This window comes from Trematomus bernacchii, unplaced genomic scaffold (genome assembly GCF_902827165.1).
Source record: "Trematomus bernacchii unplaced genomic scaffold, fTreBer1.1, whole genome shotgun sequence".
Taxonomy (NCBI): domain Eukaryota; kingdom Metazoa; phylum Chordata; class Actinopteri; order Perciformes; family Nototheniidae; genus Trematomus; species Trematomus bernacchii.
Window position 1 is genome coordinate 9,476,545 of NW_022987727.1, and position 143,810 is coordinate 9,620,354.

The window sequence follows — 143,810 nt, forward strand, 5'->3', positions numbered from 1 at the left end:
TACTGAAACTTCATTCCTTCCCCTTGATAGCTCATTGTATTCAAATAAAATGTTATAAACATTTTTTATTTGGCCAGTCCCTGGCCCTGGCGTCCCATTGGTTTACACTTTGGATGACATTTGGCTGTTCAACTAGTGCGGGCACTCTGTGTAACCACTTGTGTATACATCATTTTGTTATGATCCCTGGAGTTATAGATTGCCGTTTTTTTTTTAATGAGGCTTGTTTCAAGAGTAACTTAAAAAAAAAAAAAGGTTTACAATACATTCAGTTTTTCTGTTGATCAAGAATAGTTTTTGGGCAAAATCCTTCTTGTTCTTCCTTTAAACAAAAATAAACTGGCATGACCATTATTTCAGTGAGAAGCACAGTAACAGCACTTTATTTTTCATAAATGCTCAAATGAAAAATGAAAACATTAAAACAAATACACACAATTCAAATAACACAAATTGAATAATAATAATAGCTTTCACTGTTGTGGGACTCAGTATGCTTCCTACTGTCCAGTCTTGTTGAGCAAAGAAACATCAAGTTAGAATTGTAAAAATAGAACGGTACAGTCAACGCATAGAGCATGAGGCTGCAGAAAGTTGATGAAATGCCCCTTTAATCTGTGGGGAAATAGCCCGACACCACTATCCTTTCAGAAGAGAAATCATAACAAAAATAAAAATGAAAAAAATAATCAGTGTTAAAGCAAAAATAAATCAAATGTTATTTCATATATAGATATATTATTTAGCAAAAAAACTAGGTTTTTATTAAAAAAAAAAAATACCAGCCACCAAAGCGACAACTATCGTTAAGCATACCAATGTAGAACATATGAGGTTACCTTACACACAGGTAATAGCAAATATCCAGGGGTACATGTACGGAAACGTCTGTCCAAACATGTCTAAAAGACTGTACAAATATACACTAGCATCGCGGTGTTACTACATGAAAAATGATGAATTATCTGGCCAGCTTAAAAAGCTTAACCTCACAACAACTCAATATTTTACGCCACGCTTACGAGTTCAGTGGCTGAATCAAAGCTCCTCATCTCAATGTAATAAAGAATATAGAAGGCAAAAAACGTCCTATTTGTTTGGTGTGACTTCTCTGGTGTCAAACATTGAAACTTTTGTTGACAAATCTCTACATCTTCCCTAGCTGCTTGTTGAGCCTATACAATTCATTGGATGGCTTGTTTTGATTTCTCTCCTCATCGCTCCCTCCTTCACAGATACCCGATGTGACCGGGCCGTGTCCTTCAGTGCAGGCGAGGCAGATTTGTTGGCGTGGATCAAATCTAAAAGTGTCTCTCTCACTGTGTGAGTCTTTTTGATGTTATCAGTCAGACCTGCTGTTTGCCCAGCTGGGCCCTGTCCCTCCTGCTCCTCGCCGCTGATGGTACAAACTTGGGAATAATGATAGGTAGAGAGTCTCTTCCTTTAGCAGCCTGTCTCTCTGAGCCCTCCGTGGGCCCGAAGCCGTTCTCTACATGTGCCTCCTCCTCATCTTCCTCGTCGTCGTCGTCCTCATCGTCTTCGTCATCCTCTTCGTCTGACAAGTCGTCTAGATCTGAAACTATCTTAGCACCTGTCCCCGGCTCCATTCTCTTGTCAGCTCCAGCAAGCTGTTTGTTTCCATGGAGACGTACCTCTCCCTCTCGCTGCTTGTTATCACTCTGCTGCTCGTCCTCCTCGCTATCAGAGTCGATGGCGATGGGCTCTGACAGGTCTAGAGGTATTTTCTGTGCTAAGGTGCTGTTGATTGTCTTGGTTTGGTCTGTGCTGGCACTGTTGGGTTTTGGTGCAGATGGCGCTCCTTTGGTAGGCTCCGCAGTTCCCTTCTGTGGGGGGGCCACCCCACCATTAGCAGCTGCAAGCTCCCTATGTTTCCGGAGAGCCTGCTCTGACACCCCTATGTGCGTCCTGGAGGTCCGCCCCTTGCTCGGCTTGCCCTCCAACACGGCGTCCTGCACGATGTCCAGCTCGTGGCTCACTCTGCTCAGCTCGTGCATGCTGAACCCGAGAAACACGCCGGGGTTCTGGCTTTCACATTCCTGCACACATTTCCTCCTTTTGTTCACAAAGTGGCTGGAGATGTCCGACTTCCACAGCCACAGACTGGCCGCCAGCTTCTCCACCTCTCGCTGTGTGGGATACGGCGCTTGATTGAAATACTGCGTTAGGAACGCCTTCCTGGATTCGTACGACTCGTTTTCATGCACTTTGGGATCAAGCGCCAGAATTACAGGTTCATCTGGGTCTTCTACAAACGTAGATGGACCGTTGTCCCGTGGGTTGGCCCTTTCTCCAGGGGGCTTCCTTCGTTTTGGCGCACTGCTGTCAGAGCTATCAAAGCTGGCCCGTTTCTGAGTGCTGCTCGGGGCCTGGCTGACCCGAGGCGAGTGAGCCGCCCGGCTCTCCTGCCCATTTTGGGTCTTCCCTACACCTCGACAGTGCACCAGGTGTAGAGTGATGGTGGAGGCCGTCATGTTGCTAGTATAAACCCCCAAGCAGTGAATACACTTGTAGGTCAGTTTCTTTTCTACAGGGTGGACAGTCTGGATCACCTGGTGCCTCTCTCTCAGGTGGTGGGCCAGTGAGTCTGAGATGGGGCCCTTGAGGATAGAGAAGCAGAGAGGACACAGCGTCTTCCCCACGTCCCTCTTGTAGGGCACAGATGCCTGTGGAGCACTCTTGGTTGGTGCACTGTCAGATCCCCCTGAAGCTGTTTTGGGGGGGTGCAGAGGCATTAACCTCTTGCCTGATATTAGGGAGGCAGACAGAGCTGAGGATGCGGAGGTGTTGTTGTTTTGAGCGTGAAACGCCACTGACTCCTCGGGAGCGTCTCTCATGTTGTAGGTAGTGACAATCAACTGAACATTCTTGGGATTGCCCTGCTGCAGAGTGAGGTCAAAGGTCAAGGGGGAATCTGTGCGTGGGCCCACGGTCTCATCGGGGTGCGCCTGCCGCATGTGGGACACCATCTTCTCCACGTCGTTGAAGGTGGCGCGGCAGTGCGGGCAGGACAGCCCGTGGATCAACATGTGGTTCAACAACGTGTCGCTGGGCAGATAGCGGTTGCAGTACAGACACTTGCTGGTGAAGTTGTGGATCTTCATGATGTAGTTGGCAACAGCCGGCACCTTCTCCGCTTTGTGCTCCTTCTCAAAGTGAGCGCTGTACACGTTCTCCGGGAAGAGCTCGTTGCAGATGGTGCAGATTTTCCACTTCTGGGTGTAGGATGTGCCGAGGACTGAGGAGCCGCTTTTCTTGGCCGTGACGGAGGCTACGGTGGTACCTGCCGCCTGGACCCGGGATCCCAGAGAGTTGGATTTGAGTGAAGAGGCGTTGAGCACAACAGGACTCCGCAGGCCGCTGCTGGAAAGAAGCTGCTTGGCTGCATGCGACTGCTGGGGAACAGAAACCTGGGCGTTCCCCGGGAGAGTCACCCTCACCTGCTGGCTGCCGATAGTGAACGACTGACCCTTTAACCTGACATCATGTTTCATCCCCGTTAGGAGACTCTGAGCATTGAAGCCCGCCTTTGATGAGATGATGACTCTGCCCAGCTGGGAGGCAGGAGACCTGGTGGTGGCCATGACTGCACCTTTAGGGCCCATCCCAATGATGGTCTTGTCTCCGTGGGTTTTGGGCGGGACCATGATGAGGGGTTTGGGACGGGGGACTATCACACTGGTGTGACCGATCATGGCGGTCACCTGGTAGCCAATCCTCTCGTGGTCCTCGATGACGTGTTGGACGAGAGCCTCGTAGGTCCGGGGGACAAAGAGACACTTCTTGCAGTGAATCTGGTTACTGTTCACACTGTTTGTGTTGTTACTCTCTGTGGAACCGTTCTGAGTTTTTGCCTTCTCTCCCGGTTTCACAATATAGGGCTGGGCCACTTGTTGGAAGTGTTCCCGGTAGATGTGCTTGCGCACCACATTGTACAAAGGGTCCCTGTAGGTGCACTTCTTGCAGTAGTACACCGCCTGTTCCACGCTGTCCCCGGTCCTTTTCAGCACCCCGTCTTTCATCACGAGCCCACTGGCCCCCACCACCATTCCACCGGGGCCCTGCCGCACGGCGTTGTTAGGCATGTGGAACAGTTTGATGTGCGTTTCCAAAGTCTTTTTGTTGCCATTGTAAGTGCAGTAGGGGCAGTTGAGCAGAATGTTGTTCTCAAAGTCCTCGCTGTGGACGTTGCGGAAATGGCTCTTGTACGCCGAGAAGTATTTGGATGAAAAGAGGCAGCCGGTGCAGCAGAAGGGCTTTGATCTGTAGTCCTGGAGACACAGAGGTGGGAAAAAGTTTAGACTTGACAGGTTTTTTTGTCTCCAGGGTACATCCTTCTTTTTCAGAGTAAAATATAAGCACTCTCAAGGTACCTAAACAAAAACATTACAGATTCTTGAAGCCTTAAACACAATTATGAATAATAAAGTAGAAACCCTTTCTTTATACCCACAGCAATCAATGTTTATTGTCCCTTTATTTATTTTACCAGCTGTTGCTATTGACTTTGATTGTTTTATGTGATCATTATTATTTACTGCTTAGCTAGCACAGGTCTGGTGTGAGACGCCAGGAGCAGACAAACAAATATAACAGGATTCCTTTATTTCAAGTATTCAAATATTTTAGTGAATAAAATATACGAGTCATTGTATAAATTAAACTCCAGAATGTGTTGAAAATAAAGCATTTATCAAAGAGTATATTTAAATTCACACGTATACTTTCCTAAAAAACATAATGTTCAATTATTTAAATTATTATATTATGTTAAATATAATTGGTCAAACACCAAGACTATTGTATTGTACCATTATTTATTTGTCTCTGTTGCTGTGGAGCAAGTATAACATTTATTTAAAAATAGATAATAATATCAGTGGTCCAAAAAGAAAGAGACATTTATGTGAGAATGCGTATCTGAGTGTGTCACACACCTGGACTTTGGTATGTGATGGTTCCCACATGCACACATCTTCCCAGCAAGTGTGCTTTATATAAACCTCCGGAGGAGTATAGGCTTTGAAGTCCTAAAACAAGAAGGCAGAGAACATTCAAACGTTATGATGATAAAGCAAAAGGCACAATCAATGAGGACATATTCCATTTGAAAGATTCCTGCAGCAAACGACTGCCTCATGGGCACACACTAGGCAAGTACATTTTGTAAAAATGTCAGTGTTCTTCTTTGGGTGATGCCAACCTCAGCTTGCTTTAGAGATGTTTATGACAAAGGGGTTTCTGGGTAATTGTAGGCAACAGATTTGTTGATGTGCACAAATCCAAAGTCTGCCTTTGCTCTCCTGCGTGTCAAACAAAAGCTAAGATAAGATTTTAAAGGGGTGACATTCTTCCCAGATTTCTTTTGTCCTCTTGGAAACGCGTTTACTTTATGTTGGGGCTGGAAAAGAATTCACTATTTTCACTTATGGCCTTCATAATCTTGTGTGCAATTAGATTCTGGCTCGTAGTTCTCATGTACATGAATGACAACAACAACGTCTGTCCAACATGAGGAGCTGTGAGGAGTGTGTTGGTGTCTAGGATTATTGGATGCTGAATTATGTAAAATCTTTGGGTTCTGCTTTTAAGCCGGAGAAGCATATTTCTCCTGACCTACGTGTGATATAAAAGAATGAGGACAGGGTGTCAATGAAGGTAAAAACATTCTGTATATTATATGAGCTCAGATCACAGATTACTACATGTATGCAGCAGTGCTGAACCTTAACTTCCTGTACTGAGCTATCTCACTTCCAAAACGGACTTTATTATCAAACCAAAACAAACTTCTAACGATGATGCTGGGAATATGAATTTAAGGAACATCTAAGTCATATTTTATCACGTGGAAACTCGGGATTCACTGTGTGCTACTTAAGGCAGAGTTATTACCTCAAAGGAACAGTAGAATGGGTGTTCATCATTATAAAAGTACCAAAGTCAGGGCACACTCACCTCTACGTGATCTCTACAGAACTCCAAGCCGATGTCTCCCAGGACCCTCTTGACATTTTTCCTCGCTTTCCGCAGACTGCCCAGGTTATTGACGGGGAGCTGGAACATTCTGCCAGCCTGAATCGAAAAAGAAAAAAACACAAAGCATCAACAGGTGTACGCTTGACTTAACCTGCCTAGTATAAAGCCTAAAAGTAAGAAACATCATCTTTTTTAAATTAAATATGAGACTTGATGGCTTTGATTATTTGTTATAGTATTGGCTTTTGGGCATTCAGACAGTTATCTGTTCATTTGTTATTGTTTTACTCAGTGAAACATTTAAATGACAGCAGGGGGGCTGCGGTGTTGTTAAAGGTACCGGTGAGAATGAAGGGAGTCCAGTTTGTAACACAAAGGCGTTTAAAAGCTTATCCGATGCAAAACACATTTTGAGACTCTCGGAGAGGATTTTACGACTCTATAGTTATCACTGAGGAAGCTTTTTTTTTACGAACAGCAGCACATATTCATGAATGCGCCCAAGAACGTGATGATACACATTCCTACCAATGGTTCACACCATTTCAGGGACTGAGACAAGAAAGTTGCTGCCGGTCCGGCAGTGGCTCAGTCAGTAGGGGCTTGGACTGGGAGCTGTAGGGTCGCCGGTTCAAGTCCCCGACCAGACCTAAAATATGGAGTGTGGACTGCTACTTGGAGAGGTCCCAGTTCACCTCCTGCCCTGCCGTGGTGCCCTTGAGCAAGGTACCGGACACCCCCCCCCTTCCCCCCTCACTCCTATTGCTCCCCGGTACAATAGCTGCCCACTGCTCCTAGTACTAGACTCCTGGTACTAGGATGGGTTAAATGCAGAGAACACATGTCACTGTGTGCTCTGCATGTGTGACCATTAAAGAGGGTTTCATCCCTCCCAAATTCTAGACAACACAAACAGCAATGGCAGGGTACAAGAAGACTGCTAGCTTTTAAACATGGATGTAAACAATGAACATTTCAAATATTCCCAAAAAGAAACTGCTTAGTTGGCAAATGTTTCAGGATGGACATGAATTCAATATGTTTGTTGTACCTCCAGGTTACACGTACACGTTGCTTGAATATTAACATGCAGTGCTTTATCACCAAAATGCATTGTTTGTTTAAAAGAAAACTCCAGGGCATCTTTAACTAAAGTTGCAACCGGGTGCTCGTGGTTTATTATTTATGATGAGAAATACAGCCGAGTTTTGCATTGCCTTCGAGCTGTGTACTAAAGCTACACACATTTTTTGTGTGTGTGAACTATTTAAGTTTTTATTTGACCTGGGCCAACCTCACCGGCTGGTAAATGAATGCATTTATATAGCGCATTTCCAGGCTTTACGACTTCTCCAAGCACTTTACATATACAGTACTCCCCTCCCCCTGGGGGAGTTTCTCTCCCAAACCCACCCGCACGAAACGCCTCCATTGGACTCCTTTGATTACTTCTGTAACATAGGGACATCACTACATAACACTCACGCTTCTATTGGCTAGCATTTTAATACATTGTAAGTGATGGTTAAGGGTCAGGACATCTCTAATGGCGCATTTCCACTGCAGGGCCTCGCTCGGCTTAGTACGGTATAGTTAGGCCTTGGTAGGCCAGGCTCACTTTATGCTGCATTTCCATTACAGTTTAGTAGCTGGGGCAGTAACTATAGTAACACAGTGTAGGCGGAGCCGTGACGTCATCTTCAATGCGAACCACAGAAAACCAACATCAGCCGTTAGCTGTTAGCATTCAAGCTCACAGCTCCTCATAACTGTTCAGAAACTAGACAAAAGTTAAACAAGTACACACCACAGACTGCCTGTGTCATGGCGAATACAGTCGCTGGTTTATTTATGTCTGTATAGGCCGTTGTTGTGAGTGTGGACGGTCGGAGCATATACAACGTTAGCTTAGCCGATCTCCTTTTAGAAAACACGCATTTTAAAAGGTTTTTCGCCTGCCGTCTGTCTGCAGACTTGTCAAAGCATTAATTCATGGTTTTTACAAACCGGTATCAGTATGTTGTTACTTCGGCATCATTTTGAAACGTGTATTACAATTAAATCACGGTCAAATATGTTCATTTTGTTGTAGTTGTAGCCCCCTTGCCGTCACTAGTTTAGCATATTCAGCCCGGTTGTTGGCCCGGAAAGAACCTGGATTTTGGAGAACCAGAAAAACTGTGAAAAAGTACCCGTTAGCCGGAACTACCCCTAGTGGAAACGCAACAAAAAACGGGCCGGGTTTGGCACGGCACGCTTAAACTGTGCTACGCACTGCAGTAGAAATGTGCCATTAAGAGGAGCACCAATCACAACAGAGCTGGCCAGCTAACCAATCAGAGCAGATTGGGCTCTGGTTTCAGACAGAGGGTGAAAAGAGGTGCTGCAGCACAGGCAGTATGAGAAAAATAAAGAGCTTTTTGAACATTAAAGCATGGAGACATGTCACAGTGAAGGCAAAAAATACAAATATGAACCTGAGAATTAGCATAACAGGGCCCCTTTAGTACAGAGGCTGCCATACAATGGCCATATGCTATAAGGAGCAACTTTGGGTTAAGTATCTTGCCCGAAACACATCAACACTTCGACTGCAGGGGCTGGGGTCAAAACCCCTACCTTCTGGTTGTTAGACGACCACACTACCTCACAACCACAATTGCGAATTAGACAGGAACACCATGCAAACAGTACTAATGCGTGATCATCCCCACCATGGAGCTCAGCTTCATAAGTGAAGGCACCTTTTGCCAGATTAAGTAAGTGCTGTTTAATTCACTCTCCAAAAGTGGCCGGTCGATGTCTCCATTCAGATCAGTGCTGCGTGTAGTTAGGTCAAAGGTCACTGATGTAGCATGACATGAAAGGCAGCTCAGTGTCAACAAACAGCAGAGTGCCAAACAATCCCTGCAAACACCTCAGCTCGTTTCCCTTCTCGAAAACCCAGAACAGAGAGGGGGAACTGTGCGTGCGTGCGTGTGTGTGTGTGTGGTTCCACTAACTGTGGGCCGAGTGAGGAGTCATGAGAACAGTAGACATGTCTCACTGAATGTCTCACTGTCTTCCCTGCGGTCTGTCTGTCTGTCCACCATTAAGAAGAAGTGCTGGAGTGAGTGAAAGAGACACCCGGGCCCACTTCCCCTCTCTCTCTCCGTCTTCCTCCCATTACTTGCAGATGGCGCTAGAGAGCAGCTCCATTATGTAAGCCTCCCTATGCTGTCTCTGCTGCCCCCTTTTCCTCCCTGCCTCGCAATACCATCACAGAATGGCGCCTCCTATTGAGTCAGCAGCAGCCTCTACAATATGTCTGCAGTGGAGGGGGAAGGGAGGGGAGGGATGGGAGAGAGGGAGGGATGTTGGGAGGGAGGAAGGGGAGGGACAGAAGGAGCTAGAGAGATCAGTGAAGGGGGAGGGGGAGATAGGATGAGGTGGAGGGTGGAGGGTGGAGGGTGGAGGGGGGGCGGGTGAGGGAGCTGGGAGGAAGAGGTGGAGGGGGGGTGAGGGAGCTGGGAGGAAGAGGTGGAGGGGGGGTGAGGGAGCTGGGAGGAAAAGGAGGGAGAGAGAGGGGAGAGATGAGAGAGAGAGCGACGGAAGTGGAGGGGGGAGGCAGGGAGGTCGAACAGAGGCTCAGAGGAGAAGGAAAGGGAGGGAGGGAGGGGGGAGGGAGGGAGGGAGGGAGGGAGGGAGGAGAAGGAAAGGGAGGGAGGGAGGGAGGGAGGGAGGGTGAGGAAAGGAGATGAGAGGGAGAAAATGGAAGAGGGTGAGAAAAAAGAGGGGGGCGATGGGTAGACAGGGAGGGGGAGTGGGAGGAAGGGAGAAAAAAGCCGAGGAGAGGCTGAGTGGGAGGGAGAGAAGGAAGAGGAGACTCTCTCTGCTGAGGGCTGCTGGCAGAAAACAGGTCTCCCCCTTCCCCTGTGGGAGGAAAAAAAATAGGGCCTACAAACCTTCCACCACAGATTTCCTCACGCTCCCTCACTCCTCCACTGGGACAAGATAACCTATGTTCTGCTTCACTACTCCTCATCCCCTTCCATGTGTACATGTTCACTGAGGGGACAACAGACATATTCACAGCAGAAAAGTTTGGGTTGATTCAAATCCACTGGAGTTTCAACACCTGTCTGTGGCCCTCAGCAATAAGGGTGTAGAGCACTCTGAATATGAGGCTCCTCTGAGTGTGTGTGGTAGTGCCCATGATCCTAATCTGACACTTGCCCCCACCAAGTGGCAGCCCTCCTCACCCTGGATCCTACACAGGGTATGAGGGCATCTCAACCCACCTGGCTGGTCATATTCTAATAAGGGGGAGGATAGAAAAACGTGCATAATTTAAAGATAATACGTAACATACGCAACAATCTGCACCTGGTTGTGAATAGGTATAATGTTCCACCCACAATAAAGAACTCCCTGTACAGTAGTGCAGCTTTACACTCTCAATAGTCATTTAGCATTTCTCTTTCATTAAAGTCGAAATACCTGCGTGTCGTGGTAGGTTTAGCTGATGTGGGATATAACGGAGCAACTCGTGCAGAGAGGTAACGTTTGTGTGTATGCAATAACCCCTGATCAACATCTGGCAGTATCCATATCGATGGGCTTGTCGGGGAGCTGCTGCCGCTGACAAAGAATGGGGACACATCGCGCTAAGTTAGCATGCTAAGCTAGCCAACTCGCATCAACAACACGGGCTGTTCAAAACTACTGCTGCTGTTTCTGTGCTTATTTATACAAAAAAGAGCTTTCGCTTGAGTTTACCTCAGCAGGTAAACAAGGCTACCGGATAAGTAATTCAACTTGGTTACGTTGACCCCCCCTGACTTAAAGAAACAACGTTAATACACGTTTTATCGACAGCCAAGTTACCTCAGCTGTGACGTTAGTTCACTGCTACACAGGTAGCCGCTGCTAACTCTAATTTTGACTGTTACAGACAACACTATGACGGACAAGTTTACCTGCTTTCACATCCACTGCTCCCGTCTGAGTGAAATGTGTCACCTCAGGATGACTGAGGCGGTGTATAGATACTTTTCCACAGAGAGCTCCTTAATATCCGTACAGTTGACAACTGTTCGTGGGAGAGAACCAGCAACCCGTCCGTCCGTTGGTCTATCCTCCAAGCCCGACTCTCTCTCGCTGAAACGGGCTATCCTCTTCCCTGTGGTCGGCAAACGGGAACATAAAGCCTCCCAGGCTCATTAGACAATTAAAACCTCCATTCTTCTGAGTGGTGAGGGCGGACACATGTCCTACTGTTGACAACAACTACCGGCAGAGCCACTATTTCAAATAAACGCTCTTAAGTGTTCCTATCACAGCCTGGCAAACGATATGGTTTTGCCCATTCTTTTCTCTGACAGACAATACACATCCAGCCTAGAAACTGCCCGATCCAAAATGGCGCAAATAGAAGGGGCGGAAGTGACATCTACTTGATTAGCATAAAAAATCTCATTGTGAGATCCTCGCGAGCACAGCTCAATAAACTCTTGATTGATCTGTCAATCAATTAGGCCAATTAAGCAAAACCCTTGTAAAAAAAAATCACCTACCTGGACCCTGAAACACGGCGGCGGGCCTTTGGTTTCTGAGCTCGAGCCTGTGTGAGGTAAACAACCCAGCACAGTAGTGGCGGGATCCTGCCGACAGCGGGCGTCCTTCTGGTGAGGGTTTTTCGATGTAGGCGCATGCGCAGGCTACATCTGGCCCCCCCCCTTCCCTCCCCTGCGGAGGCTCGGATGTACACTGTGCCTCAGCACTCAGCCGTAGAGGTATCTGCGGCTGGGTGGACGATAGGTGGCGCTGTACTACACTACTGTTACCGCCCTTCAACCAAACTGACCGGGACTACTTTCCTGCACATTGCCTAGTGAAGGGCCGCAGGACAGCCCTAAAAACAGCACTGCATGTATACAGTCTAAAACTGCTTTTAACTGGTTAAAGTCATGGTAGAAGTTTTTCATAATTTATTGTTCTTCCTTGCCCCATTACACACCCTATCATCATTCACTAAAATGGGCAAACTGATCATAGGTCTGCTATGTGGGTATTTAATTAGCAATGTTAAATAGGAATATGTAACAATTAAGTCACTGCAATCAAAATCTACATTATCATTATTTATATATGAAAAGAACTTTCATAGCAAATATGTATACAACTTTATGGACTATTATCAGAATTGATCTCAACTGATAAACATAACCTTCTATGCATATTATACATTTCTTAAAGATTTTTTGAAAGTTTTGAAGTAAAGTTTTTTAAACCTATTTATGCTTTTAATATGACAAAGTATGACATCTAATAGGAGAGGTTTCTTCATAAGACATTTTTGGCTTCCAATCTCCTGTGTAATGTAAGCTTTTTCTTAAATTCTTACTGTGTTTGCGTGTATATGTTCAAATACATAAGTAGTAGAGTACAAAGCACAATAAGCCTGGAGCGTTCAGGGCCTGGGGGCGCCGCCTGCTCTAATCCAGCCTTGCACACTAAGGTGAGGAGAGAGACGTTGGATGTCTTTACAGTGGGACTTGTTGAAATTCATTCAAATATATTCACCTTGCTTGACATTTGGATGACATTTCCTTTGGTGTATGTGAGGGAGATGTCTGGCTGCCTCAGCACAGTGGAGCTAATCATGTACTTCAGAAGACCATGAGATGTGGTTAAAAGCTCCCAAAAAGCTACAAGTGACTCTCAGTAACTTTATTTGTGTGAAACTATGCATAGTTTTACACAATGCTATTTCAGAGATTTATTTTTCAGAGGTACTGTATTTCATGTCAAAGCTAAAACAGTGTTCATGTTGTTTTTATCTGCATATGCAATTAGTTTTGAAAGATGTATTTTCCTAGCAAAACATAACTTTTTTATTGCAGTACAACCCTTGTACTTTCTTTAAAGATTTATTATAAGACATTTCTTTCCTGAATAAGCATGAAAATACACTCTCAATATTTGTTATAGTGATTTTATTTTTAAACGTAAATAAAACGGTAATAACGGTCCCAATGTGGTCCCAACTTATCACACTTGACAGTATTGGCAAACATTATATATATATATATATATATTATATATGTTTTTGATATTTATGGGAATTGGGTTAAAATTTGGTATACTTGATCAAAATCATCCATGTCTATGTTTATGGATATAAACAGCCCACTTGCACTTATTTCACGTTTGACCGTGATCAATGAATACCAAAAACAGATGGACGTGTTGTAAAAAGAAATATCAGAAAAAACAGATCCAACAATACAAACGTTTTAATTGTATACAAACAATCACTGGTGTAGCAGTAAACATGTACTTAAACCCATGTGACAGTTGATTCAGCTGTGCGCAGAGGGAATCATGTCCATGAATCAAGATGTCATTAGAGAGGGTGATGGGAATGTAGAGCACTATGTGGCTGCAGTGTTCAAGACCACTACTGACTTTATATTTACTGCCAACATGTCTCCCTTGTCAATTGCTGTCATGTCACTGTCTGCCCATGTAGACAAGCAGAGCCTTCCCCCCCCCCCCCCCCATTGAAATTCTGATACAACTACTGTGTTTAAGACAGCCACTTCAAAGTCGCGGTAACATTATCTAACTGTGGGATGTCCAACAGAACTGATCATGTGGTGGCGAAGAGCGTGATCAGTCCTTTCACGAAGGACACAATCTCGTTTCCTCCCAGTTTGGACTCTCCGTAGACCCGATCCACAAAGGAGATGGGAACCTGTTGTTTTGGAGGAAGAAGAGAGAATTCGGTTTTTTGTGTCCAGAATCACGCACAAAGGTTCACAATGCAGGGGAAAGTCAACCATGTTTCTGTCCAGAGTCTATAGTTAAGTCGTAGAAAACGTATAAACACTCACAGTGAAAGCCAAAATGCCTTTAAAAGCCCTCAGTGCAGATTTGCAAAACTGTTATTTCTTTATATTTAAGGAAAATAAGTAGGGGAGATTTTTCTTTATCTAGACATGGGTCCACTTTCTGGAAAAAAATTATTTGAACTACATCATTATATTTGCACTCAGTAAATATTCCGCATCTGCAAATGAATATAAAGATTTATTGATGTTCTGCTTTTTTTAAACATGTATCAGATCTGATATTCTCAAATAGATGAATGAATTAGGGCCTCACTTCTCCGATTGTGTAGTTGAGCTGTCTGGCGCGGACGATCATCTCCATCTGAAAGACGTAGCCTTTGGATACGCAGCGCTCCACCAGACTCTCCAACACCGCCTTCTTGTACAACCTGACATCCGGGAGAGAAAACTGTATGAGTATGAGAAAATATATCCCCAAAAAAAGTCAGTGTCACACAACACTCGCTCCATGGACCTGAAGCTGCCGGTGAGGTCTGAGGCTCCGGGTCTCAACAACACCTGAGACAGAAAGTTGGCTCCCCGGCTGTGAAGAGAGGTGACAGGAAATAAATCAGGCCTCCGGTCTGTTGTGAGGGGAAATTGAAAAACAGTTGTTGACTCTCAGCTACCTGATGAGTTTCCTGCGCAGGTCCCAGCCGTAAACACCTCCGTTGCCTTGGTATCGAGTGCCAGACACCAGGTCGTAATCACCTTCCTTCTGCTTTCTGACCAACAGGAGAAAACGGTCTTAAAGGGACAGTACACCCAGAAATGAAACCTGCATTTCTCTAAACTACAGTGCTATTTATCCACCTCGATTGGTTATGTGTGAGTTTCAGAGTGTTGGAGATATCGGGCGTAGAGATCTCTGCCTGCTCTTCAATATTATGGAACTAAATAGAACACTGCTTGAGAAAATATTTATTTGAAGATCTGTACAACTCTTTATAGAAATCATGAGAAAAATGGTGTACTGTTGGTCTCAACTCTTCCTTTAACTAAAGTATTTCTGCACAATTTACCTTTCAACTATCATTATGACACAATAGCTAAAACAATATGTTTCCAATATTTAAAAACACAACACAATCACGTGATATGAAATTAAAATGTAGTAAAACTTACTTAATAAATTCTGGGATGAATTTGGGCTGAAAAAAGAACACAAAAACCAACAGGAAAACAGTAAAATAATATGCCGTACAAAATGAAATCACTCACAGAACCCGTTATGTTTCACATTCAATTGTAATTATATTAAATAGCAATGTACATTTTAGGGATGATAGAGGAGAGATTTGACAAAGAAAATAGATCAGTTAAACTCACAATCTAACTACCATCCAAATACTTACTCTAAATCAATTCGGGAATTATTAAAATAATCCGCTCGGGGGTAAATTGTTTAGTTTATATATCGATTTGCATTGATGGCAACTAATTTATAACTCATTCATAATTTTTGTATATTTTTAGGGAATTATGATTGTGAGAAATTATAGATTTGTTCCCCTAGTTTCAGACATCTGATTAACCAAACAATAAATGTATTATTCAAAAAAGTAACTGAAAGACTAATAATATTTCATAATAATAAAATAAATGTTAAAAGTAGTCATGTCTTCATTTGAACATATTGTAAACACACATTGAAAGAAGCTCCACTCACATGATGGGAAAGATCTGCGTCCATTATGATGACGAAGTTCCCAGTAGCATGCTTAATGCCGTGGATGTAAGCAGTGCCTATACAAGGAAAAAGGAGATAATTAATTGTAAGCAAAAGTGACCAGAACGAATACACTAATACACTGCTTTGAACTTACCAAGGCCTAATTTGGTTGCTCTTGGTCGTAGAAGCTGAAACACACAAAAAAGAGAAAAGAGTCTGCATCATCCATTTACTTGAACCAACATTAGATAGGTTTACAGTGTAAATCATTTTAAACAATGACGTCGTTAGTCACTTCTTACACAATACTCAAAATAATATTATGTTTAAGTGAACAACCAGGATCCATCACTGAGAGCAGGGATTCTTTACGTACTATCTTATCTTCTCCATAGATTTTCTGCAACTGCTCTGCCACCTCCAGCGTCCCATCAGGGCTTCCGTCGTCAATGACAATTATCTCGTAGTTGTAGCCACTGTACAAAGAACAACGTAATTCCATCAAGCTAAACAAACCTAAGAGTGCAAACTTGTTCATGAACTTGAAAATACATTAACCTAAGTTTAATGTCACTGTTAAAAGCTGTCATATTCTTACTCTGGTTTAGTGACAGCTCATCACTTACATTAGCTAATGTTACCAAAGTAGCTAGCACTAGCCGAGCAGCTAAACCAGCTCTTCGGAACTCACCTTTCACCGAAATATTTCACCAGAAGCCATACTATCAAAGGGAGGTTTTCCCTTTCGTTGTAGGTAGGTAATAGTATTGAGTATTTGTCCCCACTATCCCGCTTTGGCTGCGAAGCTTTTCGGCTGGCCATGGCGACGTGAATCTATGGTAACCCCACCGAGTGAAGTCAGAGAAAGTGCCCCCAACATCCTGTTTGTTACTTTCAAAATAGAGTATCGGTCTAAGTCATTGACCTGAACGTAAGGTTTAACTTAATCAGATAATAGCCTTAGACTCTGTTCACATCAGCTTTACCTAAAAAAAAAAATCACAAAAACATATGGGAAACATTATCATGTAGCAATGCTGCTAGCCCTGGTCAATATTGACCGTGTCTTCAGGGCTGCATTTGTTTTGAAAAATAAAATGACTTCAGGTCAAAAAGATTGTAGCACCAAGACTAACTTGACAAAGCCGCTACCGGAACCGGAAATATATTTGTCCTCTTCAAAATAGACACTACCGGAAACATTTGTCTCTTCAACCCGGTTCCGAGAAAGAACTAAGCCTTTATTATAACCGTTTTTTCCGGCTTACTAAATTAATTTCTCTTTCCCTCCACTACAAATGTCACAACACTAAACTACACAAGTCATTTTGGAAAAAAGCACACAATTCGTTAGAGACACATTAATGTGATTTATTCACAAGATGCGCACACACGCGCACACACACACACACACACACACACACACACACACACACACACACACACACACACACACACACACACACACACACACACACACACACACACACACACACACACACACACACACACACACACACACACACACACAACACACACACACACACACACACACACACACACACACACACACACACACACACACAATGTTTATCACCCCCACCCCATATATACCAGACAATGTAAACATGTATTTTACATAATAGGTACAGTATAAAATATCATACATGAATAACTCCATACAGTAATTATAATAAACAATATACACATTATCATACACATGACAACAGGCTTTCTCACAGTATCAGTTATACCATGGAACAAAAATAAGCTTTATCACCATGGATTATGCACTTTCATTATCCTTGAGGCAGTTAAGGTTAGAATGGCAGATGAAAAGGGTGGGAATATAACACAGATGCTAAAATATTTGGCATTGATACAGTGCATGAATATATAAAAAGTAATAAAAGGTTTCAGTGCGAATATGGAGTATAAGAGAGCACTTGATTGATCCCAATGAAAAAATATTTTCCTTTATGATGCTATCTGTTCATCAAAACACTATTCTATATTAGAAAGCTTCCCACGTATTCCTTGTTTATTTCTCAGCCCTTATTTATGTCAAGGATCAACAAGAAGACCAAGAGTGACCCTTCCTGTGTGGTTTCCTTTTCTCACACATGATGAAACTAGTGAAGCTTCCGCATCAGTCAGTGGCACGTTCCACACACCAAACCTCTTCAGTGCTGCTTTTCTTTAGCTCCATTCCCAGTTTGGCTTTCAGCTCCAAAGGAATCATAGTCACTTCAAACAGACGTCTTTCATCTGCTTGCTTGTAAATATCCTCTCAAGGTTGGTAGCCGTAATAGGGGTCTTCTGTTGAAAGAGAGCAAACACAACAAGAGTCAACACGTATGACCACTTTCACACTGTATTTAACAGACTTGGCCATTTGTTGGGACAATAGGTTAATGACCAAAAAATGTTTCCTTAAGTTCCAAGAAACATGCCTTTAAGACAAGTTTGAACTGCTCTGATTAACTGCATTAACAATACCATAACTTTAAAGCTGCTATAATAAATCATCTTATATCAACAATAAGTAGTAAAAAGTGGTCGCTCGTAGTGATGAACCAAATATATTTATTACCTGAGTTTATATCCTGCCAACACAATTTTAGCATCTCTTTATTTTGGCTTTATGGCCGAATGATCCTTGTTTTTATTGAATCTCGCCGTTTTTGGCTCCTTCAGGCAGCTGTTTTCAGCTATTAAGCACCAAAAACCCACTGTATTCTACCTGATCAGCAAGAAACACCTACAGTTTAAGGACGTTCTTGTTGTAAAAAATATAGTTTTTATAGTTGCTCCTCTACGGCTTATTATTGACTCCCAGTAAATACGAATCAAAATCTTCATGTCTTATTTACTCACGCTGCAGAACTTTTACACCTAGGCGCTGTCACACCGGAGTGCGTGTGTGTGGGTGTGTGAGACGTTACTGTCTGTGCAGCTGCGTGCCAACGTGAAACCATCATGCGGTATATTTGAACATTTCATTTACATAATTGACTGTATGAGACATATTGAAGATGCTGGCTACATCTCTATAAACATGTATTAACTTGGGCCTTAGCATACATCATCATTACTTACCCAGCCACTGTACATACCTAACACTGGACATCAGCTGGATCATCACATCTGATATGACCAGACCTGAGTTAATGAACCCCTCCTGGTAGCTAACCTGTTTGCTGGGGGGCTCTGTTGCAGCCTCCGCTGTTGTCGCACAGACCCGGGGGTCCCATCTCTCCGGGCTGTCCTGGTGGTCCGCTGATCCCCTGGGGTCCTGATTTACCATCATCTCCTTTAGAACCTGGGTCACCCAGCTTAGCCTCACCCAGAGGACCTGCAGAAGAAAGTTCATTTATATTAAATGTATAGGGTATAAATATGGTATTAATATATACAGTATAATAAATAAGAGACAACCTGTTTCTCAATGACAAATATGAGACGATGACTACAGTATATAATACAGTGTTAGATGAAACCAATGATTTATAGAGAGGTACCTGCAAATCCTTTGATCCCCGTGGGCCCCTGGACATTTGGCCCTGCATCCCCCTTGGCCCCTAGCATGCCTCTTCCTCCTGTAGAATATCACACTGGACCCTTATAATGTTTTCATTTCAATAAACGTATCACCATCTACAAGATAGAGTCTTACCCTGCTCTCCGGGATATCCTGGCCTTCCAGGTCTCCCCCTCGAGCCGACATTCCCCTGGTTGCCCCTGCCGCCTGGTGGGCCCTTAGGCCCCGGTATACCAGGTTCCCCGGGGGGCCCCACTGGCTCCTCAATTGGAGCTGGCTTCCGACTCATCTCATTAATGAACATGTCGAGCTTCAGCACCTCCTCTGAAAAACACACACAACTCTGGATGAAGAATGAGCAGGAGAATATGTTTCCATCCGGACCTCTTTAAAGTCAGAATGTGCCAGTCAAGGCCAATCCAATTATTTGAACCACAATGAAACTTCCCCAGTTTTGTATTATGAGTTTCTTGAGTTTTAAGGTTTAAATATGCAAAACAGTCATAATCTTATTATAAATTGTATAATTCGCAAACATTTCCAGATTATTAATCATTTGATAAACCAAGTAAAAAAATCTAGATTTCTATTGTTGACATATTAGAGTCAAAGGCTTTTACAGATCGTGGTATAACGCTTTAAATCAGAAACTACTGTCCACACCTATACAAACTAAATTATTTTCACCATTCAATTCCATTTCAGTTCAAATGTATTCAATTCAAATCATGTTTTCACAAGTAAATGTTATATCAATGAGGGAATAGATGATATATGAACACAGCCATGAAAACCTTTAGAATAGAGATATATGAATGAAACTGTGCTACTGAAGTGGAGATTTCCTTTAAAGATATGTATTGTAAAATTCCATATATATTTGCAGGACACTACAGTTAAACATAGTTGAATTCATCTAATAGATATCCCCCAAAACGTCCCTAGTTTATAACCTACAATGTACAAATATATTTGGGTATTACAACTTGTCTGTATGAGGCAATCTAATGGTGAATTAAGGAGGAATCTCCGTAAACAAATAGAAAACATTTGTAAACTTGTATTTTGTACATTTTCTTTCCAATAGTCTTCAATGTTATGAAAGCAAAATAGTCCAAACTCTCATATTTGTCTAGTGCATGAAAAACAATGTGATTGCCTTTAGACTAGTGTCTTTCCCCTAAATATACAGATATCATCATTTGACACCGTTTTTGAATGCATGCAAACAGAGTACTTACTATGCACTAGCTGCTCACAGGCCTGTGTGACCAGTTGGAAGATCATGGCCATAGACTGAGCTTCTCCCTGGTAAACATCAGCAGATTCACAAGAAGAAGGTATTATTGTTATGAAATGTCTCTTTTATACATTCACTTTAGTGTGACAGTATTACGATGAAAATAAAGATGAACCCACCTTCTCTCCTCGCTCCCCTTTACCCCCTGGCAGACCCTGTAAAGCAAAAGATATGTAAGACATAATCAAATATATAAAGACAAACATGGCTCATGACATCATTTGTCCCTCTGGGCTTACCGAAGGGCCTACCAGTCCTGAGAGCCCCCTTTCACCCATCGGCCCTGGGTGTCCTGGCCTTCCTTGGATACCCTGTAACATAGAAAAAGATGGATGTGTAGAACAGACAGTGTTTCTGAGTCTGGTAATGCCTGATGTTGGCCTGTGGGTGGTGCTTGAGTAAAGCACAACATGTGCCTGAAACGGAATTGATCAATCATTCTCAAATATGGACCTAAAGTCATGGCTCTAAAATGTATTCCGATCTCACCCTTGGTCCAGTCAGGCCGGGTCCACCGATGTTTCCTTCAAGCCCCCGAATACCCTGTGAACACATTACAGAGACATGATGACAAATAAAGAGGGGGGGGGGGTGGGGGGGGTGGCACAGTAACTGCTTCAGCTGTATGAAGGACTGCTGATATTACTGATTTGGGATTGAGCAGCTTACCAGAGGGCCGGGAACCCCCTGCTCCCCCTTTGAACCTTGAGGTCCTGGTAAACCCTGCAGAGAATGCAAAGAGCGCCATCAGAGAAACATATATCTTTTTTATAGACAACACGATTTAAAGAATGTTCTATTCTATTACTGTTTTTCAGTTTTACCTGGATCCCTGTTCTCCCAGGGTCTCCCTTTCCCCCTCTTGCACCAGGTGGACCCTAGAAAGGAAACAGAAGAACATTTTATACAATTTACCAGATCAAAGTCCAGCTTAGCAAGCTGCATACCATGGAGGACTACCATACACAATATTGACTTTATAATAAGAAAGTTACCCACCACTTTGCCCTGCACAGCAATGCCTCGGGGCCCTATGCTCCCCAGGGCTCCGAGACCTCCCTCAAATCCAGGCTTTCCTGCAGGACCCACCTCCCCCTGCAAAACAGAACATAACAATCAATTTGGAGCTAACTAAAACATGAAAATGGATGTACTGTTAAACTTAAAGTCTGTACTTTATGTCCAGTCTGTTGGAAAAGAAAATGTACTATTAATTTCTGACATTTTGATGCCATACAGGGAGAATAAAATAATTAATACATTTAGTTGAAGCTGCTGTGCAATCCCTGTGTAAAACTGAGCCTCTCAAATCAGAGACAGAGGATAAAACACGTAAATCGAGTCGAGTGATGAGTGTGGTATCCACTGTCTCAGCTGCACAGATTGAAATGATTACAGTATCTGCAGAAAAGGAAATAAAATAAAACGGAAAACCCCAGCTATAGACACACACAGGGTGGACGGGAATGATTGAAGATGTATTTGACCGTGTTGCAATTTAGAGTCATTTGTGCGGTAAAAGAGACTTAAAAGAATGTTGGACAGGGTCCTATAGTATAGTATTTCCGGCAACTTTACCTGCAATGGTCTAGTTTTTGAAGAGGGCCTGAGATTAAATCAAATTAAGCCTAAATTAATATTTTCAACTCACCTTTTGACCTGGGTCGCCCTTTTCACCTTTCTCACCACGAGTACCTGGCTTTCCCTGTGGAAAAGAAAATAATCAAACGTCAACATGTTATCCAATAACTGCAGCACAAAAAAGTGACTCAGAAAATATTCCAGGCATTAGTCAGACTCAGATCTCACGATGACATACAGTTGGTCCGGGGGAGCCGGCAGCTCCGGGGACGTCAGAGGAACAGGTACAGGTGTACGCCGGGGCCGGACAGCTCTCCTCATCTCTCTGACACACACACGCACACGCGCACACGCACGCACGCACACACACACACACACACACACACACACACACACACACACACACACACACACACACACACACACACACACACACACACACACACACACACACACACACACACACACACACACACACACACACACACACACACACACACACACACACACACACACACACACACACACGTTAAGACAGCCTGTGTGTATCTTTTACTATTTTATAACCACTGAAAAAAGTGGTAAAATCAACATGATTGTGTGTAAGGGAAAACAAAGGCATATTTGCCCTTCATAGTGTATATTTGACAGACAGTCTTCTGATATACATTTTCCACTGTCATTATGTATATATTTTACTTTAAAGTTCTGTTTTAATTTTTATATTTGAGGTCTATATTTGATGCTTATGTCTGTTTATTTTGTACTCCTTTTCATCTTCACATTGTGTGCTGTGTCTTGTTTACATGCTGTTAACAAAATAAATGTCCATATTGGGATCAATAAATGATATCTTATCTTTAGGTATGAGTCATTATCAGGGTTCGAGTTATGTGGGAGCCAATGGGGGTGTGTGTGTGTGTGTGTGTGTGTGTGGGTGTGTGTGTGTGTGTGTGTGTGTGTGTGTGTGTGTGTGTGTGTGTGTGTGTTTGCACGCGCGGTAGTTTTAAAGACCCCCATGAAGCTCAGATTATAACTCGAACCCTGGTCATTATCACACATCTATGAAACAGTTTTAGATATAATAGGTCAATTATTTTCACAGTATAGGGTGCCAAGAGCTGAGCCACATTATAAGAAGGCACTTAACTCAAGCAGCTCATTCATTCTTTTGTTAGCAGCATCAACTCCTGGTATGCCTCTACCAAGTCAGAGGCGAACAGAAGAAGGTAATTGGGAGAGACTGACCATTGCAGGCAGGTCACAGCAGGTGTCCTCGAAAGCCCACGTGGTGTTACAGACGATCTCAAAGGATTGCAGCTGGAACTGCAACAGGAAAGATCTGTTTATGGTGTCATTTATCATTTATTAGAAACCTAAATTAGCTACATAGAATCAGAAGTACCGGAGCAGAGCCACTTTTGGGTCCTCGGGTCTTCACCAGTTTTCCCAGCATCTCAAAGCCGTCGGTGGGCAGGCTGCCTAGAGGGCGGGCCGGCCTCTCCCCCACACGCTGACAGTCCACAGACAGGGACACGCTCACCTGGCTGACAGTCAGGTGGATCTGCCAATCATAGGAGAAAGAGGACTGGTTACTCACAAGCAGGCACGCGCAGAGGAGGACCAAATTAATAAAAGGGCTAGCTGGTGATTATTGTTATTTTCAAATAAATATATGCTTGGGATAACTATATTTGGGATATTAAATTGTATGTATTTTAAATAAACCCATGTAGTTGGTTCAAACACTGCTACATGACAGTTAACTTATGATACATGCAATCAAATTAAGTGTATTTCGCTAAACTCTTCTCACATGGTAACTAGCCCTCTGACTTTCTCTCTGGCCTCCATTTTTCACACCTTCACAATAATGCATCAGGCCCAATGCTTCAGTATTGACAGGCAATGCTGGTATTGTATGGCTAAGATACTACTATGTTCCAAATAATTAGTTTAATATAATTCACATATCATATAATACTGCTACATACAGGCAGACAATTATAATAAGCAACACATAAGCTTTAGATAGGGTGTATTAGGCACATTGGGCAAAAGGGTAGGTGCTCGAACCCCCTTTGAGGTTTATCTGTGCATGTGCCTGCTCACATAAAAAACGATATGAAACCCAGATTATTTTGTCATATAGGGCGAAGTAGTCAGATTTACTAGGCTGGATTACATTTTGTATGTCCTATTTTTTATTATTTGCCTAAGTTCGATTTGGGTTTGCGATAAAGACTAATCTAAACGTTACACACAATTGATTCATATTTGTTTCATGTCTGGTTGTTCAGATTGGACTGAGTTATGGATGAAGGAAAGTTCATTTGCAGCAGTCAATGCCCAAATACTGTATTAAGTATCATAAGAAAGAATTCTCCGTTTATGGGTATGTATATCTGGTATTGAATTACTGCACAACTCTTTAAGACCAGATCAAAAATCTCAATATTATCAATTAAGTACACAGAATATGCATGCATGTCTGATATTTAGCTTATTCATTCATAGATTCGAATTGTGACATACTATTCATGTAGTATGTAAGATACAGCTATTTTTAAATAGGAAGTAACAATAGGTAAAGTATAATAAAAAACCTCAAAGCCAAATGGTTTGACCAATTTTTTGAAAATTGCGTCAGATTGGTGATAAGGCAGACTCTGAGAAAACTTTCAACACAGGGAATTTAAAATTGCAGATGCAGGCACGAATAGGTTTCTAAACTGCCTCTTACATCGTCTGTGTGTGTTTTTCCCCTTACATCACTCCCTATTACCTTTCTTTTTCATTGTTGTTGGTCTTTATAGTGTGTATTTTCTTGACAGCTGCTACAGTCCAGAAATAAAACAGTCCACCTTCCCTTCATGCTGTTTTCTTTTGTTACATGTTTTTACATTTCTATTGTTACAAGGTAAAACAGTTGAGGGAAATAAGGAAATGAAACGTGATTTAAAAACTGGATTTTCACATTTTGGTTAATGATAGTGAGTCTTTTATTGTCCTCCCCACCCTGCTCAGTGTCTTCTATCTCACCTTGTGAAAACTGCCATAGAACAGTCTGTGGACCTGCCGCTGGTCAAAGGTCAGCTCCTGCACCTCTCCTCTGTAGTCCAGGCTGAAGTACACCAGGTGCTTAGTTGTAGCTGTGGAAAGCAAAACATTTGAGAAGATTTTTATTCCAACTCAAATGTCCTACATCTCAGGATTTTCAAATGATCCAACAGCCCAAAAGATATTCAGCATATGTTTACATTTAACAAAGAAAAGCAGCAAAGCCATACAAATTAAGAGAAGGTTCATTTTTTCAAATGATAACTAATCGATTGATCGTTTAATAGCTATAGCTCTAAATAAAACAATAAACATATGTTGTTAGTAAATACTTTTTCATTTCGTTTTGGAAATATGTTTTGTAATAATTATCAAAAAGGCCGGTCTCTATCAAAAGGTTAATATGTGTCTTGGAGGTTAATTTTGCGAGTTGGTCTAGAGGCCCTGATGACAAAACAACATCTGATGACATAATATGGGACTAAAGGGATGAGGAAGCTTCTTGCGGTTTTGGAGATGCAGAAAGGTAACTCACGGTCGAGCACCACTCCCATCTTGGGCTGGAAGTCGTTGTCAGTGAGCTGCCAGAGGGCGAAGGGCTCTCTGGGAGTTTCCTGCAGCACGCGGAAGGCGATGCTGATGGTGTGTTCTGGAGACAAACCTGCAGGGTGGATAAACCTGCAAGGGGACAGGAAATAAATATCAACCATGTTCTTTCATTTCATTTCATTTCAAACCTTTATTTATCCAGGTGTATCCCATTGAGATCATTGATCTCTTTTTCAAGGGAGACCTGCTCAAGTAGGTTCCACATGAAACATAAAAACATAAACAGAACAACAAAAAGGACATCATACAGCATCATTACAGGGATTACAATTTACATAACTATCCACATGAACAGTTACCAACAGCATCCGATTGAGTAGCATCCAACCGAGCTTTAAAAACATTTAGTGGCACCAGATTGCTCAGTTTCCATTTCAATTGCAGACTATTCCAAGACAGTGGAGCTGCGCATCTAAATGCTATCTTCCCTAAGACAGTCCTAGCAGTTGGCACATTTAATAAAACCACAGCATGCGATCTCAGGCAGTAGCCACTTACAATTCGCCGTGAGATCAGGGAGCAGATGTAGGATGGAAGTTTCCCTAACATGGCTTTGTATATAAAAATGTACCAGTGACTGAGCCTCCGGACAGTTAGCGAAGGCAAACCAGCCCTTGCATACAGGGTAGAGTGATGGGTTAATGCTTTACAGTTTGTCACAAATCTCAGTGCACTGTGATACGCAGCATCTAACTTGATCAGGCAATTGGCAGGTGCATTCATATAAATCAAATCACCATAGTCCAGCACAGGTAAAAAGGTCACAGTGACTAGCCTTTTCCTGGCCTCGAGCGAGAAACAGGACTTGTTCCTGTAGAAGAAACCTAATCTAACCCTCAGTTTTTTAAGCAGGTTATTGACATGACGTTTAAAAGTGAGACAGTCATCAAGCCAGATACCAAGGTATTTATAACAGGTAACCACTTCAAGTTTTATTCCTTGCGTAGTTACAATATCTAAAACAGGCTCTGGTGTCTTTTTAGCTTTTGAAAAGAGCATTACCTTGGTTTTATCAACATTTAAAAGAAGCTTTAGTTCAGAGAGCTGAGTCTGAATAATGTTAAAAGCAGTTTGCAATTCAACAACAGCCTCCTTAATGGAGGGACCTGCACAGTACATAACGGTATCGTCCGCATAAAAATGTACGGTTGCTCCATCGACATTTTCACCTAAACTATTGATGTAGATGGAGAATAAAAGTGGACCTAAAACAGAACCTTGAGGAACACCATTAGTAATGTTTAACCACTCAGAAGACAGCCCATCAAAGTGAACACATTGGGACCTTACAGAGAGGTAGTTCACAAACCACCCCACTGCATGACTGGATATGCCAATACTGACCAGCCTCTGCTTCAAAATGCGATGATCGACGGTATCAAACGCTTTGGAAAGGTCAATAAATAGAGCTGCACAACTCTGCTTATTATCTAAAATACTCTCCACATCATTCACCACTTTCATTGTGGCAGTGATGGTGCTATGTTGCTTTCTGAAGCCTGACTGATGTTTAGACAGGATGTCATTTGTACATAAAAACTCCTTTACCTGTTCACTCACTAGGCGTTCAAGAACCTTAGCCAGAACTGATAATTTAGTAAAGACACAGAAAACATGTTTGCAAATGTACTGCTGCACAATGATAGAAAGGTGTTAAGATTTGGTGTCTGGTGTATTCTCCCATTCAAATGAGTCAGAATAACTTCATATAGGCTGACAGGAGGTGCAGCATAACGGAAATGCATTAACCTGTTCAGAACATTTTTATTTGAATGTGTCTGCATTCTCTGTGAAAGGTTATACAAACTCATAGAGAAGAAGCCACATACAGTTTATTTATAGGACTTTTTAGAGACAAGGTTAATCAGTATTCATATTAGTAAATAGACACTTTAGTGCACTTGGTCTATTTGTACTAATGTTACCAGTCGGGCTTTTATGCTATGCAATGTGTATGTTTTTTTGGTTTTTATTGGCATGTCCTGTTTTGTGGGCCTCTATGTTGCATGTTTTTAAGGATTTTTTTAAATATTGTAATTTGTTTAAAGGGTCACTTAAAAATATTTCCAGGGACTACAGATAAAAGGTAGCCTCTTTGCTAACTCTGACGCATTTCAAGCATTGTGTATTAATGTGCACTGTTAAATGAACGAATCAATACAAAATAAACAAAATGACTGGATCATGTTTTCTCAGGGAAGCCAGTGAACCCCCTTTCTCCTATTAAATTCAACTACAGCTACCTTAACCACAAGTCAAGACAGTTTAAGCATGTATTCTAAACAGACCAATCTCCAGAAAAACCTCAAGTAAAACCAGATCTTGTGACTAAAAACGCCATTAAAACGTCTAATTACAAAAGATGCGGTCGCGCAGGAGCAAATGCATCTTTGGAGCATGATCAGCAGCGAGGATTGAGCCAAGGACGACTTTGAAGCCAGGTTTACACAGCAAACATAATAAGAGAAGAAAAGCAGTGAGAGAGATGATCTCACTTGGTGTTCTGTGTCAGCTGGATGTCTCTGAACACAGTGTAGGCGGGGAGGGTGTTGAAGACAAAAGGCTCGGCAGCTACACCCTCCACAGAGGAGTGAGCTGTCCGAGTCAGACCGAAGGCTTCCATCATGTCGAATCCTAAACAAACAACCACAGGACATGAGATAAAATGAGATTTATCTTTAAGACAAAACCTGATGTTTGATTGATTTGAAAAAAGCCTCTTAGTCTGTAGCTTGTCTCACCTTTAACAATGCTGTTTCTGATGGTGACTTCAGGGCAGACTGTAACACAGCAGGAATCAATATGAACAAAGCAGCAAAGTTGAGGGGATATATTGCATTTATCGTCACGAAAAAAATACGACCTGTATACCTGAAGCCCCAATCTGAACGTGGGCTACAGGTATACTGGAACAGATTTTCAATTTGATCAGATTAATAAATAACTTTCTTCGCAAATTGATGTGACCTATGTGCATCACAATATGTAGCTGAGTAGAAAGCGAAAGGAACTGAGTATCCCAGATAAACACTGTTACCTAAGATTGGAATGTGTTATTGATGGTTTATCACCCTTCAGTGGAATCATTCTGTAATAATAAGAAGGTGATTTTGTCTGATTGACATTAGTGGGGTCTAAATATATAATAAGCTAATTGCTTTCAAACAAACAAGTCCCCATTCCTATTATGAAATGATATCACAGACATCACCAAAACCAGTTGTTACACTATCTGTCATTGTATTCATGTCTAGACTCTAGAGGATGAAAGAAAAAGTAAAACTAATAAAGTTTAGATGTTGCTGGATTCATCTAAGTACTCTCTGGGGATTACTGGGTTCAGAAATATAGTCTGCTCAATTTGAACTAAAATGACGTCCTAAAAGGATTTTTTAAAATAAATAAATATAGTAATCAGACTAATTCCTACAGAAGAATATAAATGTAATGTGATCATGAGTCACCTTCGTTGTGTATGGGGTACATCCGGCGGTGGATGGGAAGTCTGGCAGGAGCTGTGGCTGTAAAAGAACAATAATGAGACATTAAACTAAATATATTATGACTTTTTTTTTAAGCATCATGTATCAATCTACACATTAATTTCTATCACAACTACTACTGATATGAGTGATGTTTATTACATTTTGTAGGGAAGCAGACTGCAAGATACACATACATTTGATCGTTATTTGTTTAACCCTTGTAGATCAGGGAAAAAAACACTCCTGTGTGCAGTTAGTATACAGGATCTTTATTAGATTTGAATTATGAACTGTTATTTAAATAGTTTAAATTCTGATAATGACAGACTATTTGGTATTTAAGATCAGGACTAATGAGTTTAAAGAGTAAAACTATAATAAATCTCTTAGGACATCCAAGAAACTTTAAAAAAAAAAGAGGCACAAGGGTTAATGAGGGGAACTAACTACATCATGTAAAGTAGTGTCAGTGTTCCTGCGCTCAGACCTGTTGGGTGGAGGATGGAGACGGCAGCGCCCTCTGCTGAGCCGAGCAGTGAGTGCACGCTGATGCGATACAGAGTCTCTGGTTCCAGACCAGTGAAGCAGTGACTGCTGCTGGACTCTGCCACAGCCCCCTCCTTTGTTTGCTTGTCTATACAAAATGCACACAAAGAAGTGACAGACACACAACAATGTGTACATTAGCAGAGGTTAATGAGGTTTCTGAGCCACTAGTTGTCACCTACTTTAGATCTTACATATGATTACCTTTGACAGACTGGATGACAATACGGTATCCATCCACAGCAGACACAGGTCTCCAGGACACACAGATACTGGACTGGTCTGAGCGCACCACACTCACACTGCTGACCCGCAGACTGGCTGCAGGGAGAGACAGACAGACAGAGGGCAGATAAACAGGAAGCCGTACAGAACATCCAGACATTAACAACCTCATTCAATATGTGATTGCAGTGGTGGAAGTCTTATTATTATAGGACTACGTAAGTAATATTCTCGAAGAAGAGGTCTGTTCAAAAGAGGTAAGAGTAAAAAAAGTTACATACACATTACTATAAAAACTTTACAGAGTTTTGGATCAATCGGTTTACAACCTTGATGATTTCCATTTCTTGATGTGGATGTTTTGAGTGTATGAGGACAGACTTTGTGTGTTCTATAAAGTTATTGACATTTTAACAGTCACCCGTCTTATTCAGGGAACATTTTATGCATGACATGCTCTAATTATTCAGACTTCTTTTACTTAGGATAAAAATGATATGCCGTGCAGCTTTATAAACACCAGCCCTGATCTTTGAGAAAATAAATATCAACATCCTTATTTTCTGTACCTTCTCTGTAAGCTAACTAGACTGTGCAATAATTATTTATTTATTTTTTGCTGTAACAATCAAGATTCTTAAAAAAAAAAAATCATATACTGTACATATGTGATACTTACGGAGCCCCTAAAGGGACATGAAAAAAACACAACAAAAAACAGAGAGAGAAAAAAAAAAGAGAAAGTATCTCGTGCGCACGAGAAACTAACCCGTTATCCCGACTTTTTGTTTTGTTTTAGTGGTGCGCCAAGGAGGAAGTGGAGCGTACAGGAGACAACAATTTCATTGCAGACTGTTATGTTTACGTGGGGAAATGACAGTGCATACATTATTTGAGATATATTTCGTACTCAGACTTCATTTTAAGGACATTTCGGCCAGAGGTGTGTGGTCACTCCAGGAGGCAGCGGGACGTGTAACTCAGAGAAGAGCAGCACCAGCGCTCAAAGAGCTTTTACGCACCGCCTACACTGTGTTTACCTTCTAGTGATGGGAATTATGGCTCTTTGAAGGGAGCCGGATCTTATGGCTCCGTTCCTTTCAAAGAGCCGTTCAAAAGAGCCGTTTTTTTTAAAGGGGGCGGGGTTATTAGGTTTATCTGCGAAATAATCACCAGGATAATGATTGACTGTATTGCCAGACCTAATGTCAATAATCTGCATTGTAAACATGACACAAGGTGGCGCCATATCCATGTCAGTTAATGTACTACTTTAAATTTACCCTCTGTATGTGTTAAGTAAATAAAGTTGCCTTGCCTTGAATGAAATTCACGCAACTCTTAATATTAGATACTGTGTTTTTAAGTGGCGATGGAGATTATTTGTTGACCCTGCTTTAAAGGATATTTTGCATTTACAAATGGTGTGCTTTATCACTGCCTGGGTTTTGGTTGAATTGCATCCAAATGCGGCTGCGTTTTCGCGTTTGGCTCATTTTCCATCCGAAAAACACATCGTCTACCTGTCCTGTACCACTTGTTATGACTTCTCTCTCTCGCGTATTCCCTTAAGACCCACCCCACCTCACTCCTCAGAGCAGGGGCGGGTCTTCACAGAATACGTTTGGGGAACAAAATCAAGCATTTTAAAAGGCGAGTGGATTTTGGCAGGCAGTGAGTGCGGACCAACGATTGAACGATAACAAGAACGGCTCTCACCAAGTAGGACTCGGTTCCCCTCGTTCGTACCAAAGAGCTGTTCAAAAGAATCGGCTCGTTCGCGACCGACACATCACTATAGAGAGGCGAAGTCCCTCCCCTTCCGGTTGAGCTCCATGGGACCTTATTTTGGAAAAGTTATGCATTGAAGTCAATGGAGAGAGAAAGATTATCTTTCGATCCCGTTTGAATTGTGCCACGAATTACACATATGATGTTTGTCAATTTAAAAGATAATTTTACAAGTCAAACATTTTTAAATGTGTCGTAAAACTGTGAAGTAACACTTTTTTTGTGTGAAACCGCTCAATGACCTACATCTCCCGTCTCGCACCACACACCAAGACGGCCGTCACGTTGGCACATTTCACTTCTTTCTTTCAGAATGAGGTGAAAAGTATTAAAAGAGGTGAAAATCACTACAAGTCTGGGCATGTTGAGAGCTGTACATACACACAAGGGGAGTTAGTCGGTTCCGTAAGAGCCAGCATGCGGGACCGGGACTCTGGGATTTGTAGTCTTTCTAGTTGCGTATTTTTCATAGTCTTATATTTCAACAGTTTTACAACAAACTGTGACTTTTTTGACATGGAAATGATTATTTAAGATTGACAAACATCATATGTGTAATTCGTGGCACAATTCAAACGGGATCGAAAGATAATCTTTCTCTCTCCATTGACTTCAATACAAACTTTTTCCGAAATAAGGTCCCATGGAGGTCTATAAAGAGTGACTGCAGGCTGTTACGTTTTAACCACACACACCTCTACACACACACACACACACACACACACACACACACGCACACACACGCACACACACACACACACACACACACACACACACACACACACACACACACACACACACACACACAACACACACACACACACACACACACACACACACACACACACACACACACACACACACACACACACACACACACACACACACACACACACACACACACACACACACACACACACACACACACACACACACGATCAGCCCGGGAATCTCACCCAGCCCAGCCCACGTAAACTGTCAACGGGATCAATGTTCTTTAATCTTGACCTACCTTAAATATGTTCTTCTACATAACCATACCAGGGTTTTACCATTTCACATTTAATGTACCACAAGTTATGATGAGGTCACACAAGTGTTCCAGCAGCTCAGTTTTCAGAGTGCTCTGTGTAGAGTTCAGTGTGTTGACTCACTGGTTTTGCCCTGAGCTGAGCCGCTGCCTCCTTCTCTGTTGCGGTACTCTGCTGTGACCAGGATGCTGTAACGTGTGTCTGGCTGTAATGACTCGAGCATCACCCGTTTCTCATCACCTGGGACCAACACCTGTAGAAAACAAACACACCTTTCAAAGTCAAGCTTTCAAAGTAAACGTTGACAAAGTTAATTTGCAGTTTGGAGAATTCTCTGTGACCCCTGAGCTCTGTAATTAACTCTGCAGCAGCTACAGAACACTCACAGTGCTGTCCTGGCTCTCAGGTGCAGTCAGTGCGGTGTAAGTTACACGGTACTGCAGGACGTGAGCGTTGGGAGGCACCCAGCTCACCACCATGCTGACTGCTGTCTCCTCGGTCACTGAGATGCTGGATGGACCTCCACCAGACACTGCAGGAAACATACGAAGAGATAATAACACTCAATACAAGGACATCTTTATTGATGACAGAAGATAAAATGCCAAGATAAAGTCATAATAGTTTACTTAAGCCCTCCAATATTAGAATACTAAGAATCTTTTTTTCTCCAAAACAAATCCTAAAGAAAGATGTGAAAACTTGGGATTGGCTACAAATTAATATCCAAGTGTTGGGATGTGCCAGTGAGCACTGTTGCATCATTCGTGAGGAAACAGCAACAGATCATAGCACATAAGTAGTGTGGGGATACTTTCCTTAGCAGGGGACTGGGTATCTTGTTGTCCAAGAATGGATATCATATGTTACAGCAGGTATCAGTTTCAGTGCAATCTTAACAATCCATCTAGATTTTTGTCAGATAATAAATAATAGTAATAACAGCACAGCAAACACAGTGAAAATAGACCATTGCATTTAACCCATCCTAGTACTGTAAGCAGTAGGCAGAAATTATAAAGTGCTCTGGGAGGAGGGGGGGGGGGGGGGGGGGGGGGGGGGGGGGGGGGTCCGGTGTCTTGCTCAAGGGCACCACAGTAGTGCCCAGAAGGTGACCTGGGACCTCTCCAAACCTCTCCACACTCCCTAATTTTGGTCATTTCGGGGACTTGTAACGGCCACCTTCCAGTTACCAAGCCAAGTCCCTACAGACTGAGCTACTGCCACCTGAATTGTAAGCATACACAAGTAAATCCTATCAAAGCTGTGCAGGAATAAAGCCTGTATGGGAAAGTGGCTGAAAAGAAGCAATTCATCGCGAACAAAAAAAAGACTTCGAAATATGTCGCGAGAAAGCAATTTTGGCCAAAATCTTAGGAGCTATGGGTGGCCAAACCTAACACCGCCAACGCCTCAACAAACTGTAGCGATTATTTCCTTCCTTAGCAAGGGACTGGGTATCTTGTTATAATTGAAGGAAGCATGGATAGAATAAAATACATGGATACATTTCAGTGCGATTTTTACAATCTATCTAGATTTTTGTCAGATAAATACAATTAAAATACTTGATACATAATCATTTTACCCAACCGAAAATATACAGCTGTCGGGAGAGGTATATATATATATATACACACACACACACACACACACACACACACACACACACACACACACACACACACACACACACACACACACACACACACACACACACACACACACACACCACACACACACACACACACACACACACACACACACACACACACACACACCAAGGTGATTACAGAGCAGACACCAAACTATGGTCTATGGTCGCTATGGTGCAAGCTATGGTCGGTAACACAGTGGACCAAGGGATTAATTTGTGGTATGAATAATGTACTGCAATTATCGATGGAGGGTTGGACAGTGTATTCAGCAACAGGATATTCTCTTAACATGATCTGTTGTTGGGGTTCTTTATTTTCAATGGTCCAAAAAGCTTTTGCCACAAAAATATTCACAAGTTCCTTCTTTTGTTTTCTTTCATGAAACAAATGGAATGCCAGGGTGTGTCTTTGTCAGGATGATTTGTTTGTTGTTGTACTCATTTTGTCCACAATATGTTTTTAGCTTAAAGAAAGACATGCCAGTGATCTTATACAACTTGTCAACACAAAGTAAGTACCTTGTATAAGGTTGTTTATGCAGGAAAATAAACACTCAAAATCCGATGTTTCTTCTTGCAAGCACATGCAACTCTCCTGTGCTGCTTGTAGTGTTCATTTGAATTTGTGAGGGGTGTAAATGAATGTGTGACTCACATGTGCTGTAGCGTATGGCCACTGCTTCACTCTGAGCTCCATCTCCATAGAGTGCAGACAGAGAGATTTGGTATTCCTTATCGTCCTCCACCCCCTCCAGGATCGCCCCTTCACTCTCACCACTCACCCTCAGCTAAACAGACAGGGGGGAAAAGAGCAATATTTACATTAACATCAGAACACAATATACAGTCCACCTTTTCTTAATCCACCCCCACCTGTCTCAGGTCTCCTCCACTGAGGGAGATCCACTTGATGAGGTAAGAGACGACATCATCAGCCCCAGCCTGCCAGCGCACAGTGATGTCACTGTCGGAGAAATTAGTCACCCTGAGGTCTGATGGGGAAGGCACCTTCACTAGGAGAGAAGGAAAATGTGTCAGGAGAGGAAAAAAAAGAGACTTTAGACCGATTTATTTTTAATTAAATATTTCTTCTCTCTGCTGTGATGTTACACAAGTCTTTGACATATCATAGAAGAAATAGGATGATGGTGTGTGTGTGTGTCTTACGTGTGGTGACGTTACTGGTGAGTGCTGCAGACAGGCCTTGTGGGTAGTTAGACTGGACTGAAACCAGATATCTGGACAGAGAGGAGAGGTTCTGCACCGCCACTGAGTTCAGTCCTGTTACCTCCACCTGCAAAGAGATTCATGGTTTAATTATGCTCATTTTCAGGTTCACATTTGTATTTTGTTTGTTATGATACAAAGCAGTTTAACAGGGATGCATGAAAGAAATGTAACTAAATATATCGTTGTCACAGCCTGCACTACATCTGGCTGATATAATAGATCACTGTTATATTTTCTATTTTCCAAAACCAGATAAGAGAGTCGCTCAAAATATATTTAGTATGTATCTCTCGTTTTGAAAATAAAGATCTGAGTTCTGGGGATGGTTTTGGAGACAAAAGGCCAGTGTTGGAAGTTACCTGCTTAATGTCACTGCCGTGGTTGGTGCTGTATGTGATTCTGTGGCTGGGGACGTCCCCTGCTCCAGGCACCCAGCTCACCTTCAGCATACTGTGGGTGGCCATCGGGAACTCAACACTCATTGGTGGTGGGAGGGGGACTGCAGGGATGGACAGTAAAATAAAAAGGGAAGTATGGAGAAGATGAAGGGGTTCAAAGACAAATTATTTGTGAACAATGATGGATGTTTGGTAATGTCTCACATGTGGTGGCAACAGCAGTGACAGGATCGCTGGGATCGTCCTCGTACAGAGCGTAAAGAGTGACAGAGTAGTCTGTGGCCGGGAGTAGCCCCGTCAGCCCCACCACCGTCTGCTCTGCACTGAATTTTTCCTGCAGAAATACACAAACACAATGCAAACGTCAAGTTAGTGCTTTGTTAATAGGTTTACCGGTTATGAGTAAATGCACGCTTTCTTCTATACGGTGATACGGTTGGCAGGTGTAGTTCTGTAAAAATAAAATATTTGCAACATGAAACTGCTCAAAAGAAGAGTGCTAGTTACATTTATCCCTATATTTCAACTACCTGCAACTTACACCAAAATCATCTAGGTAATGGGGTAAAGGGGTAAGGGGAAAATATGCATATCTGAATTTTGGGTGAAAATGTCCTTTAACCTGTTAAGCCCTGAGCCTGTTTTTCAGGTCTCAGGCTCGAAAATGACATTCCCAGAACAAATGACCATATCTTCCCTTCTAAAAGGGTTAAATTAATAATCTTTTTTCTCAAAGTAATGATGAACCTGTGAGTTGGATGTAGAAAAGTCAGAACAATATAGATGTTTTTTATTTTAAAGAAAATTCAGATTTTACATAGTAAAAAACTGTAAATTATAGTGTCCGTCCAAAAATTCTTTTTTACTTATAGTGAAAACCACCCTTGGATGATGGGTTAGTAGACTAAAAGCTTTAGGAATCCAAAGTACAACATATAATAAGTACCCTGTATCAAGATTGATGCAAAACAAGTGACATTTGACCTTTTTAGAGAGATTTAGCCAAAACCACTCCACCTCTGAGGTGATTTGGGTGGAAATGTTTTTTTTTCCATATCTCTGGCCCCCCTTTGTCGATTTTGATGGTTGACACCTCTTTCTGACCGTTAGAGCCAATAGAATCGAAGGGGGAGTCCCCCACACACACACGTTGTAAAACAAAAAGGTGGGGGCTTTGCGCATGCAGGTATCTAGGCCCTTTTTGTTTTTTGTTTGATGTATATATGTCACACTGTAGGACTGCGGGAAACGATATTTCTGGATGTACAACATGTAGAATTCTTGACAATAAAGCTGACTTTGACTTTGACTTTGAGGTTTGCATGAGAGTGAAGCTATCTCTAGCTCTGACATCTGGAAACGGAAAAGCAGTTTTATTGCTTATGGATTATCAGAAATCATATCAAAGGGACACAGACACATTAGATTAACCTATGGATTAACTTCAGCAGCGTTTTTATCGTTTTAATGCCATTGAAGACCGCTTTGGAGAGACTACAGAGCCATGGTAAAAATGTTAGCATTTTTAGCTACCTAGCGTCACCTGTTTTGATGTCCGTTTTTGTTTATAACGTCGCGATTTCGTATAATTGAGTGATAATGAGGGTACCCTTCGATTCTGTGTCACCTCACGATGTGAAACGATGTCATGGATGTGGAGAAAAGATAAATAATAACGTTTTGTGAGTGATTTTCGGTGCAGTAATCTGTTAGCATTTTTCGCTCGTTGCTAATTCACAGGCTCAGCGTTAGCATTGTGGGTTTTCTTTTTTGAAAAAAAAAAAAAGAAAAAGATCAGTTAGATGAGTTTCGTCCCGTTACATGGATACAAAACATTCATAGTTTATTAAATGAACATGCCCTCAGACACTGTTTCCTGCAAGATGTTGCGGCAGTGCCCCGGTACCGGGGTCTCTCGGGCTTAACAGGTTAAACAGATACACTTATTTTCATTGTACATAAAGTATTTAACTTATTCTTTCATTTGTTTAAATTCAGGTGTTTTCATCCTGACTTAGTGAAAGCCAATTGTGACTAAAGTCAAAAAGAGAAAAGAAACGATGACACAACAGCTATGTGCAGGTGCTTAATGTGAGTGATCAATAACACAGACTACAAACAGTGTTGGAGCTACCTATATATTGATATATATATATTATTTATAGTAAAACATTTATTTTCTTGCTGCTTTTGTTTATAGTTATTGTTCATGTATAATGACTTAGTGTCATTATTTTTGTTTATTCACATAAGTCTTCCCTTTCAGATTCTTCCCTGCGTCAGATTCGCTATCTGGTGCCTCGCCAGCAGTTTTACTTTGACTTAATTTTCCGTTTTATTTCTTGGATTTTCGACGCTACACATAAGTATGCCTAGTTATTTAAACTTTGCAATGACTATAATATCTGTAACATTTGTGTAATTTCAGACTTTAATATGGTGCAAAGTAGACTTTATTGGGCTTTCTTGCTCCTCTTTGATTGATCATTATGTTTTGTCTTTACTGTCTGCTGATAACCCAGACAATTACAAATCACATTTGTGTTACATGTATAAAACAACATAAAGGCCTTTCATTGTCCTCCCTACACACACACTCAGCGCAGAGAGAAAGAGAGATCCAGTGCTCACCTCCTTGGCGTCGTCAGGCTCTCCGTGGCTGAGTGCTGAGTACAGGATCATGTACTGTGTGGCACCGGGCGCTGCACCCCAGCTCACCTGCAGGGTGCTGTAAGAGGAAGGAGTCACCTCCAGGTTGGCAGGCGTGGCCAGGGGCACTGAGTGAGGGGAGACAGAGAGAGGAAGAGAAAATAGAGGGTGACCAGTTGTCAGAAGGGGTTTGTAAACATGGTTTTACAAACGTGTAACCGATGATGGGCATTTAAAAAAGGCTCATTAGACACCTTGTGAATTCATGTTTCCTGTATTTTACCACCTACTTAATACTAACAACAGTGATTACACTGTTTTTGGGCCCAATATAATGAGATATTACACCTTTATTGTATAGTTCTCTGTGGTCCTTCATAAGACGTTTTGGCAGCAAGGACAAAAAGATTATACTGACGATTTTTAGCCAACACCAATATTTGAGTTCTGTGCATTCCTCTGAATAATGAGGTTTCGTACCGTCACTCAAAATCATTGTTTAAATGTTGTTCTTCTCAATTAACCCATACTCCACTCTGGAAACTCCAGGTGTGCAATTCTGTGTCTTAAAAATACAATATGGTGACATTTTATTTGTATTGACCTTTCATAAAATGCCATAGTCAGCTAAAGCGCTGGGAAATGATTGGTCCTCTATACGCTCCCTTGACAATAAAAGTATTTTATGTTTAGCCCTCTGTCGCAGGCTAAGTAATGTTGGAGGATATAATCTTTGTAATGCTCGTCAGAGAGCACGCTTTTTTACTAGAACAAATTGATCAATATCCCCTATGTAGTGTTACGGTGGCAGGTAGCAGAATTAGGAAAATGACGTTGAACTGACATGTGATTCACATAGATTATTTGCATTTATTGTGAAAGACATTAAAGTGTAACTTTTAAAGAAGGATTTGGGTGTCAAGCCCTGCTTCCATCCATATACTATGCAACACAATATATTGATGGACTATTCACAAACAAGTCAAACTCGAACTACAGCCAACATTGTATAATAGTATAGGGGTTATCGAAATAGAATGTGATGCTGTTTATTCAGATAGAAATGCAGCATATAATCCAAATAGAAAAACATAACTTACTGTAGAAACGTTCAGGTTTCATATCAGTATTAACTGGGATACTGCAAAAACAACTGACACACTTACAAATAAACAGATGGATCCATTAAAATAGAATGTTTAGCAGTATTGTCAGTCTTACATGTGGTGACGGTTCCTCTGAGGGCCAGGCCAACATTGTTTTCATACACAGGGAAGATAGACACGTGGTACAGTGTCTGAGAGGAGAGGCCTTCCAGCAGCACAGTGGACTCTGAGCCGCCCAACACCACCTGTGGACAAACGTAACAAAAATAAATCAAGTAAGAAATAGGGTAATTTTCTCATACAATTGGACTTTTGACACCATTGGCTTCTCTTTTCAGCGCAAGAGGTTGCCGCTTGGTTCTGACCTCCTGTGGACTCTGGCCCTCAGCGCTGTGGTAGACCACTCTGAACTGTTGGACAGCTTCAGCAGGATTGGTCCAGTGAAGCTGCACTTCTCTGGAGCCCAGCTGAGAGAAGCGGAGATCAGAAGGACTTGGGTAGGAGAGGGCTGGGTCTACTGTGGGCCCAGGCTCCATTCCTGAAATTACAGCAGCAAGGAAATGACCATGTTGAATACAGTAAGGTTTGAGTAGGACGAAAGGCTGATTAGCCAGATAGATGTGTTACGTTTTGAGATGCCGCGGTCCTCTATCCTCCCACACAGGATGTGGACCAGTCGTGACACTAGTTTGCTGAGCAGCGGGAAGTCATTGACATTGTAGACGTTCAGATCCACAGGCTCCGACGCTACTTGTCTCAACTCGGCCTCATCGGCATTCTTTACACCTGAATTACACAAAGTTACAAAATTGCTTATCCCAATTTGCTTAAAAAGCATTATAGAGATTAGCAGCAGCAGCAGCCCTCTACTTGCTACAAGCTTAAATATGAAAAGGTTCAACTACGCACACACACTTCATCTCTGCTCGCGCAGTACGCTCACAGGCATAGATTGCGCAATAATTTATTGCGCACCTTCGAGGTGAAGTGCAGGCATATTGTCATTCAAGAGAGAATACGATGCGTAGTTCTTTTGGAAAACATGTTTTTCGTTTAGCCTATTTACCTCGTTAATGTAAATAATACTCATTACATTGACACATGCATTATTTGTGATTAAAATAATGGTTGTTGGTAATGTATTAGCGACCCCCACAGATGTATGATTTCACTGCTCTCATAGGAGCTCATTATTAGCTCCTTATGGGAGCTCAGCTCCCATTGGCTCCCACATAACTCGAACCCTAAGTAGATGCATTTAAAAGTATTTAGTCTCACCTACAGCGATGATCTCCACGCCGGCATTCTTCAGGCGGCCTGCCGCAGCAATGGCATCATCCTGAGATTTACCATCGGTCAACAAGACCAGGAAAAAAGGTGTAGCTGACCTTGCGCCTGCCTCTGGCCTCATGTTCTCCTCCATGACATGGAGCAGCGCCTGGCCTGGGAGATGGATGCAGGGTTACCTACTTACAGACATACGATAGTCTACTGTGTATTGTATGGACTCAAACACAGACAGCAACGAAGGAGTATAGGGTGATTACCTGTAAATGTGTTTCCACCCTTATATCTGAAATTCCTCACTGCCTCCAAAAGCTGCTCTTTGGTAGTGAAGTTGTTGAGATGCCACTCTGTGCGGGGGTCTCCGCTGTACTGGGTCAGACCTGGGAGAAAATACAAATATTTAACAAGATTGTATTACTTTTTGTGGCCATTAGTAAAGGTAAATAAATAATACTTTAAGTGACTGATTTTTAAATCCTTGTTTTTTTCCCTCAATTTTTTGTTTTCACTGAGAAAAAGCGAGCAGACAGTATCCGTAAAGGTTTTGGCATACTATAAAATAATTGAATCAAACAACCTTTCAGTTCTGAGAGTAAAAACAATAAACTTTGAATTACAGGCAAAAAATGCTGTTTATTATTTACTTATAGATGTTTTGTACAACCTATACAATCAGAACCACAAGTGAGAAAAGATCAAATAAATGAAGACACACAAGCATTTGGTAAAGTGGAAGAAGCATTTGAATTTGTAGAAAATCTACTTTATAGAAATGAAATAAAGTGAGTCAGCCTCACAAGTGTTGAAATAAGCTCTGAAGTGAGCAGAAGTGCACTGAAAGGCGTTGTGTATTAGCTGAAGGAGCTAAACGGTCAGTTGGTTTGCTCAGGTGGTTGCTAAGAGTTTCTCAGTGGTTGCTAGGTACAAAATAGTCAATAATAAAAAATGGTAATAAACCAGTTTATTGATGACTTGGTTGGGAAATATGGAAAAGAATAACTAGAGGTAAAAATAAATAATAATAACAAAATGTTCTAAAGAACATTACATTCGAATATTTCAAATATGTAATTCACATGTAAAACAAATATTTGTTTATTTCCACATGTATTTACTATTATTTATTCTTTTAGTTAATTTTCTTTTTCTTTATGTATCTTTCAATTCCAATTCCTAATAAAAAATTATGAATTCTTTCATAGCAGAAATAAAATAAATTGTCAATAAATTCAGTAATACAAATGTCATAACAAATGCTATTGCAATGCACTTCTCTCGAGAAAAAAAACACAACATGCAAGACTTGATCTGACAGAAAAGTATAAATCGCATCATATCAAATCGTACCGCTACAGTTAAACAGTCTGCTCCTCTGCAACATGCAGTCTCATTGATGACAAAGACTTAGGATCTCCTCCATGTGGCACTGTGTCTTTATGAATACTGCTTTATGGAGCTGCTATGACGCACGTCAAATTTCAGATTTCAGACTTGATCTGACAAATAAAGTAATATCGTATCGTATCGTAATACCACCCACAAAGAGGAAGACATTAGGCTTCACTGCCACTCTCTGATCCTCACCGATCTGAATGTGGTCCGGCCCGATGTTGAAGGGTGTCATCAGGCTCTCCAAGAAGTCTCGAACCCGTCTGAAGTTGGTACGCCCGATACTCCAGGAGCCGTCCACCAACAACACGATGTCCGCAGCTGCGTCGGTCTCACACTCAAATGGTTTCCTTGGAGACATCCCTTGATTAAAGGAAGCATGATGCAGTTAGCTGTGAACTTGATTAGTGTTCCAGATGCCAAAGAAAAGGCTGGACGCTTTTGGTGGATAAACATTTCCTTTTATTTGTCACACATCTGTTTATGAATAAGTAGGTACCACTTTACAATAAGACTACCCTTATAAAGGATTCATAAAGGGTTCATAATTAGGTTATTAATTAAGTTCTAAACACTTTATTAATCATTAAGAACCATTTATAAACCAGTTCTAACATACGTCAACACAGGCTCACTATTTGGCAAGATGACTAAGCCTTATATTGGCTACCTAGCTTACTTCGTCTTCTTCATCAGCCAGCATCCTTGGTATCTGTTGTTCACTGAGTTGATTCCCCCCCTTCCATCTTGATGTTTCTTGGCATCTCTTTATGACCATTTATTTACGAGTTACTAACATTTATAACTGCCAAAAGGGAGCCTGGGAAAGTGTAAAACACATTCCCATTTATTCATGAGTTACTACCATTTCTAATTGGTAAATAGGGAGCCTTATTGTAAAGTGTTAACCTGTTCCACTCTGAGCCTGTTTTTCAGGTCTCAGGCTCGAAAATGACATTCCCAGAACAAATGACCATATCTTCCCTTCTAAAAGGGTTAAATTAATAATCTTTTTTCTCAAAGTAATGATAAACCTGTGAGTTGGATGTAGAAGTGTCAGAATCAATATAAATGTTTTTTATTTTAAAGAAAATTCAGATTTTACATAGTAAAAAACTGTAAATTATAGTGTCCGTCCAAAAATTATTTTTTACAGATAGTGAAAACTACCCTTGGATGATGGGTTAGTAGACTAAAAGCTTTAGGAATCCAAAGTACAACATATAATAAGTACCCTGTATCAAGATTGATGCAAAACAAGTGAAATTTGACCTTTTTAGAGAGATTTAGCCAAAAACTGGGCCATCTGGGGTCATTTGGGTGGATTTGACCTATCTCTGGCCCCCCTTGCTCGATTTGGTTGGTTGACATACCCTTGTGACCGTTAGAGCCAATAGAATCGAAGGAGGAGACTCACATACACACACATTGTAAAGAAAAAATGTGGCCGCTTCGCGTGTGGAAAACGAAACCAAACTGGAGGAATGTCTCCTTCTGGAGTTTGGAAACTAAAACGCAGTTGTATTGCTTATGGATTATCAGAAATAATTTCAAAGAAGGCACAGACACATAGGATGAACCTATGGATTAACTGCAGCATCGTTTTTTTATCGTTTTAATGCCATTGAAGACCACTTTTGACCAAGGTAAGCCATATTTACATGTTTAGCTTCTTAGCTCCACATGTGATGATGTACGCTTTCGTTGATAGCGTCGCGAATGTTTATCACTGAGTGTTGAGGTGGGCACCGGTAGATTCAGTGTCTCCAGGACACCAAAAACGAGTGGTTGGCTGTGCATCTAGGATAAGTAATAAGGGAGTTATGAGTGAGTTTAAGTGCCTTTGTAGGTCCCGTTTTTTCGATCGAGGCTAATTCAGAGGCTGAGTGCTAGCATTGTGGGTTTTTTTTGAAAAAAAAAATTAAAAAGATCAGTTAGCTGAGTTTCTTCCCGTTACATGGATATAACACATTCATAGTTTTATTCAATATTAAGATTCCTTAGACGTTGTTTCCTGCAAATGACGCGTTTATCCGCCCGGTACCGGGGGGAAGGTGTGAAACAGGTTAAACAAATCACCATTTATTAATGAGTACTACCATTTATAATTTCTTTAAGTTATATTAAGCCTTAAAGTTATGCATAAATTAGGGCGTGGTCACATTGAGTGACAGGTCTGTCCAGTGACTGCTGCTGTTAGCTTTCTGCTCTGCTAGCAGCTCTGTGATGCTACAGGGACTCTGCCTGCTCAACTCATCCGAGGAACATAACTTGAACTCTGCCGTGTTTGTTGTGCTGGTGCCTTGTGGACTATTCTTCATGCTTATATCGGACTATTGTGACTCGCTCCACGTTTAAAACAGACGGTGCATGAATGCGGTTTTGCGGTAAGTGAAATTCGAGTACTTTATTTATGTGTTGCTTATGTTTTTAGTCAGCTAACGTTAATGAATGTTAAGGCTTGGGTTAGCATGTAGTGAGCAAGTGGTAGCTACATCTGTGCTAACGATGCCTCCAAGTTAAAACGTAATAGAGAAGTGTTAAAGCTCCCATGTCATGCTTTTCCGGTTATTACCCGTCCCCTTGTGTGTTATGAAGGTTTTTATGCATGTAAACGGTGTGCAGAGTCAAAACCCTCAAAGTACACCCTGTAGCGAGTAAAACTCTAACACAGAAAATACCTCCCCAAAACGCCTCGTTGGAGATACGTCACTGCCCATTTGAGTCTTCCATTTAGTTCCGGGTACCGCCTGATGTCATGCGGTACCCGGAACGAAATGGACCAATCCCGAAGAGCTATGGCCACACCAGCAGCGGCGTGTTCCTCCTCCAGAGGTTCGAAGAACCGGCATTTCACAGACGAAAGCTTCCAAAACATTGCCCAGTTTGAGGCCGGATATGCACAGCTTGTTTGGACCGGTTGGAGCAGGGGAAGATCTGGGTATACAACCTGTAAGTTTGCATTGTTATTTGTGTATTTATCAAACAAGACTGTTTAAATGTGTAAACTGTGTTGGACTGCTAAGCCATTGACACAGTGCTAACTGTGCTAACTAAGTTGCTAGAGTTTCCATATATCAACTCTAATATCAGCAGATGGCCTTGCATACATGTATCTCATAGCAGGAGAATGTCTGCATTCACACACAAAATACCTATTGACAGTATACTCCGGGTGATTTGCCGGTCAGTCGCGAAACTTAATTACATTATAGCTGGCGTAGCGATCTAACACACGGAGCTAGAGCTAGTTTTGGTCGGAAAAACATTTTTGTGATGCTACGTTGCTAGCGTTTAAATATATCAACTACAATGTCAGCAGATGGCCTTACATGTTTGTCATGGCAGGAGAATGTCTGCAGTCACACACACGGAATACTCATACAGTATACTGTACTGTGATTTACCGTACATTGTGACCGTACATATACTGCATGTAGCTAACGAGGCTAGCTGTATGCTAGCGCAAAACAATGTATTCATGCAAGTTACATTGTATGGTAGCAGAATACCCGTATACGATTGCAATTATAAACACGTTATTGCTAGCCTAATATGAACCACTAGCTTTTGTTCATAGTAGTTTTATTACACTGCATTATAGTTGCCTTTCCTCCAAGCTAACGTTCATATCGTGTTAGCTACCAAGGTAAACAAAGCTAGCTTAGCATATTAGCAGGCAAGCTGTTCATTACACAACTACTACTAACGAATCTAAAACAACTAAGTTTCTCTAATATTTTGTGATTTGCATTTGATTTCGTCCAGCCAGATCCTGGCGGACAATCCATGACGGGAAAGGGACTTCGACTACTACTGAGGGCTCGTGCTAAAAGGCACCGCACCGACTGTGCGCGGGCAAGATGCGAGGAGGAGGAATGAATGATATACCGTGTGTATATATGTATATTTATGTTCATTTTGTACATTTCTAAAAATAAAGTTTAATGGAAATACTTAGTAGGCCTATCCTTTCTTCCCTGAATTCATATATAGCAAACCATGATTTGATTTCTCATCAAACAGTAGTAGTTTATAACGGGTAAAAATAACTTACTCTTTGTTATGAGAGTAGCTCGTAGGCCACAACGGAAAGACAAGGAGACATACACGAGTTTACAAAACCACGGCACATTTATTGTGGTAAATGCAGAGAGAGGTGGTTGAGAGGATCGCAGAGCTAGTCTTCCTGCAGCCGCTTTGGAGAGAGACTGTGTCCGGAGGTGTCCGTGATCGTGCTGATTAGCCTCTTCAGCTCCACCCCATCGTAAGACAAAGGCCCTGGGGCCGTCACACTCTTCTATAACAACAGTTAAAAATATATATGTATATAAAATATACCGCTGTACCGACGCCATGATAAGACTGATGTTACGCTGAGAGCAGCCGGGAAAAGCACTGACATGGGCGCAGCCTCTCTGGTGGTTGACTAATCAGAACGAGTGGCCGAGCTGACCAATCGGAGCACACTAGGCTCACAGGGAGGGGGGGGCAAGAGCTCCAACGAGTCGTTTAGTGGAGAAAGTGAATACTGCTGAATACACATGCTTGACAGAGATGCTGTATGCGAAACCAATGTGAGTTTGGAAAATTGCACAGTATAAATCTATTTTAGTATACCTCAACAATGTAATTATGATCAGTGGAAATGGCCATGACATGGGCCCTTTAAGCATTAAGTGGGATAATACTGTAGAATAAACGGCTTCTGTTTGAGGTTGGTAAAATTAGGTCATCCTTGTAAGTTAGAGAGATATTTGATTAGGTAGGTAACTTTATGCATTGATAAGGTTAATTGCTAAGGTTCATTTAAAATCGATTATGTAGACAAGCTAACGTCAAAGTAGTGTTGAAGAGCGGCGTAGTGTATGTGAAATCAACCTCACAATAAGATGTGTGTATATTACAAATAATAATGTCATATTTCAAGATGATTACTTAGATATTACAATATGGTTGATTGAGCTGGAGTTCATTATTGAGCTTACACGTTAACGTCACAGTCATATCTGAAGAACGAACCCAAACCTTGTTCTTTTTATTAATTGTATTACCAAATTGGTATCAAATAAATAGTAAGTCAATGCTGATAAAGTAAACTATTTTATTTGAGTATTTGTGTCTGGGAGAAGGTACTGTACCCAGTTCCTATGTTCTGCAGTTATAGACTGGACTTTCTTGTACAAGAGACTAACAAAACAAAAAAAAATCAATATGGACCATTAGCCTACTGTATAATTATCCTGAAATTATGTTATACAATGCACCTAATAAACAAGTATGGCATTTTGAAACATGATGTGCAACAATTTTTACTGTAATTTGTGTGCATTTTGTTGTTAACTAAGATGATGTTATGATTTATTTTTTGTGTGGACGCTTTGGACATACCTGGAGAAGGAAGAAATGGGTCTTCGGAATGATGGGAGTTAAAGACAAATGCGGAGACTAGTGTTGAAACTAGTGGAGAAACGATCAAGATGCCATCTTGTCCCTCTGATTAGACGGCATGTTAAGTCAGGAAGTAGCATTATTAGTGATGAGTGGAGGGCATACAGGAGAGTGCTGAGTAACCCAAAGCCTTTCCAGTATGAGTACCATTATGTCTTACCAAGTCTTTCATTTAGGTCTGAGAAAAGCTTTTATGTTTAAATATGTGTATCAGTCATACTAAACAGTCATTACTTTGAGTCCTGATTTTCTTCATGTGTGAATAAAATGTTTTGCTTGGGTCTGTTGCATCTTACTTTGCATTTCATGTGAAAAATGTGTATTAGGTCAGCGTGAATGTTATAACTCATTCACAAATGGACATGTGTATTAAACTTAAAAACAACGCACCCTTTCAGTAGTTATAAATGTTAGTGACTCATCAATAGATGGTGATGTGTTTCACACTTTACAATAAGGCTCCCTTTTACCAATTATAAATGGTAGTAACTCATTAATAAATGGTGATGTGTTTCACACTTTACAATAAGGCTCCCTTTTGGCAGTTATAAATGGTAGTAACTCATTAATAAATGGTCATAAGAGATGCCAAGAAACATCAAGATGGATGAGGGGAGAATCAACTCAGTGAGCAACAGATACCAAGGATGCTGGGTGATGAAGAAGATGAAGTAAGCTAGGTAGCCAATATAAGGCTTAGCAGTACAGATAAATGTGGGCTCTCTATTTGGCAAGCAACCGGTCACAGTTGCCCTGTTTATCTCATGTCTTATAAAAGCTTATTAATGATTTATAAAGTGTTCACAACCTAATTAATAAATGAATTACAAACTATTCATAAACCCCTTTATAAGGGTAGTCTTATTATAAAGTGGTACCAATAAGGGTACATGGGTAAATGGATGGTGTTGAATCCGGAAGCAGATGGCTCTAAGCATTTAGGCAGGTAAAAGGTAGGCGTAGGTGTTAAAATGGACGAGTGAGTTTCCACGTATGTGAATGTGTGTGTTCCTCTGAATTATGAGAGAAAGAGAGGACACATGCGCCCTGCAGCTGAAAGACAGGGTCTGTCATTATCCTTTCCTTTACCTGTCCCACCCCTGTGTAAACACTGTCATCACATTTCAAACCAGCATTTACTGAGCTCAAGCCTCTTGTTCCTTAACTGAGCCGAAGACGATGGTGGCCAGACGTTCTTTAAGATCACCTGCTTAACTTCCTGCTTAAAAGGGAGTTGTCCTTATCACGTTTCGGTTCAATTAAACACCAAATGTTGGAGAAAGAAGAATTTTAAATCAGTCTAATTACATGTTTCCTAACACGGGAGAGGCAGCGGTTACCTGTCACTGGTTGGGTAGGGGTGGGTGTTTTCCGGGGTTTCTCCTTGGCTGCTTTGCCCTGTGTCGTCCCCTGCTCCTCCTTATTCTCCCCCTTGGAACGATCCCGCTCTTTTCCATTCTTTCTCTTCCTCTTCTCTTTGGGGGTATTCTCTGGCGCCTCATCAGGGAGCTGAGAGGGGGTTTCTATAGCTGGGGGCTCTGCAGGACAGAACACATGGGTGAGCTGACATTGAGATAAGCAAAGATTGTTTAGGGGACTAGTTGAGGCTGACAGGAAATCAACTGTTGATCTTATACCCATTTGAAGGATCAAATTGAAAAGTTTCCTGTCTACACTTGAACATTATTGTTTACGATTCATGGTCACAACTTTTTCATTATGGTATAAAAGATCAACCAGTGCTAACAAACGCCTAGACACACCTTTCTCTTCATCCTTCCGTCTTTGTTTCCTGTGTTGGGCTGTCATTATTGTGTGTGTATTTCTCTGAAAGCGCTTTGGTGTAGGTCTGTTTAAATACAGTATACTGCACTTAGTCTACTGGCTTTTTTTTGGTATGGTGTGTGTGTTGGCAGCATCTCTGTCGGTCTAATAGTGATATAATGACAAAGGAATATCAGAGGATAGAGATAATGTTCTGTTGCAGTTTTTATTGTATTTTTTTTACATTGGTGGTTTGCCTATGAGATCAGGGGTTTTCAAAGTGTGGGAAGGTGAGCCTCCCCTCAGAGAACATAAGAACAGCCACGCCCTCCCTCCCAATTGCTATTATTATTATTGTTGCTATAATGCAGGGGTATTCAATTGCATTTCAAGTGAATTGTCAACGGGGGGGGGGGTGGGGGGGGGGGGGGGGGGTGCTGGTGCTAGTGAACTGTCAATGGGGGGGAGCCTCGATGCGGGGTAACAGTTGACCTCTGTCGCCTGTCAGCGCAACTTCGATGTTGCAGTTTAAAAACATAACAAATTAAGGGCAGTGCTGGCCGTCAGCTAACCGAGCCTGTGATCTGTGATTCTCCAGATGGCCAGTCCGCCCCTGGGTGGAGGTGAAGGGAATGAGCACTTTAACAGCCTTTTTGGCGAGGTGGGGGTACATGACAGTGACACATGTTTTCTGCCAGATGCTGTCTCCTCTCTCACTTTAGGTAATTTCACTAAAAATCGATCCATGTTGCTGCTCGCATAAAGTTAGCTGAAGTTAACTAGCTAGATTTCACTGTTCCCCGTTATTTTCTTCTCACGCTGCGCCTCCCCTGAAGCTCTCTGGCGCCCCCCCGGGGAGGTGCGCCTCACACTTTGAAAACCACTGGCCTAGATCCTCATAGGTTTCAAAAGTTCAAAGGGCTTTATTGTCATATGCACAGCAACCGTGTAGATATGAAAGGAAAAACTTAAGTCACAGGCTCCTCCCACAATGCAACATAAATATATATAGGACAAAAGAATACAAAATAAAAATAACAATAGTGCAAGAGTAGAAATAAATAGTGCAAGACTAATGTGCAAGTAATGCAGGAGAAGTTAACGATATGAAAGTAAAAATTTGAAATTTGACATCACAGCAGATCCATGTGTAACATCAATATGGACAAATATCCAGACATGAAAAACCAAACAAACACTTCACATAACATCACAATCACTGAGAGAAAACATGCTCAAAGAGCCATTAGCGTGCATTTGATCTGGGATTCAGCTCTGTATTTACTGTGAGGATTGACTGGTTTACAAAGAGTGCTTCACTCTGACTTTTTGGAATCGCGGGACCCTGTATCTCCGATTAGATGTTAGCAGTTCATATTCGCTGTTCAGAACATGGTTTGGGTCCGAGATGATGTTGTTGGACAGCCTTATTAGGTTGTTATAGTATGCTGACTCATAAAGTCTCTGACAGGGTTGACCAACCATCTTTGAGCAGATTTTAAACAGCGGACAACTGTCAGCTGGACTTCTTGAGAGCTTGAACTAGATCTAACCATCCGTTAGATGATAGATCCATTCCACTATCCCATGTTGCTATTTAATCATAATTCCTTTCACATTCAAGCCCTGAGGACATTACCATGTGCGGGGTTAGTTGTGCATTACATTACATCACCTTCCATTGCGCTGATGCTTTTATCTTTCAACAAGTGCAATTATAGTGATTAAGAATCCACAATGGAAGGAATATTGCAAGTGCATTAGCTTTAAATAGGCCAAACCATACTGTAATTTTACAGAGATGTGTGGTAAGTAGTGTTATTATAATATCTACTAACATGCACTACCTGTAGTCGGAGCAGCAGCAGCGGGGTTGGTGGTGGGGTCCGGATACAGAACTGTTGGCAGTCCAATAAGAGCCTCCGTCACATCGTCCAGCTCTCCAGACCCCGACCCGCCTGGTAATATCTTCTTCTTCTGCTCTCGACTACCGCTGCGGATCATTTCCTCATCCCGCAGACCCTCCACTGGAAGAGAGGAATAGCAGAAAATCAGTTAAGAGTCATCTTTATTCATTTTATGTAACAGTCTGTAACACTTGATGTCAGCAGGGCAGGCAACCGGAAACCTTTCAGAGTCAAATATTATCAAACAAACTACATTAAAATGATATACCAATATCCAGCTAATTTATAACGCCTTTCACTGACGGGATACATTTGCCATCTAATAATTACTTACCAAAACAATTCCGCTACATCTTAATAACAAAGGATATAGGTTTAAAGGTTCAATGCACCCAGAAATGTAAAACAGCACACATTTCCGAAATTACGTCATATCGGCAGCAAATCTGGATCAGCTCCGTTGTTCCCCCGTTTTTAGAGATTTGGGTACGGAGGAAAAGAGAGAGGGTTTTATTTTCTGACACTGCGTGAGTTCCCTGACACACCGGGGACACATACTTATGTATAAAAGACATCATAAAGTGCATTTTGCATGATAGGTCCCCTTTAAAACTACCTCATAAACGTTTTTAATTCAACTGTTCTCACCAGCATCACACAAGGATACCTAGAGTGAGTGCACACATTTTAAATGTCTCACTGATATCAGACCAGATCAGGCTAAATGTCCCAATCACGGTCAAATAAAACATTAAGTACAGAGTTCACAGTCCCACTATCGGCATTGAGAGGCCGACATAGGCAGAGAAAAGCTTTGAGCTAAATGCTACCATGCTCGCATTGACAACGCTAACACATGTTGATAGCAGCTATAATATGTACTATGTTTACCATTTTAGCTGTGTGTTAGCATCCAAAAAATTGCAATGAAAATACAAAGGCCAGATAAGGATGATGGGAATTTCATTCATTTTGCAGGTATTTATCCTTAAACCGAAGTCTTAGACAAACACAGATTTTGAGAATGGCTTCTGTGAAAGGTTATGTGAACATCCGAAGTTATAACCCTTCTGAGGGGAAACGTACATGTATGTCACATTTAATGACAATCCATCCAACAGTTGTTACTAGTTGTAATATTTTTAGAGGTTACGTCAGGGAGTATATTTTTTTTACCTCACTCATTATATATTGACAATTTCAGTTCATAGTTGCAGACCAAATTAATAATACAATATATACTTATTATGTGTGATTCTTCTCATGTATCCATTTTCCAGAGGAAAATTCACAAGGTTGCCAGCAGTATGTAAAGTATTTAAAAGCACACATTTAACAGCTGTAAAATCAAAGTGTTGCTTACACATAAATGCAACAATAAAAAATGTAATTGTTTGACTCTATGTATGACTGTTGTTTAATGAGTACTTTCTTTTGAGGTAGTGGTGAAGTGGTTGGGCTAATGCTAATACTTAATAATACATTCTGAATGCAGAATTTAAAGAGAACCTCTACTATGTGGTAATTATTTTATTTTTCTTGAATTATCTTGGTATATCACTGTTAATGAAACATCCTCAAAAAGAATATATATATTTTATTATTATTGTTGTATGTTTTGTTTCTGACATGTTCAATAAATTGACTAAAAAAAAAAAAGAAAAAAAAAGAAAAAAAGGATAAAGTGTAAATAAGTTCATTCTGTTCAGTTTCTGTCACATTAAGGATCAGAGATGTCAAAAAAGACAAAACATCTTTGCTGTTGGTTATGTTATCGCTCCTCTGGCTCAACTGCATCACCAGGTCGGGTAGGCAGATCTGTGCCTTGAGTCAAGAGACAAGGTCAACAACAGCAAATTGAGGGTGACATTTCTCAAGGAAGGAAACTAGCCCGGAGGGGGTTAAATCCAATGGGAAACGCGACGCATCAGGAAGGAATTCCCAGACTGCCATCATTCCAGAGAGACAGGCGGTGTTACAAATATTCAAGTTAACATGTTCCAAGACTTGCCTGGACACGCTCCACTCGACACAGTAACCTACTATCACTCAAAGCAACCACGGACTGGATCCACATATCAGAGGCTAGAATATATTGCCAAGGGGAGTCTGACAATAAAATGTCAAAAGGGTTTTACAAATCAGGGCCATCAGCTGACAGAGAACTGTGATGGGTTTTCTTGTCACTGCTGCAGGAAATAACTGTGTTAAAAGCAGAGACAGGGATGTCTAAATAACCTGAGGGACAATAAGTGCACAAGTTCATGCAAATTCCTACGCAGATCCTAATCCTTCAAACAAAGGTGATGCTTTATCAATATGTCTCCATCCTCTCCCAGTCCCTTCTGATGATGATTGTCAAAAACAAAGTCACACATTATTGTCAGGGCAACTTTGCTGTTATGGATACCTTTGTTGGGCCAAGAGGATTTTAACACCCAGGAACAGACTGCACTTAAGTAAGCACACACAGCAACTTCAAACAGAACCCACTGTCAGCCTGGAATCCAGCTAGAGTAGTATTTGTACCCTGTGTGTGTGTGTGTGTGTGTGTGTGTGTGTGTGTGTGTGTGTGTGTGTCTTTCATTGGGTGGGGCCTTGAAGAAAACACTGCAAACTCCAATAAAGTGTAAGAATGTAAGAAATGTCAATACCATTTCCTTTAGTAGGTCTTTGCTGTCTTGCCAATGTTATCTCACAGCACTAGCCAAGTCAACACCATTACCTTTCATCTCCTGTCAACACTGTAAATCGGATCAGGCCTGTGGATTTTTATATCCCATTTTAAAAAGACGTTTGTGTAAGATGTGGACAGAATTTTGGTTTACAACATTTACAAAGTAAATGTACTTTTGACCGAAAGTGAAATGGTTACAGTGTTCACGTTATGTCAAGATGTCTATGTATTATGTTGCGGCGATATCTGAAGTAAAAATGCTAAGCCACTAGCACCAAACAGTACTGTATTTTAAAACCACTTGTACATAGAGAAGTGATAGTGAGTCAATAACATGCATATCCATAATGGACTTTTTAATGGCAAAGTTAACACAGCTTTAAGGGACAGTTTACCCCAAAACCCACACCTATTTTTATTTTACCCGTAGTGCTGAATTGTTTTGGTGAGGTGCGGCAGGCTGGACATATTTCAAGTAGAGAATTCGGCCTTCTCTCCAATATAATGTAACTAGATGATCATGTATCACCGTCCAGAAGGAAGTGTGCAACTCTGCATGGATATAGATGTAAATAACAAGATTGCTGTAATGTTAGCTAGCTCAGGTGAGCCTCTCACTGTGCTGTGGTTGAAAGGTGTACTGCGATATCCTAGTGTCATTTACCCACACTGTCTCAGGTCTTTGTTCCTTTTGTGTTCATAAACCTCCATCCATCCACCCTATTCAACAAACTCCTCTCATCAACATCGCTGTGTGTCTTACTAGTGAATCTGCGTTTTGCGAGAAGCCTCTCCGTCGTCCCATTGAGCACGAGGACTTGGAGGGCGTATTCCTGACTGGAGTCCAGTCCTGCCACCGTGGCCCGGCCCCGTGTGGTGGTTAGCATCAGCTCCGGCTGTGGCACCTCTGTAAGAGACGAGAGATAGAGTTGAGAAATGACTGTATGGCATTAAGTCTAAAGGGAAAGTGAGAACTTGCCTGCTCATTGCAGAATAGACAAGATAACAATCAACAAAGCATGCCAATAAGCGTTACACACATAAAACAGATGGACATACATAGAATATCATAAATATAAAAGATACACAGAAAACACTTAAAGTTTCAGTGGTTTACAATAAAGACACGAATAATGTAAACATATCAAAATCACAACATAAGGGCTGAAGGTTTTACCTTCAAGAGTCCAATAGCCTCAGGGAATGTAATCTCTTTCAAAATGTTCCAAGGATTTTTAGGAAGCCAAACTTATTGTTAATATAATCTCCGATGAGCCATCTTTAAGGTTTTACAAAGATAGCTTTCTCATTTAGGATCAAGGAAATGTAAATGCTTTCATATTTGCTATTGGTTACCAGGCCATGTATAGTGGTAGTTTCCCATATTTCCCTCTTCTGAAGTCTATGATATTCTTTTTCCAAAACAAAGCTGAAGGCTATCATTGCTGCAACGTCTTACAAGATCAGACACCTTCCTCCTGTATGCTGATTCATCATTTGTTAATTACCAAAACACTGAATCATCAGCAAATGTAAGGATTTGATCTGAGTCAGCGTAAGTAGAGCAATCATACAAGGAATAAAGCAGCACACCTGGCTAGTCCCCATTCTTATTGTTAGTGGGTTAGAAAGATGTTTAACCACTTCATTCTTTTATGATACAATAATTACAATAATTGCTTCAGTTGTCTACTTGCTCTCATATTATTTGTCACACTTCAGACTGAATGTTTCAACATATTTGAACACAATCTTCTTTTAAAACAATATCAGATGATAAGTGATAAAGTACTGAAGGCCACAGTCTACTGGCCCTGGATGTCTGGGGCAGGTCCTGCAGGTTTCAACAAGTGAAATGTAATAGTTTAATTACACTTCAAGACTTTTTCAAAACCAGTATTGTTGTGTATCACATCGACACCACCTTTTCATCCTCGTACTGCCCCCCTCTCCCAGACCCAACACCTTAAGTCTCACGTTGACTGAATTCTTTCTCTAAGCCCCCCCCCCCCCTGTGTCCTTCTTTGAGACATGCCTGGACTTAGCTGCACAGAGAGGAATGGCAGATAAGAGGGTGACAGAGAGAAATCAATGTTAAAGATGAAGTTAAGAATCACAGATGTGAAGGTGGAGGTGAGGAGAGGAGCTGCCTTCTTATCCAAACCATCACCTGGGAAGCAACTGAACATGACATGTTCAAACAAGAGAAGAGGAAATCAAGGGACTGTGCTGATTCACTAAGTGTAGGATCAGATTATTGGCTTTTCCTGCTAATACATTTTTGGATTCTGTAAATACTTTAATGACATCTCTTGGTGTTTCACATGCAAAAATAAAGTGTATTTTCACCAAACAGATTTCCCAGAAGTTGAAACCTTTTTTTTACCAGAAGGTGAAGGGTTATCTTTTTGAAGCTAAACAACACACACAGCATTTGATCTGATGTTGTAATGCTGCCTTTATTCCTTTCTTATCTTCCCTTTAAATAAGCAGAGCCAGAGGCAGATGCTTCTGATGGCAAGCGTGATTCCAAAGCAGGAGAATCAAAGGCTGTGTGAAATCGCTTCCTCATTCACTACTCCCTTTACAACCAATGTATGCTTTGTTAGTGTTTGTTTGTTATGTAGTGTATTTGTTTTTCCAGAAAATGTACAACTAACACTTGCAGTCTGAATATTGTATCATGACAGGACCAAGTGTTTCAATCATGAAAATCAAAATAGTTTCAGGCTATTTGGTTGAAAGTAGTCTATACTCAGGTCAACAAGCACTAAGTCTATTGTCCCGGTCTAAACCCTGAGGCAATCTGGTGAAACCTGAGACCTATAAGCACACAGTATTCTTCAGTTTGCATGAGCAGACCTGGTACACACCGAATAAAGAAAAAGTCTCAATCAAAAATATTTGTTTTGATCAATTACCTCAGTCCCTTCCATTCACATTCAGCCACAGGACCATTAGTGAGGTTGCCCACTGATATTGTGTGATAAAGCCTGGCCAAAACTTGACATTCAAGTTCATCTTGGAGGTGTTGGATGGGGTCAGGGCTCTGTGAGGGCCTGTCAAGTTCATCAACACATGTTTCTTCATACAACTATTTGTACGATTTCTTATGAAATGAAAGTTATTTTGGAATAACATTTAAAAAATGGATTATGGTTTTCACACGGGACACAAACACTTGTCACCTGGGTAAAAGTGCTATGTTTGTTTGACCATTCCTAGAGACTTCCTGACTTCTCTTAAAACCATTTCACATGACCTCCTCATGGGCAGCTCTGCACACTCGAGAATGCGTGTTATATAAAGTCAATTGATAATGCTGGGTACTTAAAATTCAGAGTGCTTTGCAGGTATTTTTTCACTTAATACCCAGTGTCATAGTGAGGCGGAAATAGGAAGGGTCTTCCCCCAAAAATGGAAGCATGCATCCCTTTCCCGTAAATGGAATTAAAGGACATGAGACAAATATGTATTTTTCTAAGAGCCGAGGAAGTCTCACCTGAGATGGGTTTCACTCTGACTTTGTAGCCCTGAACAGGTCCGTCGGCCTCCTTCCATTTCATCTGCAGTCTGTCCTCAGACAGAACCGTCAGCTTAAGACGACCTTGAAAGTCCAAGAGACAAAGGGAGACAACAAAGGTTTATTATGTATGTGTGTACATGCTGTCTAGTCCATGATGTGGGTCAAGAGGAAGAGACAGTTGCAGGCTTTTCAAAGATCAAAGAAACAAGCTGTGAAGCTCCCGTTCTAAGACGGCCTAACCCCTCTCGCTTCCTTCTCCCTAAATCAAATCTGTGTCTTGTTTCGACTTCATCTACATAATTTCCAGCAGGGGCTTCCTAACAAGCAGCGTCTTTCATGTTTCTATCCTCCCGCCCTCCATCCATCCCTCTTTCCAGCTGGCCTCTCATCCATCAAAGCATGCCCTGTCCTCCCGTCTGCTGTAGAAACAGGAACAGGACGCTGGTTGGAGACTGGAGGGTCAACGGTCATGTCAGAGGAACAGCACAGAGTTACAGTGTGTCAGGGTTTTTTATGTACTATGTGGCAGGGTAATAGATGGACAAGAAGATGAGGGGGGACGGGGAAACGGAAGCAAAGAAGACAAGAGGAGTGTAGACTTGAACAGCATGAATCACAGAACTGTGTCTTCATCGCTTCTGTGGACGTATGACCCTCAACACTCAACACATTCTTTTCTGAATAGCATGTGTGTGTGTGACTGTGTGTGTATTTGAGCCAGGGGCCTCTAGAGGGTCCTCATCTTCTTGGGAGCCTGGCAGAAGATCAGAAAGGGTCTGGTGGGAGTTGTACTGACTGGGGTCAAGGTCTAACAGACCCACTTACAACAACAACTTCTCCACACAGGCGGGCAGATATGCAGGCAAGTAGAGTAGCAGTGTTGTACTTCCTGATGGGTGGGGTACGAGTAGCTGGTTGCGGCCATCATTCTTTAGTTCAGCATTGAAATAATTTGACGTTTGAGGCCAATTGCTTCTTTTAATGAAATGTAGTAACCATGAATAAATAGAAAATTCTTAAAAACATGTCATAATGATTGAAAAGCACCACACTGTGATATACTGTTCTTATAAACCAACATGTATTTGAATTATAGCCTGATTAATGAATGCCAACCATTCAAGTTGCAGTTTTCATACATTTCTCTTTATCAATTTATCCAATTACACTTTTTTATCCTGTTATACATTTGTGTTCACTTTTCATGTTTAGCAGACGTATCATTGAGTTATACCCAAACAAGTGTTTTATGACCTTTGACCTCTTCATTCCGTTCCTTAGATATTGTGGATATGAGAAGGTGACGGACATGAGCTCACAGTAACCTTGTTTTCCTAGAATCGAATGAAAAATGTAGTTGCCGTATTTAAAAATGCCGGTCAAAACCTGCGTTATGGCGTGATGCAACATAATAGTAATCATCATATATAAACTATTAAGGTGAAGAATATGACATAGCAAATGTGGATTATTGTAATAATATACATAAAATTATTGTTTTATGTAAGATGTTATGACATAATTGATGCTTACATTAATGGTGAGAGGATACAGTTAGCTAACAAGCTAGCAATTTGTCTCCTGACAAAAAAATTAAGCTTTTCCCTAAACAATACAATTTCACAACATCTTACAATAAGTGTGTGAGATTGTAAGACATTGTGTTCGCTAAACTGAGTTGTGATTAAAACATGTGCAAATAACTAACTAGCTAGCATCTCAAGTAGTCTTTATCTTTACAAAAAAAAGCTGTGGGCTACGTCCTTCCTCAAAAAGAAATAGTGGTACATGGTTGTTTATAAGACAGAAGACCAAAATGCCATTATATAGGTTATTTTTCATGTCAGGACTATCATTTTAGCAATGATAACGTTAGCCTAATGCAGTTGCTGCTAGCTAAATGATATATACTACAACAACAAAACACAGATGTTTTGATAGACTTCACCATCCTCTCTAGCTGTGTATATGAATATTTGTAGTAATAAGAAGTTATATTTGTGATGAAAGCACTTTACCTTGGCCATAGACCCCTGGGGACAGCAGCAGGAAGACACTGAGCAGGAAACACAGCATGAGCCAGAGAGATGATGATGGAGCATGGAGGTGAGGAGACATGAGTGGAGCCTACAAACATGAATAACAATGCAATGAGTATTTACCTAGTCATGCATATATTTATTAGGTATAAATACAGTTTTCAAATGACTGGTCGAGTCAAATAATCTGCAATAAAATGCTAAAATACAAAGTCAAACATTAAATGAAAAACATCACCTTGATTGATTGAATTTTGACATTACTGGATTTCAAAAAGGTTTCATGCCACTAAAAGGCTACCAGGTGGCAGATACAATATCTTAGTAATATTGTTTTATTTTTTGAATTTGTATCTGGTGCCTTGTCCCATGGGAACTCTTTATTGCAGACTCTGACTACAGGTGCTTGGGTCCCCATTACAGACCTTAAACTTCACACAGCTAATGACACACACAAGGCTATAATATTACGAGGCACTTTAAGAGGCCGTAAAACAAACACGCCTCTGCTGAGAGCGCCAACATTTAACACACACAAAATGTTTAGTAAATGCCTCCAAATAAAGAAGGATCCTTTTACCGCTATACATAAACAAAAAGAATGTGTTGCTTATTCTTTCATGAAGGAAGATTATTTGAAATATTGGGATTGTTCATTTATATATTAACAGTTGTTTAGAGCCATTTCACCCTGCTACAATAGATCTGTGTACATGACTATATAAAGGGACTTTTGCATATCGGAGGTCAATCAACATTATCAATCAAAAGGTTTTACAAGCACATTATAAAGGCCTGAATCTAACAAATAAAGATACTGCATTTTTTTCAAATAGACTTGAAAACTGCAGAGAAGTTGAGAAGGCAGATGATCTTTAGAAACAACTGACTCTGACATTTGTTCTTTTTGAATAAGGACATTGTTCAACAAAACGCAGACAGAACAAAGCTACATTAACAATCAGGCAGCTCAGATATTTGACTGGAAGTGTTATTTCAAAACGCTTCTGGATTTGGTTAAATTGGGGTTCAGTATTACATTGAAAAAGGGAGAAGTAAGGAAATGTAAAAGCGGAAACACAAATACTGTATGTCCACTTTGTTCAAACAGCTTTACCAACAACGTAATGAGCAGACATGAAGAAGCTGAATGTGAAACACATTGTCCTCCTGTTTAATCTCATATCAAGTCACATTATAGATTCATTTCTCCATATGCTGGGAGTTAAAGGTAGGGTAGGTAAGAATGGAGAAACCAGCTAGAGTGCACTAGAATTAGAAAATACGCAGACGAAAAAAATCTGCCCCTTCCTTCAGACTTCCTTACAGAGCCCCTCCTCTAACACACACGAACGCGCACATGACCAATGAGGGCACGAGATAAGTTTGTGCACAGATGGAAGGCTGACAGGCAGGCAGGCCATCCAGTTATTTTAGCCGGGCCGGCTAAAATGATTGGTCGTGCTTTTTACAGCGCCACGGCTTCCACAGATGACATTTTTTTATGGATTTATTGTCAAAGCATTTAATATATTCATTGCTATCGGGATATTAAGAGCATTCCATGGAATATAAAAAAAAGTGTTTCTGAAATAAATGACATACCCCACCTTTAAGTGTCATTACATCTTCGCTGTTAATCAAATAATCGTTTATTTATTTGCTGTTATTCATATGTCCTCCTTTCTGAGCCTACTTTTACTTGAGATCTTATGACTGGAAAGGCCACCAGTGAAGAACCTATAAAAGAAACTCCTAGTCTGCCTAAAGGCTTTTCCGACTTCCATCATGTGCAGTATGTGAGGATGGACTTTAGAGCTCTTTATGTAACTTCTTCTCATGTTTTACATGTACCTGCTTGTCTATATGTTGCCAGGTCTAAGTTGACACTGTACAGTAAGTGAGTTGCATGTCGTGCGTACCTACAGTATCTCCCTGCTGTCAGACAGAGAAGAGAAGATGGGTTTTGCCGAGAGGACTGTATAGTCTCCTCTTTACAAATGATCGGCGCATGCAATTAAGTTAAGCAATTCAAATCAGGACATCAGCACTTCTGTTTGGGCTGTATTGACTGAGGCACCTTTACCACTGCTGGTCTTTTGAGTGATCTGAATTCACCAATAGGAATATCTGCTTTGAATCTTTTTTCCAACGGTCACTTTGATTTAACAATAGTATGTGGTCCATTATTTTACCGAAAATAAAATAATAATGGATTTCTTGTCTTTGCATTACTTCACAAAGAATCCTGCAAAGCACCACTTTGAATATTGTGTTGTAGAGATGTGCTCATAAGTCTATTGAGAATAAGACATTAAGCATGAAAAAGCATAACACAAATGACTTTTTAACCCTTAGATGCAGGAGTGACTGGACCCTACACTCTTCCATAAGTGGGTCTAAAAGGACCCGTATTAGAATAATATGTGTTTTTATGCCATTTTTGTCATTTTAGTTAAGAAAAATCACTTGTATAATATTTAGTATTATATTTTGGTTCACATTATAAATATTTTATATTAAATTTTTCACAATTTAGAATTTTAGAATTTTTTTTTACATTTAGAAAAAAAACGTTTTGAACATATTGTCCCAAAGATCTCCGCTATTCTGAGACCCTCACAGTATTCCAGTCCCTTTTCAAAACTCATTCTCTCCCTCTTCTCCTCTTGTCTACTCATTGCCCCCCCCCCCATCAATCCATTTTGATAGTCCTATACCCCCCACCCTAACCTTCCCTTATATTGTAAAGCGATTTTGAGTCCTTGAAAAGCCCTATACAAATATAATGTATTATTATTATTATTATTATTATTATTATTATTATTATTATTATTATTATTATTATTATGACAGGTATCAGATCTTGCTGTGTAAAATAATCTTCCTGAGAGGTGTCACTTGTGATGTAGTCTGTGTGGTGTACAGTAAATGTATTCCTGACAGCCACAGGTGATAAGAATCAAAGGTTCCCATAGGATTCCATAGAAAATGCATGCGGGTCATTTTTGACCCGCATGCAAGCTTGAAGCTTGAAGCTTGGGGTAGTAATACAAAAACTACAATTTCTTAAGATGTAAATTTAAAATGTGAATGGCATGATATCCAAAACATGTTTTTGAGGAATAGCTGGAATATGAAATGATAAAAAAATGTAATTACAAAGATACTTCAAGAAAACCACCTCACCGGGTCCAAAAAGACCCACTTATGCATCTAAGGGTTAACTTAATGTTGAAGAGGAGAGAGCCCTTAACATTTGTGAATCTGACAATGGAATTAATTAAATCAACAAAAGTGGTTGTTTTTAACGCTTATGTTGTTCTGATTTGTTCACACTTTGGAGTGATCTCACTAGACAAAAAAGACACCACCACAAAATAACTTAGTTTATTGGCTTCTTGTGAAGTTGAGAAAAAACATGTGCAATATGATATTTTGGGAATCAGATTTTTAAAAAGATATTAAAGCTCAATGTTGTCATCATGCTGATTGTAAAGACTCTGAAGTATAACAGCAAACCCTCATTACATTAACATAGAGAGGCTCTAGCTGACTTGAAAATGATTGTATAGAGAGTATGCACACTGAGTAGTATGAAAGTGATGTTAATCACACACCCACTACTATAGGGAGGAATACGGTGCTGGATGCAGTGTTTGATACAACTTTTTGTTTTAATGTATTAATAAGAATGTACTAACAGTTAGCCATACTATTTCAAATAATAAAAACTGAAGAAATGCAAGAGCAAAATAAAACATTTTTAAGAATCAATTTGGTAACACTCTTCTTCACAAACATCTTTGAATACATATTAGAAACTTACATGCATTCTTTTATTTTATAAAGACTCTAATTAAAATCAAAAGCCCCTTAAAAGATGGGTTTTAATGAAAAACTGAAGCCCTATGAATATGGAATTTACAGTAGCCTACTAAGTAGGCTACAATAGCACTATTATAACTGTTACAACACTTTAAAATGAAGTGATACTATTTTTACCTTGATAATAATTGTTGTGTATTTGATGTTTTGCAGAATATATCATTCTAAAAGTGTTATATACATTTAATATGAACTAATTATACATTAGGGACAACCAAAAGAGAGTGTTTAATGATTGACGCAACGAACTACGCACTAATTGCGCACATTAGCTCGTGCTTATCACTGCAATGCTTAAAAAGCCCAGAGATTTAAACTTTGTATTTAAATAGGCCTACTGACAATTGATTTTTTGTGTGCATATTTTACAAAGAGTTTGAAAACGAACTGTCCACTCTCTTCTCAGGTAGGATATTTAACAATCATTTTGATAAAAAGAAGGCACACACACACACAAGATATAAAGTTAGCGTTAGCCTATTTCAGTCGTTTACCTGAAACAGAGCTAGTTTAACATGCAATTGTTACAACTTTTCCTCGCTTTCCCCAGAGCCAGGTGAGCTCTTACCTGTCGGTGAGGTGAGTCCAAGTTATTCCTTCCCAGTGACTGCACACAGCATTCCAGAAGTGGGATGTCAACAAGCAACAGTTCCGCTAAACAGTGTGAGGAGCCGTCTCCCTGCGTCAGGTTGTATCTGAACTCCGTGAAACCCGAGAAGAGAGGCCCTCCCGCTGCCGCAGCAGGGGCGTGGCACCCGGGAAGCCTCAGCTAAAGAGGCTACGGTGAGGTCAGCTAACCCAGCTAAGCATATCTGCTTCTTTCAAGAACCTGTAACCCCCTGACTTTTAAAGGATTCAAACCATTCCTCATATTCCACAAACGTTGCATATTCCTTGTATATTCACATGTCTGTTAAACTCTTTTAAAAATGCACAACCCTTTAATCAACTTGATAATATTTAGAAAATATTGGTTTTAAATAGTTCTGTTTGTTCCTTTTCTACAACTTCATTTCTTTCTTTCTTTGTGTGTTTACAAATGCACTATTATACACCAAAGCAAATTCCTTGTATGTTTGAACCTACTTGGCAATACATCTGATTCTGATAACATCACTTTTCTACATACAGCATAGAACTGTTGCTATAGTATGTGACATGTGTACAGGGTTGACAAAGTATATCTGAATGTATTGCTTTCAGAGACCATATGGTTGGTTTGTAGAAAATCTGGTTCAAATAAAAAAGAAACCCACTATAATCAGCCTCGATTTCGTTTAGAAAATGTGATATCAAATGATAGTTACATTCTGACATTTTCCCTGATTACATGTTTGATACGTCTTTCAAATATGGCAAAGTAGACTTGATTTGACCAACTGTAGATACGCAATATGAATTTTGTCTTGATTGAAGGTGTTTCATGAGATCTTTTTTTCACTCTAAAGTGTATGGTTAATTTACGTGGAGGATATTTCATAATCCAGCCCACACACCAATTTAACTGTGTAATTGGAGGCGTGTGGTGCAGTGGGTTGTGCGTTGGTGTTCGGATCAGGGGGTCACAGGTTCAAACCCCACTGCAGTCAGCATGTCGTTGTGTCCCTGGGCAAGACACTTCACCCCAAATTGCTCCTGTGGGGATTGTCCACAGTATTGAGTATGTAAGTCGCTTTGGATAAAAGCGTCTAACAAGTGACATGTAATGTAATGTAATTGAAAGAGGAAAAGAACAGCACATATCTTGTTATTGCTTCATTTTCAAACTGTATAACTGTAAGTTGTCCACCCTTAGATATCAATACAACATTTGTATAGCTGTGCAATTGAGAAAGATTTTTTTACCCCAGGTAACCTGTTTATTCGTTTTTAGACACATCCCAAAAGAAAAACACATCAGTGTCATACAGGGCCGTATCCAGGATTTGCTAAATACCGAGGTCCAAACATGCTAGGGGGGTTCGGGGGTGTACTCCCCCGTGATTTTTGGGATTTCCATGATCTAGTTAGGTGCTTTTTAAGTCCTGTGGGGGGTCACAAATTGGATAATATATTGATTTCAAACCATGTCAGTGGGCTGCAGCATAAATTATTTTTGAAAGTGTAATGCATAAGAATCAGTTGATTGTTACTATTAATGATCTGGACATGCAGAAGAGGCTAAAATGATCACAAAACATTGTCAACATTCATTTTCCATGTCTCTCTCCTTTCCATAACCTGCCCCCTCTCTTCCATCTTCTTTAGTCTCTCTGTCTTCTTCCTGTTCATTACTCTCTCTGTCCTCTACTCTTTCTCTTTGTTCAGTCTCTCCCTCGTTGTTCACTTTTTGCTCCTCCTCACTTGTCGCTCCTGCCAGTGAATTAAAAGCAATTCAGCAATTTAGTTCATTTCACTTGTTTGCATTCTTTTTAAAATAAAAATCTGTTTTGTTTGATTCTCAAAAGAGAACAAAGATGTAAGCAAATTGTGTTTTATACAATTGTATGTTATTATGACATCATAACTGCAATAGATGTATGTTGTTAAAAGTATGCCTATTGTCTATATTGTAAATGAAGATAGATAGATAAATAGATAGATAGATAGATAAATAGATAGATAAATAGATAGATAGATGGATAGATAAATAGATAGATGGATAGATAAATAGATAGATAGATAAATAGATAACTAGATAGCTAGATAGATGGGGTTATTAAGCCTACATTATTTTGTGTGACTGTACCTGCAGTTCCTCCCTGACTTCCATCACTTTCTCTCTCTCTTTCTCTCTGCCTGTCCTGTCTCTTCCTTACCAAAGCTGAGCTTCGACTGGCGTAGTCTTTTCATTATATCTGAGTCAGCGTAAAAAGAAAACAATACAATGTTATATCTTCAATGTTTTACTCAAATTGAAATGAAAGAAAAGCATTAAAACGTTTGTTAAAAGGTAATCCTTCTGACATTGGATGAATATAATTAACTGTAGCTCTCTAGCTTGTTTATTCCCGCAATTTAAACCAAAGTATAGCCTATAGCTGCAATATAAGTTAGTGTGCATGTTGTCAGACGTCCACTGACTAACGTAGAGCGTTCACACAGGATCTGCTGGTCATATGATGTCCTGATGAACAGAAACACAAGCAGCCCGCTGGACTCAGATCTCTAGATACCTCATCACTCCTCCGCTGCTCCGATACAAGTCCGGGCTGCGGTGGTTTGTTGATACATGTCGTCTTCTTCTGTTTGCTTTAATCGAGGCTACGTAGTTATGCAGCGCCCCCCATTGTCAGTAAATGGAAGTACTACAAAGAACCCCGTTTAGTGCCGTTATTTCACAAGTTTTTTTATACGCAGCTCGGAAATTATTACCGAGGTCCGGACCTCGGTGACCTCAATGGTGGATACGGCCCTGGTGTCATACATGTTATATAAAATACTTAGAGTATAAGCAATGACTCATTTCCTCTAAAATACCCTGCAAGCACCCAGTAAATACCCTAAAGGTGCAGGTATAAACCGCTTTTCGTTTCCTAAGGGGGTATCTAATACTTAATACTTATACTCAAATATTAACTGTATCATTTGTAAGGCAATCCATTTAACAAATTACAAAATGTTTCTAGTAATTTGTATTCAGTTACTCATCTATTTGACCACACCCTGGTGACCATAGTGCAGTGGCTGAAAACCAATACCTTGCAGAGAAGATGGATCCATCTCAGGCACTTCTTATTCCATGAAGACTGCATTAGAGTACGCTTAAATAGTTTCAAAACAGCTGTGTTGGAAGGCATCCATACTCTGAGGCTAAACTATAAATCTAGGCTGGCAGGTCAACTAGGTCAGGGCTGGTAATGTCTTTTAAGTTATATTGTGTAACTCAATCGCAGTCATTGCAGCAGAAGATATGGTCTTTAATGTCAAATAATTCATTTGACTCATGTATCTCTTTTATTTTGGCATCTTCCGTCCCTGTAAATCAGACATTTTAAAGTGTTATTCTGAAAAGAAAAAACAAACATTTTCAAAAAGTCATTTTTTTCCTGAATTTTGTACAATTCTATAATTTACAAAAATGTTTTTCCTGTGCAATGGCTTTAATATCAATAACCTCAGCTACACAATCCTGGATTCCATTATGATCCTAAATAGTTATTTGAAATGAGGCTTATTGACTGCTGTCACATCGACAAGGCACATTAAGGCAAAGCCATTTCACAACTCTTTACATAATGGCTAGATACCATTACGTTTAGACTCAATAAGTGGTCTCAAACCCAGCTGAGTTTTACTTGAATGAAATGAGCTTTTAAAGTAACCATCATTAAAATGATCATATTGTGACATCTTCCAATATCAATACATACACCATCATAGCATGTTATAAGGGGCTTTCTCCCACCAGTCCAGACATTGACTCATTCTTTGGTCTTAATCAGCAATTCATTCATCATTAAGGTGATTTTTGAAGAAAAAGATGCCAAATATTTCCTATTTATTTTCTTCTCAAATGTGATGGTTTGATGCATTCTTTGTCCTCTTCCTGGTATCTGAATATATATTTTTAATTGATAATGTAAATTACTTGCTGCCCTACAAACCTTTAAATGTATCTGCATGTATTGATTTCTTTTGTGCAGTGTTTAACTCAGATCTAGTTTTTACACAGTAACATTTAAATAAGTCGGGCTACATGACTAACGGATAGAAATGACATAATACTGAATCTGAAATGACGCTACCCTTGTACCCAATCTGGGTTCCAGGGATACCGGGACACCTTCACTTGAAGTGGATTTTTCCTAAACCAGACACTGGAAAACAGGGGTGCAAAGTCACCCGGGTGAAAAAGGTTAAGAAAAAAGAAAAAATGAAACCCCTAAGGCCCGCCAGAGAAGAAAATGTGTTGAAAATAAGCTTTAAAATGTGTCATATTACAGCTTCAAAATTAATGTATAGGGCAGCATCAGTTCAAGGCACTTACGAAAAAAGTAAGATTAGTAATTGTATATAATACCAGAGTGCACCCCAGCAACAGGTCAGTTACACCTAAAGCTAAACTGTGTTTTCATACATACGAGCAATGTCACAACTCAAACGCAGATTTTTTTTGCGGTAGTCTGAATTCAAAACAACGATTTTCACCAACATTTGACAAGTTTGCACCCATGTGTAACCCCATCAAACTATTTCTCATCCTTTGGTTTACAACAATGCAAGAAGATGACAAGTATCTAGCAAAGACAAATGACCAACTACAATTCAAGCTGTCAAAGTATTCTTTCAACACCCTCTCGTTCCCCATTTATCATACTTTGTTGACACTTGCATGTATTAGCTACCTTTTCAGAAGATTCCCTAAGGCACAAGATCATAACTTGTGTCAAGTCCCCAGTTAATGTAGAGCTACATAATGAGGCCCGGGCTTGGCCTGAAGACATGATTGGTGTAGGAGAAGAGTTAGTTACTCTTTTGGTGGCAGTGTGTCCCAACGTTGATGTCAATGTTCAAAACATCTGGTGAAGAGTAAAGGAAAGACAATGGAAATCGTGGGCCCATATCCTATGCTGTTAGTGCAGAGTGATTTCTTGTTCCTCATCTTCATCGTTGAATTCAGCAGCTGAATCGTCTCCGTTCTGCCGCAGTAATGGCAGCTCCAGCTCCGGGCTCTTACTGTTGAGCTGCCTTAAAGATGGTCCCTTATCTGTCGGGAAAATAGAACAAAATGTTAAAGGTCCCATGTCATGGCCATTTCTACTGATCATAATTCCATTGTTGAGGTATACTAGAATAGATTTATCATCCAAACTCACATTGGTTTCTCATACAGCATCTCTGTATAGTATGTGTATTCACTCTCTGTCCTAAACGCCTTGTTGGAGCTCCTGCCCCCCCCCTCCCTATGAGCCCACTGTGCTCTGATTGGTCAGCTCGCCCACTCTGTTCTGATGAGTTCACCACCGTTACAGTGGAACATCAGTGATTATGTGTTACAATGGCGTTAGCAACCAGAAAATAACACCAGTAATGACAAACAGATGAGAATGCTGCGTGGGGTCTGGGTGCCGTGTTGGCGGGACGTTGCGGTGCTCGCTGCTCCGCCCTTTGAGACTCGAGGAGCCGACAGTGTGAGCTGGATTACTGGTGTCGTGTCCTGGAGACAGCGAGACAACGCGAAACTCAGCATGAACTCAGCCTGAGCACACACACGTGAGTGTGTGGCGAACTGTGAGTGGAGATCCACGCAGCTGCGGCTGAGAAAATATAAGGTTGAGTGTGCCGGCGAAACTCCGCGGAGTATCGCGGCTGAGAAAAGATACGGCTGAGTGAGTGTGTGTGTGTGAGGAGCTCCACGGATTGGTCCATTTGGACCTGGGCATGGTCACGTCACTGTACCCAGGAAGAAAAAGAGAAAACCCCAACGAGGCGTTCTGGGGCAGCATAGACAGGTCTTTTCTGTGTTAGAGTTTTACTCGCTACAGGGTGTACTTTGAGGGTTTGTGACTCTGCAGACCGTTTACATGCAGAAAAAGCTACATAACACACAAGAGGACGGGTAATAACCAGAAAAAGCATGACATGGGCCCTTTAAAGTTAAATGTTAACAAGCTCACAAGCTTACCAAAATGTATGCCATATGCATTTAACTTTAAGTTAAGGAAAAATGAAACATGAAAAATAAAAAAATTCCCTAGTAGAGCACAGGGTTATTAATATGCTATTGCCAAAATACATTTTAACAGTATTATGAACAATAACAATGAAATGAACACCTACTTTTGGAATAATATGTCTTGAGTCCCACGTGCAATGAAATGCCACACAGACACACGGCGAATCCCAGCCAATTTATCATGTTCATTCTGTCTCCCATCAGAGCAGCTGCCAACAGTAGAGTGCACAGCTCCTACAGGAAAACAACACCACACATCGAGAGAAAGAAAGAGGTCATTGGATAGATCTGAACAACATTAGGACACAAGATGTAGTCCTGTGTATGACGTTTTTACTTAAAACAATTATAAAAATACCTTAAAAATCCCTGAAATGGATAACGTGAGGCTGGAGGTCCGGCAGACCAGCAGGAACTCTGAGAAGCCTAAACCGAAGGCCAGTATGCCGCCGATGCTCAGCGTGATGAGAGAATACAGGAGAGGAGAGAGCTCCGTCACTCGGAATAACTTTTCTGAGGTGCTGAGGCTCAGTCCTGAAAACAAGATGGAGAGAGAAGAATGTACAATGATGTTTCCATGGATTATATACAAGTTCTCGGTCCATTCATACACCAGGATGTTCAAGTCAAATTCATTGTAAAGGTCACATAGCCTTTATGGCTCACTTGTTTTTAAAATAGTTTTTATGATAGTATTATTTTTCGCCCCATTTAAAAAAAAAAAAACAACAACCTGTTCTTCTGTCTGTGTTTCTGTATCACCATTTACACCAAAGCAAATTCCTCATATGTGTAAACCTACTTGGTAACAAAACCAATTCTGATTTGAAAAAGTTGTTTCCTATGAGGACAAAAATGTCCCCATCAAAAAACAACAAAAACTACCAGAAAATAATGTATTTATGCTATTTTTCAATTTGACTGAGTTAAATCTTTTCGCTGACATCAGTCCAGGGGCCTCATTTATAAAGCCTTGCGTAGGATTGGCGTAGGAAGGTTGCTTACGTAGGACAAAGCACATAAATACGCACCGACACTTTCCGATTCATAAAAGACTGCGTACCGGCACAGGACTTGCGTACGGCACATCCTACGCCTGTTTCCCTTTATAAATCACAATCAACTCGAAATGCGGCGCAGCTTTTGCGGGCTTCTCGTAACGCCCATAATTGCCTATAAATAGTCAAAGAAACGCCCATTCATTCATTCATTTTGACTGACTGCATGAAGAAGATCGCAGGAAATTACGACCGAACAGCTAAAAAAGACATCTCACACCGTGTCAGATTTTGGTTCTTTTGGGGAGGTCGAGATCAATCATATTGTTTGGTGGATGCAGTTTGAACCAGAGTAGCAGCATGGAGGTCGGATCGTCTCCAAAATAAATAAATAAGTGGTCCGAAAAAAGTTAATGACAAAAAAAAATACACATAGCCTAACCTTCCTCAGGCAGTGTGTTTGTACCGGGGACAGGAGACACCCCCTTGATGAGAAACTGTAAGAAATGATCGGGGAATCCCTCCGGAGTGGAGTCATGGCGACTGGATCTGAATTATTTGTTTGTATTTGGTGGTTTGTGTTCCAGCTGTCGATCAGCAACTATATATCCATAATCCACCAGTTAAAGGAAATACAACTAATGGGTTGTGTTATATTAGCTGTACAATTTACCACATATGGTGTTCTTAGTTTCCATACCTCCTGTGTTTTACGAGCGACTTATCAAGTCTTGGCGAATGGCATAAAACATGATTAAACGTGATAGTATATAAAACCATGCTCGTATCTATACAACCTATAGAAATGCAAAACGGCGTCAGTTTAAAGTAATTCTGTCCTCCTGCTTACAGCATCATTTATGAGAATACATTTCTTAACAAGAGAACATAATCGAGGGGTGATCAATAACATTTCCGTATTTATTTATTTCTCCAAGTTATGTTTTTGTGTGGACTGAGGAGTCTCAAACAGGCGTTTGTTTAATCATTTTAAGATTGGCTTTAATCAATGTTTGAAAATGAATTCTTCATATATGATAAATGAGAGGTAACATTTTATTTATGGTATTATTTCCACATATTTCTCTCCATTCTTCCTTCTGCCAACGGTGTCGCAGTTTCTCGTCTCTCCCGTTTTTGTGCTTAGTGCGTACGCATGGGTCAGAGTTTGCGTGGAGGACCGCACATTTTCCCGTCAAAGTTAGATTTTTATAAATCGCAAACAGTGCGTAGAAACTGGCGTACGCCATCTTTTGTGCGTACGCATTGTTTATAAATGAGGCCCCTGGTCATAACTACCAAATATTCCTTAAATGTGTTGGTTTGTAACACTTGTTTACAAAATGCCATACTTGTTTTTATGGGGGGGGAATACTGTATACTAAATGTAGTGGGCATTTCCTTCTTCAAATTCTGGGTTCAATAAACAAAGGTCAAAACCACAAATCAAACAAACACATGTAAAACTTTGTTTCCCCGTTTAGGGACTTTTACTGACACTTGCCAATGTAATACTTCCAAATGTGCATACAAATATGCAAACAGAAACATGGTTAATGACATTTTTCCACAAGTACCTTTAGTTTAGTTGACTGCAGTGAGGACAAAGCAAGGATTTGAAAAGCACAGATTAAGACTGTACTCACCTTCATTATACAGGAAGAGGGGAAAGAGGCCAACAAACATAAGAGGTTGGAGGTGGTACATAGTATCTATTGGGTTCTGAAGGCCTGGAGGAGAGCAGAACAAAAGAATTAAGAGGAGAAAGTACTGGTAATAGGCTTGCATCAGTCTTCAAAATCAATTCCTCAGGTTCATGGCAAAACATTAAAGAAAACACAAAATGAGGTGCACCGAATAGTCAGAGGTTTTTGTCCGATTCTTTTTTTATATATATATATATGTATATATATATATATATATATATTATATTGGTAAATATAAATGGCCACTATATTATCTATCATTCATTCAAGGCGAGAGGGCTGCTTTGCTTATCACAAAATCAATGAAAATGACTAGATGAAAAGTTTGACAAGTCTTTTGACTAAACAGCCAAAATCTTGTTGTAAACATTTTTATCATTTGACATTTTCTATTCAACATGCCACTTTCAAATGTTTTAAAGAAATGGTTTATTCATCTTTAACATATCTTACTTCAAGTACTTTGCTGTACTTAGTGCCGGCACTTAGTGCCTGGCACTTAGTACCCCCATGGAACTAAGTACAGATCGCGTTCACACCGGAATAAGTTCCCTGAGGGAAGATTACGCAAATGAAGCCGCTGACGTCACTTCGTCTTCTTCTTCTGCTTTGGGTTTACTGGCAGGCCGCAAACCACTTCAAGGCGTATGCTGCCACCCGAAGTCCCCGGCCGGATGTCCCCGGAGTTGGGGACTGGCTTCAGTAGAAGCTGCTGGGACTCTCAGCAGCTTCTACTCAAGCCTTCCGAGTAAATCGCCAGAACGCCGACACCTCCTCATCTCCACCGCTCCCATGTTTTTTTTTGTGTTGCCATAAGTTAGTCTCTCTCCGTTGGTGCTAATGCTAATGCTAATAATGCTAATGCCAGCAAATACAATGGCGGCTTCACAAAACTTTTCAGAGTTTTACGGGGCGTGGTTTGCAATTCGCCCAGCCAATTGGTACTTTTTTCCCCCCAGGATAGTACCACCTCTCAAGCAGGCACTAAACATGGGGGTAAAAGTTCCCTGCACTAAGTACTCTTTTTGGTGTGAACGCAAAATAAGGGGTACTAACGGAACTAAACGGGAAAAGTACTCCGGTGTGAGTATTGTGGCTGGATGTGTGTGCCAAAGGTCCTATTCGAATGTAAGTGTTGGTTGTGTTTAAGAAAAGCACCTATAAACAGGACTGCTACACATAATTGAATCATTTTACAGAGTGTGACTCAACACTGACCCAGCTCTGCTTTCTGCATGAGGACCTGAGTGAGGGTCCAGCGGATCCCGCCGATAAAGGAGGCCAGCAGCACCATGCTGAAGCCCTGCAGGTTGAACTGGGTGGACTCAAATGTAAACATGAACAGACCGCTGGAGATCAGCAGGACCACCACGACCAGGAATGGGTTCTGAAAGAGAGAGACAAGGAGAGACAGTAAGAGAAAAAAGAGGAAATCCAAGACCAAAAAGGCTAGAAATCCATTTTTTAATGGATAGAAAGTGAAAAGGGAAAAAGCACTTGTGTATCTGTCCACAATTACAATCACGCACTTTAAAGTATATTACATATATTTTGTTGATATCATATTTTGAATGGGCTTTCTTAGTGATGTCACACATCTTCAGGCTGTGTTGGCCTTCCTTAGCTCTTTTCTGTTCATGAATGGGAACTGAATTTGCCACTAATAATGTGATCAGTTTAAATGGATTAGCTGGCCATGGCTTTGCTGCTTGCTTTAATAATCTAGCATTAACAGAACATTATCTGTAGCACAATTTGTAAATGTCAATAAATGACTATACAGCCCACATTAGCAAACCCACACATATGTGTCCTGCTAATTCTAGTTCCCCTCAAATTAGACTGCAGAAGGATATAGATACTACATATCATTATTTCAGCTATGTGCTGATAAAACTTAGTTAAATGTAACTATTGCCTAAATGTCAACTTTAAGAACTCTCTTCACTAAAGTTTCATGCAGGCATTGGTTGTTGTTGCTAGGAGACTGGTGATTTAATGCTCACATCTCACTCTGCATGTGAGCCTTATATGAATATGTCCATTTATATAAAAAGATATATATAACGTATAATTACGTAACATATATGGTCCCATTTAGAATGTCCACACAGCAGGACACCCATTATCTGCCTCTTTACTCTGCAGTGCTCTAACAATCAGAGCGGTGATAGGATCTATTTCATACAAGCTTTTCTGTGGCTCCTTTCAAATCCAGGCACTGAGTGAGGTGAGACGGTGAAGGGTTAGTCAAATCAATTTGATTTAATCACGAGAACACTCCGCAGGTTTCTGCCCTTTGTCCCAACAATCACTTTCACTTCTGCCTTTGCTGCACATTATCTGATAAAAGGCCATTTCCTTACAGCCACTATGCACTACAACTATGAAGGGAACATAATAAGGAAGAAAGAATGATATCAACAAATGATTTCAACAAGTGATTGAAGTTGGAGAAAAAGGTCACTCACCGGCTCTTCTAGTTTAAACACCAGAGAGAAAAAAAGGATAAAAAGCACTGCTGAAGATTTGGTCATGGTGTACCTTGAATGACACAAAACAATAGCCACACTTAAGTATGGAACAAACCATAACTGGGTATTTACAATGTGTATAACCTTAAGTGTTTCAGTTTGAATTAAAGTAGCATCCTCTTTTACACAATCTGAAGAAAAACACTTACAAGCTAATGGTGATGAAGAGGAAGCTCCAGTTGGAGAGTCCAATATCCAGTGCTGTTGCCAAGGCTGGGTCATAGGGACAGAATTGAGGAGTTAAACACAAATGCAATAAATGGGGTTCTTGTATCACTACTTTGCAACCATCTTTAACACTTACCACATATATAACGTGTTATTGCCATTCAAATGTTGGCATTTTACACTTTCAACTAACTATAATGTTTTATGACTGTTGATGAAATGCATCCTAAAGAAAAATGTGTTGCATTATGCATTATCATTCAATATGCCTCCATAACACACGGTTCATGTGGTCTTGTGAAATGTCCAATGGGCTCTATTATGCATTTTGGGATTATCCTTTCCTGTAGTGTGTTCTATAGGTTTCTGTGCATGTAAATGGTCTGCAAAGGCTAAAATCCCTGTGTTCCCTTTAGAGGGAGTTTCTCTCCCACACACTGCCCTACCCCACTGTCTGAATCTCCTCCATTGGACTCCTTTTCTTACTTCAGTATAGGGTTGGGTATCGTTTGGATTTTAACGATTCCGGTTCTGATTCCGGTTCTGCTTTTCAATTCAGGTTCTTTTCGGTTCTCGATTCCGGTTCTTTGAGAGGGTAAAAATAAGTCCCATGCCAATTTCACTGGGAGAAAAATATATTTATGAAATCATAAAGTCATATCTGTATTCCTATTTACAAATCACTTAAAGGAGAGGTGTCATGCTTTTCCGGTTATTACCCGTCCCCTTGTGTGTTATGAAGGTTTTTCTGCATGTAAACGGTCTGCAGAGTCAAAAACCCTCAAAGTACACCCTGTAGGGAGTAAAACTCTAACACAGAAAATACCTCCCCAAAACGCCTCGTTGGAACTTTCTCATGTTCTTCCTGGGCATCGTGACGTGTGGATACCCAGTAGCCACGCCCAGAGCTATGACGCGATACGGTCATGCGGTCCCCGGAACCAAATGGACCAATCCGTGGAGCCGTTAAGTTACGTCCGCGGAGCCATTACGCTAAGCCCCCGCTGATTGACGGACTTCCTCACACACACACATTCAGTGCAGGCAGCTCTGCTGATTTCTCCTCCCTGGCTGCAGGCTGATAACAGACAGTTGAGATCGCGGCGAAATTCTCTCTGCAGACCCATTCTCACAGCGTTTATCAACCTTTTTCTTACTCAATATCAAGCCACACTTATTGTTTTTACTTCGGATGTGACTTTGTGTGTGCTCAGGATGAGTTTGGCTGTGTTTCGCTATGTATCCTAAACAAGGAAACAACACCTCCACGGAGCTCAGCGCGATTCACAACGTCCCGACCAATCAGAGCACACTGTGCTCACAGGGAGGGTGGGGGCTAGCTATTGGAGCTACAACGAGCCGTTTAGTGGAGAGAGTGAATACTGCTGAATACACACACTTTACAGAGATGCTGTATGAGAAACCAATGTGAGTTTGGAAAAATGCACAGTATAAATCTATTTTAGTATACCTCAACAATGGAATTATGATCAGTGGAAATGGCCATGACACCTCTCCTTTAATACTGTTTAATTTTGTTGCGGTTATTGAATACAATTATATTAAAATAATCTCTGCATTGTTTAGTTAGTTCTAAGTGGTGCAGTTTGAGAATGTACAATTGGCCCAGTCTCCTCTGATGTTACACGGCAACCTGCCTGTGAGACAGAGTCCAACCATACAGTCTGTGTCCAACACATGTCAATACACATGCTACAGCTGCCCAGCTGCTCACTGTTTGTAAAAGTACATACATTGTATTTTCATTTCAATCATTTTTTTCTATACCCTGCTTCATAAACAATACTGACATCATGTGCTCGCTACACGCCCGGCCCCCGTCTAACAGTACAGAAAGCGGCGAGATGCATTTCCTTAGGAATCGATAAGCAGAACCGAAACTAACATTTCTAAACGATACCGATGGAATCGAAATGTTGGAACCGGTACCGGATTTCGGTACCCAACCCTACTTCAGTAACATTATGACATCACTATCTAACACTCACGGATCTATTGGCAAGCACTCCAACACATTGTACGTGATTTGCTAAGGGGTCGGACATCTCTAAGCAGTTGACCAATCACAACAGAGCCAGCCAGGCAGCTAACCAATCAGAGCAGACTGGGCTCTGGTTTCAGACAGAGGGTGAAAAGAGGTGCTGCAGCACAGGCAGTATGAGAAAAATAAAGAGCTTTTTGGACACTAAAGCATGGAGACATGTCAAAATACATTTGTGTAACTGAAAATGCGCATAAAAGGCCTCCTTTAAAGACAAAACAGAAAATGTGCAATCCACTTCAAAAGTTTCTGCCCAATTAAAAACACATCAGGTTTAATATATATATAAGCTTGTGATGATTGCAATGTGGGCTTATTTTAATCTTTTACTATCCCCTCATGTGTGATGTAAATTAAAGTCCATTTCGACGCATACATTACATCATGTGATGTATGCGTCGAAATGGACTTTAGTCAAAGTAAACTGAACATGATAAGAGCTGACTATCAGTTGCTTTTCTTATCATGTGTTCGCTGCAGAGACTGATGCATTCTGAACAGTTATGTAAAACTCTCCACTAAAATCTCACCTGTAGGAGCCACTTTATGGAGGTAATCTGTCCAGCTCAGAATGACGCGAGGTTTCCCTGTCCAGCACTGCATGGCCCTTCGAGTCAGAGCAGTCAGGCAGAAGTTGATGGCGAGATGAACTAATGTCATGAAGAGGGGATAGTGGAAGCCCTGTGAGAAAAACACAGAAACGCTATGTTAATCTGGTTTGATGATTTTAACACCCAAGAGAAAACCCTGCATGTCCTGTTCCTAAGACCTCTTCACTTACCTTCATCAGCCATTTGTTATAGAATGTGATGCCTATAGAGAAGGCATAGTATAGGAGAACTAATCCAACAGTGCGAATTCCCCGGCAGAGGAACTGGACCGGGCACGCCATACAGGTCTGTCAGGATCAGGAAAGATCCAGAAAAGACAGCTAATGTAGAAATGTCATCTCCAAACTGAATCTGCAGCCCTTCCTATCAGCCATAGCTTCAAGAGAGGGGGGGGGGGGAGACAAAGGTGAAAGAGGTGGGGGGGAAAACAAGGTGTTAATATCTGCACAGCTGCCTACTCATTTAAGTTACTGTGCAGAGGTTTGGGGCAGTAATTATAAAACTACAACACAATCCCTATTTATTCTACAAAAAAGAGCAATAAGACTTATTAAAAATGTCGGCTATAGGGATCATACAAACCCATTATTCTTAGAGCTAAAATTATTAAAACTGTCAGATCTTGTTGAATTCCAAATCGCACAAATCATGTTTAAGGCAAAAAACGTTCAATTACCTGGAAATATTCAGATATTGTTCAATGAAAGACAAGGGAATTATTATTTACGGGGTTCATTTATATTCACTAATGTTAGGGTGCGCAAAAAACAAAGACAAGTTTTTGTGTTTCTGTTTGTGGGGTGAAGATCTGGAACAATTTGAGTGAGGAGCTAAAGGGATGTCCAAACATAAAACTATTCAAAAAGAGGTATAAAGACACAATTCTCACAAGGTACAGGGATGAAATTGCTAAACCATAACTGTATATATTCTTGTTTTGTATTCTATTTATGAATTTGTGTTTGTATGAATTTGTGTATGTACATATGTATATATATACATATATAGAGACCATTGTCCTAACTTGCCTGTATATATTATATGAATGATTATATAAATTATTCAAGATTATAAGTATACATTTATATTGTATGTTAAAGGTGGGGAAGGTAAGTTTGAGAAACCGGCTCGAGATACACTTTTTGTTATATTCCATGGAATGCTCTTAACATCCCGATAGCAATGAATATCTTCAGTGCTTTGACAAAAAATCCATAAAAAAATGTCATCTGTGGAAGCCGTAATACTGTAAAAAGTACGACCAATCATTTTAGCCGGCCCGGCTAAAATAACTGGATGGCCTACCTGCCTGTCAGCCTTCCATTTGTGCACAAACTTATCTCGTGCCCTCATTGGTCATGTGCGCGTTTAACATATATTAAGATGTAAAAAAAAAAAAAAAAAAAAAGGGGGAGAAGGGGTCGGATTAAATAAGTGTAAACTTCTTCCGACCCCTTTTCGGACGTGTAATTAGCTAAAGCTTTGTTGATTATTGATATCAGACAATGATACTACAGATTATTCAATTATTAATTAAATGTTTCGTTTTGTTATTGCATTCATTTGTATAGTACTGTATCATGTCTGTATCACCTTTTGTTTCATTTGTATTTTCTTTGGTTTTACACGCTCGAAAAAAATAAACTAAACTAAACTACTCCACATAACAATACTGCACATGTATTGTTTTATTTTATTAGTATTTTCATATGATACTGTACGGATTTGTTGGTGTATTTATATTTCATTTATTTATTTCCCTATATTTTATTATGTTATAATAGTTTTGGTTGTTTTTCTTACACTTCATCTTCTTTAACTGTGTTTATATACACCAAGATAAATCCCTCGTATGTGTAAACCTTGGTAAAAAAAAAACCTGTTTCTGATTCAGAGAATAGGGATGTTACACCTGAACAAGTAGCTAGATAGTTAGCTAGTTATTAGAGTTATACATTAGCCTGCTGCACTGTTAGCTTAATGGCAACATTAGTGTTAGCTTAAGTTGGCAACCACTATTAGCTAGCTGTTTAACCACGTAAGCAAGATTCCCCCACATTAGCCACAGTTAGCCTACAAACTATAAACAGTTCACTATTATTAACTAGAGAGCATCGTCTTATATTAGCTAATGAACTCACCAATAGCCAGTGTAGTGGTTGCCCTCAACAGATGGCAGATGCTGAGTTTGTCCAGTTGTTAGTAACCAAAGTAACTTTATAACGGGAGCCCATTAGTGGATATTTGCCTGCTATTGTATATTTGGTATAGGTTAATTAACGCTAGCTAACTCTCTAAAGAAACAAATCCGTTATGTCTTCGCGTAGACAATAACGTTTATTTAAGCTGTCAACATCCCCTGCCTTCTGCAAATAGTGACAGTGCGCCGAACCGGGACGTGTCATTGTTTTTGTATGGCGACACCCACATAGCGAACTCCATTGATACATCTCTGCAGGCCGGGTTTATTTCTCACTTACAAGTCACAAGCATTACAACCGCAGACTTTGCTCGAATGAGTGTGAACCATTCTTCAATGTGGCCCACCCAAAGGAAGTGAGATTTAATTAACGCGGTCTTCCAGTGGTGAATTTATAATGTAGCATGGCGGTGAACCACATAGACACTGGTATGTTAAATAGTTATCTTTCTAAGTTGAGTTTGGCCTGCAACACAACAACATTTGCTGGCAGCAAACTAAAGAAAAATAAGGGAAGTATGAGAGGAAATATGCTTAAAGATACCTACCGTTAGTCATGTTGACCTGGGGTTGAATATATAGCTGAAGAACATTCGTTTATCAACCTTAAACTGTATGTAGCGGTGAGCAGAAATGACTCCTAAGTAAAATAACCGCTAGGCGGCAGTACTCTCTACAGCACTCCTCTGTTCTCCCCAAATAACTTCCAGTTGAAGAAAACCGGAAGAAATGCACCTCCTTTAAAACAACAGAAGAAGAAGAAACCGGAAGTCAACAGAAAGTCTGTTATGTTGTGTTCAGTGCTGCGCTGAACTACAAGGTAAATGAAACACGAATGTGGGTATTCTGTTTACTTCACACGCATATATTGTTTTGTTAGCATATATGATGAGGCTCGATGATAAGGCGTTTTTCTAGTTGAGTTTTGTTTTATAGTTTTCTTGTGTTTTTCAGCAGAATGGCGGATGAGGAGGACGAGACTGGCTACGATGAGGAGATGGACGACGGGTCCGGCGGAGTGGATTGCGGCCACGGGAAGAGGAAGAGGCTCTTCTCCAAGGAGCTCCGGTGCATGATGTACGGATTTGGAGACGACCAGAACCCGTATACTGAGTCTGTGGATATTCTGGAGGACTTGGTTATCGAGTTTGTCACCGAAATGACCCACAAAGCCATGTCTATCGGACGCCAGGGCCGTGTCCAGGTGGAGGACATCGTTTTTCTAATTCGGAAGGACCCTCGGAAGTTCGCCCGAGTCAAAGACCTGCTGACCATGAACGAGGAGCTGAAGAGAGCCCGCAAAGCTTTCGATGAAGCTAATTATGGCTCATAAACAAAATGTGGCTGTTAAATTATTTGTAATGGCTGTTCTGTGTTCAGACTTGACTTGCTGTCCAAAGTCTGTTTTTTCTGATCTAACGTTTATTATTTCGTATGGTGGTATGGCAGAGACACACATTGTTACCTGTTCTCATACTGTCTGTCTGGGATTCTCAATAAAGAATTGTTGTTTTAATATGTACAGTCATTAATGTTAATATATAAGAATACCCAGAAGAGACTGTTTCTTTGATAACATAGCAAATACATCCAGATCAAACGCATGCATAGGTGCGTGTTTATTTAAAAGCAAATGACAGGATGAATATATAACATTAAGTTATGTTAAACATGCCAGGGGCTCAACATAGAAAGGAACACAAATTCTCTCAATTTTGCCCCATTTAAATGATTGATTAAATCTACCAATATCTTGACAGAATGGTAGTTTTATTCATTTCCAGAACACATGGACAACATCCACACAAATCTTCTCTATCCTTGTTTACCAAGAATATATTTTGGGAAGAGTCCAAACCTTTTTCCTGCATGAATTGTCAACATTATTATTCCTTCAAAATGTTTCCAAATCAGGAACAGCTTGACATTTAAATCGACTTTTCCTTCTAGAAAAGTGACATGTATTGCTCAATATCACAAAAACTAGTTAACGTAACCCTCTAATAGTGGTTAACAGCCAACCAACTTTTATTTCTCATATGCCACAGCTAACATTAACTAGCAATTATAAGTTTTTAGTCTCTAAACATAAAATCAAAATCCTCTTGTCATAGCTTTTCAATGTGGATATTTGCGGCTTTATTTTAATCTTAATATTTTGATTTTATTTTTGAAAGGTTCTGAAAAACAAGTTAAATACGTCAACTTAGACCCTATGAAAGTCTGATGGAAAACTTTTATTTAATTCTGACATTTTATAGACAAAATGAAAAATTGATTAAACTAGAAAATAATCCACAGCTTTTTTAGGACTTAAACCCTGATTATCCTCATAATTGCATAATCACATTTCTTAACCACAGTCAGGGGTCTATAGCCAGGAGATACAGGCCTAAAAAAAGTTTTACCAATCTCCTTACACTTAAAAAAGTATTTTGCTCCAAAGCAGTTCCCCCAATCAGTCTACAGCGTGTTCAGCAATAGTGATAAAGACTACACTGCTGTGGTTTTAAACACGATGGACAAAAGGAAGAAACAAACAGATTTTATTGATTTTCCTCAAAACATTTTTTTTACACAGACCATAAATATGACAGCCAACTACAAGTGAGCATGTGTGTTAACTCATTTATTCTGTTCAAGCACTTTACTTCTTTGTACAGTGACGTTGTTGGATTCGTTGGTCTAAGGAGCAGGTAGAATGCTGCCGTTCTATCTAGATCTCTAAGTAGACCCGAGCTTTTCCAGCAGGTGCGGGAGGGGGGCACTTATGACACGCAACTGTCAACGCATGCAAAAGGTGTGTGCAGCAAATTTCTGCATTACAGCCGTGCCGTCCTGTCACAGGGTGAGGCGTCAGCGCAGCATCCTTTTGCATTCACAAGCGAGCTGGGGAAGAGGGTATCCTCCCCAGGGCCCCCCCTCCGCCGAGTGCCCTAGCTGTCTGTTGAGGATGGCTTTAAGGATGGAGAAGAGAGGCAGTGAACCAGATGGAGAGTAGGGAGGAGAGGGAGTGCGTGGGGGTGTGTAAGTGGGGGTCAGATGCGTTCAGAATGGGGGTTCACAGGGAGGAGGAGGAGGAATGTCCATGAGTCTTTCCGGTTTTACTGCACATTCTCCATCATCTTGAGGAATTCTGGAAAAAAAGAAGAAACCGGATAAGTAAATAATTGCTTTACAAAATATACCTAGTATAAGTAGGCTAATATATAAGCAACTAACACTAAAGTCACTAAAACATCAGTATCAGATATAATGTAGTTCAACGAAAAAATATAAGATTATTAAAAAAATCGGATACCTTAGAGATACATTTATGTAATCAAGTGTTTTCTTCTAAGTTTTGTACATAATATAAAGTAAAAATATTTGTAAAAATATAAGGATTCTTTAAAATAGCAAAAAATGCGTACCGTCAAAGTCCAGCATGCCGTCTGTGTTTTTGTCTCCATCCCTCATCAGCTCATCGACCTCATCCTCTGAGATGGGCTCGCCGGTGCTGCGGATGATTTGAGCGAACTCCTCTCTGTCGATGTAGCCGTCGCCGTTCCTGCGCAAAAACACACACGTAAAGGATTGTGTACACAAACAAATAGAGCAAACTAAAATACTACTGTTTAAAATGAGTACAGCGTGACAGTAACAGCGTGAACGTACTTGTCAAAGATACGGAAGCACTCTGCCAACTCTTCCTCGCTCTTGCCGGCCTGGTCCTCCTTTAGCAGCCTCACCATCATGACCAAGAACTCCTCGAAGTCAATGGTACCGCTACCTGAGGGTAATAAAGATCCACATAACTGATTAACAATGGTCAGCCCAAACAGGCCCGAACAATATCGTGTGCCATGGCGCGGGGACATTTTACGCATTAACCACGGGAAAGGACATCCTAACGTAAATGATTCCCTATCCATGTGATATAATGATTTATATAATGTAAAACAAAACTAAGAGCTAAATGATCTGTTTAGAGGTCAACGTCATATACTTTACGCATCTGCGCGTAATACTCCCATAACTAACGCATAATCACAGATAGTTTGGGTTCCAAATAATGCTATATAGAGTTTTTTTGTAGTAGCTTTGTCAATCAACTTGGTTTATTTGATGTGATGTGGACTACATATAGAGTGTCGGAGTCTCTTGTCTGTGCGTAAAACACTCATTGCGCACAATACTAGGCATACTGCGCATACTGTGCTGCTTTCAGTGTAACACTTTATTATCGGCCGCTCACCGTCCTCATCGACCTCCTCGATGATCTCATCCAACTCCTCTCTTGTCGGGTTCTGGCCCAGCATCCTCATCACTTGACCCAACTCCTTGGTGCTGATGTCTCCGCCACCGTCGGTGTCAAACATGTCGAAGGCGGCTTTGAACTCTGGATGAAGAAATGTGTCTCGTTATTCAAAAACTAGCCTACTTCGCATTGCCCTCTTGGTTGTTCAACACGTATTATTCAATTCTACCTGTGTGAACAACGGGGGTGTAACACGCTGTAACCACGCTGACATCCTGCTAATAATCCTGTTGCGCGCAACATGGGTGTTAACTGCACTCATACTAACATAACAAGAGGTGGAACTGAATGACACATTTTACCGTGATATATATATATATATATATATATATATAGGGGTGTGTGACAATCTAAAACAGCATGCTTCTTATTATCTGATTAGCAATGTGTTACATTTCTGTGATAAAAACGTGTTTTGCAACCACACATTTCACATTTTTCATTATTTTTATTTTAGAGAATATTATCGCCCTGTATTCTATCTTAACACCACCGTATTAATATTTAAGTAAATAATATAATATTAAAAAAACAATAATATAATAGAAAATACTATTAAAATCAACATGTCCACTTCACATAACGTATTTCCTGCAACCCACTGTTAGCAAGTTCTTAGGTTACTGACCCCTGGGCAAAGTAACGAGATTACTTAAGTAACGCGTTACTGTAGCCTGTAGCCTACTCACCAGCCAGCATTTCCTCGCTCAGGTAGCCGCGAGCCTCTTGTTGCGCGTCAGTCTGGAAGAAAACAGGAGCCACGCTGTCACTACTCCATTCGCCATTTCAGTGTTTAATTGATCAATTAAACACTGAAATATCAGCCTATGAAATAACATTATGGCGATACAGGGGAGTCAAACCACCAGTACGCACAAAACAAACAATACATTGAGGAATATGCTATAGATATATAATTGTTATTTTTACGTTACTTTCTGATAAGTCTTTTGGTAATAACATGCTGTCATAAGTGATTTGTGCAGCATATAGTGGCCAAGTCTCAAAAGGATTCTTGAGCGTGCCTCAGAGGAGTCTTGAGCTATTTCGGGCTCAACACATTACGCGCGCTGTATATGGCCTGCAGACATTTAATCCTGAGGAATTTGTCGCATAAGCAGAATCTGCACCTTCCCAGCTGACACCCCCCCCCCCCCCCCCCCCCAACGACTCCCCCATCTTAACTCTGAACCACGATCGGTAAGATTTGCAACAGAATCTGACAACGTTTTAATTTAATAGGAATCCTACTACAATACGCTAAGAAAAAAAGTCTTTACATTAAAAATATAATTATCAGAAAAAGGTCAAGATTAATATTTTTCGACAGAATGAGACATGCTTCTTAACACTCAGCCAATTTATTTCTGACACGTTCAGAATGCCTTTATTAATCAATCAACCTCCTAATTCACATGCTTTCATTATTTTTGGTTTTATAACTGGCTCAATAACTAACAGGTGGGTTAACAGGATGTGTAGATCAACAGGCCGTTTGCACATAAAATCGGTCTTACCATGTTTGTGGATTAGCTTTTACTCCCCAATTATCCAAGGAAAAAAAGAAAAGTCCAAAGGAGTGGTCAATCCGTGTGCACCCTAACAGAGAGACTAGACGTCTAGTGAAGATTCTGACACACTTTAAACGGGGCAGCCAGGTCCCGCCCCCTGCCTCTCACAGGCCTACAGATTTAGTATCCTGAACTTTTAGGGTTCTGGGGCTACGGCAAGCCAATCACACTTTGGAGAGGAAAGCTCTCGTTTCTTTAAGTTGCAGGGTCGAGAATATAAATTGGGAGTTTTTGAGATCAGGTTAAAAGGTATGAACTACTGAAAATAATCCAAAATGATTGAAGTTTTGGACATACTGCAAAGATAGTGAGAATATTACACTGTACATCTCTTGATTTGTCAAATATCAGATGATCAGAGGAAGAACTGTGCATTTCCTAGAAATAACTAATTTAGCAAAATACACTTAACAATCCAACTTCCAGACTCTTATTAGGACCCTAGAGCAACTTTCAGTGGTGATCTCTATAAAATAACTAAACCTTAATGTAACCAACATTTCAACTATATTGTCTACTATAGAAATAAAACGTTGTATGTTGCCGCTCATCAGTGCTGCTACATCGGCTTTGTCAATACAAACAGTATAGGGTAAGCTAAGATTTTAAACTAGGATATGTTGCATTTGTGATGATGCCATTTCAATTTTGGCGTGAAACACAAAACAGGGAGAAAAATGCTATAGAGCTGGACCCCATCTCACCCATCCCCCCAACTCTATGCCTCCCCCCCCCCCCCCTTTAGCCGTGAATAGCAGGCAGATTTTAGGGAGGACAGACTCACCCGGTGCCTAATCAACACAACCTGATGCTCCTTATATGGCGGGCGGTTCCTGGAGGGACGGCCCGAGGTGAGAGGCAGGAGAGGAGGATAGGATGCTGATGGAGGGGAGCAGCCATGGAGAAAAGGGGAGGGGTGTTGCTGTAGAGAAGTGGTGGGGGGCCTGCAGGCTATATACCCAGAAGAGGAGACCTGCGTTTTCCAAAAGGGACAATTAACCCCTCTGTTGTGTGACCGCCTCGAGACATGGATGAGCCATGGGGGCTTTGATTTCTGTGCTGGGGGATGTGAAGACCAGGGACAAAGTTGGAAGTTATTGATTTAAACTAGATAACTAGTCCGTAAAAAAATCAGTACGGGAGCATCTGTGCAAATGTGTTTGAAAAAGCAGGCTATAGTTTGACTAGAATAGGTATAGGACAGGTTGTAGTTGAACCAAACAATGTTTGTGTGCAAAGGTAGGAGGTTCTGGGTGGTGCATGGTCCTGTTTGTCAGTGTTTCACATCCTGCATGTGGTCCTACTGTAACAAGAATCAAACTTAGATGAGATAATGCGTGTCAGGCGTGCATGGCAGAAGTATTTGCAAAGATGAACAGGGAGAAAGCGGATTTATTTAGAAAGTACAGTATAGGGTGAAGAAGATATCTAGTTTTGAGGAGGAGGAGGAGGAGGAGGGTGGGGGTGCTGGTGTAACATTTCTAGAGGACCAGCAGCTGCAAAGGGGGACAGCTGGGTTGCCGGCTCAAGGAGGACGGGCTTCGTCTTAAAAGGTTTCTAACGGATATTTATAGAATTCCTAAGAGAGCCCATGGGTTTCATATGAGAAGGAGAAGGAGGGTGGGGGTAGAAGGGGTGGAGGTATTTTTCACTTGTGTCCATTCTGACGTCTCAGGAAAGTAATTGCAAAGGTTTTCTTTAGCGTTTACACTTGGCTCAGAGCAATTTTCCATCATTTGTGTTCTCTCTGAGGAAGGGGTCACCAAGGAATGTCGAGACGGACTCATTACTGGACGTTCTCCATCATCTTCAGAAACTCTGGAGAGGAAAAGAGGGCCGCAGTCAGTCAAAAACCAACATGGAGTGTGGGTGTCAGTGTGTGGAATCAAATAATGGGGAACACGTGATTGTAAGGCCTAAAAGTTGTACAAGATGAAACTCCATGTCTTCCAGTTTCCGCTGTAAACATTTAAAAATAAGAACGAATATTTCTACTTCATATGCTCACAGACTCAAGTATAATTTTCACATGCTAATGCCTCTAATGTACTTCAACACATGGATTAGCCACTGGGGTCTCATCCATGTGAAGTGTACCCAAGTGCAGTACACCAAAGTATCTTTAAAGAAAAATCATTTATTGGTTGTCCAGGAATAAAAGTGCTGGGAAGGCAACACAAGGCAATAAAACAAAACGAAGCAGAACTCCCTCTCATTATCAAACATCAAGAATCTGACAAGAACTGACAGAAAACCAGAACTGAAATACATGCAAGTCTAATCAACAGGACAAGACACAGCTGGGGAGGGCACCAGGTGAACAGAATCAGGTTATCAAACAGGAAGGAAAACACAGAGACAGGAAGTCAAAACAGACATAACACAGGGAGTGTACACTTTTCAATATAAAACAAGAAAACAAAGAAAGATCGTGTGTATAAACTGTATCTCTTCAAGTCCATGTTTTGTGTGGAAACCAGTATAGTTTTTTATTCTGCCTTTGAACAGAGACAGATAATTTCCCCCTGTGATTATTTTTGATTGATTGATAGAGAGCTGAGAAAAAATATCAAGATTGAGGTTTTGCTAAATAGGGGGGAAAACTGAAATGTAATGGTTTTACTATCAGAATTTCAAGGTCAACATGCCTCTGATTAACAAGCCTGTTGTATGTATATGAACGTAACAGTGTCACAGTCTGTATGATTAGAGGGGATCTTTTTGCAGACGTGAAATACAATATCCATAAATATAATTTTGGCCAGAATGGCAGACCAAATCAAGCTTTAGAGAGGCCGTTTACTCTTTTATGTAACGTGAGGGCGACAGAAAACATACCTGGAAAGGGAGGGGTAGGTGGAGGGGTATTCAGCTAGTTGTAATCTGCAACTTTACCACTAGATGTCACCAGTGGCGTTTTTATATGTACAAAAGTGGTGGGGCACGAACAACTTAGATGTTTATATATAAGCATCTGGTGCTTTTTTAAACACGTAAACAAATAGCTGTAGGCTATCCATGGTTCCGATACTGTCGGAAGCCTTGAATGAAGAACACGGAGCAACACTGAGCGCATACATTTACATACACAGCGTGGGGATGTCATATTGTAATGCACCTTAGTACATGGAGTACAGGGCACCATCACAAAGCAATACTTAACAATAACAACAACCGTAATGCTTCAGCATTAAAACACCATAGACTGTAAATATAAGGAAAACACAGACACTCATCACCGAGGTCACAATCGTAAAAATAAAATATATCAATCGATCCAGCAGAGCAATAGCCTATAGGCAAAACACAGAAGATCAACAAAATATATGACATAAAATGAACTTACCAAAGCTGAAGTAGATGGTCAACTTCATTCCTTTTCTTTCCGTTTGACTGATTTTAATCGCTATACGCTGCTCTCTCTCGTCTCCTCTTCACAACTACACTTTTCGCGGTACACATACTTACAGCCAATCAGCTCTGAATTATGAGATGACATTTTGGCGAGAGATGGGCTAGATCGGAGCTTGCCCCACATCGCTCTACACGGCTCAATAGGCACAGTGTAGACACTAATCAGAAGAATGCAGACTAAAACAGCAATGTAGAGACGAATCAGATGACTAAACATGATCTTAAAATATATTTTATGATATCTTTTTTTGCATATTTTTGGAATTATTATTTTAATTACTTTCTGCTGACACTAGGTGGGGCTGTGCCTGCCCCTAATGACGAGTCGCCACTGGATGTCACTAAATCCTACACATTGCTTCTTTGAGAAATCTAAGTCCGCCACTATTCTTTTTGGGAATTATACATTTGCTTTCTTACCAAGAGTTAGAAGAGAGAAGAGAGATTGATAGCACTAAAGGCAAACGCATGTAATACAAAAATGTTTTATCCCTTATTTCGTTTTTTCAATATTGTGTTGTTGTAATTTATTTGTTGCAACTTTTTGACGATTAGCCTACTTTCTTGCAAAACATTTACACCATCCCATATCTGACCATCGAATCAGCAGCTGGCTATTTTAGATTATGTAAAGTACATTTTTTAGATGGAAATCACAAGGTGTATAGGTGCCAGAGTTTTTCTTGGTTTGGCAGTATGACGAGGTTGCCTGCAGAGACTTCAGGATGTCACAACAAACATTTTGTGTTTTTAAAAGAAAAGTGCTTGCTGTTTCCTTCTGTTTCCAATCTTTATGTTAAGCTAATGTGACTGGCAGCTGTCTGCAGCTTAATATTGAACAGACAGATTTACTGTATTTTACTTTTGAGTGTTTTTACTGAAAACACTCAAAATGTGGCATGTGGCTCTGAAAGTCCAGTCTAGGCAAGTTTTTAAGACGTGAAGAAACACACATGGGTGAAGAAACACTTCTAATAACCTTACCATCAAAATCAAGCTTTCCATCTTTGTTATTGTCTGCTTCACCAAACATCTCATCGATATCTTCCTCCACCAGTAGCTCCCCGGTGAGATGGAGAATATTTCCAAACTCCTCCCTGTCCACAAATCCATCTCCATTTCTGAGGATAAAAAGAATATTGATTAACAGCTGTGAAAACTAATCTGTCACCTTTCTCACATCACCACACAAACACACATTGGACATTTTAATTCAAAAATCCATTTACATCAATACGTACATTTATAGCAGCCTTTGTTTAAGCTAAAGTCCACCAAAGCTGTTTTTGTAATACAATGGTGATACTTTAGGGTTTTAAAACATCAGATTCAGATTACAACCAGATAGCCTATTAGTATTTTATAAATAAATGCATAGCATAAGAAACATTTCTGATACATTTCGTTGCTAAAGAACTGTGTCCAATATACTAAGGGGGGCATTTCAGTTGTTTATTGTTGAAAAATCGGTCATGGTGTCACTGTTTCTAAACTACTTATTTCTGTATTGGAATTTTCCTCTTAACAGCTAATGTTGCAGTATATTTCTGTTATAAACTAATCTCGGCTAATGCGTTAGCCCAGATAATTTAATAATGAGGCTGTTGCTATGGTGATCATGTTAGCAGACAGTTGTTTACTGTACTCATCGAGCAGATAAGTAGCGACATTAAGATTCATTCTGAAATGTGTTTATGGAAAGTTGATGAATTCCAGGCCATATTTATTTTTAGTCTCCAAAAACAGTCACTCAGCATGTAGCAATTTTCACCACTTTTTATCTCTCTGTGCTATAATTCGAGGCTCTTGGTTTACTGCCTGCTCAGACAAAGTCACTAGCTAGTAAATAATAACAACTTGCAGCTAAAGAGACAGATCTTTTTTTCTACCAGGAGTTGGAGGAGACCAAAACTAGATTTAAGAGAGTATTTATTGTACCGTGGACTTACATTCGCCAGGTAACGGGGGGTTACGTATTGTCATGTGCCCTACATAACATGCCAGCGCACGCACTGGGCAGAGGAGGTGCAATTTAGCCTCCCTGTCCCCACTATGGGGTGGAAGACTAAAGCAGTTTAACTGTATAGACCTCGACCTGAACGAACTCCTTAGGTTCTTGGGAACAAACGAGGGGTTCGGTCTGAGTGTCGCCCCGCTACGGTCACCCCGGATCAAAAGGCAACTCGGCTGCACCGACAGAGCGTCCAGCTCGGACCTAACCTCCTCTAGGGGGGTCCTGGGGCATGCTCCCCCGGGAAGATATTTTTTTAAATGTTGCTCCGCGCTGTAGTGGAAGTGCGCCATTAGATATAACCTGAAACGCATCTCTAAATGAATGATTATGTTGATCTGTAACTGCTGAATTTGTAAAATAAGCACCTGTTTGCACAATGTTTGGCACGTGTTCTAATTTATAATAGTTATTGAAAGTTTAAGGTTTAGGAATCCCTTTTGCTAACCACCGTTTTTAAATGGCACTTATCAAACAATAGAACGTATCAGTACCAAAAATAAAACGAATATTTAGAAGTGTAGCTCATTTGGATTGTAATTATACCATGAAAAAGGTATAAAAACACTGCCCTGTTGGTGTAGGCGTTTAATGGTTCTGCAAGGCCTTATTCTAAAATATTCCTCAGGTTTTGCATTTGTATTTGTCTCTCAGTGTTGGGTGTCATACTTGTCAAAGATACGGAAGCATTCTGAAAGCTCTTCTTCACTCTTTCCAGCCTGGTCCTCCTTTAGCTGTTGCACCATCATGACCAAGAACTCCTCGAAGTCGATAGTACCGCTGGCTGCAGAGAGGGAGGGCAGGAGAAAAGCCAAATGAGATGTGACAGGATGGAAGCCACACATGAACTGAGCTTTTGTTTGTTTCTTACAATACTCCATATCATCCAAACATATGCATCACATTCTAGGAAGTTCGAAATGAGGTGCAAAGCCTCACTTAATGAATTCTAGTCAGCCTGTAAAAAAACAGCTGCATGACATCTTCTGTATCTCTGAAAAAAGTTTTGTAAAAAATAACTGATGTTACATTGCAAAAGAAATTAGACAATCATTATTTAGTCGAACATATTTTTCTTATACTGCTGGCGTGTTAATTCAATGGCATTTAACAGGCAGATAGGTTCTATTAATTGCTATTGAGTTGCATTATGCAAATAGTAGGATCCAATGGTTTTAGTTATTGACTAATCATGGGACTAACATTCTGGATTTCTGTGCTGCTTTAATTTTCACTGTTATTTTTCAATCCGTCTAAAAAGTCACCCAAATTGATGGAAATACAATACTTGATTCTGGAAAACTTCTTTAACCACACAAGTCATAGAAAACACAGCCTTTGGTTCTTTGTTGTATATAATTGATTGATTGAGTGGAAGCAAAAGCAATTTCATTTTTTGCGGGACAGAAAGGCATCGCTAAATATTTTTGCAATAAGATTGGATATTTGTTGTTCTTCTTTATATTTGTTGATCACACAATGATCTCACCATCCTCATCCACCTCCTCAATGATGGCATCCAACTCCTCCCTCGATGGGTTCTGGCCCAGCATCCTCATCACTTGACCCAACTCCTTGGTGCTGATGTCTCCGCCACCGTCTGTGTCAAACATGTCGAAGGCGGCTTTGAACTCTGGACAAGAGAAAGAAAGAAAAACAATTTGAGAACAAACTATTTCTGGATTCTTGTGCAGAAGACTGTTTAACGCCTGAACTTTTGAAAGAACATCCATAACATCCATCTGTTTGCAACTTATATTTAAGCAATAGCTCACGACAGGCCGTGGTATATGGCCATTATATCACAGTTAAGGGGTGTGGTTCGGCCCGACGCGAAGCGGAGGGTCGACAACCCCCTTAACTGTCCCTTAACTGGGAAAATAGTCCCTCCGTTGCCTTCTGCACAAAACATAGTGCGAGGTGGTTGCTATGCAACAACACTAACAACAGCTAGCGAACAGAGAGCGTTGATCCATTATTTGGCTATTTATTTACATTAATTTGTATGTTGCCGTTTATTGTGCACCCACTGAAAACCTGTCCAGCATCAGTAGAATGGCTTAGTGGTTACTTGTATAGGTTGAGGTTGTTCTAGGCTGTTGCTTGGCGTGGCGAGAATATTGCTCCACTTTCTCCGGTCCCCGAGATTCGTCTTCCAGTAGCTCTGGAGAGACCTTTCGCACCTGTGGCCACTAACGGTCATAATTTCTCTGCTTTGTTTCAAGACCCGCATCAGAAAGCTTTTGAATGGTGATACTTTTCCAGTTGGTCTACCTGCTCTTCACGTAGCTCTACATGTCGTCGTTTAGGTGCTTTTTGTTCTGGAGATAGACACTCCTCAATCCACTCCTCCATAGTAATACCCCCCCCCCCGGAGGTTGAAGTTAATCTTAAATGTTTTTGCGGACCTTTTTGATTACAGATTTGAAAACATCGTTGCTTGCTTTAAAAGTAGCACAATTCATTATGTCAAACCTTGGAAAGTATCTAAATATCCCTGCCCTAATGCCAAAGGAACTGCACACTGAATATGTTTTTGCCGTTTGATGTCTATGTCTGGACCGCTGCGTAAAAAGGAGGGTTTCTGCCCCGTTACTTCTCCGCTGCTTTCTTGTTCCAGTGTGAAAAGCAAACTGCAAGCAGTTTGCTTTTCAGCAAACTGCAAGCAGTTTGCTTTTCAGCCCAACTGTATACTGTTTATCTCAGACGTGGAGGGATACTGACTTGTTGTGAAAAGTAACTTACAATTCTACCCGTGGTATACGCTCAGTATACCACGGCTAAGAACCAATCAGATTGCTTGATTTGACTTGTCCGTTTTATAATTAAGCAATAGCTCACGACAGGCCGTGGTATATGCTCATTATATCACAGCTAAGGGGCGTGGTTCGGCCCGACGCGAAGCGGAGGGTCGACAACCCCGTTAGCTGTGATATAATGAGCATATATCACGGCCTGAAGTGAGCTATTGCTTTTATAAAACGGTTACCAAGTGTGGCAATATGAAAGAAAAATACACACTCTAATTTAAATAGTTTTTATTTGTAAATAATGATGTTCAAAATAAAATAGTCCCTCTGTTGCCTTCTGCACGAAACATAGTGCGAGGTGGTTGTTATGCAACAACACTAACAACAGCTAGCGAACATATTAGACAGAGAGCGTTGATCCATTATTTAGCTATTTATTTACATTAATTTGTATGTTGCCGTTTATTGTGCACCCACTGAAAAACTGTCCAGCATCAGTAGCATGGCTTACGTGGTCACTTGTATCGGCTGAGGTTGTTCTAGGCTGTTGCTTGGCGTTGCGAGAATATTGCTCCACTTTCTCCGGTCCCCGAGATTCGTCTTCCAGTAGCTCTGGAGAGAGCTTTCGCACCTGTGGCCACTAACGGTCATAATTTCTCTGCTTTGTTTCAAGACCCGCATCAGAAAGCTTTTGAATGGTGGTACTTTTCCAGTTGGTCTACCTGCTCTTCACGTAGCTCTACATGTCGTCGTTTAGGTGCTTTTTGTTCTGGAGATAGGCACTCCTCAATCCACTCCTCCATAGTAAGACCCCCCCCCCCCCGGAGGTCGAAGTTAATCTTAAATGTTTTTGCGGACCTTTTTGATTACAGATTTGAAAACATTGTTGCTTGCTTTAAAAGTAGCACAATTCATTATGTCAAACCTTGGAAAGTATCTAGATATCCCTGTCCTAATGCCAAAGGAACTGCACACTGAATATGTTTTTGCCGTTTGATGTCTATGTCTGGACCGTTGCGTAAAAAGGAGGGTTTCTGCCCCGTTACTTCTCCGCTGCTTTCTTGTTCCAGTTCGAAAGTTTGCTTTTCAGCCCAACTGTATACTGTTTATCTCAGACGCGGAGGGATACTGAGTTGTTGTGAAAAGTAATTTACAATTCTACCCGTGGTATACGCTCAGTATACCACGGCTAAGAACCAATCAGATTGCTTGATTTTACTTGTCCGTTTTATAAATATCAATATTCCAATTACCTGTATATAGACTATTCTGCACTATTTCTATTATATTCAATTTCATTTTATTTACTTGCACAATTGTATCTGTTTTATTGTGTTGCACTGTTGGAGGAGCCTGTGACCTAAGATTTCCATTGTCATAACTACACTGTAGCTATGCACACATGACAATAAAAGCCTTGAATCTTGAATATAATTAATATAATAACAGCTTAGAAGGACTCACTTATGTAGGCTGATAAATGTACCAACATTAATTTATGTATTGCCAATATAAAGGGACCAAAGGAGGAGAAATCTGTCAACTGGTGACATTTCCAGATCATAAAACCTGTTCCAGCCCTGGTTCAGTCCAAACGACCTGCCATTCCAACACATTCTGACTCCCAACTCGTCAACTATGGCAGCTAAATCAGGACTCCTTGGACTCATTTCCAACTTACAGGGTAGTCTGATAGACTTCAGCATGTGGTACATTTCATTACTTCTTGGTAAGACTTAATGAAAATGGGGGTTTATGTATGTGTTTCTTTCCTTAGTTACACAAGTAAAATAAACTTGTTAGGTATATGACAAAAGTCAAGTATCTTGCGTCACTACTTGGTAAGGCAAAACTTAGTCAGGTTTAGGAAAAGGTTGTGATTCAGGTTCAAATGCTTTTTTTTTGTATGTATGTGACATATGTTAAGTAAGTAAGGCTATTACTTTGTTTGGTTTTGGAAACAAGGGTTAGGGTTAGGATTAGGGGGTTAGGTATAGGAAAGGCAAGTCAAGCTAACCCTAACGTACATCATTTAAAATAGGTTGATGTTGGTTTCAGACAGGAATCAAACATAAACATGACCAAAAAAAAATCAAGTTCATGTGAAATCAGTGGAGAACCTAATAAAGAGTAATATACTACATTATTATGTAGTGCTGAGATACAGAGGGACTGACCTGCAATCATCTCCTCAGTCAGGAAGGACCGGGCATCGCTTTGGGCGTCAGTGGGCTGAAGAGGATACAAAAATTAATAGAAGAATGACAGAAGATGTGAACAGAGAGAGAGATGTTATTCCTACATGTCATTACCAAAACAGGATGTAAGGAGTAATTGGGATAGTATCATCTTCATCAACACTAACACAATCACACATTTGATTTTCAACAGGTGTCAAACACCACAAGGTTATTAACCTCCTGTGGTCCGACACCGCAGAAGCATCTGCACTTACTCACTTACTACAACTCACATACTGTCATTACTGCTGACCAAGTTTCAACTCATATTAAAGCATTTTAGAATTTCTTTGAGTGTTTCTCTACCTTACACACAACACTTGGCTTCACGTTATCAGTTACATCTGGATGGACTTATCCATAACAGCCAAACATCACACAAATTGATTTGTCATATTGATTGAAATGAATGGAAGGTAACAAAATGTACATGCTGGTCCCTTGCTTGTAGTTAAGCCTTGTCTCTCCATCTAGCTAGCAGAAACTAAATCAGAAACCTTGTGCTAAAGACAGAAGTATCAATGACGAAGTGAGAGCCAAGGGCTGGAAATAGCTTTGTGTCAGGTAAGAATCCATGTTTAATCCTCTGCCAGCTGTCTGCTCTTGTTGAATGATGATTCTCTAAGGGGAACACCGCTCGATCAACGCGTGTTTTTCCAACATTTGGGATCTTTCTTTATTGGGAAGACATGGGAGATATAACCAATATGTTATTCAAATTGACCCTGGATCTACTCCAAAGACAATACATGTGAAATCAATGTTGAGGATCCACAGAATGCTTGTTTCCTTTTCGCACCCAAATGATCCTTCTACTTTCACTGCAGTGTTCTCAGTTCTGAAACAGAACATGTCCCATATACTCAGAACATTCCCCTTGCTACTCTTTGTGTCATCTGTAACATCGCCCACAATCCATTGTCCTTGGAGCACTTCCACACTTTATCCTTGATGACATCACACATTTAAGTTTTAGCATTCTTGTGAGAGAGTTGTTCATGTTTGCTGATATTTTTAGACCAAAGGAATAACATGTATGCATTTCGAAGTTCCCCTTTTAATCTCTGCTATCCCTGCCATATCCCGCAGTTGTTCTCTGGCTCTCACCACCTGTCCAGTTAGTTCTCATATCCAGAAGTAGTGCCTGAAGACATCACAACTATATACGTTGAAATGCAGGTCATACATCCAATAGGAGTTGGTCTCTGCTGGTTTAGGGTTAATGGTGGTATTCCCCTTTCATTGTTATACATTCCCCTGTTCCCTGGTAGTTCAGAAAGACAGTGAATTATTTCCGTCTTTCCTTGTTTGCTTGACAGAACCTCATCACATAAGGCCGCTTGTTAGTTTTCCATGAAGCTATTTTTAAGGTGATACTTGGGAGAGGATTAGAAAGGGATTTTCTCAAGGTGAATGCCCTAAATAAGGACCCTCAGAAAAGGCATCAGAACTTCTCACTTATCTCAGCTGTGTGCTTTCTATCTTTTGTGACCCCAATCTAAATATCAAGCAAAATCACATCAGTCTGCTAACAAACAAAGAGGAGTTACACAAGTTTAAGAGAAGTTACACAGCAGGTTAGCAGTTTGGAATAAAGATGTATCTGTCCTCTGTAAAAATAAATCATAAAGAAATGAACAACAGGAGCACTCCCCCCAAATTTCCCCCCCAGAAATGAAGGAATCCCAAGAGATTAAACGCCTCTTGTATAGAAATCCATATGTGCTGCAGAGGAGGACCCGCTGTGTGACGTTGGTAATATTCTCCATCTTCTGCCATCTGCCGCTTACAGTATCCTCATGAGTTGAAAACAAAAGCAAATCCTCAAAGATTCATCATTCATCGTTTCCCTTTTTACCCTCTTCTCAAATTTCGCTTTCTTACCATGGCGACCGGCTGTGCTTGAACAACAGAAACCAGTAAACACGACAGACGTCTGGGAAAAAGAGTCTTCTTACTACACGGTTCAGGTGGCTTTACTCCCCTTTTATAAGTACCCTCTCATCCCACTTCACGTTTACAGAAAATGATCAGGATTGGGCAAGAGACCCCCTCCTAAGACAAGAGATAGCCAATCAAAACTAACTTTACTTTGTGTCCTGTTACAATCTCCTGATGGACATCCCCTTGTGTGGCACACTCGCCAATCCCCCATATTTAGATAACAGACAAGCCCGGTGACATTTATAAAAAATAAAACACAGCGCAGGCATCAGGCAACTGGAGGTTATTTTGGCAGAGGATCAACTGAGCATCTCACTGCAGATGATGTGAAACTAGATTTACCATGCTGCACAAGAACAGGACACACACACACACACACACACACACACACACACACACACACACACACACACACACACACACACACACACACACACACACACACACACACACACACAGGGATTAACACCTCCCAGCAGTGTCCCATCTATCTGCCTGTCTCCCTGTTCTGGCTGCCGCAGACTTGCCCTTGCACTTATGACATCTGTAACTCAAGAGGCGTGTAAATGGACCTCACACATCTGATATCCCATCTGTCACTTTTTTACCTATTGATATCCCATCCCATTGACAAGTAAACAAACAAAACCCCTTTCAAAAAGCAACAAACAGGTGACCCATAATTAACACGTCAATCATTTGCATTGGCTTCATAGAGAGCAGAAGTGAAACTGGAACAGTTGTGTTCCAGAAGAAAGAAGACTTCATATTATATTGTACTTTTTATAAAAAAAGAACGAATACAATTCAAGCATTGGAATATAACCTTGCTCAACAGTTTGTTTTTTTCCTCACTTTACATGCTTATATGAGGATGAGCGTTTTTGGAAAGACGATCTACTATCAAGAACCAATTTAATCCAAAACAGGGATGGTTGGATACTGAAATTATTTTAACTGCTGTTTACATTGGGAGATAGGCTACTGCCTTTTTAGCTGTTTATGCTAGGCGGCCTTTAGCTGCCCCATGGCCACTTGCTATTAGGCCCAGACTTTCCTATGTTAAATTTAACATCTTGACAAAAGAGACAAGTGGCGTTCAGACATGTCTGTAAAATCAGCAGTACAGATTGTAAAGAACAGTTTGCGACTCTGTGAAATTGTACTTAGCTAATAGCTAAGTGCTCAAGCTAGCATGCTAACATCTTCAGAATCAGAATCAGAAACAGGTTCATTACCAGGTAGGTTTACACATACGAGGAATTTGACATGACGTCATGGTGCGTACATCAAAATAAAAATAAAACATGAATTAAAACACAGGTAGGGAACTAGAAAATAATATTAAAAATAATAAATATAATACAAATATAGTAAAATATAACAGTATTTACATTGCAATGGAATGGAATTAAAATAGGGAATAAAATATGAATACAAATTGGCAGTAATAAAAAAGACAAGAAAACAGATATAGTGTACATTGTGTGTGCATTAATGTTCACAAAGACATTGGTAATTTGCTATTTTTTAAAGCAGGTATTGTTTAGATAGCTTACCATCTTAGTTCACTAGGTTAGCACTAAATACAAAGTACAATTGAAGCTGTTTGTCATGAGTGTTGAATGTATTTGGTCTAAAAAGTTGTATTTTTGCTAGCGTATGCAATCTAATATCAAATGCTCAGCCTCAAGCATCATTTCCCGCTTCATTCCACCAGACAGACAGTCAATCTACGAGTCTTTGCTGATGTTGGTGTACACTCTGGAATTTTAAGCACTAAGGCTCTGCAGTTTCTCAATTATTTTACTGGAAATCTATTTGTGCCCAGAGGACTGTCTCATTTGCATGGCTACCAGAGCAAGTGGGGTTGTTCATTACTAATATCAGGCCTCTTATTTTGAGATCATAAAGCATGTGCACAAGATATGCAATTAATAAAGAACAATGCTCATTATTGAACATCAACTAAAGAAGATACATAAATAGGAGCCACTTAGACATGTGAGTTTGAGTAAAGACAAGAGGACTGAGACTGAGGGACAGGGACGGAAACGAACGAAGGGGCACCAGCTATGTGGGGGCACCAGTTTTAAGCATTTAAGGCACCCTAGAGGGCACTTTATATTGTTAAATATACCATAAGGTCGTCCAAGAAGGCAGTTTGCACAAATAAGGTTATTCATTCATTCAGTACTAAATGATAGGAAATAATCTTACCATCAGGTCCAGGATGACTAAACTGTATCAAAATGCCAATGTATTAAACAAAGTTGGTTTAGAATGATCATGACCTAAATGTATTTAATTCCGGAAAGGAAAAATAATTGATTATAGTTTCCAGATGAATGGGCATATAATGGGTTACACACATGTTTTACACTATTAAGCAGTGGTGGGAAAAGTACTCAGATCCTTTACTTAAAGGTGGGGTAGGTAAGTTTGAGAAACCGGCTCGAGATACACTTTTTGTTATATTCCATGGAATGCTCTTAACATCCCGATAGCAATGAATATCTTAAGTGCTTTGACAAAAAATCCATAAAAAAATGTCATCTGTGGAAGCCGTAGTACTGTAAAAAGCACGACCAATCATTTTAGCCGGCCCGGCTAAAGTAACTGGATGGCCTACCTGTCTGTCAGCCTTCCATCTGTGCACAAACTTATCTCGTGCCCTCATTGGTCATGTGCGCGTTCGTGTGTGTTGGAGGAGGGGCTCTGTAAGGAAGTGGCAGATTTTTTCCGGCTGTGTATTTTCAAATTCTAGCACACTCGAGCTGGTTTCTCCAAAATTACCTACCCCACCTTTAATTGAATATGTAATTATGATGGTCTTCAAATACTGCATCACAAGTAAAAGTCATGAGTTCAAAATGTTACTTGAGTAGAAGTATAATTCATTTATCAAAAGTACTCATTATGCAGAATGTTTCATTTCAAATAATATTTTCAAAATACATATAGGATATTTTTTAAATGTTGTTTAAGCACCTACAAATTGTAAGTACAGCACTTGAGAAATAGTACTTAGTTACTTTCCACCACTGCTACTAAGCAAATCATTGTAATGAAATAACACATAATACCTCCCGGCTGGAGAAGTTTTAATTGTTGTGTCGCTAATTAGAACCAATACCAAAAAAACAGCTGTCGTCATTGGAAACTGTTCGTACAAGGGCAAAATACTTTTTCAAAAAAGCTCCCCGACATCATTTTATAATGTTCTTACTTTTTATTGCATGCCACACACTTAATGAAATATCCTTTTTCCTGTTCCCGTTAACTCAATCTCCCGTGGGTTTTTGCAGAACTTGAATGGGGGTGTGATATGTGATTATAAGAACACTTGAGGCATTGACAATAAGCCACATAATCATACTTCATGTTCATGTTCAGAGTTCAGCTCTTTAATGATGTCAAATCGGTGACTTTTTCACCTGTACAGCATTTGTACCTATTTTAAATAAGCTTTTTCTACAAATCGATACAATGTCAGTTAATGTCTTATGTCCCACTAGCTGTCTGAGGCTTATAGCTTTTAAATCACATCCTAAAAATTGTGTTTTAAGTTTTTATACATTTTGAACACTGTTTATAGGTCCTGAAATGTTTGTAATAATGATTAAACCATATAAATCCCATTATAACTTTTTTTGCTTTATATATAAAGTTGATCCTTTCTGACGACAGGAAAAAGTTAAAATATTTTTACTTTGCACCGTTACCATTGCCAGGATCTGCAGCCGGCCTCAAATTATTTTACCGTCCTTCTCTAATATTCAATGTTCCAACTACCGTCATCTTGCAAGCATGTGAACGCATCGTTAGTGTCCAACAGTTGGCGAAACCTTATTTGTAATTACGCTATGTGAGGCAAAAGACATCAAATATATTATTTTTAAAAATACTGTGGCACAATTGTATAAAAGTATTTAATCTGGTCAATATCCATTTTATGTTGGCCTTCTGCTTTAACAAACAAGGCAAACACATTAACCAATCCGTAAGGGAGTTTGGGCAATAACAGTTCTGCTCATCTAATCATCCAACCCCCCCCTCCTTGACTTCTCTTTCCTGTCCTGTCTCATTATATCCATCACACTCAACACCTTTTCTCCACTCTTTGATTCCTGCCACCAAAACACTCCTTTTTTTATCACCCTTCCACTATTCTCCATGTTTTAATCTGCATCATCTCTTCTTTCTGCCTTAACCTCCTCTCACCCCTCTCAGTCGTCCCTGAGGTCCACAGTGTGTGTTCAGCTTCCATGCCGTTAGACTTATGTCACCCCCTGCATTGAGGGCTGCTCAGAGAGCCTGACTGACAGCACCAGCTGATGCCCGGCGCAACACTTTTCTCTAGTTGTGTGAGAGAAAAGGTTCAGAAGTGTGAGACAATTAAGGTTAGCAAAGTAGGGACTGAAGACCAAGAAGAAACGACTTCCAATAAATGTACTGTTTCCTCTTTCACCCTCTGACCACCTTCTTCTCCTCTACCTCCTTCTATTCCTGGACATTCCCTGGGGGAGCAGCTGAACGCTATAGACAAACACACCCTATATAAGGCTGGAGGTATGCCATCACTCCTTCCATGCAGCCCTCCACCCTGATCCCTCCTTTGCCTCTCAGTGCCCTTTTTTTGTCCCTTTTCTCACTGTCGCTTCTAGCTCCTTTATATCTACACCCATGTATATTTAAATTGTTCTGCAAACAATGTTTCATGTTGATATATAGCTTTACATTATACAGTATAGGGTGGATACCAGAGTCAGAGCAATGCCAGAAAGGATTGCAGGTCTAAAAAATTAAGCCAATGCGCAAACCTGCATTCTTTCCAATGGCCAACAGGGAGCGACTTCATTGGTTGCAAGAAGGAGTCTGATTGTATAGAAGTCTATGAGAGAAATGACCCTACTTTGAACTTGATTTAACACCTTATAAAACCTTTTCCTAGTTTCAGGTTTTTCTTCAATACACCAAGATGTTCATTTTGTAAGTCATGGTTATGGAAGCAAATAACAGACAGAATGATTTGAAATGTTATCAGACACCGAATGTAGCATTGAAAATGTTTACTTTGAAAATCATGTAGGCCTATCTGAATTTTTTTGTTCCAAATGAACCTATGTGAAATAAAAATCTGAAATATCTTGATACGTACGGAGCCCCCAAAGGTTAATGGAAAAAAACAAAATCTCGGTCGCACAAGATACTTTCTCGTGCGCACGATATACTTTCTTATGGTTAGACACATCGAGCTGCCCGATTATTACGCCATATTATTAGTTTTATGAAGAAGATGTCCGGTCGCCAGGGCGTGTGTGTGTCTATGTCTGTGTGTGTGTGTGTGTGTGTATCTATGTGTGTGTGTGTGTGTGTGTGTGTGTGTGTGTGTATGTGTGTGTGTGTGGGCATTTGTTTTCAGAAGATATTATGATAGTGTCATTCGTTCCGGTGCACTCCGACAGCACTAAGCACTACATCGAGATTAAGAATTAACTAACTTCTTTCACATGGGAACACACACATATACTGTACCTGTGGAGTTAGCCAGACGTGTGTAAATTACTTTTCATGGTAATTTGAAAACAAATGCATGTGTCGGACACACATATACACCGAACACCGAACACCGAACACACACACACACACACACACACACACACACACACACACACACACACACACACACACACACACACACACACACACACACACACACACACACACACACACACACACACACACACACACACACACCATGCCAGGGGCGGACTGGGACTAAAAATCAGCCCATTGGGATTCGTCCCGAACGTCCCGATGGTCAGTCCGCCTGCTATCTCTGCGCGATAGCAGATACTGTGAGAGTCATGGACATGAATTCATAGATCATGGCAGACGGGTTTAGACTCTCATGTTTTGCGAATCCGGTGCTTAAACAAATAGCTCTACACCTCTGGCCGAAATGTCCCTAAAATTTGAAATATATCTCAAATAATGTATGCACTGCCATTTCCCCACATAAACATAACAGTCTGCAATGAAACGGTGGTCTCCTGTGTGCTCCACTTCCTACTTGGCGCACCGGTAACTTTCTCGTGCGCATGAAAAAGTATATCGTGCACACGAGATACTTGAATATCGTGCGCACAAGACACTTTTATTTTTTTCATGAACCTTTAGGGGCTCATTAGATACGCAATTTCAGAAGCTAAATTTCAATGTATTTGTTTAAGTGTTCACAAATTCCGATCTAACAATTAAAGTCAAAACAATTAGAATGGTCAAATTCAGATCCCAAAATTCAAGTTGAAAGAATCCGAATGGTCAAATTCGGTGCTTAAAATTCGACGTCCAAATTTCGAGGGAGCATCATCCGGGCTATCCAGACAGGATAAGCAATCGAGCCTGAATGCAATCGAATCGACCTCTGGCCTATCAGAGCACGGCTTTCTAAGTCATGTGATCAAAACAATCTGGGAGAAAGATGACGGAGAACAGCGGGGCTCCGGTAAGTAGTCAGTTTGTGCAGTTTATTTTACAAGCAGTGAGGGCTCGACAGCATGCTGTTTCCTTTTGTGTGTGTGTGTGTGTGGGGGGGGGGGGGGCTCTCTCTCAAAAGTTAATGATAACTACGTAGCTTGCTGACAGCAAGGCATAAGGCTACATCACTCATTTAGCTAGCTAATGTAAGATACAAATGCTGTTGAGCCCTCACTGCTTGTAAGATAAACTGCACAAACTGACTACTTACCCGAGCCCCGCTGCTCTCCATCATCTTTCTCCCGGGTTGTTTTGATCACATGAGTGAGAAGCCGTGCTCTGATAGGCCAGAAGTCGGTTTGATTGCATTCAGGCTTGATTGCTTATCCTGTCTGGATAGCCCGGATGATGCTCCCTTGAAAATGTTGGACGTTGAATTTTAAGCACCGAATTTGACCATTCAAATTTTTTTAACTTGAATTTTGGGATCTGAATTTGACCATTCAATTTTTTTTTACTTGAATTGTTAGATATGAATTTGTGAACACAAATACATTGAAATTCAGATTTTAAAATTCAAGATATTTCAGATTTTTATTTCATTCGGAACAAAAAAATTCAGATACATTTTCAAAGTAAACATTTTCAATGCTATAAATTTGGTGTCTGATAAAATTCAAATAATTCGGTCTCTTATTTGCTTCCATAGATGGTCCCATTTACCGTACAATAGACGATAAAGTAGCAAATGCTTTTTAAGTGTATCTACATTATGATTCTGAGGTCGCAACTACAATGCTGTCTGTTTTGTGTGCTCTCCGTGTTTTTGTCATACAAGTACAACTATACTTTCCCAATGTATTCTTGGTTCATAAATGTTAGTTGTACATTTTGGTCACCTAAACATTTATCTGACGTCACACGGTTTGTTGTTCGGACACTTTTTTCCACAAAAACCTAACGGCCAAAATGCAAAACTTGAGGCTGCAAAACCGTTGTCCACAACTCAAAGTGTTTAGTTTTTATGTACATTAAATAGTATACAGTAGCTGTATGTTAAAACTCTCCTCCAAAATGTAGCAATTTGAAATGAAAAAACAAAACACTTTTTTAGATTACTCTGCAGATTATCAGTATTTTGAAATGCTGTTCTTGTGTTTAAGTGTCTCAAACGCCTGAAAGACTATCTGAGATTGACTTTTTTTTTTTTTTAAAGTCTCTACTATTACACTGTACGTTTTGCAAGTGATTTATGTATTATGATTTATTAAATATCTTGTTTTTCGACCTTTTGTAATATTGTATAACATTTATTTGAAGCAATCAGCATCTGGCATGTATACATTTGTGCCTTAGTTGTAGTCCTCACTACTTGCAGACTGCATGGATTAATACAATACATTAACAAATATATCTACTTTTAAAATATAGATATTGCACTATGCAGCATAAATCCTGCCACAGACTATGAAGTGTTGATCACTGCACCGCAGTTACCAGACTACACCGGGAGTCACTCTGCACTCAGAGCAACACATTTTTGCTCTGTTGGAGGGGGTACATCTTGTGTTGTGGGTTAATGTTTTTTGCAACCATTCATAAAACAAATGTAGTGGTGGAGGTTTTAAAAAGGGTGGGTAACATTCAAATGTGTGAAAGTTTCACCAACTCTATACTTTAAAACAAAATGTACTTTTATTAAATGATTAGCCTAGATGTTTTTAGCTTTTGTTTTTCACACATACTGTATATGGGACAATAAGTCCAGACAGATCCCTCACCAAGAAACGTTCTATATTATTCTGTGATTTTCTCTGCTGCAGAACAGTCTGTCATACAATCTGACAACCATACAGTGTTTCACAATTCGTTAATTGCCATCATACAGCGTAACATTTTGTAGGGGCGGGGAATTTTTCCTAGAAATAATTTTGATAGTTTTCTTTCTGATTCCGCTGCCAATTAGTCCGGTAAATAACAATAGAAAACTGAGATTGAGATAATTAAGTCATACTATTACGACGGCTCTGGTTGAGTTATATGGGGATATATGTTATGGATCAGCAGGCAAGTTAAGCACAATTGTTTACTATTTACATTAATTGTAAGGTCCTTTATGTATATGCAGACAGCCAGAATGCACAATGCTACAAGGAACCCTAACTGGAATATCACCTATTTTATTAAACAGGATGCCCACCAACAGTTTGGAGAAGAGAGATGAAAAATGAAGTCACTATTATCTCAATATATTTTCCTTTCAAAAAGAAAAGCCACTAGCAGTTTCTCTGAACAAAAACCCATTAAGTTGTTAGAGAGAGAGAGAGAGAGAATGAGTGTGAGTGTGAGTGTGAGTGTGAGTGTGAGTGTGAGTGTGAGTGTGAGTGTGAGTGTGAGTGTGAGTGTGAGTGTGTGTGTGTGTGTGAGTGTGTGTGTGTGTGTGTGTGTGTGTGTCATGTTCGCACAGGTAGATGGAGATTTTACTCCATCTACAAGAGGATGATGCGTGAGGGACACGAGCCACTCAGATGGAAAATGTCAGCAGCTCCTGTGATGAGGGTCGCAGAGGCACACAACCACACCGGCCTGTGCGACTGGATCAGCGGGGGGAACCGAACTGCGCCGCGCGTCACGGAGCGGCTGGACGCTGCCGGCTGCCTCTTTCTATCCATCCTGCCCCATGGACAGGCAGTCCCCGCGCTTATTGTGATTTTTGTGCTCCTGACACTCTCCTCATTTCTGGTTAACGGGTTTATCCTCTTCAGACTGGGACGCTCTGAAGTTGCGCTCTTTAAGAATCTGATCCTGAGCGACCTCCTGCAGACTTTCACCTTCGGTCCCGCGGTCATCCACTCGCTGATTCAACGCCGGACGATTGTGTTCAGCACCTGGTGTCACATGCAGTACTTTGTGGGGACCGTGACCATTTTCTCCAGCCTCCTAGCCATCACGTGCATGGCGCTGGAGCGCTACTTAGGCCCCGGCTCCACGAGGACAAATACGGCAAAACGCATCGGAGTAACGCAAATGCAACCGCAAAAAACCTTCCGTCCCCACGCAATATACACCGGATTGTGTCAAGCTCCACGAGACGGCTCCGTTTACATCCAAACGCTGGAAAAGCTGCAGTACATATGCCGAACCTGTACGTGGCGCTGTAACTTCCTCCACAAAAGCAGCAACTTCCTCCACAAAAGCAGCGAAGAAGAATGGTTGTCATGGCTGCACTTCTGTGTATTCTCCGCGGTGGGGGCCGACAGAACCGGGCAGAGTTTTTCGCCGGTCAGCGTGTGTTAAAGTTTAAATCTTCCGGACAAAATTATAAAAGTGCCGGTCAAAGGTCTTCATTGTTATTTATTGAGCTTTAAAACAAATGAATAACGACGATATAATGATATATAATCATCAAATACATCTCTTTTTCCTCTCTTCTGACAGCGTCAGTGTCTGTCTCATGCAGCAGCTGATCCTGTAATGAGTGACCCGACAGTAAAAATGAACATATTTATAACTAGTTTAGGTAGTTTGAGAGGTAATTAAAATAGCTAAGGGTGATGATCTGACTTGAAGTGTGTGTTTTGCTCCCGCTGCATCACAGCGGCAGGAGCTGCGTGTCTCCGTCCTGTCAGATTAGACTTCACTCGCGTTTATGTCCATATCGAGATAAAGATAAATAATCTGAATTCAAGGAGGAGCTCCTGTAGATGTTGCACAAAGAACTGTAGCATGGTCAGTAGCGACTGGAGCACGATAGCAACCCTGCGGGGGAGAGGCGGGGCTATGAAAACGAATCACCGTATAGGCGACTCCACGGCCCCGTTGGACCCCCCAGAGCGCTCCGTTCCCAGATCTATCCACCTTTGGACCCGTTGTCGTTTGCGGGGTCTGTTTCTACGTTTCCCTTACGGCGTCGTCGAGCTTAGAGGGCTATACGCATGAGAAATATGCGGATTCAACCCGTTTTCGTCCTCGTGGAGCCGGGGCCTTATACGTGTGCCACGCCATCCACTACTTGGTGATCATCACTCAGGCGCGCCTGCGGAAAGCCTTGAGCGTAATTTGGCTGTACTCCACCTCCGTGGCCACCATCAACATGCTGCTGCTGAACATCCTGGGAAGAGGGCAGGACAACGAGCCGGTCACCAGCGGGCTGCTGTGCGAGCCGGACATGATGGAGAAGTACATGGGTTTCCCCCGTGCCTCTGCCGTTTTACGCAAGTCTTTGGGCTTCTTTACTCTGCTGCTGTGCCTGTTCGTGTACGCGTTCTCCTACATCAGGATGTACCAGGACGCGCGCAAGGCGATGATTCCGTTCCACGCGGTCAACAGCAGGGCGCGCAATACTGTGCTGTTCTACTGCGGCATGCTGTTCCTGCAGCTGCTGCCGCTGCTGCTCAAAGTCACCTCGGACGCGATGTGGGAGGTGGAGGGCACCGCGGCTATACTGGCGCCGCCGCCTTCCAAGCCGACCCCCTCGGCCACGGCAGCCGCGCTCCACATGTCGTTGTTGGTGATGCTTTTAGTGCCTCCGTTCATCAACCCGCTGGTGTACGGGCTGAGGAACACGGAGACGAGGCACGCGCTGCTCAGCATCTTCAGCTGCTGGACGGAGAGGAGGCGCGCAGCTGTGCACGGAATGGAGGAGATAAGAGTTGGACACTGTAGAATGATCGAGGGTCGAGTATCTTTCACGACTCAGGTTTATTGTACAGTAAGTCAAGACATTACAGTAAGCAGCAACATGACAACTCGCGGGCTTACTCCGAAGTAAAGCAGTACTTCGCATGCCATAAAGCATGTCGCAACACTGCCGTAACAGCCTTAACTCAGTATGCATTGTATGCATATGTGACATCTCCCCTTTTTCTTAGTTATTTAATTTTAAATAACTGTAAAGAGTTTTGACCGATTAGTCACAGCATCATCCTGTAATAGTAAACAACAGTCAAACTGTGATAACAAATGTTCCTTCAGTCGTACTGACCAACCAAAAGTGTCCTATGAATACAGGTTAACTTCACAGATTATGTTAATCAAGATGGGTAACCAATACCTTCAGTAGTGCTGTAACAAAATAAAATTCAAGATGCAAGTTTTCTTTTCTAAACATTGCAGCAGTAATATCACATTTGTACATAACATTCACGATAAACAGAACTCAAAATTCAGCAGACTCAGAGTCCACCTGTGTTTCCCTATTCATTTTCTCCCCCCCAAAGGCCATAGGTGTTTTTTTTTTCTATTCACCCCCAGAGGTCATTGTGAAACACCCAAAACACTCCTGTCTACAAGTCCAACCTGGCCGGCTTACTGACACGGCCAGACCTGGTCTGAACCCGTCCTGGTGTTGTTGTATGGGTTGTCACCTCACTTGGTTTCAGGGTAACAGTCTCTGGTGTGTTGGCGCTTACAGGCTGGGAAATCGCCACAGCACTCTCTGCTGGTGTTAGTGGGATGTGCTGTGCAGGTCGGGAAGTTGGTTCTGCCCGGAGATGAAGTCGGTTCCGCCGCAGCACTGCACCTCCTTGTGTGTTAATGAGGTAAGACCTCGGAGTAACACACTCTTTTGAGACGATTGCTGGTGTCTTCCAGGACTTCTCGTTGTCGAGCTTGGTGTAGACTGTGTCTCCTGGCTGTAGAGCTGGTAGATGCCTGGCACCATGTCGTCGGTTGTAATAAAAGGCTTGTTTTGCTTTCTCACTCGTGTCCTTTTGTTTGACAATCTGTCTGTTAGGCCATTTAGGCCGTAGATTTTTCTCGAGTGTCGGGAGCGTCGTTCTGATCTTTCTCCCCATTAGCAGTTCTGCTGGACTGACTCCTGTGGTAGTACAGGGAGTGGATCTATAGCACATAAGGGCTATCAGCGGATCTTCCTGGCGAAGGATTCTCTTAGCGGTCTGTACTGCTCTTTCGGCATGACCGTTTCCTTGAGGATGGTGAGGACTAGACGTGATGTGTCTGAAGTCCAACCGCTGTGCCAGCTCCCGGAATTCTGCACTGGAGAATTGGGGACCATTGTCACTCACAACGTCTTCAGGAATTCCGAACCTAGCAAAGGTCGTTTTAAGTCTCTGGATGACAAGGGCACTTGTCGTAGATGGTAGTTGTAGTATTTCCAGATACCGTGAATAGTAGTCTGAAATCACAAGGTAGTTGTGCTTGTTATGTTCGCAGAGGTCGAGAGCGATTCTTTTCCACGGACGATCAGGCAGTGGTGTGGAAATAAGCGGCTCCTTCTGTTGAGCCCGCTTCTGCTCCTGGCAGCTCTTTCATATGTTGACAATGTTCTTAATGTCTACAGAGAGCCCCGGCCACCAAACTGATACATTCACCCTCTCTCTGCATTTTGAGAGCCCCTGGTGTCCCTCATGCATTTTCTGCAAAATGTCTGCTCTCAGTGACCCCGGAAACACGATCCTGTTTCCTCGTATGACTAAGCCATCAGCTTCCGATAGCTCATTTTTCACTTTGGTGTAGTCCCTGATGTTCAGTGGAACATTACTACTGTATTCAGGCCATCCTGCCCTAATCAGCTTGATGACAGCCTGAAGCTCACTGTCGGCTGCTGTCTCTTTTCTGATATTCTCCATTCTCGTTGGAGATGCTGGGATGCCCTGTATCACTGTGGCTACATAGCATGCCACATCTTCTTGAGTATCAGTCTCTTCCTTTGTATGTGTCAGTGGGCTTCGGGACAGTGTGTCGGCAACAACAAGGGTCTTCCCAGGCACATGCTCTGCTAAAGGTTTGTACCTCATGAGCCTCATTAGTAGACACTGACATCTCAAGGGGACGTTGTCTAGGCTTTGTTTGTTGATCAGTGGCACTAATGGCTTGTGGTCGGTCTCCAGCCTGAACTGATCCAAGCCACATAGATACTTGTCGAACTTCTCACAGGCCCATACGCTAGCCAAGCACTCCTTTTCTATCTGGGCGTAGCGTGTCTCTGCTTCTGTGAGACGCCTCGAACAGTAGGCTACTGGCTTCCACTCCTCTTCATGGAGCTGGAGGAGGACCCCCCCCAGGCCATAGCTACTGCCATCAGCAGACACCGCTGTGGCTTTAGCCACATCATAGAAGACAAGAACAGGTGCCGTGGTCAGCATCTTCTTAATGTTCTCAAAAGCTGACTGCTGTGAGTGACCCCAGGTCCAGATGTTCCTGCTCTTCAGAAGCTCGTACAGTGGTTGACCTATTGTGGAAAGGTTTGGAACGTACCTACCCAGGTAGTTCACCATGCCCAGGACTCTTTTCAGCTCATGGACGTTTCCTGGTGGAGCCAGCTGATGTATGGCTTCAACTTTATCAGGGTCAGGCCTGACTCCTGACTGGTCGATGAGATGTCCCAGAAAGCGTAGCTGGCTTTGCCTGAGGGAGCATTTATCTTTATTGAGTTTTAAGCCTGCTGACTCAACACGCTGTAGTACCTTCTCGAGTCTGGCGTCGTGCTGTTCTGTCGATGTCCCATAGACCAGGATATCGTCCATGAAGACTTCAACGCCTTACAGCCCCTGCAGAGTCTCTAGCATTTTCCGCTGGAAGATCTCAGGCGCACTGGAAATCCCGAAAGGTAACCTTTTGAAACAGTACCTGCCAAACGGTGTTATAAAGGTTGTTAATTTACAGCTGGCTGGGTGCAGTGGGATTTGCCAGAACCCACTTGCAGCGTCGAGAGAGGAAAACACAGTTGCACCACTTAGCTTTGCAGTTATTTCATCAGAGGTAGGTAAGATGTAGCGCTCTCTCTTTACTGACTCATTTAGTCTTTTCAGGTCCACACAGATCCTGGCTTTGCCTGTGGTTTTCTTTAGAACTGGCACCATAGGAGCACACCATTCAGTTGGCTGTGTTACCTTCTCGATGACACCGTTCTTCTCCATCCTCTGCAGTTCCTCTTTTACCATCTGTAACATAGGGAAGGGCACACGACGTGCTGTATGCACTGCATATGGTTGAGCCCCATCCTTTAATTGGATTTTAACAGGTTCAGTTTTTAGTGTGCCGTGCTCACCATAGGCTTGAAGGTGTTCACTGGTAGTGAATTTCACTTCATCAACACGCCTCACCAGGTTCATCTCCACTGACAGATCCCGGCTGAGTAGGTTATTGACATTCTGGCCACGGACTACATATGCTTCAAATAGGTAGTTATTTCCCTTGTAACTAACTGTAGCATTAAAGCGTCCCAGACACAACAGTTCACCTCCTGGGCTGTCTAATGGGATGTCAGCTGGTTTCAGTGTTTTTGGTGGAGTGAGTGTGTGAAATGCATCCTCACATAAGACACTGACATCAGCTCCTGTGTCAATTTTAAATTCCATTGTAGTAGAATCCACCTGGAGCTGTACTGTCCACTGCTCTTTCTCCTCTGCACTGCACACTGAGCCTAAGAAATAATGGGTCTGCTCAGCCTGTACAGTCCCTGTGACCTCATTCACTGATCTATTGCTGTTTCGGCACACTCTGGCCCAATGTCCTATTTTATTGCACTTGTGGCATGTAGCTTTAGCTGCAGGACACCCTTCTTCCTTGCTATGCTGTGATTTCCCACATTTACCACATTCCCTTTCACTTCCCCCCCATTTTCTGTCTTTTGACTTGCCTTGATGTTGTTGAGGTTTCCATTTGTTATTTTTTTCTTTGAATCTCACCTCCTGTACTGATCCCACTGTGTCTTCCTGCAGACTCACTTGTTCTGCGACCTCCTCTGACTGCCTGACGGTCCGTATCGTCAGTGCTAGTGTTAGGTCCGCAGTTAGCTGCAGCCTGCGCGAGAGCTCTTTGTCTCGTATCCCGACGACAATTCGGTCGCGGATATTCTCATCTCGGCTTGCACCAAACTCACAGTGTTCTGATAGATCATACAGGGCTCGGATGAAACCCTCTGCCTTCTCCCCTGGCCGCTGGACACGCTGGTGGAAACATGCCCTCTCGTGGATAACGTTCCTCCTCGGGAAAAAGTACTCGTTGAACTTTCCCACCACAACGGCAAAGTCATCGCCGTCATCTTCTTCGGCAAAAGTGAACGACTTGAATATGTTTTCTGCCTCGTTGCCCATGGCATAAATCAGGCAGCTCACCTGCACTCTCCCGTCATCTTTGTCGAGTTTAGTAGCGAGTCTGTACCGCTCAAAGCGTTGCTTCCATTCTGGCCATTCAGTCGGCTTATCAAAAGAAAAGTTCGCTGGGGGATTAAACTTCGCCATTCCGCCGTCTATATTCCCTTACTTTGTCTTGTTTATTTCCTGTGACTCACCGGTCACTTCTGACACCATGTAGAATGATCGAGGGTCGAGTATCTTTCACGACTCAGGTTTATTGTACAGTAAGTCAAGACATTACAGTAAGCAGCAACATGACAACTCGCGGGCTTACTCCGAAGTAAAGCAGTACTTCGCATGCCATAAAGCATGTCGCAACACTGCCGTAACAGCCTTAACTCAGTATGCATTGTATGCATATGTGACAGACACATTCCTCAAGACCAAGCACAGGCCGGGTAGACTGAGCCCAACGGCCAATGTGCAGAGGTGGACTTAGCTTTTTTACTTAAGTAAGAGTCGTACACAAAATAAGTATTACAATGCAAAAGATTAAGTAATCATATGCGCAAAAAACTATTTCAGAATAACCTGTCTTATTATTATATTATAATATTTTGTGTGATCTAATTATTTAATATAAGGCTATATGTTATATAATATTAAATTCAAATTTGATGCATTAATGTGTTCATAACTATAATGTAGGAGCAATTTTTTCTTTGTATACTGCAGTAGCTTGTTTATTTCAAGGGATCAACAAATGTATCTCAATTGTTTATACGTGAGTAAATCTGTAAGATAAATGGGTTTGGTACATTTGCAATTGTACTAAAGCACAGTACTTAAGTAAATGTACTACATTGTGTATCGAGGTAGGCTGAAACAAAGACATTTTATGATTCACACACTAAGCAAAACAAATATGAATTTCAAAAAGGACTTATTTTGCAAAACTCTGCAGAAATGTGTAAATAAATGATAATGGTTTGACTTTTTTTCTTGTTATTTCTACTATTTTAATACCAAGCTACATTAAAGCTCCCATGTCATGCTTTTCCGGTTATTACCCGTCCCCTTGTGTGTTATGAAGGTTTTTATGCATGTAAACGGTGTGCAGAGTCAAAACCCTCAAAGTACACCCTGTAGCGAGTAAAACTCTAACACAGAAAATACCTCCCCAAAACGCCTCGTTGGAGATACGTCACTGCCCATTTGATTCTTCCGGGTACCGCCTGATGTCATGCGGTACCCGGAACGAAATGGACCAATCCCGAAGAGCTATGGCCACACCAGCAGCGGCGTGTTCCTCCTCCAGAGGTTCGAAGAACCGGCATTTCACAGACGAAAGCTTCCAAAACATTGCCCAGTTTGAGGCCGGATATGCACAGCTTGTTTGGACCGTTTGGAGCAGGGGAAGATCTGGGTATACAACCTGTAAGTTTGCATTGTTATTTGTGTATTTATCAAACAAGACTGTTTAAATGTGTAAACTGTGTTGGACTGCTAAGCCATTGACACAGTGCTAACTGCTAACTAAGTTGCTAGAGTTTCCATATATCAACTCTAATATCAGCAGATGGCCTTGCATACATGTATCTCATAGCAGGAGAAGGTCTGCATTCACACACACGGAATACTCATACAGTATACTGTACTGTGATTTACCGTACATTGTGACCGTACATATACTGCATGTAGCTAACGAGGCTAGCTGTATGCTAGCGCAAAACAATGTATTCATGCAAGTTACATTGTATGGTAGCAGAATACCTGTATACGATTGCAATTATAAACACGTTATTGCTAGCCTAATATGAACCACTAGCTTTTGTTCATAGTAGTTTTATTACACTGCATTATAGTTGCCTTTCCTCCAAGCTAACGTTCATATCGTGTTAGCTACCAAGGTAAACAAAGCTAGGTTAGCATATTAGCAGGCAAGCTGTTCATTACACAACTACTACTAACGAATCTAAAACAACTAAGTTTCTCTAATATTTTGTGATTTGCATTTGATTTCGTCCAGCCAGATCCTGGCGGACAATCCATGACGTGCTAAAAGGCACTTCTACTACTACTGAGGCGTCGTGCTAAAAGGCACCGCACCGACTGTGCGCAGGCAAGATGCGAGGAGGAGGAATGGATGATATACCGTGTATATATGTATATTTATGTTCATTTTGTACATTTCTAAAAATAAAGTTGAATGGAAATACTTAGTAGGCCTATCCTTTCTTCCCTGAATTCATATATAGCAAACCATGATTTGATTTCTCATCAAACAGTAGTAGTTTATAACGGGTAAAAATAACTTACTCTTTGTTATGAGCGGCTCGTAGGCCACAAAGACAAGGAGACATACACGAGTTTACAAAACCACGGCACATTTATTGTGGTAAATGCAGAGATAGGTGGTTGAGAGGATCGCAGAGTTAGTCTTCCTGCAGCCGCTTTGGAGAGAGACTGGGGCTGTAGTGTCCGGAGGTGTCCGTGATCGTGCTGATTAGCCTCTTCAGCTCCACCCCATCGTAAGACAAAGGCCCTGGGGCCGTCACACTCTTCTATAACAACAGTTAAAAATATATATGTATATAAAATATACGGCTGTGCCGACGCCATGATAAGACTGATGTTACGCTGAGAGCAGCCGGGAAAAGCACTGTTAGACATGGGCGCAGCCTCTCTGGTGGTTGACTAATCAGAACGAGTGGCCGAGCTGACCAATCGGAGCACACTAGGCTCACAGGGAGGGGGGGGCAAGAGCTCCAACGAGTCGTTTAGTGGAGAAAGTGAATACTGCTGAATACACATGCTTGACAGAGCTGCTGTATGCGAAACCAATGTGAGTTTGGAAAATTGCACAGTATAAATCTATTTTAGTATACCTCAACAATGTAATTATGATCAGTGGAAATGGCCATGACATGGGCCCTTTAAGGGTAATAAAGAAGCAGCAGCAGAAGAAGAAGAAGAAGACTTTTGACTTTTGCAAAAACACTTTATTTACATACTATCAATTATATATTTCAAATAAAGTGCTTCATTGTGCAATACAAACTTTTCATTAAAACTTGGGCAAAGTGCAAATCCTCATCAACAACAGAACACATAATATCTTTATAACACCAACGTTGTTTAAAATTGTCCAAGTCCCCAATATGTTTATAAAAACGATGTTCCTGCCAGATTCTGGCTCCAATGTTGCACAGCCAGATCGCTTTTGCCTCTTCCCCTTTCTTATTTTCAACTCTGTTTCTCCTACTTCAATAAATGGCCATTTTTGCTTCGCCAGAGAGATAATTCAGGACAAAGCTGCCACTTTTCTTTATTGGTTTTTTGTATGGAGCCCCCATGATAAAAACACTCTCGGTAAAAGCTATACTAAAAAGACTAAAAACCAATGTTAAAAAAGAGAAGAAACCAGTGAGTCTCTTGCAAGGGCGCCGGAAGCAGGGGGGCCAGGGGGCCATTGGGGCCCCCCCACTTACAGCCCTGCCCCACATTTTCGCTGCAGCGGATGCCGCGGAACACTGTACACATCCCGTTTCAATAATTCCCCTCTACTCTAAAGTCGCATCTAAAAAGAACGGGATCTGATCTAGCTGTGTATATTTTGTTATTTTTGATTGTTATATTCAATCTCATTAGCTACAGGCATTTTTGAAGCTTGTAAAGGGAAGATGACAGCTCTCACTCGCCACTCTGCTCTTCCACAGCGCCACTTCCCCTCCCTCCGCTGAAATTATGAATGTAAGGCGTATAGTAATCATAGATAACACGGCAGGGTCCGTTACAGTTTGTTTTCATCTGATTTCAAATAAACAAAGTCTTGGCTTTTAGAATATTAAACTTGTTTCGGCAAATTCAGATGATAAATATAACTTTGAAGCTTGTGACGGCATAATTACAAGCGGAGAACGGAGTAACTTGACGTCACAGCAGGCATAACAACAGCCGGTGTTTCTCGTGAGTGTTTTCCCCGGGAAACAAATGCAAAAACACACACACACACACACACACACACACACACACACACACACACACACACACACACACACACACACACACACACACACACACACACACACACACACACACACACACACACACACACACACACACACACACACACACACACACACACACACACACACACACACAAGCTCCCCCCAGACCAGTAATCCAAACGAAAATATCTTCCCTCCGGACTACTTAATAATAATTTGCACCGCTAATAATCAATCAGATTGATGGATTCCAGAGAAGAGGAAACTTTGAAGGCTTTTTTCTCAAAATGATGACTCGGTGACAGTCATTATATAATGTGACATATTTTGCTTAATATTTGGAGTATAAAAACAATCCTGATATCATTAGAAAGCTAGGAATCTCCTCTTTCCAACAGTGTATACAACTCAAAATGTGTCTTCGGGTCAATGCAACTGATTTCGATGGAGCAGGTCACTTTGCATTAGGTAAAATAAAGCAGGCAGACATAACAGGAAGAATATGTACATTTTAATCCAATCAAATAGGACATTGTCACACCATTCAAATGTATCCATGTACATTACAACCAATAGGAGGAGGATCTGGCTCCAGAGTTGTAGGATCCTCTCGGATCTGCCAGAGTGCAGACCCAGCAGAGAGCCCAAGGCCCGGGCATCGCTCAGCTCCGGCCCCACTGCATCCACCAGCTGCTGAAGGCACAGCGCCACCGGCAGGCCGGGTGTTTCGCTGCTGCTGACTCAGAGGCTTTTGTGAATCAGAGGCTCTTTTAACAACCAGTACAGAGAGTCAGTCTTTGTATAATAATAATAAATGATTTTTATATAGCGCCTTTCAAGGCAAGGCAAGGCAAGGCAAGTTTATTTATATAGCACCTTTCAACACAAGGCAATTCAAAGTGCTTTACAAAAATGGAAGACATTATGAAAATGGCATTTAAAATCAGTCATTAAAAAGAAAAGATAATAAAATAAACATTAAAAGAAAAAATACATGGATAAAAGTTAAAAGTTACAGTGCAGTTTAAGATGTGAATAGTTCAATTAAAAGCAGCGGCAAAAAGAAAAGTCTTCAGCCTGGATTTAAAAGTAGTAAGAGTTGCAGCGGACCTGCAGGTTTCTGGGAGTTTGTTCCAGATATTTGGAGCATAATAACTGAATGCTGCTTTACCATGTTTAGTTCTGACTCTGGGGACAGAAAGCTGACCAGTCCCTGAAGACCTGAGAGTTCTGGATGGTTCATAATTTAGCAGTAGGTCAGACATGTATTTTGGGCCTAAACCATTCAAAGCTTTATAAACCAGCAACAATATTTTGAAATCTATTCTTTGACACACAGGAAGCCAGTGTAAGGACTTCCGAACAGGAGTGATGTGATCCACTTTCTTAGTGTTAGTGAGGACTCGAGCAGCGGCGTTCTAAATTAGCTGCAGCTTTCTAATAGATTTTTTAGTGAGGCCTGTAAAGACACCATTGCAGTAGTCAAGTCTACTGAAGATAAAAGCATGGACAAGTTTTTCCAAATCCTGCTGTGACATTAGTCCTTTAATCCTAGATATGTTCTTTAGGTGATAGTAGGCTGATTTAGTAACTGTTTTAATGTGACTGTTGAAACTCAGGTCAGAGTCCATGACTACACCTAGATTTCTGGCTTTATCTGTTGTTTTGAACATTGCAGACTGAAGCTCAACGCTAACTTTTATATGTTCTGCCTTGGCTCCAAAAACCATTACCTCAGTTTTATCTTTGTTTAATTGGAGAAAGTTCTGACACATCCAGTCATTGATTTGTTCAATGCACTTACTCAGTGTTTGAATTGGAGCATAATCTCCTGGTGAAATTGTTACGTAAATTTGTGTGTCATCCGCATAGCTATGGTAACTTATTTTGTTGTTTTTCATTATCTGAGCCAGTGGTAGCATGTAGATGTTAAAGAGAAGAGGCCCCAAGATGGAGCCTTGAGGTACCCCACATGTCATATTTGTCAACTCAGATGTGTATTTACCTATAGAAACAAAGTTTTTTCTGTCCTTTAAGTAGGACTCAAACCAATTTAGAACTGTTGCCGAAAGTCCCACCCAGTTTTTTAGTCGGTCTAGTAATATGTTGTGGTCAACAGTGTCAAACGCAGCACTGAGATCTAATAATACTAACACTGAAGTTCTGCCACTGTCTGTGTTTAAGTGGATGTCATTGAAGACCTTTACAAGAGCAGTCTCAGTGCTGTGGTTTGGACGAAATCCTGACTGGAACACATCCAAACAGTTATTTAAATGCAAGAAGTTACTCAACTGTTGAAATACAACTTTTTCAATGATTTTAGAAATGGCAGGTTTGATATTGGCCTGTAGTTGTTCATTACTGAAGCATCTAGATTATTCTTTTTTAAGAGCGGTTTAATGACTGCAGTTTTCAGGGCCTCTGGAAAAATACCTGAGTGAAGAGATGTGTTTACTATGTGAAGTAGATCTGAGGCCATGCAAGGAAAAACATCTTTGAAAAATCCTGTTGGAATAATATCAAGGCAGCAGGAGGAGGATTTCAGAAGTTGAATAATGTCCTCTAAGTTTTTACCATTAATCTGATGGAATTGTGTCATGGTGTTTGAATTGATATTAGGTGGACATAGGGACAAAACATTTGCTGTACCTGATGCAGAGGCACTGACTGCTTGTCTAATTTTCTGAATTTTGTCAGTGAAGAAGGAGGCAAAATCATTGCACGCCCTGGTGGATAGAAATTCAGAGGCTACTGACACTGGGGGGTTAGTTAGTCTGTCGACGGTAGCAAACAAGGCACGTGCGTTGTTTTTGTTTTTGGTTATGATGTCAGAGAAGAAAGACTCAAGGGACCCAAGGTCGCTGTACATGGTGGACAAACAAAACAAACAGACAATCAAAGGGCAAACAAGACATAAAGGAAGCTGGGGGACCAAGAAAGGGCTAGGGCCCGAAGGCCAGGGTGAACAGGTGAGTTTTTAATGATGATTTGAAGATGTCCAGGGAGGCAGCATTACGGATCTCGGCAGGAAGTGCATTCCAGAGGGTGGGGGCCGCAACACAGAACGCCCTGTCACCAACAGTTCGGAGGCGAGAGCGGGGGATGGAGAGCAGGCCCGTGTCTGAGGACCGCAGACTCCGAGAAGGGGTGTAGGGATGGAGGAGGTCCGATAAGTACTGGGGGGCGAGGGTATGGAGGGACTTGTACGTGAGGAGGAGTGTTTTGTACTGAATCCGGGACTTGACCGGCAGCCAGTGTAGGTGGATGAGGGTGGGGGTGATATGTTGCCATGGCTTGGTGTGGATGAGAAGCCTGGCGGCAGAGTTCTGAACGTATAGGAGCCTGGCCAGGGTTTTGCTGGGAACCCCGGACAGGACTCCATTGCAGTAGTCCAGACGGGATGTGATGAAGGCGTGTACAAGTGTTTCTGCCACAGAGTCAGAGAGTGAAGGCCAGAGTCTGGCAATGTTTTTGAGATGGTAGAAGGCGGATTTGGTAACAGATTTGATGTGCGCCTGGAAAGAGAGGGTGGTGTCCAGGATGACTCCCAGGTTGCGGACTTCAGTGGACGGGGAGATGGAGCAGCCGTCAATGGAGAGAAGCAGATCTCCAACCTTCTGGAGCTGCGCCTTGGGAGCCACAATCATGAGCTCTGTTTTATTGCTGTTGATTTTGAGCAGGTTTGATGACATCCAGTTTTTTATGTCCTGTAGGCAGTTGACAAGGGATTGAGGGGGGAGCTGAGTGGACGGTTTGGTGCAGAGATAGAGCTGTGTGTCATCAGCATAAGAGTGAAAGCTGAGACCATGTTGGCGGATGATTTGACCAAGTGGGATGGTGAATAGGAGGGGTCCAAGCACAGAGCCTTGAGGTACACCTTGGTTGACTGGGGCTGGAGGGGAGCTGCAGTCACTGATGGTGACAAAGTGTTTCCTGTTAGAGAGGTAGGACTCGAACCAGGTAAGAGCTGTGTCACTGAGGCCAAGGTAGTCAGACAGGCGGCTGAGGAGGATGGTATAATCTGGATGGAGATCTGGAGCAGACAGAGGTGAGCAGCTCAGCAAACTCAGACATGAAGATGGCGGAGGCTTTGGGGGGGGCGGTATATGAGGACAACCTGTAGCTGAGGTGAGCCGGCAAATGAAAAGGCAATACACTCAAATGAGGTTGTATTTACAACAGGGAGTTGTTTTATCAGGATTTCCGCTCTGTGGATAACAGCCAGCCCACCACCCCGACCCATGGAGCGGGGCTTCTGCAGGTAAACATAGCCTGGGGGTGTGGCTTGGTTGAGGGTGAAAAAGTCTTGTTGATTTTGCCAAGTCTTCATTAGGCATACAAAGTCTGTTTTCCTGTCAGTGATGATGTCATGAATGAGTGTTGCTTTATTATTGAGGGAACGGGTATTCAGCAGCATGAATGTGGGAGTGTTGCTACTGGATGCTGGCGGTGTGAGCAGAATGACACTGTCAACACAGACCAGGGCCTTCAGATTGCCAATGCACGTGTGTGGTTTGTTGTGATGACGTAGCAAGCCTGGGACGGTGCACGCGCAGGACCAGCTGGTGAGAGGCTCCGACCCGGCGAAAACAAACGTACGCCGGGAGCCTCTATGGATGTACCGGGGTCTGCTACGCTAAGCATAGAGGTTGCATGATACAACTATTGAGATTAACAAATTGTGCGGTGGAATATTTCAGCATCGTAAAGCCGGTGGTATGCTAGCACGATGCTACGTTAGCTGATTGCTAGCTGGGAGAAGATGGTCCCAACCAAGAGGCTGACCACTCCGGGATAGTTAGAATATTGTCCTGGAACAAAACTCTCAGCATGGACAGCACTGGGGGGGAGACGGATAATCCAGAAATGTTCTGTGGAGGGTAGCAGAGACCCCAGCTGAAGAGATGCAGCGGAGCTAGCCAGCGAGGGCTAACTGCACCGGTGGGCAGCCGTGGGTTGCTCGAGCACTGAGTAGTGATGATGGCACAGGGTAGAGTCGGCGATGGGTGATCCAGAGTCGACGATGGGTGATCCAGAGCCGGGACATGCAGGGGAGGCAGGACAGAGCAATCCGTCGGGAATCGACAGGAAAGCAGAGACCACCTAGCCTGGAGCCGGTGTAGCTGCTACAGCTAGCTGCTACAGCTAGCTACAATAGCTGATGTAGCAGTTGCTGCATACAGGTAAAAGACCAGAGGAATTGAGTGTAAAGACGTGTTCACATAGAACGTGAAGATATGTGATACACGGCTGAGTATTAGGCCGACAATAGAGCCGGCAAAGAACGACAAACAAACAAACAAAACAAAAACACTACTAAGTACAGCTGGAGAAGCGGCGAACAGTCTACGCCAGCGTCCTCTCTGCTGAAATGCAATTAAGAATGACAAGCGACTGATAGAGAGGGAGTGAGAGAGAGAGACTGTGATTCCCTGATTTCCCCACAAGAGGCAGTCTTCGCCCGGCTCTTCGTCCTCATGGAATCATCCCAGGCCCTGGCTTCCGTCTACAGCGCCTCTGTCGCCCCCTGCTGTTTCGGAGGAGCCCATGCAGCTCGGCAGGACCAAGCTGACCCCTGAAGAGTGACAGCGCCGCCTGCGGGAGGGGAGGTGCTTCTACTCTGGTGAACGGGGACACTCAATCGCCAACTGTCGCCTACTAAAAGATCTGGCTCGCCAGTAAAGAAGAGGGCACTGGTGAGCCGCCCTACACTTTCTGTTAGTCCCTCACGTTGTCTCCCAAATGTCACTCTTTCTTCGTCTTCTGTGGTTCTCAGGCATCCTGTTTTGGTGGACTCTGGCTTGGATGCCAGTTTTATAGACTTTGAGTTGGCTAAGAAGCTGAATCTTGAGACCTTCCCCCTTCCAAGACCAATGGAAGCAAGCGCCTTGGATGGCCGTCTTCCAGAGGTGGGGACTCGAGTCACATGACTTGACTCGAGTCAGACTCGAGTCGCATATTTTTTGACTTGAGACTTGCTTGACTAACATTGATAAAAGACTTGACTTGACTTTGACTTGGTATTCATGACTTGAGACTTGACTTAAGCTTGAGACAGATGACTTGAAAGGACTTGACTGTTTAAAATTAAATATTTGCGTATGTTTTTGTATTGAGATATTACGTTTAGTTTTTTCGAAAAACGTGATTGGGTGATTATAGCGCCATGCGCGCAAACCTGGCAACCCACTAGACGGCAGGAGTGTCAGTTAACATGGCAGCGGCTAGCGTTACTCCAAAAATAGTGAAGTTTGGATTCAAGGATTATGTTGTCGATCCAACTTCATTCGTCACAACAAAAAAACCCACAGAGAAAGGTTGGATGTGTTGTGTTAGCTAGAAAGCTAACGTTAAGTTTAAGCTACGTCAGACTTGGTTTCAAATCGATTAAGCTTTGCAAAGAGAAGACAAAATGGTAAATTAACACTAGAACCGCCAAGGGATTCATTTTGACTAACCCCGATACTGACGGGCTGTCAGGAGAGGGAGAGAGAGAGAGGAAAAGAGATGCCTCGTTTATTTCCCCTGTGTTATCAGAAGTTACTGCAAACTGTTGAATAATGTAGTTCATCTACTTTTAGTAGTTTGTTTAAATGTTTTAATTATGTTGTTTTTGTTTGTAGAAGTGCATCATTCCTTGATTTATTGTAAAATGAATCTGAACTTTTTGATCTGTTATGATGATAAACTGAAGCAATTTCTAAATTAACCCAATTAACTGAGTTTTAAATCGTCCTACTTACAGATGGAGCATCTTATTTCAGACAGTTTGAAACGCGAGGGTCGTGATTGGTCCGTGATTGGTCCGTGATCGGCCCGTGATTGGTTCGTGATGAAGAGCCGGCCCCCAGTCTGACTTGATACCGCCCCCGTGATAAATACATTTAATTATTGTGAAGCCAGCTGCAATGGATCATTGATCCACCAGGGGGTGCAGTGGGGTTCCACACTGGAGCTCATGTGAAATCAACTTCGATACAGTAAACTGGATGTTGTGGTGCCGAGAGACGGGAGTCGGAGGCGGGGTATCAAAAGTACAAGCTAAACTTTTATTTAGCATCTGAACACACATGTAAACAACTTCATGCCCGGGAAGCGAAGACCGGCGGAAACAGCTGGTCCGGTTCACTAAAATGTCCGTGCGGAACAACACCCCAACCCATAGATCCGTGGGTGAATAATGTCAATCACCACAATGTACAGTATGTCTGGTACTAATGTATAGCGGATCTTTGTTAAGATCCATATGTCACGGATAGGATCATAGTCTATGCTAAATAAGACATGTAATCATTTACAAAACATCACCATGTTGTTATTTAACAAAATAATGTTGTTTAGTCGGAAAAAACGAACGAGAGGAAATGCAGCCGGCTCTCGATTTTTAATCCTAATTTAATCATCATCTTCACCACGATCATTTATGTTTATGTTCGCCGAATTGACATGAAATCACTGACAAATATGAATATACTGTATTCAACTTCATTCAAATGTTATTAACGTGCCTAAACTCAGTAATTCACTAAAAATATTTATATTTTAATGGAGCCTTGTCAGGCAGATCAAGATCCGCGTAGCGGAGGGATCTTGATCCCTGGGTGTTATTTTTCCCCATAATGACCAAGTCGCTGCAAATTATCCCGCTTATTACATGGCCACATTCTCAACAAAGTAACGACATGACTCCCAATATTAATTGAAATGCTTTTATGGATTTAGAAAATGTTTTATTGATTTAAAAAATAGTTGTATGTATTGATTTAAATTGACATGCATCCGCTAAGAAAAATAGTCCGTTGTTACCGTTTTTTAAACAGTCAGAATGAAACGGCAGCTCTCAGCTGTGTGTCTTTTCCAACAGTTAAGTTAACTGTAGGTTACTCTGAGTGACAAGCTTACAGTTAGTGAAGTAACACTTTTTTTTTGTGAGTCACGACCTGGCTGTTTCATTCTAACATAACGCTCCAAATATCACAAATAAAGTCAAAATGTCACAGTGTTTACAAACATTGACCATACCGTTCACCAGCCCCCACCCCCCTATGTTGAGTAGCTTCCGGTTTCGCTATGAGTGGTCGCATTTTCGAGAGCTCCCGCTTTGGAGGTTATTCCTCACGATTTTTTACATATTTCATCCTCCTGACAATATGGATTATGGACTCCTACCTCAACTCATCAATGAGGCAACATCACTTAGAGAAGGAGAGTAGTGAAAGCAGGGATAAAATGAACCACAATGACTTTTACCTTCTCAACGGCTGGGAAAGGAAACACCTCGCTTTTGGAAGTGCAAGCATTCATGCATTATTAACTGCAAACCCGACGCGAAAGTACTTACCCCCGTCAGGCAAACTAGACCGAAGAAGTATGATCGTCTTGGTCTTATTGTTAGCGGGAGACATCCATCTGAATCCGGGCCCGGTGCAGACAAGAAGCCATTCCTGCAGGCTCGAGGAGCTAGCATCACAACTAGCATCACAACTAGCATCTCTTCCGCTACAGCAACAACTACGCGACGACAACAGAGACCATGGAGACAGCGGAGACCGAGGAATCAACGGAGACTTCGACATTCCCCCGGGGACGCCTCGGCAGACAGACACGCATGAGGCAGTGACGAGAGGAAGAGAACCGAGATCCGAGGGAACAAATATCCACCATGTTGTTAGCCACCCTGCTAGCATATCGACGGCTAAAGCTACAACGGAGCCTCCCTCCCCCCACCACCCCACCGCTCCAAGCACCACGGCAGGCCGCAAGCCGTTTGCTGTAACGGACAAAGACAAATATCTTCAAGCTGACGACATTATGCATTTAAACAACAAAAATGGACTACATATTTTTCATCTGAACACTAACAGCCTGAGACACAAACTGGCTGAACTCAGGCAACTGTTCATGAACGGTAAGGCAAGCATATTATGCTTTTCTGAGACCAAATTGGACAATTCCATTACAGATTCAGAGATTGAAATTGAAGATTATCTTGTAGTGAGAAGGGACAGGAACGTGAATGGAGGTGGTGTCTGCATGTACATACATAAAGACACCAATTTCAAAAACCGTACTGACCTGCATCATGAAAATATTGAATCTGTGTGGGTTGAAATTCTTTTTGACAATGCTAAATCTGTAATAGTCGGGACAATCTATAGACCACCGGAACAGAGTGACTTTTATGATACATTAGATGGGTGTTTGGCTGATGTGGGGGATGTAGAGACAATTATTATTGGAGACTGGAACACGGATATGCAACGTAAAGACACGTCCGTCTTCAAGTCCTTCAGTAGGATTTGTGATCTGCACGGCTTCAGCCAGCTAATCACCCAACCCACCCGGGTATGTGAAACAACACAAACTACCATTGATCTCATTCTGACCTCTGACAGGTCCAGGATCTCCAGTAAAGGGGTTATAGCATGCGGTTTAAGTGATCATTATATGATATTCTGTACCCGCAAAAAGCTAAAACAAAAGGCCGGCTGTCACAAAACAGTCATATCTAGAGACCTCAAAAACTACTCTAGCGAGGCCTTTAACCTAGAACTGGAGAGCCTGGACTGGTCAGATGAGCTCAGTGGTACACAAGTTGAAGAAACATGGCTTGGTTTCAAAAACAAATTCTCTGCAATACTCAATGATTTGGCCCCCCTAAGAACAACCAGGGTAAAAAATCGCGCTGAGCCGTGGATGCACTCCGGCATACTGACCGCCATGAAAACCAGAGACAAAAAATGCTCTGAGTTTCATAAAAGTCAGTCAATGCTTTCCAAAAGCACGAGCAGTGAACTCCAGGCCCACGTGACTGAACTAAAAATTGAAAGAAACAGACTAAGAAATGACGTAAGCTCCATGATCAAAACTGCCAAAAAGAATTTCATCAATGACAAAACTGAGGAAAACAAAAATAAACCCCGTGAACTTTGGAAATTACTCAATAACCAGCTTGGCTGCAGTAAAAAACTCAAAACGAGATTTTCAAACGTAAACATAAAGACAGATAACAGGCTCATCACAGACAAACTGGATGTGGCCAAGTACTTGAACATTTTTTTCACAAACATAGCCACAACTCTTGTAAATAAATTACCCTCCCACTCAGGGCTTTTTGGAGTAGATCACATCATGACCTACTACAAAAACCTAGGGGTACGCAAAGATGATTTCAGTCTAGCAAGGGTAACAACAGCAGAGGTACTCATTAAACTGAGCGCCCTCAAACCTAACAAGGCCACTGGCCACGACAATATCCCCTCCAAATTCCTCAGAGACACAGCAACCGCCATCTCACCAGTCATAGCTCACATAATTAACCTCTCCATAAAACAGGGAAAAGTACCCAAAGACTTCAAAATTGCAAGAGTAACCCCCCTGCACAAAAAGGGCAGCAAATTGGACCCAGGCAACTACCGCCCTGTTTCTATACTTACCTCCATCTCGAAAGTCATGGAAAAAATAGTATATGAACAGGTCGAAAAGTACCTCGCAGAAAAGAAACTAATCTATGAATTTCAATCTGGCTTTAGAACATCCCACTCCACTGACACATGCCTTCTTTATTTGAACGACCACATCAAACAAGAGGTGGACGAGGGTAAATACTGCGGCATGGTGATGCTGGACCTACAAAAGGCTTTCGACACTGTCAATCACCCCATTCTGATTGACAAGCTAAAAGCAATTGGTTTTGATAAACTATCGTAGAGCTGGATGCAATCCTACCTGGAGGGGAGAGAACAGATGGTGGAGGTAAACGGTACTCTGTCCCCCCCCCCTCCCAGTGAGCTGTGGTGTTCCACAAGGAAGCATATTAGGTCCGTTACTGTTCCTAATTTATGCAAATGACATGTCATCAGCATGTGACTGCAACTTGTTCCTGTTCGCGGACGACTCAGCCCTGCTGGTCTCTGACAGGAGCAGATTGCAGGTTGAAAAAACCCTCAGCTCCGAGCTCGGCAGAATCTGCACCTGGCTCGCCGATAATAAATTATCATTACACCTGGGTAAAACAGAGTCCATTCTCTTCGGTTCGAAACATAATCTCAGCAAATCCGACGACTTCTCAGTTGCAGTGGGTGACATTATTGTCACAAGTAAGAAGGAAATTACATACCTAGGATCTATTCTTGAGGCAAACCTCTCCTGTGACAAAATGGCATCCAATGTAATAAAAAAGTCAATCAAAGAACTAGATTCCTATACCGGATCTCCTCTCTGGTAAACAAAAACACCCTGAAAACTCTGGCAGGAGCACTCATTCAAGGGTACTATGACTATGCTTGCACGTCATGGTACCATAGCACCTCCAAGGCGCTAAAAATAAAACTTCAAACATCGCAAAATAAACTGGTCAGACTACTGCTTGACCTTTCATCTAGAACCCACCTCACCTCTGCCCACTTTGACAACCTAGGATGGCTTAGAGTAGACGACAGAGTACAGCTACTTGCAATGGGCCTGGTCTACAAGATCCACTACACCTCTATGGTACCCATGTACATGTCAAAATTCTTCCCAAAGGTCAAGGAATACCATGATCATAACACCAGAGGGAGCTCCACAAATCATGTAAAACCCAGATTTGGCACAAAAAAAGGGGAATACACGTTTCGCAATTATGCCACATCAAGGTGGAACGCTCTTCCCACAACTGTAAAGGAAAGTAAAACTATACTTACCTTCAAAACCTCTCTTAAAGAGCACCTTCGGGGGAAAGCATTGCAAAACTGGCCCCGGTAATGGTACAAATCTCAACCTGTCGTACAATGGACAGCTTCCCCCCCCCATCTATGTATATACTCGCATTTTAGACTCTGTTACTAACTGTATATCTGTAGACTTGGTATGTCTTAAATGTCCGGTTAGGATGTATTAGAACGAAATCTAAAATGAAAATTGTAAATAAGCCATCTGTATGTAAAAAACCACCTGTATGTAAATTGTAAATAAGCCATCTGTATGTCAAATATGTCTTATATGTCTTAAATGATATGATGAATTGGAAATGGGGGACCCTGATGTAAACAAGACGAAAGTCTTTCTCTGGTCTGCATCCCCTTAACAATTGTATGTTTTGAGCTGTACTGTACTGTACCCAATATACAAGCTGTTAATAAACTTTTCAATCAATCAATCAATCAATCAATCAATCAATCAATCAATCAATCAATCAATCAATCAGGCTATACTCTTTGTTTAAAACTAATTGCCCATCGGAATGTGTGTGTCCCAACCCCCCCCTGTGATATCTCTTCTCCAGCAGTCTGTAGGTTTGTGTTCGCATATTTATGCTGTCGCAGTTCCTGTTGTTTCTATCGCGCATTGCCGGTATGAAAGGGTCTGTGCCGGAAATATCAAGATAACACGGCAGGGTCCGTTACAGTTTGTTTTCATCTGATTTCAAATAAACAAAGTCTTGGCTTTCAGAATATTAAACTTGTTTCGGCAAATTTAGATGATAAATACAACTATGAAGCTTGTAACGGCATAATTACTTAAGCGGAGAACGGAGTAATTTAACGTTACAGCAGGCATAACAACAGCCGGTGTTTATTTTATTATTATATATAGTCGTTATTCATTTGTTTTAAAGCTCAATAAGGAAGATTGAAACTTTCACACACGTTGACCGGCGAAAAACTCTGCCCGGCCCCCACCACGTTGAATAAACAGAAGGCTGCTTTTGTGGAGGAAGTTACAGCGCTACGTACAGGCTCGGCATATGCAGCTTTTTCCAGCGGTATCCATAAATCTCTTAATTTTGACCTCAAAATGCACCAGATTGATGCATTTAACTTCAATATAAAGAAAAACATCTTCTGTTGTAACAACAATAACATTATAAATAGTAACATAGCTGAACATGACTGAGGCTTTTTAACATAGACTTTTCCAATGTCTGAGTGTAATATCTGCATTTTCTATTTTGTTTTGATAAGGACACATCCTGGGGATTGTGTTTACAAACATTGACCATACCGTTCACCATCCCCCACCCCCCTACTGTATGTTGATTTTGTTTGCCTACATGTAAATGGGTGGTATTTAGTACCTACCCCCCTCTGAGTGAATACCTGTTGTACCTGTCCGGGGCTAAGCCCATAGGACGATGCTCTGATGTCAACCCCCCCCCGTTGACAATTCACGAGCGTCTAACTCTCTCCCCCCTCCCCCGTCGCACCTTCTAACAGAGCCCCCCCACATATCAAATCCCAATGTAACCCCTGGCCTCTGGAGCAGAAATGAAAGAGTTTTAAAAATGTTTACGTTTTGGTACGTTTTTAGGGAAATGTTGTATATTGCAACATTGGCCTTAGGTGGGAGCAGAATTTCTGTATTTCTACTCACATTGTCTGAATAAATATATTGAACAACTAAGGGTTAATTTGCAGGATTGATTGCTTACTTAGCCCTATATCAGTATATAGCATGAATAATAATCACACATCACTCATATTTGTTATGAATAATCATTTATCATTTATTAAATAGTAAGTCGCTTTGGATAAAAGCGTCAGCTAAATGCAATTTATGAAAGCCTCACTCAGGATTTTTTTAACAAGTGTTTTTATTGCTCTTGGGGCATTAAAAACAAGATTTTAACTTTAGTTTTTTATATAATATCTGCATTTTCTCTTGTGAAAAACTAAGTCTTAGTTTGGCCATAGTTATTTAATATATAGCGCCATCTCCTGGTTAAATCCTGAAATTGAAAATCTGGCAACGCCCTCTTGGAAAATAGTGGGAGGGCTTAACATTCCCAGATACTGGTCTTTGGCAGGTCTTAGGCAGGTAACTGGCTGGTAGTAGGCAGGAAGCTGTATGCTGGAGTCTGAAATAAGATGCTCCATCTGTAGCTTATAAGGAAATTATGAAGAGGAACAAATTAAATAATTTGAAAATGATATCTATGTAGGTGCTGACACTGTTGGCGGTTCTAGTGTTAACAGAAATTTAAATTAAATATGTGTAATGGCAAATGCCATATACGATTTTCTTACCTGGAATTCTGCCTTTTTGAACAGACTTTTTGATTGACTCCTAGCTATATTGTCTGCAGTTCTAGGGTTAATATTAATCTAATATGATTGTCATTGGTCTAAATTAGATTTCAAATGATTAACTGTGTATGTAATGAAGATCATAGTGTGGGTTAAATCCATTTTCATAACCACTGTCTTTTAACTGATTTAAATGCGGAAACTGGGCTTATTCATCAGAATTTGGTATGACTTGACTTGACTTGCTTGACCTGAGCAATGACTTGACTTGACTTGCTTGACTCTCACCACAGTGACTTGGGACTTGTTTGATACTTGTAGGTCAAGACTTGAGACTTGCTCATGACTTGCACATGTAGGACTTACTCCCACCTCTGCCGTCTTCTCTGTAGGGTAACTCACCACACCCAACCTCTTCAGCTAAGTTTCCAGGACGGTCACACTGAGCTTCTCGTCTTTCATGTTTTTCGGTCCCCCGAACACCCAAGAGACCAGAGCGGCTCCACGTTCGGGCTTGGGCCTGCCTTCCACCTGTCCTGTTTCTGCTGTAGCGGAGGCCTGCTTCCACCTGTCGTGTGCTGCGATGCTGAGGAGGTTTTACCCCGGGGACATCGGGAGAGACCGGAGCGCCTCCACGTTTTGGCTGGGGCCTGCTTTTCGCCTGTCCTGTGCTGCTGTGCGGTAGAGGATTTGCCCCAAAAACATCACGGTTGCTGTGCTGGTCTAGGAAAAAAATATGAGGGCCAAAAAAAGAAATATGGCCCTCATCGTGATTCTGCTGTGCCTGCTGGCTGTTTTGGACAGTGAGAAGTTCTCTCATCATCCTGAGAAGTCGTCTGGATTCAGGTCTGTTCTGCCGCCCACAGTGGGCATCCCCTGCAAAGGATCGGGTGTGTTACTCGAACAATTGCCGGTTGCCTTGTCACAGACAATCAGTTCGGCAAAATATATTTGTCTTTTTTATTTGCCTGCTATGATGGTTCTTCAGGACTGCTTCTTGAGCTCAAATCACACTTTCGCAGACTTTGCTGGTGATTTTAAAGTAGATGACAATTTATGTGTGTCGATTAAGAGGAAAAGATGTCTGGTTTTCTTGTTATTGTTGCTATCAGGAAATGTACAACCTAACCCTGGTCCGCCCAGTAGTAGTAGTCAGATCGCAACTCCTGCTGATTTTAAATCTAGGTCTGGGTTGGGATTCATCCACTTAAATGTGCGCAGTCTTTTACCTAAACTAGATTTTGTCCGCATTTGGGCAAGCTCGACTGACGCTGATGTCATTGTTTTATCAGAGACGTGGCTTAATAAATCTATTTTGGCCTCTGACATCTCCTTAAATGGTTACAATGTATATTGTACCGACCGACTTAATTAAGGTGGTGGCGTTGCCATTTATGTGAAGAATAAGTTTAGTGTAACCACATTGGTTTCCAAATCGGTAGTAGTAGTAAATAGTAATAGCAAACAACTCAAATTTTTAGCCTTAAATATCGAAGTGGCAAAGGGTCAACAGGTCATGGTGGTGGGCTGTTACAGACCCCCCTCAGCTGTCAAGGACTCCTTGTCTTCATTGGCAAATCTTTCATCTCAACTAGACTACAAGGAAATAGTGCTACTTGGTGATTAGAACTGGGACTGGTTAACTACAGTGTCAGAGGATTTTAAAAACCTTTGTATCTCATTGAATGTAACTCAGATTGTTGACAGTCCTACTCGCCCTAACATTAAGTCCCCAAATAAATCCTCCTTAATTGATCTAATTTTAACTAATGTTCCCTATAAATACTAATCTGTGGGAGTATTTGCTAATGATTTGAGTGACCACTGTGTTTTAGCAACAATTAGGGACACAAAGGTCCAAAAGGGTAAACCTCGCATTATCATTAATGGCGCATTTCCACTACACGGCCTCGCTCGGCCTCGCTCGGCCTCGCTTGGCCGCAATTGGCCTCGTTAGGACCAGCTCACTTTATGGCGCGTTTCCATTACAGTTTAGGAACTGGGGTAGTATCTATAGTAACGCAGTGTAGGCGGAGCGACGCTGCTTAAAACTGCCGTGACGTCATCTTCAATGCGACACAACACACAACAATGGAGGATGTGGAGATGTGGAAGCGATCGTTTGCTTGTTTCTTGCTGTGTGGTTTATTATCACAAGAAATAGGCAAGAGTTGTTTCGAAAGAGGCGACTTATAGCAAGACGAGGTATAGAAGAAGCTGACGCGAGAGTTCGGGCAGTCCTACGCCGCAGAGACTACAGGACGACTCGAATCACTACTACTAACTACAATGCTACTTGGTAAGCTAACGTTCGCTAACTAGCAATGTGTTTAGGCTCACGCTCCCTATACGACCAAAGTATTTCAAGTATTTAATTAATTGTAGCTACCACTTTTACGTATTAAAATATGTATGCTTTTGTTTGTGTATTTCAGAAGTTGCGTGTATTTCAGAAGTTACGTCGCCGCCTTAGACCATGTGTTTGGATGCTCGACCGAGCTACCGAGTGGTGGAATGTGATTGTTCCATCTTTCACACACACTCAGTGGGTGGAGAACTTCAGGATGTCTGAGGAAACCTACGTCTACCAGGGGTAGCAGTGGCACAAGGTGCAGAGGAGGGCAGGGACATACGAGAGGGTCTGATGCGCTACCTGAATACCTAGAATGTATAATGTAATACCTAAATATTCATTGTATTGTATTGAACATAAATAAATCTTTTTTTTTTCACATACATGTGTTTGTCAAATTATTTAGAATCAGAATTGACTATTTAGTAAATATTTGAATTTCAAGCACCAGTACTTACTGCCCCATAATAATAATAATAATCTAATAAATTAAGCAAATATCAAAGCAAACTATAAACATAAATACAAAAGTGTAAAACACAGCAGAACTATATTCATAAATACAAGTGTAAAAAATTGTTAACATGGATGGAGACTAAAGTATCCACAGCATAAAATAATATGATTATGATGGTTTGTCTGAAAGACACAGCCTCAAGGTTCAAGATTTTTTATTTTGTCACATACATACATACATAGCTACAGTGTAGTTATGACAATGAAAATCTTAGGTCACAGGCTCCTCCAACAGTGCAACACAATAACCCAGATAAACAGAAATATAGTGCAAGTAAATATTAAGCGCTGTGCACCGCTCTCTTTGTTTTGGTGTTTTCTTTTGTTCTCTTCTCTTTGAAATATATAAGCAATGTGTTTGAGTCTAGCACAACGAGGGTATTACAATTGAGTAATTTTTACTACATGTATTTATTTATCATGTATTCTTAATACCATTACAAAATATGTAATGTCATGTTTTAAAGGACCTCAAGCTAGCAAACTCAATTTCAAACAGTATGCAGAGTTGTCCTGCTAAAGACTTAAAATGTATTATTTAACCAAGTATTTATTCTCTTATTTGCTTTAATTGCAACAGATGATAAAGGTTTCACTGTGATAAGTATTCTCTTAAATCCATAAACCCCTGTACAGTGCTTTGTGGACGATGATGGTGTTTATGATATTTCTGGCTGCAGAGGGACGCCTAGATCAGTGGTTCCCAAACTGTGTGCCGCGGCACACTGGTGTGCCGTGAGGCAAGTCCGGGTGTGCCGTGGGATTTTGTGACAACCATACGTTATTATTGCAATATACAACTACACAAAAATTATTATTTTTTAATTTACTATATCAGTACTTTGTATGCACTCATTTCATAATACAGAGGCAAACTCTATACCTAAAAACAATTCTTTTAATAAAAATCCTCACGGAACCCCATATTTCGCAGGTAACGCAGTTGCAGGTGGGAATTATACGACCGTGACACACCGAAGGCTGAAGGACAACATTAAAACAAAGAAACACGCAAGAGGGTAAATGGAGCGCTTTCTTGTGCGGAGCAAACCACCAACCACCAGTGCAGAGATTGCCGAAAACCCACCACCGAAAGAAAAGAGGAAAAAAACTGTCAGCAGACAGTATCATGACAGTTACCTGTCTTATGGCTTCAGTTGGACCGGGGATGGCAACAATCCTCAACCCGAGTGCGTCGTCTGTTGGGAGAAGTTAGCTAATGCGAACATGGTTCCAAGCAAGCTGAAGAGGCACTTGGAAACCAAACATCCCTTCCATGTTCAGAGAAACTTGGCCTACTTCATAAGAGCGCGGGATCTGAACCAGAGGCAGCAAGACCGTTTGTTGGATTGTGTGAAAGTGTCTGAAAAGGCAATGGAGGCTAGTTACATGCTAGCGGAGCTCATTGCAAAGCAGAAGAAACCTCACACTGTAAAGCCCTAGCTAGCATGTTGATGTTTTGTTATTGTTCCTGTTCTCATTTTTGGTTTCTCTCATTTCAGTTTCAGCTTTCCTGCCCTGATTGAACTCCACCTGCTTCCCATCCCTAATTAGCCTCACCTGTGCCTCATTATCATCTCTCCCTCTGTCTACTTAGTCTGCATCCACATTCCCTTCAGTGCCAGTTCGTCTACGTTATTTCCTAGCGTTCCAGCAGTGTTTTCCTTGTGACCGATCTCCCGTGTATCGTACCTTGGCTATAAAGACCTTTTTTGCATCCTAAGCCTCTGTCTCTGAGTCGTGCTATTGAGTCCTCTACTTGTGTTCATTCAGTCGTTACAGTACGAACTGGCCAGAACCATGGACTCAGCCGACTCTGAGACTTTGCGGACCGCTATTCGATCCCAGGGGGCTCGTCTTAACCAGCAAGATGAACAACTTACCGCTGTCTGCCAGGGAGTAAGAGAATTGTGTGAGCGTCATGAGGGTTTCCAGTCCTCCATCGGCAATCAGGTTTGCCAGCTGGCTAATCAGATCCAGCAGCTGGTGACACATCTCGATCCACCACGCTCTGCTCCTTCGCTTCCTGCGTCGGATCCGGCTACAGCTCCCGGTCCTGTTCCTGCCACCGTGCCGACACCGCTGCCTTCGTTTCCTCACCTCTCCAGACCAGAGCGTTTTTCCGGAGACTCGGATAACTGTCGTGCGTTCCTGGTCCAGTGTGGGTTGCACTTCGAGCTGCAAGCATCTTCCTTCCAGTCGGAACGGGCTAAGGTAGCCTACATAATTTCCCACCTCACCGGCAGAGCGGAGGCGTGGGCTACGGCGGAGTGGGCTCGAGATTTGCCAGTCTGTAATTCCCTGAGAGGTTTTACAGAGACTTTAAGTAAAATATTTGATCACGCAACTCCGGGCAGGGAGGCAGCGAGAGCTCTAATGGATTTACACCAGAGAGGGAGGCGTGTTTCCGACTACGCCGTGGAGTTCCGCACTTTGGCTGCTGACAGCGGCTGGAATGATTCATCCCTCTTCGACGCTTTTCGCCATGGGCTGTCTGGCCCCATCAAGGACCAGTTGGCTCCTCTAGAGCTTCCCTCTGACCTGGATAGTTTCATTGCTATGGCAATAAGAATTGACACTCGCCTCGTCGAGAGAGAGAGGGAGAAGTCGAGAGCTGTGTTTTCTCCGCCCGGTCAGAGAGGGCAGTCTCAGGCCAGTCCCTTTTTCCCCAAGCAGCGTTTCCAGACAACCGACTCTCCAGCGCCGCCTACTGCCCAGGAGGAACCCATGCAGTTGGGTAGAGCAAAGCTGACTCCTGAGGAGCGCCAGCGCCGCCTACGGGAGGGGAGGTGCATTTACTGCTCACAGAAGGGTCACTTTGTAGCCAGTTGCCCAGTAAAAGACCAGGCTCATCAGTAAGTAGGAGGGTTCTGGTGAGCCGAACTGTTTCTTTTTGTCCTTCTCGTACTCTCACCTCTGCTCAGCTAATTACTCCTACTCAGACTTTGTCTCATGCTGCTCTAATTGACTCCGGAGCAGATGAGAGTTTCATTGATTGGAGATTAAGAAGAAGAAGAAGAAGTTACACTTTATTAATCCCTTACAGGGAAATTTCTTTCCCATTAGCCAAGAGACTTGGACTTAATTTTGTTCCCCTGTTGAGGCCTCTTGTAGCAAGGGCTCTGGATGGACGTTTATTGTGTCGAGTCACCCACCGTACTCAGCTCCTTCAACTAATCATTGCTAATGGCCACACTGAATCCCTGAGTTTTCATCTTTTTAACTCTCCTTCACACCCTCTTATTTTGGGCTACCCATGGCTGGTAAAACACAATCCCCACATGGACTGGTCCACCGGGAGAGTTTTGGATTGGCATAGGGATTGCTTGGCCACATGTTTTCCTTCTGCCCCTGCTCCAGAGAGACCTCTGCCCTCCACCCATGTGACTGTTGCCCTGACTACTGCTGTGTCTACCCCTCTCCAAGCTGCAGCGGACTCTGATTTTCCGGATCTTAGCAGGGTGCCCACCTGTTACCGGGACCTGAAAGAGGTTTTCAATAAGACTCGTGCTTCCACCCTGCCTCCCCATCGACCCTATGACTGCTCCATTGACTTGTTCCCCGGGACCTCTCCCTCTAAGGGACATCTCTACTCCCTGTCAGGCCCCGAGAGGGAGACTATGAAGAGATACATTGACTCCTCCCTTGCTGCCGGGATAATTCGGCCTTCCTCCTCTCCGGCTGGAGCAGGCTTCTTCTTCGTTGACAAGAAGGATAAGACTCTTCGTCCATGTGTCGACTACAGAGGGCTAAATGACATTACCATAAAGAACAGGTACCCCCTTCCTCTTATCTCTTCAGCATTTGAACTATTACAGGATGCAAAGATCTTTTCTAAACTTGATCTTCGTAATGCTTATCATTTGGTTAGGATAAGGGAGGGGGATGAATGGAAGACTGCTTTCAACACCCCTAGTGGCCATTACGAATACCTCGTAATGCCATTTGGGTTAACCAATGCTCCAGCTGTTTTCCAGGCTCTGGTTAATGATGTTCTCCGTGACATGCTCAACCAGTTTGTTTTTGTCTACCTCGACGACATTCTCATCTTTTCTCCGGATGAGACGACCCACATTCAACATGTCCGCCAGGTGTTGCAGCGTCTCTTGGATAATCTACTCTTTGTGAAGGCAGAGAAGTGTGAGTTCCACGTCTCCACCGTCTCTTTCCTGGGATTTGTCATTTCGGAGAACAGCATTCAGATGGACCCATCTAAGGTCAGTGCAGTCACGGAGTGGCCTACACCTTCCAATCAGAAACTTTTGCAACGATTTTTGGGCTTTGCCAATTTCTACAGACGTTTCATCAGAAACTATAGTTCTGTGGCTGCTCCACTGCATGCTTTAACCTCCCCCAAGGTGAAGTTCCAGTGGTCCCCCCTAGCTGAACAGACTTTCCGGAGGCTTAAGAGGAGCTTCACTTCGGCCCCTATTCTCACGCTTCCTGACCCACTTCAGCAGTTTGTGGTTGAGGTTGACGCTTCTGATGTGGGCGTTGGGGCAGTCATCTCTCAAAGGTCGAAGAGAGACAACAAGCTCCACCCCTGTGCTTTCCTGTCTCGGAAACTCTCCCCAGCCGAGAGAAACTATGATGTGGGTAACAGGGAGCTGTTGGCCATTAAGGTGGCTTTGGAGGAGTGGCGCCATTGGCTGGAGGGAGCCGAGCACCCTTTCCTAGTCTGGACCGATCATAAGAACCTTCAGTACATCAGGTCTGCAAAGCGCCTCAACTCCAGACAAGCCAGATGGGCCCTATTCTTTACCCGATTCAACTTCACTCTGTCATACCGTCCCGGTTCTAAGAACGCTAAAGCTGATGCCCTATCCCGCCTGTTTGATTCCGATCCAGCTCCTCGCACCCCCTCGCTAATCATTCCTCCCTCTTGTGTAGTGGGGGCAGTCACATGGGACATTGAGGAGAGGGTCAGGCAGGCGAGTGCTAATGTTTTGGTTCCCGACGGTTGCCCACGGAACCGGTTGTTTGTTCCTGACCCCCTTCTCTCCCAGGTCATCCACTGGGCACATACTTCCCTCCTCTCCTGCCATCCTGGCGTTCGCCGCACCATGTTCTTCATTAAGCAGCGGTTCTGGTGGTCCTCCATGGAGAAGTCGGTCAAGGAGTACGTGGCAGCCTGTTCAGTCTGTGCCCGGAACAAGACTTCCCGCCAGCGCCCTTCTGGTCTCCTACGCCCGCTTCCAGTGCCACATCGCCCCTGGTCTGACATCTCGTTGGACTTTGTCACAGGGTTGCCACCGTCCCAAGGTAACACCACTATTTTGACAATTGTGGATAGATTTTCGAAGATGGTTCATTTTGTCCCGCTGCCTAAGTTGCCATCTGCCAGAGAGACAGCAGAGGCAGTGTTGTTCCATGTTTTCCGTCTCCATGGTTTCCCTAGGGATGTTGTGTCAGACCGGGGTCCACAGTTTACCTCACAGTTTTGGAAGGCTTTCTGCTCGCTCATCGGTGCCACAGTCAGCCTCTCTTCTGGATATCATCCGCAGTCTAACGGCCAGACGGAGCGGCTGAATCAGGAGCTTGAGACCTGTCTACGCTGCCTGGTGTCTCAGAACCCTGCCACGTGGAGCACGCATCTTATTTGGGTGGAGTACGCACACAACACTTTGCCTAGTTCTGCTACTGGTCTCTCACCTTTTCAGTGTGCCTATGGATACCAGCCGCCGCTGTTCCCCGACCTGGAGAGGGAGGTCAGTGTTCCATCTGCCCATGCCCTCATTCGCCGATGTCATCGCACCTGGAGCCGGGCCCGCCAGGTGTTACTACGGAGTTCAGCCCGTTATAAGAGGATGGCCGATCGCCGACGTATCTCTGCTCCTGCCTACCAACCTGGACAAAGTGTGTGGCTCTCTACTCGAGACCTGCCCCTTCGAGTGGAGTCTCGCAAACTGGCTCCTCGTTTTGTGGGTCCCTTCCCAGTATCCAAGGTCATCAATCCTGTGGCAGTGCGGCTTCGACTACCTCGATCCTTGAGGGCCTATCCTACATTTCATGTGTCACGCATCAAACCGGTTAAAGTGAGTCCACTGGTTCCCACCTCCAGACCCCCTCCACCCCCCCGGTTTATTGATGGTGGACCTGTGTATACAGTGAAACGCCTATTGGCAGTTCGACCTAGAGGCCGGGGACGTCAGTACCTGGTTGACTGGGAGGGCTACGGTCTTGAGGAGAGGTCATGGGTCTCCACCAGTAATATTAGTAAGGACCTCATCCAAGACTTTCAACGCCAACATCCTGGACTACCTGGGACGTCAGGTGCCGTCCCTAGAGGGGGGGGTACTGTAAAGCCCTAGCTAGCATGTTGATGTTTTGTTATTGTTCCTGTTCTCATTTTTGGTTTCTCTCATTTCAGTTTCAGCTTTCCTGCCCTGATTGAACTCCACCTGCTTCCCATCCCTAATTAGCCTCACCTGTGCCTCATTATCATCTCTCCCTCTGTCTACTTAGTCTGCATCCACATTCCCTTCAGTGCCAGTTCGTCTACGTTATTTCCTAGCGTTCCAGCAGTGTTTTCCTTGTGACCGATCTCCCGTGTATCGTACCTTGGCTATAAAGACCTTTTTTGCATCCTAAGCCTCTGTCTCTGAGTCGTGCTATTGAGTCCTCTACTTGTGTTCATTCAGTCGTTACACACACAATAGCGGAGACACTCATCCTCCCCGCTTGCAAAAAAATTGTAGGTATCATGCTGGGTCCAGATGCCGCAAATGAGCTATCCAAAGTGCCGTCGTCTGATAATACCATCAAAAGAAGAATCGACGACATGTCAGAAGACATTGAGCAACAATTGACATAGAAACTGCAGGCGAGCGGCAGATTTTCCCTACAAATAGACGAATCGACAGACATAAGTGGGGCTGCCCAACTTCTGGCAAACGTCAGATATGTTGATGCTGACTCTATCAAAGAGACGTTTTTCTTCTGCAAAGAAATGGAAAGCCATACTACGGGAGAAGAAATATTCAGGGTAACTCATAACTATTTAAAAGAGAACAGTCTGACCTGGAATATGTGCGTCAGTATTTGCACAGATGGTGCGGCAAGCATGACGGGGAGAGTGAAAGGATTTATTGCTAAGGTGAGAGCACAAAACCCACATATCGTCACAAACCACTGCATTTTGCATAGAGAGGCATTAGTTGCCAAAACCATGCCCCTGGAGTTGACTGAGGTGCTGAATCAGGCTGTGCAGGTGGTGAATTACATAAAATCAAGGCCCCTGAAATCTCGCCTCTTCTCCCAGCTGTGCGCCGAGATGGGAGCCGACCACCAAAGCCTGATCCTCCACACAGAGGTACGTTGGCTGTCACGGGGGAAAGTCCTATCCCATCTTTATGAGCTTCGGGAAGAGCTTTTAGATTTTTCACGTGAACACGCTGTCCCACATAAAGACAAGGATGAGAGGTGGTGCGCCAGGCTGGCTTACCTCGCTGACATATTTGGGCATCTCAACAAGTTAAACGCCAAGCTTCAGGGCAGGAATGAAAACATTTTAACATCCACAGACAAGATTCGGGGGTTTATGGGCAAACTTATCCTGTGGCGCGAGGCTTTGGAACAGGGCTCCATGGACATGTTCCCGCTGGCATTAGCTGCGCCGCAGGCAGCAAGGGAGCGCGCTGTATATGCCGAACACCTTCAGACCTTAAAAGAGAGGTTTGACCGCTATTTTCCACATGTGGCTGACATCGAGGACTATGACTGGATCCGAGACCCATTCCACCCGGAACTCTCATCAGAAAAGCTCACTATGAAAGAGAGAGAGGAGTGCGCAGAGCTCCGTGTGGACCGCACACTGAAACTCAAATTTAGTGAGCTCCCACTGGATCAGTTTTGGTTGGCTTCTGCATCGGAGTACCCAAGCATCTCCCACCACGCGATTGAGCAACTTCTTCTTTTTCCCACTACCTACCTGTGTGAGTTGGCGTTCTCTACTCTGGTTTACATGAAGAACAACAGGAGGTCACGGCTCTCTGTTGAACAGGACTTGCGAGTGGCCCTCTCCTCAGTGCCACCAAGGATTACAAAAATCTGCGCGCCCCGACAGGCACATGTATCTCACTAATTTGTAAGTCGGCAAAAATATTTACAATAGCACATGTTTCTATGCTGATTGCTGAAATGTTATATTTATAATTTGTAGTTCAGGACCATGGACAGTGCAGCTTCCTTGCATTGACAGTTCTCTGTGCTGAATTTCTGCTGAGTTTCCTTTGCCTCATTTTTTATTGTGTGACCTGTCTGGTTTAAATGAGTGTGTTGCTGCTTTGATGAAGCCTAATTTCATAAAGTTTCAAATTAATTGAAATATTTCGTTAATAAATATTTCATGAGTAATATAGTTGTCTTTGTCACATTTTATTTGGCATTAGTAAATAATTATGCACATTTACAGATATTTTACATGATATGAGTGATAACACGTGTTATACGGGCTATTTTGCACAATAGGTGTGCCTTGAACATTTTTTTTGTCCTTTGGTGTGCCTTGGGCCCAAAAAGTTTGGGAACCACTGGCCTAGATGATGCTATCTTT

The 143,810-nt window shown here is 41.8% G+C and overlaps 8 protein-coding genes across 16 annotated transcripts; 2 read left to right on the plus strand and 6 right to left on the minus strand.

The window, feature by feature from the left end:
- Positions 1-331: 331 nt before the first annotated feature.
- On the minus strand, positions 332-11,649 carry adnpb (activity-dependent neuroprotector homeobox b). Of its 3 annotated transcripts, XM_034145110.1 has the most exons (5): positions 11,553-11,639; positions 10,956-11,158; positions 5,977-6,093; positions 4,956-5,048; positions 332-4,289 (listed from the first exon to the last, which is right to left on the minus strand). In XM_034145110.1, the coding sequence occupies exons 3-5, from the start codon at positions 6,082-6,084 to the stop codon at positions 1,347-1,349; spliced, it is 3,144 nt and encodes a 1,047-aa protein (XP_034001001.1). In that variant the 5' UTR covers positions 6,085-6,093; positions 10,956-11,158; positions 11,553-11,639; the 3' UTR covers positions 332-1,346. The 3 variants fall into 3 exon arrangements, with proteins under 3 accessions (XP_034001001.1, XP_034001003.1, XP_034001000.1); XM_034145112.1 differs by lacking the exon at positions 10,956-11,158 and having other exon boundaries at positions 11,553-11,649; XM_034145109.1 differs by lacking the exon at positions 11,553-11,639 and having other exon boundaries at positions 10,956-11,530.
- A 1,607-nt stretch (positions 11,650-13,256) lies between these two features.
- On the minus strand, positions 13,257-16,627 carry dpm1 (dolichyl-phosphate mannosyltransferase subunit 1, catalytic). The gene is made up of 9 exons (XM_034145479.1): positions 16,235-16,627; positions 15,920-16,019; positions 15,698-15,731; positions 15,541-15,617; positions 14,997-15,022; positions 14,501-14,596; positions 14,347-14,415; positions 14,146-14,260; positions 13,257-13,735 (listed from the first exon to the last, which is right to left on the minus strand). Exons 1-9 carry the CDS (start codon positions 16,363-16,365, stop codon positions 13,631-13,633), a joined length of 753 nt encoding a protein of 250 aa, XP_034001370.1. The 5' UTR covers positions 16,366-16,627; the 3' UTR covers positions 13,257-13,630.
- Positions 16,628-17,062: 435 nt separating this feature from the next.
- Positions 17,063-64,374, minus strand: LOC117494310 (collagen alpha-1(XX) chain). Its single transcript, XM_034145154.1, has 42 exons — positions 64,249-64,374; positions 59,772-59,880; positions 57,730-57,834; positions 54,991-55,134; positions 51,491-51,670; positions 49,220-49,417; positions 42,624-42,791; positions 41,300-41,419; positions 41,031-41,195; positions 40,380-40,538; positions 40,118-40,290; positions 39,868-39,997; positions 38,593-38,774; positions 36,202-36,331; positions 35,959-36,098; positions 35,537-35,644; positions 35,243-35,377; positions 35,025-35,157; positions 33,099-33,244; positions 32,836-32,965; positions 29,870-29,986; positions 29,607-29,753; positions 29,099-29,155; positions 28,376-28,414; positions 28,130-28,268; positions 25,561-25,703; positions 25,008-25,117; positions 23,371-23,529; positions 23,214-23,291; positions 22,204-22,290; positions 22,036-22,089; positions 21,384-21,479; positions 21,209-21,262; positions 21,054-21,107; positions 20,874-20,927; positions 20,624-20,695; positions 20,504-20,539; positions 20,326-20,392; positions 19,220-19,408; positions 19,065-19,142; positions 18,737-18,898; positions 17,063-17,862 (listed from the first exon to the last, which is right to left on the minus strand). Exons 2-42 carry the CDS (start codon positions 59,869-59,871, stop codon positions 17,834-17,836), a joined length of 4,767 nt encoding a protein of 1,588 aa, XP_034001045.1. The 5' UTR covers positions 59,872-59,880; positions 64,249-64,374; the 3' UTR covers positions 17,063-17,833.
- A 3,219-nt stretch (positions 64,375-67,593) lies between these two features.
- On the minus strand, positions 67,594-81,246 carry slc35c2 (solute carrier family 35 member C2). 4 transcript variants are annotated; one of them, XM_034145484.1, is made up of 10 exons: positions 81,166-81,246; positions 78,588-78,780; positions 78,337-78,487; positions 75,726-75,789; positions 75,514-75,586; positions 74,261-74,429; positions 72,983-73,066; positions 70,697-70,872; positions 70,443-70,572; positions 67,594-69,369 (listed from the first exon to the last, which is right to left on the minus strand). In XM_034145484.1, the coding sequence occupies exons 2-10, from the start codon at positions 78,696-78,698 to the stop codon at positions 69,236-69,238; spliced, it is 1,092 nt and encodes a 363-aa protein (XP_034001375.1). In that variant the 5' UTR covers positions 78,699-78,780; positions 81,166-81,246; the 3' UTR covers positions 67,594-69,235. The 4 variants fall into 4 exon arrangements, with proteins under 4 accessions (XP_034001375.1, XP_034001372.1, XP_034001374.1 ...); XM_034145481.1 differs by having other exon boundaries at positions 78,588-78,793; XM_034145483.1 differs by lacking the exon at positions 81,166-81,246 and adding an exon at positions 80,559-80,785.
- Positions 81,247-81,342: 96 nt separating this feature from the next.
- On the plus strand, positions 81,343-82,133 carry taf13 (TATA-box binding protein associated factor 13). 4 transcript variants are annotated; one of them, XM_034145485.1, is made up of 2 exons: positions 81,343-81,437; positions 81,572-82,133. In XM_034145485.1, the coding sequence occupies exon 2, from the start codon at positions 81,576-81,578 to the stop codon at positions 81,948-81,950; it is 375 nt and encodes a 124-aa protein (XP_034001376.1). In that variant the 5' UTR covers positions 81,343-81,437; positions 81,572-81,575; the 3' UTR covers positions 81,951-82,133. The 4 variants fall into 4 exon arrangements, with proteins under 4 accessions (XP_034001376.1, XP_034001378.1, XP_034001377.1 ...); XM_034145487.1 differs by having other exon boundaries at positions 81,349-81,437; positions 81,575-82,133; XM_034145486.1 differs by having other exon boundaries at positions 81,375-81,454; positions 81,575-82,133.
- A 1,013-nt stretch (positions 82,134-83,146) lies between these two features.
- On the minus strand, positions 83,147-86,573 carry tnnc2 (troponin C type 2 (fast)). The gene is made up of 6 exons (XM_034145490.1): positions 86,435-86,573; positions 85,607-85,658; positions 84,855-84,998; positions 84,275-84,389; positions 84,031-84,167; positions 83,147-83,753 (listed from the first exon to the last, which is right to left on the minus strand). The coding sequence occupies exons 1-6, from the start codon at positions 86,435-86,437 to the stop codon at positions 83,722-83,724; spliced, it is 483 nt and encodes a 160-aa protein (XP_034001381.1). The 5' UTR covers positions 86,438-86,573; the 3' UTR covers positions 83,147-83,721.
- Positions 86,574-87,862: 1,289 nt separating this feature from the next.
- LOC117494531 (troponin C, skeletal muscle-like) lies at positions 87,863-98,888 on the minus strand. Its single transcript, XM_034145489.1, has 6 exons — positions 98,788-98,888; positions 96,841-96,895; positions 93,403-93,546; positions 92,583-92,697; positions 90,887-91,023; positions 87,863-88,306 (listed from the first exon to the last, which is right to left on the minus strand). Exons 1-6 carry the CDS (start codon positions 98,788-98,790, stop codon positions 88,275-88,277), a joined length of 486 nt encoding a protein of 161 aa, XP_034001380.1. The 5' UTR covers positions 98,791-98,888; the 3' UTR covers positions 87,863-88,274.
- An 8,977-nt stretch (positions 98,889-107,865) lies between these two features.
- LOC117494311 (olfactory receptor 14A16) lies at positions 107,866-110,101 on the plus strand. Its single transcript, XM_034145155.1, has 2 exons — positions 107,866-108,307; positions 109,308-110,101. Exons 1-2 carry the CDS (start codon positions 107,866-107,868, stop codon positions 110,099-110,101), a joined length of 1,236 nt encoding a protein of 411 aa, XP_034001046.1.
- Positions 110,102-143,810: the final 33,709 nt, after the last annotated feature.

Excerpts from the sequence above, each read along its gene's own strand:
- adnpb (XM_034145112.1), bottom strand. The coding sequence starts at position 6,084 with ATGTTCCAGCTCCCCGTCAATAACCTGGGCAGTCTGCGGAAAGCGAGG. Across the intron at positions 5,049-5,976 it reads TCTGTAGAGATCACGTAGAG|GACTTCAAAGCCTATACTCC; the intron begins GTGAGTGTGCCC and ends TTCTTGTTTTAG. Across the intron at positions 4,290-4,955 it reads CATCACATACCAAAGTCCAG|GACTACAGATCAAAGCCCTT; the intron begins GTGTGTGACACA and ends CTGTGTCTCCAG.
- dpm1 (XM_034145479.1), bottom strand. The coding sequence starts at position 16,365 with ATGGCCAGCCGAAAAGCTTCGCAGCCAAAGCGGGATAGTGGGGACAAA. Across the intron at positions 15,023-15,540 it reads ACGCAGATCTTTCCCATCAT|CCCAAATTCATCCCAGAATT; the intron begins GTGAGTGGAGCT and ends TTCTTTTTTCAG. Across the intron at positions 13,736-14,145 it reads TCAACTACACAATCGGAGAA|GTTCCCATCTCCTTTGTGGA; the intron begins GTGAGGCCCTAA and ends CCAAAACAACAG.
- LOC117494310 (XM_034145154.1), bottom strand. The coding sequence starts at position 59,871 with ATGTCTCCTCACCTCCATGCTCCATCATCATCTCTCTGGCTCATGCTG. Across the intron at positions 33,245-35,024 it reads GGCCATACGCTACAGCACAT|TGTCTGGTGGAGGTCCATCC; the intron begins GTGAGTCACACA and ends TGTTTCCTGCAG. Across the intron at positions 20,696-20,873 it reads CCGGCCTGACTGGACCAAGG|GGTATCCAAGGAAGGCCAGG; the intron begins GTGAGATCGGAA and ends TCTATGTTACAG.
- slc35c2 (XM_034145484.1), bottom strand. The coding sequence starts at position 78,698 with ATGGCGTGCCCGGTCCAGTTCCTCTGCCGGGGAATTCGCACTGTTGGA. Across the intron at positions 75,587-75,725 it reads CTCTTCATCACCATTAGCTT|GTACACCATGACCAAATCTT; the intron begins GTAAGTGTTTTT and ends GTGTCATTCAAG. Across the intron at positions 70,573-70,696 it reads CCATTTCAGGGATTTTTAAG|GAGCTGTGCACTCTACTGTT; the intron begins GTATTTTTATAA and ends GTTTTCCTGTAG.
- taf13 (XM_034145485.1), top strand. The coding sequence starts at position 81,576 with ATGGCGGATGAGGAGGACGAGACTGGCTACGATGAGGAGATGGACGAC.
- tnnc2 (XM_034145490.1), bottom strand. Across the intron at positions 84,168-84,274 it reads TGCTTCCGTATCTTTGACAA|GAACGGCGACGGCTACATCG; the intron begins GTACGTTCACGC and ends GTTTTTGCGCAG. Across the intron at positions 83,754-84,030 it reads CGGCATGCTGGACTTTGACG|AATTCCTCAAGATGATGGAG; the intron begins GTACGCATTTTT and ends CTTTTTTTCCAG.
- LOC117494531 (XM_034145489.1), bottom strand. Across the intron at positions 93,547-96,840 it reads GACTGAGGAGATGATTGCAG|AGTTCAAAGCCGCCTTCGAC; the intron begins GTCAGTCCCTCT and ends TCTCTTGTCCAG. Across the intron at positions 88,307-90,886 it reads TGGAAAGCTTGATTTTGATG|AGTTTCTGAAGATGATGGAG; the intron begins GTAAGGTTATTA and ends TTTCCTCTCCAG.
- LOC117494311 (XM_034145155.1), top strand. The coding sequence starts at position 107,866 with ATGTCAGCAGCTCCTGTGATGAGGGTCGCAGAGGCACACAACCACACC. Across the intron at positions 108,308-109,307 it reads GGCGCTGGAGCGCTACTTAG|CCGGGGCCTTATACGTGTGC; the intron begins GCCCCGGCTCCA and ends GTCCTCGTGGAG.